This window comes from Primulina eburnea, chromosome 13 (assembly GCF_022965805.1).
Source record: "Primulina eburnea isolate SZY01 chromosome 13, ASM2296580v1, whole genome shotgun sequence".
In the NCBI taxonomy this organism is placed as follows: domain Eukaryota; kingdom Viridiplantae; phylum Streptophyta; class Magnoliopsida; order Lamiales; family Gesneriaceae; genus Primulina; species Primulina eburnea.
Window position 1 is genome coordinate 5,917,930 of NC_133113.1, and position 144,179 is coordinate 6,062,108.

General features: G+C 37.2%; 5 protein-coding genes and 1 long non-coding RNA gene across 11 annotated transcripts; 1 reads left to right on the plus strand and 5 right to left on the minus strand.

Moving 5' to 3' along the window:
- The first annotated feature begins 22,256 nt into the window (after positions 1-22,256).
- On the plus strand, positions 22,257-25,889 carry LOC140810234 (uncharacterized). The gene is made up of 4 exons (XM_073168106.1): positions 22,257-22,720; positions 24,128-24,227; positions 24,641-25,177; positions 25,280-25,889. The coding sequence occupies exons 3-4, from the start codon at positions 24,773-24,775 to the stop codon at positions 25,415-25,417; spliced, it is 543 nt and encodes a 180-aa protein (XP_073024207.1). The 5' UTR covers positions 22,257-22,720; positions 24,128-24,227; positions 24,641-24,772; the 3' UTR covers positions 25,418-25,889.
- A 154-nt stretch (positions 25,890-26,043) lies between these two features.
- Positions 26,044-34,189, minus strand: LOC140809376 (MACPF domain-containing protein At4g24290-like). The gene is made up of 7 exons (XM_073166974.1): positions 33,413-34,189; positions 32,973-33,211; positions 31,336-31,537; positions 28,538-28,606; positions 28,258-28,444; positions 27,836-28,002; positions 26,044-27,120 (listed from the first exon to the last, which is right to left on the minus strand). Exons 1-7 carry the CDS (start codon positions 33,662-33,664, stop codon positions 26,443-26,445), a joined length of 1,794 nt encoding a protein of 597 aa, XP_073023075.1. The 5' UTR covers positions 33,665-34,189; the 3' UTR covers positions 26,044-26,442.
- Positions 34,190-38,292: 4,103 nt separating this feature from the next.
- LOC140810879 (shaggy-related protein kinase kappa) lies at positions 38,293-48,653 on the minus strand. 6 transcript variants are annotated; one of them, XM_073168783.1, is made up of 14 exons: positions 48,214-48,653; positions 47,834-47,971; positions 46,540-46,771; positions 46,373-46,465; positions 46,228-46,287; positions 45,848-46,120; positions 43,254-43,328; positions 42,464-42,520; positions 42,257-42,397; positions 42,121-42,171; positions 41,804-41,899; positions 39,065-39,148; positions 38,871-38,973; positions 38,293-38,750 (listed from the first exon to the last, which is right to left on the minus strand). In XM_073168783.1, the coding sequence occupies exons 3-14, from the start codon at positions 46,684-46,686 to the stop codon at positions 38,662-38,664; spliced, it is 1,269 nt and encodes a 422-aa protein (XP_073024884.1). In that variant the 5' UTR covers positions 46,687-46,771; positions 47,834-47,971; positions 48,214-48,653; the 3' UTR covers positions 38,293-38,661. The 6 variants fall into 6 exon arrangements, with proteins under 6 accessions (XP_073024884.1, XP_073024885.1, XP_073024887.1 ...); XM_073168784.1 differs by having other exon boundaries at positions 48,076-48,215; XM_073168786.1 differs by lacking the exon at positions 47,834-47,971 and having other exon boundaries at positions 48,432-48,653.
- Positions 48,654-61,745: 13,092 nt separating this feature from the next.
- LOC140808959 (prolycopene isomerase 1, chloroplastic) lies at positions 61,746-78,953 on the minus strand. The gene is made up of 9 exons (XM_073166361.1): positions 78,627-78,953; positions 65,459-65,682; positions 65,152-65,262; positions 64,509-64,562; positions 64,082-64,369; positions 63,399-63,590; positions 63,117-63,275; positions 62,585-62,821; positions 61,746-62,218 (listed from the first exon to the last, which is right to left on the minus strand). Exons 1-9 carry the CDS (start codon positions 78,934-78,936, stop codon positions 61,904-61,906), a joined length of 1,890 nt encoding a protein of 629 aa, XP_073022462.1. The 5' UTR covers positions 78,937-78,953; the 3' UTR covers positions 61,746-61,903.
- Positions 78,954-103,652: 24,699 nt separating this feature from the next.
- Positions 103,653-104,970, minus strand: LOC140809709 (uncharacterized). Its single transcript, XR_012113157.1, has 3 exons — positions 104,725-104,970; positions 104,612-104,634; positions 103,653-104,379 (listed from the first exon to the last, which is right to left on the minus strand). It is a non-coding gene; the product is annotated as an uncharacterized lncRNA (long non-coding RNA).
- Positions 104,971-117,093: 12,123 nt separating this feature from the next.
- Positions 117,094-132,094, minus strand: LOC140810235 (uncharacterized). Its single transcript, XM_073168108.1, has 8 exons — positions 132,000-132,094; positions 131,799-131,824; positions 131,156-131,187; positions 130,858-131,007; positions 130,578-130,761; positions 130,078-130,199; positions 129,289-129,990; positions 117,094-117,149 (listed from the first exon to the last, which is right to left on the minus strand). The coding sequence occupies exons 1-7, from the start codon at positions 132,092-132,094 to the stop codon at positions 129,952-129,954; spliced, it is 648 nt and encodes a 215-aa protein (XP_073024209.1). The 3' UTR covers positions 117,094-117,149; positions 129,289-129,951.
- Between the last annotated feature and the right edge of the window lie 12,085 nt (positions 132,095-144,179).

The following is a 144,179-nucleotide window of genomic DNA, read 5'->3' on the forward strand; positions in this document are numbered from 1 at the left end:
TTTCAGTCCTCCTCTGATCATCTTACTGCTGATCAAGAATCGTTCTGATTCATATTTAAGCAATACATATTACCAATCAAATCAGATAAATCAAGTAACATGTATGTCAAAGCAGTAAATCATGCTAGCAATCAAAAGCAAGGAAAGAAAACTCAATCTACCTCGCTCACTAGCTTCTATCTCAGTCTAAGGAACCTACAGTTCTGGAACCTACTGCTCTGATACCTCCTGTTGTGGGGACCCAAACCTAATTCCAATCTTAATTGTCATTAATATCAAAAGTAACAACTAAGTAATGTGGGACATAAAATTTTTTTAAAATACAGTGCTGAAACGTAATGTACTCGATCTGATATTCATATCAATATAAAGGTACGAGTCTTGCACAACATTTATTTCAACTAAAGTTCAGGCACTATATCAAGTACTGAAAACCAATCTACTCTAAGTCCGGATCTCCACGCTAACTCTGAATCTCTCATCCTCTTCCTGATCCTGCCCCACCTGTTGTCATGCACACATACAAACAAGACAACAGCCGGATAACTCCAGTGAGAATATAATCCCAGTATAAACAATGTAAACATGCAGTCATATAAAAGCATATATATATAAGCATGCAACACATATCAAAACATGTATCAAATCTGAAAGACTTGTACCGATATCAAATAATCAATAAAACTCTAGACTCGTCATTTCAGACTCGACTCATTTCTAATTTAGGGATCCCGATCTGAATAAGAACGCAACAATCTCCCACCTACTTTCCCGATCGTGGTGGTGGTACGTTTTTATTTACGGACTTTGGCCCTCGCTATATCGAATATCTGTGATAGGAGTTGCTCTATTCATAAGCACGTCGATATGACCAAACATTCGGTGTCTTGGCTGTTCTGCCAAAGACTAGGTATATCTACCTAAGACTCTACTCTGACAATGTGCCATGGGCCATTAACCACTCTGTCCTAATCTGGCCCTTCTGTCAGTGACTCTCACTCAATAGCTGATCAGTTAGTTCAATCTATTAAACACTTAGTTTGTCAAACTTCCGAAATTCAGTTTCCAACAAACCTCTTATGCCATAACTAGTTCTTAGATTGATTTGAAGCAACAAAGCAAACTGGTTCATTGGCTTGATTACTCCAATTGACTTTCAAGTAGATGTGTTCCAAATATGTTTACCTAGTTTTCGTGTGAGTGTTATGTGTGTTGTGTGCAGATGATACAATATGTGTTTTAGCTCTGTTTGCCTTGTTGTTAATCCGATATCGTTTTTGAACAGACTCGCAATTATGATAGTGACTGTAATAGCCATGTACAAAGTTCTGTTTGTGATAATTGGACTGCTTAAGTGACCAGCTACATGAATCATTTGGACTCTTCAGACTATATCTAATCCCGTGCATTTTGGCCTTGTTCATGCTTTCAATTGGCTGTTCAACAAGCTTACTGGGCTCAGGTTGTTTATGTACCATACCTGATTTAACAAAGTGAATATATTTCCCTTTGCACATATTCAGTTCTGGCTTAGTACCGCTTGTTGAGGTTTCATCTTGACTGTTAAAGCCTAAACCATTTTTGTCCCCAACTGATTTCTATAAACCTTGTATTTCAGTCAAAGTGACTGATGACTTGTTCTAGACTTCAATCAGATCAGTTAGTCTCGAATTCTCGGACTTCGGCTGATTCGCTTATTCTTTGGCTGATTCGTCAATTCTGCGGCCGATTCGCCCAGATACTGGATATGTGAATTATATCGATGCCGTTTAGGGTTGATTCATTCCTATCGACTGAGATTCGATATATTTATCAATATCCAGACACCGGGATCCCTAGATTAGAAATGAGTCGAGTCTGAGATGACGCGTTGGTTGAGTCGAGTCTGAGATGACGAGTTGATTTACAGTTTTATATCATTCATGTTTGTTGATTTACTACATGTTAATGATAAGTGTTATATGCTTTTGTATATGTTTTTATATGATTGCATGTTTACATTGTTTATACTGGGATGTATTTCTCACCGGAGTTATCCGGCTGTTGTCTTGTTTTGTATGTGTTCATGACAACAGGTGGGGCAGGATCAGGAACAGGAAGAAGATGAGAGATTCAGGATTAGCGTGGAGATCCGGACTTAGAGTAGAGTGATTTTCAGTACTTGGTATAGTGACTGAACTTTAGTTGAGTTAAATAAATGTTGTAGATGATTTGTACCATTATATGTATAGGTGTATCAGGATTGATTACCTTACGTTTCCGCGCTTGTATATTAAAAAAAATTTATGTCCCACATTACTTAGTTGTTAAATTTGATATTAATGACAATTAAGAATGGAATTAGGTTCGGGTCCCTACAGCAGGTGGTATCAGAGGAGTAGGTACTAGAACTGTAGGTTCTTGAGACTGAGATAGAAGCTAGTGAGCGGGGTAGATTGAGTTTTCTTTCCTTACTTGTGATTGCTAGCATGATTTTCTGCTTTATATAATACATTTTATTTGATTATCTGATTTGATTTAAAGCATGTATTATTTAGAATGAATCAGAACCAATTCTCGATCAGCAGTAAGATGATCGGAGGGGGGACTGAACTGAAACAGGTTTGTTGGATTGGGTTACTAATCCTTTTGATATTCAGATATGCCTCCCCGAAGAATACCAGAACAGGGTAGTACATCGAATCCTCCAATGGATGTGACAGCAACTCCGATGGAAACATTATTGAAAAGGTTTCAGTCGTTCAAACCACCGACTCTGAAGGGTACTGAGACATCACTTGAGTGTGAGAGTTGGTTAGATGACATTGAGATGCTGTTTGATTCACTGGATTACAGTGATGAGCGCCGAGTTAAATTGATTGGGCACCTGTTGCATAATGTTGCGAAGAACTGGTGGATTACGATAAAGAGGGCCTTGGAGCATCGAGGTACGACTATTACCTGGAATGTATTTAAAACTGAGTTTTATCAGAGATTCTTTCCAGTGTCGTACAGGAAAGACAAGGGGGCGGAGTTTGCTAATTTGAGACAGGGTCAGTTGAATATTGAAGAATATGTGACCAAGTTCTCTACCTTGTTGAAATTTGCTCCACACGTGGCTGACAATGAAGAAGCCGTTGCTGATCAGTTTATCAATGGCTTGAATCCCGAGATTTTTACTCTGGTGAACATAGGGCGACCGAATAACTTTGCTGATACTATGAATAGAGCAAAGGGAGCTGAAGCTGGCCTGATAAGGCAGAGATGAGCTGCATATGTTCCTCCAGCACCGAGACCACAGCAACCACCTCCCCGATTTGAGAGTGGCAGTAGCAGCGGTGGAAAGAAAGATTTTCTGAAGGCTAGAGAAAAGCAGTTTAAGAAGTCTGGCGGCAGTTCTTCTAGCTCCAATGATTCCAAACAGAGTTATACCGGAGTTTAATGCGGAACTTGTGGAGGGAGACATTCCACTGAGCAATGCCAAGGAGTACTTGGTAGTTGCCACTTCTGCAAACAACAGGGACATTTTGCCAGAGTATGTCCACAGCGGGGTTCCCAAAGATCCCAGGGAGCCGAATCATCCGGATCCGCGGCATAGTCGAGTAGACGATCAGCTGCTGTTCACTCATTTCAACCAGCACCATATCAGTCACAGCAGATGCCAGGAGGAAGCCAGACAGTTGGCCAACCTCCTAGACAGCAGGCCAGAGTATTTGCTTTGACAGAGGAGCAGGCTCAGGAAGCACCAGATGATGTGGTTGCAGGTAACTGCTCTTTATGTGGTTTTCCTGCTTACGTATTGATTGATACGGGTGCTTCACATACGTTTATTTCTGAACGATTTGCATTGAGTCATGCATTGCCTGTTAAGTCTTTATCTGCTGTAGTGTCTGTCTCTTCTCCTTTCGGGACAGGTTTGATATATGTGAATTCTGTGAAACATTGTATGCTACAGTATGACGGGCATGAGATTGAGTTAGATTGCATTGTACTTGGGTTGTCTGATTTTGATTGTATTATCGGTATCGATATGTTAACCAAGTACAGAGCAATCGTTGACTGTTTCCACAAAATTGTACGATTCAGACCCGAGATGGCTGAGGAGTGGAGATTTTACGGTAAGGGTTCTCGAGCTAGAATTCTTTTGATATCTGTTATGTCGATGACTCGATTATTGCAGAAAGGAGCGGAAGGATTCCTTGTCTATTCAGTTGATTTACTGAAATCGAGTCCATCATTGGCTGATCTGCCAGTGGTGTGTGAGTTTGCTGACGTCTTTCCAGACGAGATTCCGGGATTGCCTCCGATTCGAGAGATAGACTTCAGCATCAAGTTGGTACCATGTACAGTTCCGATTTCTAGAGCTCCGTACAGAATGGCACCAATAGAACTGAAAGATTTTAAAGATCAGTTGGAATATTTACTGGCCAAGGGGTACATCAGACCGAGTGTTTCTCCTTGGGGTTCGCCAGTATTGTTTGTGAGGAAGAAAGACGGTTCAATGAGACTCTGCATTGACTACCGGCAACTGAATAAGGCGACGGTAAAGAATAAATATCCCTTGCCTCGTATTGATGATTTATTTGATCAGTTGCAGGGGTTCTTCTGTATATTCCAAGATCGATATGAGATCTAGATATCATCAGCTGAGTGTCAGGGATTCTGATATCTCAAAGACAGCGTTCAGAACCAGGTATGGACATTATGAGTTTATTGTCATGCCGTTTGGTTTGACGAACTGTGTTTATGGGTCTGATGAACCGTGTATTTCAGAAATATCTCGATGATTTTGTGATTATATTCATTGATGATATTTTGATTTATTCAAAGAATGTGATCGAACATGCTTAGCATTTGAGAACTATGTTACGAACTCTGAGGGCTGAGAAATTATATGCTAAACTGTCGAAATGCGAGTTTTGGCTGAAACAGGTTGTGTTTTTGGGTCATATTATATCCGGAGATCGTATATTAGTTGGCCAAGACCGACATCTGTGCGAGAGATTCGTAGTTTTATGGGATTTGTGGGATATTATCGCTGATTTATTAAAGATTTTTCGAGTATTGCCAAACCGATTACACAGTTGACTCAGAAAAATGCCCCGTTTATGTGGTCAGAAGACTGTGAGTCCAGTTTTCTTGAATTCAAGAAACTATTGACCAGTGCACCGATACTGACGATCCCATCAGGTACTAGTGATTTTGTGGTTTATTGTGATGCTTCTCACAGAGGATTGGGTTGTATCTTGATGCAACGGGTACATGTTATTGCCTATGCTTCGAGACAGTTGAAACCAAATGAAACTCGTTACCCAATTCATGATCTTGAATTGGCAGCCGTCATCTTTGCATTGAAGATATGGCGACATTACCTATACGGTGAGAAGTTTGAGATCTATTCTGATCATAAGAGTCTGAAATATCTGTTTTCACAGTCTGAGTTGAATATGAGACAGCGAAGATGGCTTGATTTGCTTAAAGATTTTGATTGTGAAATCAAATACCATACTTGGAAATCAAATGCAGCAGCTGATGCACTGAGTCGAAAGGTATGTTCTTTGTCCTTATCGACTATTGGTGTCTCGAATTTGATAGAGGATTGCTGTTTGTCTGGATTGGTATTTGAGACAGATGGTAAACCATTGAGATTATATGTTTTTCAAGTCGAACCAGAGCTGATTTTGAAAATTAAAGCAGCTCAGAAAGTTGATCAGAATGTACAAAACTCGATAGCGATGGTTAGAGCAGGACATCGATCCTAGTATCAGGTTCGTGACAATGTTATGTATGTGAATAATCGTCTTGTTGTGCCGAATGTTTCGGAATTGAAATGACAGATATTATCAGAAGCGCACATCAGTCTATTTAGTATTCATCCTGGTGGCAGAAAGATGTATAATGATTTGAAAAGACAGTTTTGGTGGAAACAAATGAAAGCTGATATTGCTGAATTTGTAGCCAAATGGCTAAATTGCCAACATGTGAAAGCCGAAAGAAAAAAAACCGGGAGGTTTATTACAGAGCTTATCGATTCCTGAATGAAAATGGGATCACATTTCCATGGACTTTGTGACGAAACTACCGAGATCCTCCCGAGGTTGCGATGTGATTTGGGTCGTGATTGACAGATTGACCAAATCCGCATGCTTTATTCCGTACAAGATGACGTACCGACATGACCAGATGGCTGAAATGTATGTCAGAGAGGTGGTCAGACTGCACGGAGTGCCAAAGTCGATTGTTTCAGACCGTGATCCTTGGTTTACATTGCACTTCTGGCAAAGTTTACAGCAGGCTCTGGGTACGAAGTTACATCTTAGTACCGCATAACATCCACAGACTGATGGACAGTCGGAGTGGACTATTCAGACACTGGAGGATATGCTGAGAGCTGTAGTGCTTGATTTTAGCACTAGATGGCAAGATGCAGTGCCACTTTGTGAGTTTTCGTAAAACAACAGCTATCAGACGAGTATTGAGATGGCTCCTTTTGAAGCGTTGTACGGAAAAAAATGTCGATCCCCTCTTTATTGGGATGATATCTCTGAGATTCCTGATATCGGACCTGACATGATCAGAGATATGACTGAAAAAGTGAAGCTGATTCAGAAGAAAATGAAGACAGTCCAAGACAGACAAGCCAAATATGCCAATGTCCGATGACGACCGTTGGTATTTGAGACTGGAGACCGAATGTTTTTGAAAATTTCACCTTTCAGAGGAGTTGTCAGATTGGGTAAGAAAGGGAAGTTGTCTCCACGATATATTGGGCCGTACGAGATTCTTGAGAAGATAGGAGATCGTGCCTAACGACTCGCTTTACCGCCTTCATTTTCTGGGATACATGATGTCTTTCATGTATCGTTATTGAGGAAATATCTTCCTGATGCTTCACACATTATTCAGCCAAACATAGTCGAGCTGGATGAGACACTGAGCTATTTCGAAAAGCCAATTCAGATTCTTGATCGGAAAGAAAAGCAGCTCAGAACGAAGACAATTCCACTTGTGAAAATTCAGTGGAGTCGTCATGGCATTGAAGAAGCTACCTGGGAAACTGATTCAGATATGAGACAAAGGTTTCCAGAGTTATTTCACTGATGTGTGTTATTTTATTTAGCTTCTTCTGTTATACCTTCTTATTGATATGATTTGATTGCCTGTGATTTCGGGGACGAAATCATATCTTAGGGGGGAGAAATGTAATGCCCGATATTTTGATTATTGTAATCCTGAATGATTTGTTAATAAATTGATGCGATTATAGACGGAACGGATTGAGTAGAGTGATTTTCCGTACTTGATATAGTGACTGAACTTTAGTTGAGTTAAATAAATGTTGTGGATGATTTGTACCATTATATGTATAGGTGTATCAGGATTGATTACCTTACGTTTCCGCGCTTGTATATTAAAAAAAAAATTTATGTCCCACATTACTTAGTTGTTAAATTTGATATTAATGACAATTAAGAATGGAATTAGGTTCGGGTCCCCACATCCGTTGTCAGCTTAGCAATCTCGTTTCTTATATTAGGCATTTCAACTGATTGTGAATAATCAGTTTCAATTTTGTCGTTGGTAGGATTATTTTGCTTAGCTTTAGCTTCCTCAAAGGAGAGAGCAAGCTTACGGTACTCATTTACATGTCATGTAGGTTGATAAAAGTTCTTTACTTGTAAAATCAATAGAACTGGAAGAAAATACTTCATCACTGCTAGATTCCAGTTCGTCATCATCGGTACCAGGATTGCTTTGCCATGACCTATATGTCCAGGAGGTCTTGCATTCGAACCCTAGGAAAGTAAAAGCCCCAGTGCCTGGGCTGGAGAAGTATTATGAGTAATGACGCATGAGAAATCCCATGAGGGAAAAGGCCCCAGTGGGAACCCAAGATGGGACAAGGCCCCCGAGGGAGCCCAAGATCGGGATATCCCATGGTCGTTACAAAAAAAGTAAAGGCTGAGGGAGCCCAAGATCGGGATATCCCATGATCGCGACTTACAGCTTGCATGAAGGCGGGTCCGTGGGTCTGGTAGGTCCCTTAGGGTCTGGTCTAGGTCCTAGAAGGCTGGGCTCGTGACTGGTGCGAGCCTAGGGCTGGTGGAGTTCGAATGGTTCGTGAGGGCTTGATAAGAGAATAGCTTAAAATGTCCAGCAACTTTTAGGTCCTTTCAGAGATGTTTAGGGACTGAGTCTTGATGGTTTTAGGACCTTTTTAGTGTTTATAATGTGTGATAAGAAGTTGGGAAAAATTTGGTTGAGTTTCGGTTCGATTCGGGTTAAAACCAGGACCCCAGTCCAAGTTTTAAAACGAATCGCTTAAGTTAGGAATTGGGCTTGAGTTTACGTTTAGGAATGCTTATAAAAATTTTTGGGACATTTTAAGGAGTTTGGTAAGCTTCTGGTCAACTTTAGAGGTCCACGATTAAAACGATAATTTTTGGGTGTCCAGGGGCAAAATGGTCATTTTGCACCCGGGGAGAGATTTTTTTCTTGGCAGTGCCCTGAGCACAAATTTATGATATTTTAAATGTTTATGCATCATGATTCACGATTTTTAAGATTTTATGAAAATATACGTTGCATGCTTAGATTTAAAGAATATTTGCATTTGTGCATGATTTTTATAAGTGATGTAAATGATGATGTTTTGAATAATGTCAATTAGTTGTGAATATCGAAGTATATGTAAATGTTTAAGATGTATATGTAAATGCTGATGATGAGGCCTAGGAAAAATAGATGGGTAATCCTGTCACTGTTGTCCGACAGCCACCGGGTACCGCGGTTCTATGTATGATGGATCCATCGTAAATGATGATGTACGATAGTCACCTCTAATGAACTGAATTCGTTAAATGATAAATGATGGATGATGGATGGTGAATGATGAATGATGGATGATGGATGATGAACGATGAATGATGATTAACGATGAACTGTTTTGTCACGTCACGATTGAATTTGACACATTTACATTAAGCTTCTAAAGTTCATGAAAGATATGTTGATTATGATATTTTTCACTGTTGTGTGCTATGTATAGGCATTTGTTATTTATGGTACAAGTGTGTTGAGTCTTTAGACTCACTAGGCGTGTGTGATGCAGGTGAGTTCGATGTTTAGGAGACTGGAGGTGCTGGACTCTGAGTCAGCAGGCCTGGTGGGCGACACGACCCAAGGACCTTGATTTTCCGCACATTTATTATTTCATATTATTGAGAGGGTATGAATATTTTATACGTTGTTTTATGTTACTATTTGATGTTAGAATGTTACTCTTTTTTTTACCACGCTATATTTTTTGTGGTAATATTTTTTAATAATTTTTTAAAAGGATGTTTTTAAGTAGGATTGCATGAATGCGATTTATTTAAATGTTTATTTCAAAATGAGAGTTTTTTTAAAAAAACAATAAAAATTTCTGCACTTTTGAAATGGTAGACGTTACAGGCTAATCTCCTGGTTCAGTAAGAAGCAGACATCAATAGCCACTTCAACCGCTAAAGCAGAATATCTTGAAGCCGGAAGTTGTTGTGCACAAATCTTATGGATTCAACAACAGCTCAAATACTATGGGATCCAGTCGAGTGATGCTCCTATCTTCTGTGACAAGTTCTATTGCCATAACATACAATCCCGTGATGCATTCCGGAACAAAACACATTGACATTAGGCATCACTTAATAAAAATCATGTCATAAAGAAGGATATTCAACTGGAATACATTTCAACTGATAGGCAGGAGATATTATTTCCAAACCCTATCAGACACTAAGTTTTCTTAATTCAGAAATATTCTTGATTTGGTATATTTATCTAAGTGGATATGTTTAGGGGGAATAATCTATGACATTTCATTGCATTATAATGAAGTAAAATTTTTGTCAAGATTGATAAAATAATTGTCTAGCCGGTACATAAGTTTTCAATTAAAATAGTTTAATGACTTTTTGAAATTGTGACTTTATCTGACCTCTGGCACTTAATGTCTTCATTATTATAATTGACCTGATTTGAGGGAAAACGAATCATATTCATTTTGATTCGAAATTTTACCGATGGTTATTATTTTTTATTAATCGAGTATTTAATACCCTTAAGCATGTGATTACTTAAAACTGTTTCGGCGCCATTTCTTCTAATTTTTCAAAATTTTAAATTCAAACCACAACCGCATTACCATGAGTTCTGTTATGGCTTTCCCACCAAATCTTATATATATATATATATATATATATATATATATATATATATATATATATATATATATATATATATATATATATATATACACGATATCTATTACTATCTATTAAAGGTGAGACACTTATAGTAACTAACTTTGGTGTCATGGTCTGTTTTATTAATTATATATATTAATAAAATGTTAAAATTTTTATGTAAGTTATATGTAACTTAACGGTTAGAGTCTTTGTTCTTAATAGTGTAGTTTAAAGGTTCAATTCTTATTGAGATCATTTTTTTATTTTTTTATTTTTTCATTTATTTTTTAATTTATCTATCAAAATTACAGTTAGTCCCTCACTATTTCTTATAGTTATATTATGATCCTCATTTAAATATAAATCAAATGAATTATAAAAAATATTATACAAGCACGCAACGCGTGCGTCGGTACACTAGTTCATTATTATAAATCTTTTATGCTCACATATTTTCTGATATTTCTATTTTCTTCTCAAAAATCTTTCGAGCTTTCACTTGTTCTTAGAATTTCTTTACAGTTCAAATATGTAGATCCAAAAGACTTGCCTTGACATCAACTTTGGTGTCATTCTTTACATGAAGAATGAGTCCATCTCATCTATTATGTAAATGCTCGAAGCTTTCGGTCTGAGGAAGTTTCTCACTTGAGGCTCGGTCTTAAACCTTTTCTTTGTCAAGCAGTTCTTTAAATACACAAGGATTGAGCACGACAGCATCATTTTAACTGTCATAGGAACCAACTATATCATCTCCCGACAATTTTTTCGAGATTCACTAGAGTTGCCTACCACCGGTTTGGAAAAATTATCAGATCTACAAGATGGGAATGCTGAAATCTAAAGCACTAAGTTCTCTTTGGATGGTAGTCCTATCATCATCCTTGCTGAGAAGCAAAATTTTAAGGTGAAGTATAGAAGCTGGAGCATACGACAAGATCAACCAAGAAAAATTCAAATACATGGGAGTGATTTCTCCTAAGATCAATGTCAACTGGTCTGACATACTATTTGGCACCGGCTATGAAATGACCAACTGGAAGGGTCGATCAGAAGAATTCTCAATGCAAATTTGTTATCTCTTAAGATCAATGTCAACTCGTCTGACATACTATTTGGCACCGGCTATGAAATGACCAACTGGAAGGGTCGATCAGAAGAATTCTCAATGCAAATTTGTTATCTACTTTGGAATTACTGAGTCATCGCGCACAAAGAAATGGCTCAATGTTGCAATCATTTCTGAATTTTTGAAAAAGAACACTCCCACCACCACGTTTTAATGAAGATCAAGGTGGAGAAAGTTATTGAGCAAGAGGCTCAAAAGAAGAAAATGACACATGTTAGGGCACCAGTGAAGAGGGAGATGGTCTACACTGAGACCGATGATGAGGACAACTCTAAGGAAGTTCTACTTAAGCATTTCTTTCCTAAGACTCCAACTGCTACATCCAAATGGTCGGATGTTGAAGACCCAAAGTGTAACATCTGAAAAACTAACCTACGTAAACCACATGCATGCAAATTATTTGAATTGCTTAATTGTTTTATTTAATTAATGATTAGTTGATGCATATTATGTGATTAAAGGTATGATTGCATGATTATATGTCATGATTTCATGAAATTGAAGGATTTTATCCGAATATTCGATAATAGGGTGGGAAAAAGAGTCCGGGGACGACCAAGACAAGTATAAATATTTTTCACTAAATATTTTTAAAGCTTCTTAATAGGATTCAAAATGATTAAATTTTTCTAAAAATTGTAGAGTTCGAATTATTTTACGAGACGAGCTCGATTTTTACACGGGAAGCCGGTTTTGGGAAAACGAGGAGTTGTTAAAAGATCAAAAATATTATTTTTGGAAACTAATTTTTCTAAACTTTTATGTTTTAATTAAATAAGATTTATTGGGTCCAATTTAACTAAATTGAGTAGGCCCAATTGCTCCTATACTTGGACGCAAAATGAAACGTCTGCTTATTCGTTTTCTTAAAAAGTACTAGAAATTTTTTTTCTCCTTAGTCTCCATAATTAAAAATATACATATATATAAATACTTTAAAATATCTTGTCACCATTTTAAAAATAAACATCGAACTACCATTTAAAAATCCAATGGAAAATATTTTAAAGCATAAAACCGTCAAACATTTTACCAACCTGAAAACAATATTTGAAAAGTATAGCACATACTATAACCTCTCAAAAATCTCTCATAACATAAATAAAAGTCATAACTAGTGCGGAAAACTAGCGTCGGTCCACGGGTTATGTGCACCTTCAGTCCAGTCAGATCAACCATCAAGACCTCCATTATCATATTCATAATCAATATCATCTGCATCAATCACACCTAGTGAGTCTAAAGACTCAATACGTCATATTCTTGATAACAAGTAATACGTAATACAGTTAACATATAACAGTGAAAAATACTTGTACTTAAAATATCGTTTTCATGAAGATGCATGAACATAAACATTTTCATAAACGTTTTCATGATGAATAAAACTTTTAAATAAAAACATTATCATAATCTTAATCGTATCATCTTCAACATATTCATATTCATATTATCATCAACATATACGTATTCATTTTTCCTTTTCGTTGAATTCAGATCGTTAATTGTGACTTTCGTGTTCATCTACGTCTACGTCTACGTGTTGGGCGATGGATCCATCTACATGTAAGCACAGTACTGGGCGCCGGGGACACCAGCAACACTCTCACCGGTCAACTGAGCCTTGGCCTTACGTATTAACATATCATCGTATACATCTACATGTCCGTATCCAAGGAAACACGATCGTCGGGCTCCCACTGAGACCATAACCCTCACGAAATTTCCAACATATCATCGTATTAATCACAATTACTTCACTTCCTTCAACGTTTCATATTCTCATCACTTTATAAAATTTAAACATGCATATAACATTTTTCTTTTAAACCAAGCATGCAACATGTCTTTTAAATTTCCACGTTAAATCATAAAATCCATATACATTTTAAAAAAATAACATTTTAACATATAAAAATTCAATCAACATTCATAAACATTGAAAATAATCATATTAGCACATAAGACAGTATACAGGGCACTGCCATGACGTCTACTAATTTCTAGACGTAAAAAGACTGTTTTACCCCTGGACGTATAATTTACGATTTTGACTTTTTCCTTGATTTCTTGACTCTAACATGTCCCAAATAATTATTTAAGCCTACATGATTTTTCCCATATTTTTATTTAACCTAAAACCACCCCTTGAACCAGCCTGTTGCTCACTCAACTAGGACCCCAAAGGGTCGATTTAACCCATCCCAGAACCCTTGGACCGAACCTAATCTCCCTGCACAAACCTGCAAACCTGCGCAACTTTCCTTGCTTCTCTCGGGTGGGGGTCCTTGTTATCAAGGACTCCTCCCAGCCCACTTAGCTCGAGTCCTAGCCATGCTAGGACTCTACCCCTGACTCCCCCACGGCCTTGGCTAGCCCTTGGTCCCAGACACAGCCCAGCCAAACCGTGAAGAACCAACAACCGCACCCTAGATCACACATGACAGCCCCATGCTTCCAGCTTACGTTTTTTTTTTTCTTTTCCTTTTCGTTGTGCAGGGTTTTAGGTGATGATTTAAGACTTTAAATGTTGGATCTCGTTTTCTACGCGCCCAAAACGCAGCGGAAGTTTAAAATTTTTATTTTATTTTGATAATCAAAATATATATGTTTGAGCGCTCGTATGGTTTTGTGAAAAACATTCATAGGATGTTAAAGAATTATACCTTTGGTTATTAAATCACTTGGCTCCAACTAATCCGGTATAGGCGGATCTAACTCTTGATGAATCCCTACGAACTTTCTTCAAGGACTCCTTTCTTCTAATCAGGTCCACGACTAGATTACTTGTTCCTCTTCTAACTTGCACTAGAAAGTGTAGAAGGATTTACCGTTGGAGATTAAAAAATAACAAAATTGGTCAAAGCCTTTTGAGAGCAAAAGACGGCCGATTGAATTGGAGACATTCTCCAATCTTCTACCCTTTTGAAAGCTTCGGTGATTTCCCATATTTCCAACCAAAGTAAAATATATCTTATTATTTTAACTAATGGTTGTTACCTTAATTAATCACATTAATTAAGTAATTAGATTTCAAAAAAAATCTTTTGCCATTCTTTGTTTCCACCGAAATTTGCATGCATTAAATAATAATAAAATATTATTATATTTTCTAACCTCTTCTTACTTAATTAATTTGATTAATTAAGTTAACAAAAGATTCTAAAATGCATGCCAAATATAGCCAATCTCGATTTCTTTTAATGCATACATTTATGAGAACATCATGCATTAATTTATTTTGTTTTGTGTGCAATTTTCTAAAATTATGGTATCATGAATATTTTCATATTGCATAAATCAATACCATATTTTATAAAAACTTAATGGGCTTTATTTTAACTCAATTAAAATATAATTAATTATTAAAGCTCATTTGAACTTTAATAAATTGGCATGATAAGCCCATACTCTTACAAGCCCATGATCCATGCTCCCATTACATTAATCTCATCATAATCCCGATCAACGATCCAATATCATCGATGTGACAATTTCAACTTGTTTGTTATTATGATGCACACTTTAATTTCGAGACCACCAATGTCTAAATAAGGCAGGTGTACTCCTTTGACTGTCTTAACAGTCATGCTCTCAAAATTTCTATAAGCTTTTATAAACTTTATTTATAAGCTTATCGATTGATCATATCAAACTAATTTCTTATAAATTCAACTCATTGAATTTATTATCTCAACGGGAACAAGTAAACCAGTACTTGTGTGACCCTCAATGGTTCAGGGATACAGCTAGCCGTGGGTTCACAACTCTTTGTGATTCAGGACATAATCCTTTATTCGGGCTTACCCTAGTTAGCCCCATTCATTTCATCAACACCTTGATCAAGAATGTCAGAACTCATTTCTGATTGCACCCATCGGATCATGGTAAGAGCGTCTAGTAGCATCGTCCCATGATCCCCTAGATATCACTGATAGTGCCTGCAAGAACCAGTCGATTATGATTAACGTACAGTACGGTCCCTTCATCTCACATATCTCGATCGAATCTGCAACCATTGGTTCATCGAGGGTTGCATATTAATTCGATAACTATGTGATAACTATAATAGTGGCATCGCGTGTACTATTTGACAACTCTTTCTCTAACGTACATCTCATACTCTGGCCAGAGATTCCATGCACTATTATTTCATCAGACCACACAGGATATCCACACCCGTAGGTGAGCGGTGAATCCCCGACTACAATGCACTGGCTCCTATATGTGTCGCAACTGTACCCAACCTCGCCACCTGATGACTCTCCTGGAGCTGGTAAACGAGTCAAAGCACAGCCCTAGCATATAGAGCCTCAGTGTTGTCCCGGGTCGTAAGGACTAATGGTATACAATCATAACCACGGACTTATCCTCTCGATGAATGATAACCACTTGGAAAGTCCGAGGGAGGGTTGTTCAGCATAATCATCATATGACTACCCATCTGCATGTTTGGACATCTCCATGCCCATACCAAGAAACGCAGTACACAACATCACAGATGCTAGTCTCGAGTTCAAGCGATCTTTATCTATGTTTTAGGCGGCTGAATCGACTAGGAACGAATTTAGAATATGCAGTGTTTACAAATGAGTTTCAACATCGAATTACGATTCATTTGTATTAAAGCATAATCAAGAAATTTATCTATGCTGCTTGCATGGGTATACAGATAAAGTAAAGCGAAACCATTTAAAAAGTAAATTATATTAAAATAAAGATTGTTTATTACACTTGAGTCAATAAATTCCCTAGCCAACCGTTGACTTGCAGGGCATCTACTCTAACATTAAATTCATGTAAAACAATGCTTGATCAATACCTATATCATGACAGCCCTCTTAAACATATAGAACATGATTTTTTTTGGAAGAAAATACAAGCTAAAACTTGACATATGGCATAACTCCGAAAATAACACAAAGTGCCACTTGATTTCCATTCTTTTCATGCATAAAAATATACTATAGTGTGATGATGAGTAAAAGGAGAATATGGCGTGCCTTTGCGTTAACTACGCTCGAATATCGTTGACGTCGAAGAACGGATCGAAACCAAGGCTTGAATCTCCCTTGTCCCTTCGAATTTTCCTTCAAAAAGCTGTGTTGTGTGTGCCGCGAGCATTCAATATTTCCTCAAACTGTCCCTACAGTTCATTTGACGTAAAAGCGAGCATGTTACACTTTAGCTTGCATACTATGGTCCTACCATCTTGCATGCTTTGTCAGTTCAACAGGACTGACATTAGTGTGTATGCCATTTTCTCTGAATTCAGAACAATTTTCCCAACCAGTCTTGAAAATTATATTCGATTAGCTTGTTAATAATAAAAATTTATTACGTGACGAAATCGAAAATATACTGATACGGAAACAGAATAATAGTTGCTGATTATTTTAAAATAATTTTAAGATATAAAATATGGATTTCATTTTATAAATTACCCTCCTACTATTTTGACATTTCCACCACCCTCTGATGAAAAAGGGAAATCGTATTTCTTTAGTAGGCACGTAGAGTCCAATTAGTCAATTATAATCTCGAATAATATCAGCCAATTATAATTTCTAAAAGGTAGAGTCCAATTGCATCCCTATGCAACCTCCGCGTGTTTTGCCTCACGTTTAATAAGGACCCAATAATATGACGTCGTTTATTTTCGCGTGTCAAACCAACCCATCAATATTGAATTGTAGTGGACGGTCGCCATGATTTCCCTCAATAATATGAGCCGAAGTCATGGGAGTTCCACTCAATTCACATCATATGTCCGGTGGAAGTCACAGCTTTCCGGCGTACAGGCCTCCCCAATAATATGAGCCAGACACTGTCCGCGGGTAGCGATCAACATGCAACCACGGTTGATGGAAGGCAAGGAAAAATTAAACTCTTTTAATTTTTACTCAGACGGTTTGATATAAATTTTGAATCATATTCAAAATGAGGGATTTTAATTTTAAAATTGTCTCATCATTTTATTTTAAAAATCGTGTGCCATGAGTTTGTATGTTTGCCGGATTCATGCAACTATATTATCTAATAATATACATACATGCATACTACTATATATCGCATATATCATAATATGACATTCAACAATAAATAAGGATGATCGATCGCCAACACTATTAGATCCATGTGAGCCATACATGGATCCAGGTCCAAACCTAGGTGAATGCAGGGATGAAAATGCAACTATTACAAGAGCTTCCAATATTTTACATGTCTTCATCTTGTTCATCGGGCTCACCATCTTCCAGTCTTGATCTTCTATTATTTCTAACAATTACATTTTAAATAGCCATGGCACATAAGAGATACATCTCATGGGGTGAGAATGGGTCATGAACCAGGCCCACTTAAATAATATCAAATATTTAAAAATGAATAAAACAGTAAAATATCCTAACACACCTAACACATTGGTCAAAGCTCTCGATCATCCTTCATGCATTTAATATCAAATATTAACATCAATTTAATTAATTGATAAATCATATATCTAATAATTTTATCACTAATCTCCGCAATTATTAAAAGATTTAATAAATTAAATAAACTCCTTTATTTAATTTCTAATTAAATCAATAATAATTGATTTCTTGTAGAAACTCATTTTTACCATAGATAATTAAAATCATATTCTAATTATTTATTTCACAAGAAAATTATTATTTTTTCAAAAATTAATTTCCAAAATAAAAATTGAACCAATTTTCAAAAATATCAATTTTACCCAAAATTTTGAAAAAATCAGAAAATCGCACCCTAGGCCCAAACAATTCAAGCCCATTACTCAGCACGCTTCCCGAGACGCTCCCGGGCAGCCGCCCGCCCACTGCCCGAACGTTTCGGGCAGCGGCCCTGTGCGCACAGGCGCGCCGACGCCGGACGCCTGCGCGCGCTGTGCGCGCACGGACTTCCCGGAACAGTTCCGAGCAGATTTAATTTTTTTTATTTATTTCGAAAATCTTGAAAAATAAATTTTCGTGGTGCTAAATTTTCCGAAAAATTTTCTTGTGTGATTAGAAATAAATTATTCAATATCAAAACCATACGATTTAGAAAAAACTGGCTCTGATAACACTGTTGGATCTAGGGCAAGTGGGATATTGTTAGGGTAAATTCCCTAGCCAACCGTTGGCTTGCAGGGCATCTACTCTAACAATCTCCCACTTGCCCTAGATCCAACAGTGGTATCAGAGCCAGTTTTTTCTAAATCGTATGGTTTTGATATTGAATAATTTATTTCTAACCACACAAGAAAATTTTTCAGAAAATTTAGCACCACGATATGGATTTAGGTTGCTTAATTAAATTTAATGGGCTTTATTAATTAAATGGACTAGTCAAACTAGTTTAATTAATTATATTAAACTACATTAAGGACTTTAATCATTTAATATGTTGGACTTGTACTCCTACAAGCTCATTAAACATATCTCCCATCATATTTAATTTAATATTTAATAAACTCAACTTTTGAGCTTAATAAATTAAATACATTATAAATTCAATATTTGAATTTATTATTTAAATTATAAATTCAACTACTTGAATTTTCATCACCTCCAAAATTTAATATTTAATAAACCTAACATTTGAGTTTAATAAATTAAATTCTCAAATTTGTAAATTCAACTCCTTGAATTTATTCTCTCAAAATTTTATTATCATAAATTCAACTCCTTGAATTTACTATATAATATAATTTCAACATCTTGAATTTATTCTCTCAACGGGAACAAACAATCCAGTACTTGTGTGACCCTCAATGGTTCAGGGATACAGCTAGCCGTGGGTTCACAACTCTTTGTGATTCAGGACATAATCCTTTATTCGTGCTTACACTAGTTAGCCCCATTCTTTTTATCAACACCTTGATCAAGAATGTCAGAACTCATTTCTGATTGCACCCATCGGATCATGGTAAGAGCGTCTAGTAGCATCGCCCCATGATCCCCTAGGTATCACTGATAGTGCCTGCAAGAACCAGTCGATTATGATTAACGTACAGTACGGTCCCTTCATCTCACATATCCCGATCGAATCTGCAACCATTGGTTCATCGAGGGTTGCATATTAATTCGATAACTATGCGATAACTATAATAGTGGCATCGCGTGTACTATTTGACAACTCTTTCTCTAACGTACATCTCATACTCTGGCCAGAGATTCCATGCACTATTATTTCATCAGACCACACAGGATATCCACACCCGTAGGTGAGCGGTGAATCCCCGACTACAATGCACTGGCTCCTATATGTGTCGCAACTGTACCCAACCTCGCCACCTGATGACTCTCCTGGAGCTGGTAAACGAGTCAAAGCACAGCCCTAGCATATAGAGCCTCAGTGTTGTCCCGGGTCGTAAGGACTAATGGTATACAATCATAACCACGGACTTATCCTCTCGATGAATGATAACCACTTGGAAAGTCCGATGGAGGGTTGTTCAGTATAATCATCATATGACTACCCATCTGCATGTTTGGACATCTCCATGCCCTTACCAAGAAATGCAGTACACAACATCACAGATGCTAGTCTCGAGCTCAAGCGACCTTTATCCATGTTTTAGGCCGCTGAATCGACTAGGAACGAATTTAGAATATGCAGTGTTTACAAATGAGTTTCAACATCGAATTACGATTCATTTGTATTAAAGCATAATCAAGGACTTTATCTATGCTGATTGCATGGGTATACAGACAAATTATAACGAAACCATTAAAAGTTAAATTATATTAAAATAAAGATTGTTTATTTTACTTGAGTCAATAAATTCTCTATCCAACCGTTGGCTTGCAGGGCATCTACTCTAACAATCTCCCACTTGCCCTAGAGCCAACTACCCTTAACTTTAATCCCATTGCTTCGCGATGCTTCTGAAACAATGGTCTTGGCAAGGGCTATGTAAGTGGATACAGCTAGCCGCGGGTTCAAAACTCTTTGTGATCAAGACATAATCCTTTATTCGGGCTTACCCTAGTTAGCCCCATTCATTTCATCAACACCTTGATCAAGAATGTCAGAACTCATTTCTGATTGTACACATTGGATCATGGTAAGAGCGTCTAGTAGCATCGCCCCATGATCCCCTAGGTATCAGTGATAGTGCCTGCAAGAACCAGTCGATTATGATTAACGTACAGTACGGTCCTTTCATCTCACATATCCCGATCGAATCTGCAACCATTGGTTCATCGAGGGTTGCATATTAATTCGATAACTATGTGATAACTATAATAGTGGCATCGCGTGTACTATTTGAGAACTCTTTCTCTAACGTACATCTCATACTCTGGCCAGAGATTACATGCACTATTATTTCATCAGATCGCACAGGATATCCACACCCGTAGGTGAGAGGTGAATCCCCGACTACAATGCACTGGCTCCTATATGTGTCGCAACTGTACCCAACCTCGCCACCTGATGACTTTCCTGGAGCCGGTAAACGAGTCAAAGCACAGCCCTAGCATATAGAGCCTCAGTGTTGTCCCGGGTCGTAAGGACTAATGGTGTATAATCATAACCACAGACTTATCCTCTCGATGAATGATAACCACTTGGAAAGTTCGAAGGAGGGTTGTTCGGTATAATCATCAGATGACTACCCAATTTTAATATCTTATTCCATTACAATTTTAAAAAAAATTATTATATTTACTATTAAAACTATAAAATAGAGGCATTATTGAGATTTAAATTGCTTTTATTCAAATTGATATGTTTGTTCGAGCACCATATCTAATATAACTTAATCATCGTTTATTTTAATTTAATCTAATTTTTTTAAAACACCACATTTATTTATTGACAAAAACTTGTGTGAAATGATCTCACAGGTCGTATTTTGTGAGACAAATTTTTTATTTGGGTCATCCATGAAAAATATTACTTTTTATGCTATGAGTATTACTTTTTACTGTGAATATCGGTAAGGTTGACCCGTCTCACAGATAAAGATTCGTGATACCGTCTGATCACAAGAAACCTACTCTTATTTGTTTAGTTGTACCGGCAAGGATATTGTGCACATGGGATGCATATGATTAGCAAGAAATAAGGCTTTGAAAAGCATTAACTAATCATCTTTCAAAGACATGGTGATTACGTTGCTGAAAATTATGGGTAAAAAGGCATTGAGGAAGGAAAAGAAAAAGACCTTCTCTCCCCCTTTCTCTTGTCTTGTTTATGGTGTAATAGCTTCTTTAAAATAATAATTAAAGCTGACTACCAAAACTCATAATAATTAAAGTTCCTAAAAATTCTTCACTGTTTCTTGGCTCAAAATGTCTAACAAGTTCAAGAAACTCCCATCACTAAAGAAAAACCTTCACTAAATCACCAACACCACACTCCCATGTAAAAAGTTGATCAAATTAATCCATTTTTTACTCCCTCTGGTTCTTTTATTTTCACACAGACGAAGAATATAACTTTTAAAAAAAATTACAAACAAATGTTTTTATCTGACCTTTATTTAATTCACTTAATAAACGGACACATCTTTCCAAAAGTTAGTTAATTACAAAGATGAATTAGTACAAAAATAAGAATAAATGTTACTAAAACAAAATTGAATTATATTGAGTAGGTCTCTTGTGAGACGTCCTCGCGAATCTTTATCTGTGAGACATATCAATCATATCGATATTCACAATAAAAAGTAATATTCTTAGCATAAAAAGTAATATTTTTTCATGTATGACCCAAATAAGAGATTTGTCTCACAAAATACGACCCGTGAGACCGTCGCACACAGATTTTTGCTTTATATATTTGAGACAAACCAGGAAGAAATATTATGAGATATAACAATTGTTTGGATTTACCACATAAGACATAGAATCCATGTAAAACATATGAAAAATCCATGTATTGCGAGAAATGCAACGATATTATCGGTCATAGTTTTTTACTAAATTGATATTTGTGGATTTAAACTTTCATATAATGTTTTCATTTAATCTTCACTGAAGAGATTTAGTGCTGCTTCTGACAAAAGTTGGAGGGTGGGGGTTCCTATGCAAGGCTTTTAGGGGGAAAAAAATTAAGGAATAAAATGTGGGTATGGTCTACATCACCTCCTTTTTCCATCTTTTTAATTGTAATATCAAAACCTTTTTCTTCCTTTATTGAATTATTAATGCTTAGCTTCTGATCAGGTACAGTATAGCTGTAACTGCAAGATATCCAACATTATATTCTCTGCTTTTGGAGTTCATCTTCTTGTTCTTGGGACAATCTGTAGATTTGATATCAATACTCAGGCCAGCTTGCACACAATCATTCTGTAAAAAAGCAGAAACCAGCCTTTAAAATTGGTACTTGCCTTCAGCCTTTGGCAGCTTTCTCGAACTTGGTTCATGAAGTAAGTGGGTGATTCTCCAACTCCCAATTATGAATTCATTCGTTTGCTACTCTGTCCCAAACCAAAATCAATACTCTGTGAATGCTAGGTCCTTATGATTAATAGTTTTATAAACATGGATCACACACACACACACACACACACACACATATATATATATATATGTATAAAAGGGGTTTTATTATAATATTTTAATAGACCAAAGATAAGACACCATGTGATAAAACGTTTTAAAAAACTTATTTATTATCATTTTTTTAATTATCATCATAAAAACATCTCATAATATCAAACAAACAAATTATGATCTAGTATTTTATTTTATCCATATTCTTAACAAAATTTAAAATAAAACTCTCTAACTTATAAGTCCTAAACATTAAAACAATTAAGAAGATGAATTTAACGAAATACACAATTAATATAGGATATTAAGATTGATGGAAGGGTAAATTTGCTATAAAGCTCACACTAAACTTAAATTTACATTCATTCTCTATTAGAGAAATTATGTGTTTGTGGTCTCTGATCCACAACAAAATATGTTTACACTCTATAAGTCCACATATCTTTTTTAGGATGAAAATTGGTACAAAATATTAAATATGATATTAATATATAATATTTAAGTCATATATGATACTAATATATGTCTTTTGAGATATTAATGATACAATCGTCTTTTTAAATGAAAATCGGTACAAAACATTGAAAATATTATACTGGTATATGATATTTGAGTACCAACGGTTTCAGATTTTCATATCTTTATTTTTGAATACCTGAACATGTGTAACAACTGTGTAAACAATTGTTGAAATTAATAAAATTGTTACGATTTTATACTCAAAATCTTCTCTTTTGATTAAGATCTAAACAATTAGTACTCAAATATCATATTTTCAATGTTTTGTAACAATTTCATCCAAAATGATAAATGCATCATTAATACCAAGATTTTCTATACAATTTAGATACTCAAAAATCATATATAATACCAGAACTGAAATATTTGATAATCAAATATCATATATTAGCAACATATATTTAATGTTTTGTATTGATTTTCATCCAAAGAAAAATATGTGGGTCCAGAGAGTTCAAACACATTTTTTCTTACACGAGGACTGAAAAAAAATTTCGTTTACTTTTGGAGATTTTTGGACAATTTACGGTTAATGGAATTCTGATTTAATATAATTTACTTAAATATAACACTTCTTTTTCGAAGCAGACAGCAAGGCCCATGACAAGGTATAGTACTGATTAAGTTAGGAATAAACTTAAGTGTTGACACGAAAAAACATTAAAGTATACTGATTAACATAACCAAAAGTATGCAACTTTTCACTTTTAAATTTTGTATTCACTGCATGAATAATTACACTCACCTGCCGATTATATAAGACCTTAGCAATGTGTCAAAGACGAGAATTGGAGCTCACTCTGCAAGGACAAAAGGAAAATCCACAGAGATTATTTATGGAAATGTACACTCCCGTTTCAGGTAAATCAAAACGCATCAAGTCTTGGAGCCCTAATTTTGCATAATCCATCTTCCAATTTTACTTTATTTCAAGAAAATTTGATATCCAAATTGCCCCTAGACCATCTGCAAGCATGAAGGGCTGGCTATTCACTAGTCAGGTTGCATGTAGAGTTCATAATATTTATGTTGAACTTTGTCACAATACAAATTAAAGGTATGACAAGCAAAATGTGCTACAACAAAGAAGAAAGTTTAAAAGTTGCAAAAATAAATGATTTCTGTATACTCACGTTTAATTTGGTTTCTTCTTATCCTCTTCGAGTTTGAACCACTCTGCATTTGAATTCCTGTTATGTGCTTCTAAAAATATGTGAAAGGAGTAAGATAAAAGGCAACATTTGGGAAAGTTTTCCTTACTTCTCTTGCATCAGGGAGCAGGAAAACTAGAAAACAAATGCAAAACGGACCAGTTCATGTTGGAATCATCTCCTATTGTTGACAGGAAATAAGTACTATTCAAGTCTTCGGGCATAAAGGGCAGAAACTAATCAGACACAATAGGAATGAGTGAGTTCGGTAATGGAAGATCAAAGCCATGGAACATATACAGCAGGCCAAGTCCCAGTCCATCGCAAACAGATGCAAATAGGGAAGGTCTACAGAAAAATTTTGGCACATCAATGAATGCCATTTCTTTTGGCTTTGTTGCTACAGCCATTTTGGTATCGATGTTTCTAATCATGGCCATATTTGAGCATTTATTCAAACCAAATGCAACCCATTCTGAATCTAGGGGAAATGAATCAAGAGAAATGCAGAAGTTGGGACGTTCAGAAATAGTAAGCCTCTCCATTCGCACTATTTCTTTTTTAACTTACTCAGGATTGATTCGCTATATTCTTTGCAAAATATACTGTTGCATCAAAAGGTTGCAAAATATACTGTTGCATCAAGCAAAAGACGTGCATGATTAAGGGTGGGTGGTGTTTATATTGAGGGTACGGGTGTTTGCGTTTTGGATTTACTTAATCCACAATCCACATGATTTTGATTACTAATTTATGTGACAGACGCAAACATCATATGCATTGGATTTCTCCGTATTGATGCCAGGGCAGCAATATCCAACCTATATTGCTCAAGCAGCTCCTCTGCCTAGCAGAAGGGAAGGAGTACATTGGCCGTCTCATGAACATGGTTTTGCCTAACCTGAGACAATGGATTCAATATTCAATATTAGTTTATTCATGTTTGTAGATGAGCTTCACATTTCATGCTTTGATATATTACAAGGGAATGCACCTGAAAGAATTTTGGCATACCAGTTAATGAAGAGATGCAACAATGGCGACATCTAAAATTTTCCTTCACCCAAGATGATGATTTTCTGTAAAATCTCCACCCTGCAAGGTTATTCAAGAAATCACGTCTTTGCTGCTAAAAATATGTAAGCATCGAACATAATATGCTAATTCAAAACTCCGTGGTTGAAGCATACTCATGTGATTTGTATTGAAAAGGCGGGAAACTACCATAAATGCGCATTATTTTGAGCAATCAGAACATATGCTGTGATGTAAATTTTTCCTCAGCCTGTACCTGCATTCGAAATTAAAAGAACAAAATCCTGAACGCAGATATTTTATCCAGAAGGGAACTTGTCACAGCTTAGCTTGAAATTGCCACATCAGTCTCATGAAACATCTTGCAATCAGAAGGAAGACTGACTGCTAATGATCATTTATCTTCCAGCATAATTTTGTCGAAGTACAATTTGAACAAATCTAATCTAATCACAAACTTTTCCTTCACGTGATCACGTAGCAACATTAGAAACCATGAACCAAGAATGACTTAAAACTTAATAATTGTCACTTACAAGCACTGCCGTGGAATCTACACTCAAAAGCAAAACAACGATAAGTACATTGCAGTAACAAAAAAGCAAACATCATCGACCACACACGCACACATACACAGTAAAAAATCCTGAGAACACCAAGAGAGGTAACATCTCAAGGACGATTTCGGCTCTTTCACAATGATTGTAGCTGCCCTGCAGAAGTTTTCACGTGAGAGTGCATATCCAGCCAATCACTCTACGACAGTGGAACTTTATGGTGTCTCTAGTGTGTCTCTAGATACGCAATGTTGCTCTTATCTGATCCAGCACAAATCTCGTGTTCATTCCTAATTGCTTCTCTTTTTCAGAAAATGCAAGCCTGTTGTAATCTTATTCAGGAACATCATCATCAGATTGAATAACAGTCAGTAACGAATATTTCACCCTGAGGGAGATCCTCCCTTTTTCAACCATAAGTCGTGCACCAGAAACAACCCAATAACCAGGTGGTTCTTGTGGCCCTCTCATCATTTCTGTCGTATCAACAAACTTCATGAGTTTGGGAGCTTGGACAGGAGTAGGAGGGCCTCCAGGGTAAACTGCAGAATTTATGTTCACATCAGCTGGCTGTGGAGGTGGTTTTTGAACTGCTGTAAAGTGATTACTAATCAGAGTTGAAATAAGTCCAGATTTACGGGCCAATACAGGTGATCCATCCCATTCTGGATGCTTGGCGGACACAACTCCTGAAACAGTTGAGAAACGGAGCCGCAGGAAAAGAACATTCCTAAATCCATAATCCCCAACATGTAACTGAGCTCCAGTGACTATTGAACAGTCATCGGATTCAACAGGTGCAGTGCATACATGTGAAAAATTCTTCCACTGTACCTTCTCATAATATCTGCGATCATAAGACTCATCGGGGAAATTTCCATTCAAATCATCCTCAAGATGGAAAACATTTGGAAGAGAGGATAGGTGTTGCAAGTGCACGGCCAAGCGGTTGCTTCTTTTACCCTCAAGATACAATCTTAGACCAGTCACTGGCCTCTTACCAACATCAACCTGAAAACTCAAACAAATGATAATTGTGATCCATTTAGTTTTCAAGGATACAGAAAGGTCAGGAGTAGCAAATTGTTTAGTCAGCATGATAGTTCAGGATTTTAATTATAAAAAAGAATATGGCAGATGAATTTATATAAATAGAATGTTCCATACAACATTATCAAGTCTCTCACATACTCTGTCCCTAAGGAAGGATACAATTATTTCCAGAGCATCTCCTCACTTACAATTTCAAGCAGTAATAGAAAGAAGCCGAAAATAAATTGGCAGTGCATCATGTCACGTCAATACTCACATCTATAAGAAAATGAGATGAGGTTAAGCAGATTATTTGAATTTCAATACAGCAAGAAATAAAGAGAAATTATTGTTGATGGAAATAGCAAGAAATTGGACGTATAAGAGATAAGAAAGAACGCTTATGAGATTATTATAGTCAGCAATATCTAAGGAGGTACCTAAGACTCCTTCCACTTTCAGGTTCTCTTTCTCTCGTGAAGATACATGGAGATTTCAAACTGGCTTTTCAAGGATTTTCCCCCCTCATGATGAGGGTGTTCGATCAACCAAAAGATAGCTTTTTCATGCAGTTCTAGGTTAAAGATACACTCACATCATGGAATACAACATCTACTATCCAAGGAGAATTAGTTGACTAAAACTCAAATGAAAAAAAACGGAAAGGGGAAAAAGACAAATGAAGCAACTTTACCGGGGTAGTATTTACAAAAAGTTTGGGACCCATAAGACTGAATTGTAATGAAGCAGTGCTTTGCTGTCTGCGTTGTGGAGCAAGGGGAAGATAACTAAACACAGGGGCCCACTGCCTAGGCAGCTGAAATTCCAGAAATTGGTGAAGTTCTTCAATTGGTGGCTTGTCTGAAGCAATAATATCAACATGAAAAATGTCAGACTTATTAACTGCCACACCCACACAAACATGAGTTGCAAGAATATGATTATATCAATGGGGCAGTTTTAAAACATTCACGGTTCAGAAATGCTGCCCTTTCCTCCTTTTTACAAATCACCAACCCAAGGAACTATTGGTAAATTATAAATCATCTGAGAAAAGAAGAATGTAACATGACAGTATTGAACATGACAAACATATAAAGCAGACGGTTCACTCACATCGCAGGTATAGATTAATGGCATGGCTCAGATATCCACTACCGGAAACACCATTTAATAGGGAGGTTATTGGGAGGAAGGACATTGAGATAACATCAGGCTCCAACTGCACAGTTTGTAGCCACTCTTTATGGGTCAAATTTCTGTTATCACTTCCTCCCCTCCTTTTGAAGATGTTAATGATGTCCTGTAACGCAACTCACCAATTAAGTAAATAATAACAGATTTATACTCCCGCTGATATTGATGGAGACTGCAATATGAGAGACAAAAGGTGTACATCTTTATGAGAATAAGAACTTGATGTGCCAGTGTCCGCAAACCTGAGCCGTGCCTCCTTAATGTCGAGCTGAAGCATGACAAAATAAATAAGGTAGAGAGTAATAAATTCAGTTTATGCTCTGATGGTAAAGGCAGTCAAATAGTATCAATTTTGGAAACCAACAAGGCATAGTGGTCAAAGACGAGAGCCTCTCGCCGCCACCAGGCGTGAACGTTGCGCCAGTGGCCGTCCCAGGCGCAATGATTCACTAGGGCAAGCCCAGGCGCGCGCATGGGATCGCCTTGGAAGGGCACTTGGGTGCGGCTTAGGCTAGTAATTTTAAAGACAAAAGGCCCAACCCCAATCCCAAACCGTAACAGCCCAAGTCCACAACCTAAAAAACAGAACGAAGCGGCAGGAGCAGTAGTGCAGAAGAGAAAGCACATCATGCAGAACGAATAGATACTCTTGAGTCATGATATATTAATTATAATTCTTATAATGAACAATTCACGAAGAATTAATGTATTTTAAAATTTTCGCAGCTTCATTCGAAGAGAAGAAATAGGTTGGCTCAAAAGCGTTTGGATGATCTACTCTTCATTAAATATAACAGAGCAATGACACGTCGATATGATTTGTGTGACAAAATTGATTTTATTTCATTGGATGATATCGATGAATGGTTGATGAAAAGATTGGACAATGAAGAAAATAATCTAGTCTTTGGGGATGATGATTTGACATGGGGTGATGTAGGTCGTGCGTCTAGGGTTGGTGAACCGATTTATGGTTTTGGATCTCGTGCTTCATCTTCTTCGAACGAGGTAAGGGCGTCAACATCCAAAACAACCAGAAAAATGCTGATTTCACATCTTTTAGATGAAGAGGAAGAAGAAATTGATGTTGATCAAGAAAGTGATGAATACCAAGAAGAATACAAGTCGGAAAGTTCTAGGGACTCTGATGATTCGATGTAAGAAGATGAACTTGATTTGGATGATTGGAGAATTTTACTCATATTACTTATTACTATAAACTTATTAATTATGTTTTGTTTTGTGTGACACTGTGACTTAATTATTTCATATTTTAATATATTTATTCTAAGATAAATATATTTTTTAAAATTAAAAAACTTAAAAATGTGTGCCTTGCTTCGTAAGGCGCGCGGTTCAGGCTCCAGCGCCCTTGTGCGTCTTGGTGCGCCTTGCGCCCTTGACAACTATGCAACTAGGGCAATACAAGACAATAGCAAACACAATTAACACGTGTTAATGCAACATAATGACAGGAGTAAATAATAAGCCATCTATGTTCCATGCTAATCGGACAATATCTGGCCTGTGATCAGATAATAGAGTCAAAAAGCAACGGGAGTCAGCAGGGAGGGTGTTATATTAACCATGTTCCGCCATGGATGGATAGTAACACCGAATATTTCACAAAAGAATACTGGCAGAGGTTTATCCAAAGTACGCCTCATTATCAGCTCAATAAATAGTAAACTACTTATACCAATTAAAAATAATAATAAACTATTTAGAAGAAACCATCAACACCTTTCCATACAAATAGATCATTGTCACTATCAAAAGTTTGCAGACTATAACAGCACAAATGAAAAATGTGTAAGCCATTTCAGAGAGAGAATAATAATTAATTTGTAATTGTATGGTGATGAATAGATTAATCAATCCAAGAACATCAACTCGAGGGGGAGAGAGAGAAGATAAAAGGGGGAAAAGATGAAATTTCAAGGTACCATGCAGCAGCATGGAGGCGGCAAATCACAGAGTTGACCTAAATATGCAATTGCCCAACAGACAACAAAATAAAAATTGATAGCTGCTTTAGTAAAAGCAAAACGCAGTGTTCTAAAACTCGGGCTAGGTGGCCACCTAGGCGCCGCTCGACAGCACCGAGAAGGTGCTAAGCGGCCAGCCTAGGCGGCAAGGGCGCCTAGACATTAAGAGTTTTTTGGAAAGTTTTTTTTGGGCTTTAAACATGACATAAGAAATAATTATATGTTCCAGCTTTTAATTTTTTGGGATTGAAAGTCCAACTAAAACTACTATTTATTGGCTCGCGCTTACCCTAACACACCGCTCTCGTATTCTTTGTCTGCTTACTTCTGCACACATAAGAAAAACGAACCAGACACTAAAGTATATATATTTTTTAATTTTGATTTCTCTTGCATTGCCTGTTATCATGGCCCGCGTTAAGCAGAAGAAGCAGGAGGAATGAATAAGATGTCAATTGGATTTTAACAAATATTGGGCTGAAATTTATTCTAAGAACCATTAAACGTCTCTTAATACCGTGAAATCCGCCTAGGGGTGCCTAGTTCCCGCCTAGGCGGTTTAGGATCTAGACACTGGTTTTGCGTCCGACTAACGCCTAACGAAGTTCAGAACCTTGGCAAAACGTAAATATAGGCCTATGAAACCCCTCATCCAAAAAAAGGTTAATTATTACATGAAAAAGTATCAATTTCCGTATCTTCCGTTTCAGACAGAGTATTCTAGAAACCAATGTGATTAAATGGAGAAAAGTTTATCCCTGACCAGGCTGAAACAATTGAAGCATGAAACATGGAAAAAATCAATCACATAAATGTAAGTTGATAGCAAAGTAGCCATTCCTATGTCCCGTTTGGGGCACAAATTCTTCCTAGCAACATAATTAAATGTAAATATTCAGACTAGGCAGGTTCACTTGAAGTATGAAATAGAGCGAGAACCATGGCTAATAGCTTGTATTTTTTTTAGTCTCCTACTTGCATTGAACGAAATAACAAAAAAAATTCAAACCTTGTTACCCCGGTACATTTGCTCCGAATCTAGTTTATTTTGCTCATCTGCATCCAAAAACCTTTTATCTGCCATCATCTTTAATCTTTTCTGGACGTCAGCTGGTTGAACATTTGAAGAGTGTTGTTGTTTCATGTAAATTACGTCCTTCCCACCCATCTTTACACCAACAATGACATGAGTGCCAAACTTACTAATAAACCTGAAGAAGGGGTAACCATCAGCGCCACTAATAAGACCTACTCTCATCATCATTCATGTTAAATTGAATACAAAATAACATTCCTGTTGCCCCCGACATATTTATTGCACAATATTTAACATGTGCTAGAAGGTTTAATAATTCATACGGACACCATGCACATAGTAACCGTAAAGATGCAAATAAGTAATTTACTAAATGTACATCCTCGCAATCTTCAAATTCAAGGTTTTTCCTCTCGAAAGAAACAAGCTAGCCATGACAATCAGTCAATGACTAGTGATAAGGAATGAGGATAAAAAAAATTCTTGATCAGGAAGAAATTTTTCTAACACATGCATGTCCATGTGCAAGCTCTTTATATATTAAATTTATATGAATGGGAATTTGCTGCTTTTCTAAATTCATTTATTTTCAAGTAAGTAAATATAACAAATCCGACACTAATCAGTCACAAGTTTTCTGGGATCAATTTGGTAACCTTTAGGATTTGTTCTGTTTCTAGTATCTTGTTATGTTGTCAGGCAGCTTTGTTTGACAAACTAGATAAAAACTACCATAAATATTTTTATTAATATAAGAAACAATAGTGTTTTTCCTCCTATTGTTTTTAATGGTATCAGAGCCTAAGGCTTAGATCCAACTGCTGTTCCCAAGAACAGTGAATTTCGGTTTTGGTCCCAACTCCCAAAACCTGAATCGGAACCATGGGCTAAAGGTTTCTGGCTCCTACGAAAAAGGAACTAGAACCATATGGAACTAAAACTAAAACCGTGAGAAACTGAAATCATATATCTATATTAAATTTTAAAATTTTGTAGTATACCTCGACACTTTAAATTATGTAATTACACTATTTGTAAATTAAATATCACCCTTTTATTTTTATTTATTTTTCAATAAATACTAAATATTAATAATATTTTACGGTATAGTTGTTGAACTAGTTTAACTAACTCAAACGTATCATTATTAATTTTTTTGCTTTGAATTTTAAACAACATATTTTTGTACAAATTGATTCAAAAACTGTTATAAACCGAAAATTGAGCCCAAGCGGCCCGGTTCCGGTCCACTGCCTTTGAGGGATTGTGACGATGAAAACAGTCATTGCCAGAATTACAGCTCTTTTGTCAAATAATCTTTCTTCTGCTATCAATGATGAGTTTGTATCTTGTTTTCTATGTTTCCGCTAATTAATCATGATTGTGTGCTGATTAAATGTTAATTAGAACTCGGAACCCACAAAAACCATTCAACCTTATCAGTTCTTTCATGCTTTACTGTAAACTTGATGTGGTACACGTAGCAGGAGAAAATTGGCTTCCATCAAAAGTTCACTCTAGGTTAAAATGCTTTTCATTGGCTTTCTTAGAAATAAATCAACAGTAAAGTCTATGATACAAACTTCTAGAAAAGACAGCCAAAGTCAAACCTTGCCAATGCCACAGGATCCCAAAATGATGGAACTTCTCCCTTCACACGGTCCTGGAGAACCATCTGAGACTTTTCTAGTGCAACCGTATACAATGTTACAAACATTCCATCAAAAGCAAGGGTTTTGGTGAATGCTGCGTCCTTCTGCCAACAACCAGAAAACTCAAACATCGTATTGAAGAGACCAGAAGGTATTTTTCCAGTCAATGACAGCTCCTGATTCAACTGCTCTGACATCTGCGGATTATATAAATCAATTATTTAGTTAACTGCAGAAACCGTGTAAAATTATGAGCAAAGAGAACTCATGAAAGTAGGAATAAAAAAACAAACAAAGAGAGAAGGAAAACTACATATTTCAAATCTACAATCCATCTACCAAATTAGCTTAACATCACAGCACCAAATAAATGTCAGAGCCAAGCAAAGAAATTAAACCTGTTGGAATGTCAGAACATCACTTCGAAACCTCGTCCGCTCTCCTTTATCACATTTGATCAATCTTGACACATTAAGCAACGAGATTCCACCAGGAAGAACAATCTCTCGACCCTGATCCTCATCAATCTCAAGTAAACGTGAATCACCCTTACAATACTTAAGTCTAAGGTCTAAAGAAATATCGTATCCCCGACCAATCGACTGAATGGCAACTTTAGCCGCATCTCCTGCAGAAAGCTTAAGCGCCATCTTTTAGACTCTCACTCCTGCATCTCTCGAAAAAATCCTTTTTTTTTTCTACCTGATTCGCAACCCAATCATCAGTACATCACCTACCTGAAATGCTACTTTCGACACTCTACGCGAACTTAAAGACTTAAATCATGAAACGCATGGACCAACTAAAAGGAACTCGCAACCTCCTGCCCACAAAAAAAAACTACGCAAACATTCAAATATTCAAGCTCCGAATGCAAACAAGCCATCAAGAACTACGACGATATCCAAGGCAGAATCAAAACTGGTAGTTCAACCACGAACACCTAGAAACAGAAAATCCATAACAAAATCCTACATATGGGACCTACAAAATTCCAGTAACATGAAAATCGAATCCCAGAGTAACAGCAACCACACCAAACGTAATCCGCCGAGGATTGGAGTCGGAAACCCTAGACGTCGCAGTAAAATTGGGGTGCAAGCTCGGATCTAGAGGAGAGTAGAACTTCAGCAACAGAGAACACAATAAATGAGGCGCTAATCAAAGATATGCTAATATATTATTCCAATCATGTGGATATTTTTCCTCAAATTAAATATATCACAATTTATAATTCTGATTTTTATATCCACGAATTAAATATATTACAATTTATAATTCTGATTATATATATATACATTTTTGATATCCTGCACATTTATCGTGCACATCTTTGTGAGTATCATGTGGTGTAACTCATCTATTAGATGTGATGAAATATAGAAAAATTGTATATTCAATGGGTGAGTGACACCTCATCGGTGCTCACAAAAGTGTGCACGGTAGGTGTGCAGGATATTAAAACTGATATATATATATATATATATATATATATATATATATATATATATATATATATATAAATACTTATTTATATATATATACACACACATTCGATTGTTACGAGGAAAAAGCACACATAATAAAAATTTGACAAAACAAAGTTATATCAATTTTAAAAATAAATAAGTATATTAATATATGTTGGCAAAAACTTGTGTGAGACGGTCTCACGGGTCGTATTTTGTGAGACAGATCTCTTATTTGGGTCATCCATGAAAAAATATTACTTTTTATTTTAAAAGTATCACTTGTTATTGTGAATATCGGTAAGGTTGACCCGTCTCACAGATAAAGATTCGTGAGACACTCTGACAAAAGAGTTAAAAAGAAATTTAAAGTTTTCATTACATAAAGTTGTTTTCCGGCTATTACGATATTGATCCTCATTATTTTGGGCTAAAATCGTTTTGATCAATCTTGTTAGCGATATGCTAAAAAGATTTATTACCTTTTGAATTATACAGTGATTGGTAGAGTAGAGTGCTTGATATTATTGCCTTTGACGTAATGGAAGGTTGAAGTCATAGCTACTTCCATTATTAGCGAGCACTTTGGGCCACTTCCCTGCTGCACTCGCTTGCTGCGTGCCAAAAGTCGTCGATGTTATCTATCAGCTTCGGCTCGTCGCGGTCCACCGAGTGCGACGTTGATGCTCAGGCTCAACGAGCACCCGTGGTTCATTGTACAGTGATTGTTAAGGTTGCATAGTTTTCCAATGAAAGAGACCAATCTAAATACACGACTCATGATTTTACAACGTATTTTATTTTATATATTTATAAACCTAAACCTATTTTTAGGTTTATATATATATATATTTATATATATATATATATAAGCAAAAACTTGTGTGAGACGGTCTCATGGATCGTATTTGTGAGACGGATCTCTTATTTGGGTCATCTATGAAAAAGTATTACTTTTTATGCTAAGAGTATTATTTTCTATTATGAATATATGTAAAGTTGACTCGTCTAACAGATTAAGATCCGTGAGACGGTCTCATATAAGACTCACTCGTGTATATATATATATATAAACCTAAAAATAGGTTTACAGAGATATCTTTGAAAACTTTGCCACTTGGTCCGATTGAGATTTTCGGTCAAACTTCAAAGCTCAAGGTGCCAATCACGAATTTCTTCAAGCTAGTTATAGCGTACTACTTCCGCCACTAAATCAAGCACATAGTAAAATTTTCATATTTTTTAACCATCAAAATTCACTATTTTTGGAGTATTATTTTCTCGCATCCAGATGAAATTAGAATTTTTGTTTGACGTTTGAAATATTCTTAAATATCGTATGATTCAACTAAACATTCACGATCGATGACTAAGTTTATCTTCTAATTCACACTATAGAATATACAAAAAATTTGCACGTTGAGATTCTTTGGCCGGAAGGCGGCAGAACCACGACGGTGTTGTGGCGACTTGAGGCAACACACGATGATTCTTTTGGTAGCCGTGAATATTTGTCAATAACAAGGAGCTTGGTCGATTTTGCTTGTTAGGGAGAGATAGAAGATAAGAGAGAATTTAGGTTGATTTTCTTGTGTTGTATCATTTTTTTATATTAATTCTTGATATTATATATACATACAAATCTAATCTCTCAATCATTCTAGAATTCTATACGATTTAAGATTCAATGATTCTCATTGTTAAAACTTCTATGTCGTAATTTTCAACTTTTAAAAATACTCACACGAGATTAATTAAGAGGAAGTTGGCGAAAAATCCCCAATCAAAACATTTATTTAGGTTCATTTCCTACCCACAAAATTGTGGTACTATGTCATACAAATGTGATATACTTCATGTGAAAATGTGGTACTAAAAAATTGTCCAAGGACTGAACACAAAAAAATCGACGGTTAGGGATTAAAGGCCAATTTCCCCATTAATTAACCATATAGTGCTATTTTAACTGTTGATAACACAAGATATAATATAATTAAAATAATTAAATATAATATAATTAAACAATTATTATTTAATTAATTACATTACATCAATTAATTAATAGATTCCAGGATCCTTTTGGAATTTTCTTTAGATATTTTGACTAGGTGAAAATCTATTTGTCAACTTATGAATATATTTTCTTGTTTACTATTTAAATAATGCAGGATTTTTGATTAATTATAATCATAATCGAAGATGTTGACGAGAGATTAACATAGAAGAGTCTAAATGAATGTGACATCGCGAGAGACAAAGGATTCGGCTCTGATTATTGAACTGGTGTCTGAAAAACAAAAAAAAAGTATCGCCTAAAGGTGCTCATTGAGCCACAAAAAAAAGAGGGGGAGGGGGGAGGGGGTTCAAAGTTTCGCCTATAGGTGCTCATTGAGCCGGTCACCGTTGGCTATGAACTATTTATCACTTGATTTAAAAAATGCCCATTTTTCAGTGAGAATATCGAGATTGGGTTAGTGTTCAGTGAGGGAAGAAGCAACGGATTGAGCTGCGCGAACACTAGATCGAAGGCTGCTGCAGAGAGAGAAGCTAAAAGTTTGAAAGTTTTTTTTTTGCAAATGCTTAGTTTGGAATTTCCTCAAGTAAAATATGCAACTGCACTCTCCTCTTACTTATTTAACAGTCAAGCTCATTTTCACCACTTTCAATAGTGAAAATCAATTATAAAATCCTTTATAAGCTATATATTTGATCTTCATCAAACTAATTCAACTATTTAAATTTGACTATCTCAACGAAAACACATAATCGAATACTTGTGTGAATCTCGATGATTTAGGGACATAGATAGTCATGATTTCATAACTCACGTGATTCGAAAGAATATTTGTTTCTTATATGACATTTAACCCTTGTTTGTCTCATTATGTGCATTAACTCATTGATTACAAGAATGTCACAACTCAAATATGATCGCACTAATTAGATCATGGTAAATGCATCTAGTAGCATTGCCCCATGATCTCTTAGGTATCAATGATAGTGTCTGCAGTTATGTCTGGAATCTCCGACTACAATGCATCAGCTCCTACGTATGTTGGGACTAGACCCAATATCGCCAGCTGACGGCTCTCGCCAACTGACACCCCTCCTGGGGTCAGTAAATAAGTCAAAGGGGAGTGCTAATACATAGTCTCCATGTTGTCTCGGGTGAAAAGACTATTAATGTACAATCATAATTGCAAACTAATCAACTCGATAAATAATAATCATTTGAAAAGTTGGAGGGAAAGTTGTTTAGTGCCTCATCTAGTTACCACTCATTTGTATAAATGTATTATGTATACCTACTTCCCCTTACCAATGAAACGTGACATTTATATCACATATTTCAATCTCGAGCTCAAGTGACATTTATCCTTATTTTGTTGAATCAACAATGAACGAGTTTAAAATATACATTACATTTCCTGATGAATTTCATGATCTACGTTGCAAGATAAATCGCATGATACTATAATATATTCAAGAGATTTATCTATGCAACTTAGATATATATACAAATAAAATAAATGTTATAATTGAATAAAATCATAAAATATTATTAAAATTAAGATCATTTTTACATAAAAGTCAATTAAATCCTAATCAAAAGTTATCTCGTTGGACACCCACACTAAGAAATATATATTATAAAATCATTATGCTTTACCAAAGAAAACGAATATTTTGTGGAAATGCAACTTCTTTTTTCGATTTTTTTTTTGAAAACATTATTGATATTTACGAGCATCATCAAAACGCATAACACATGACTTCTCAAGATATCTTTCCACCTTGTAGTTCATGTATACCTATAAATCAAATCTCAAGCTGGGCAAAAGCAAAAAACACAGTATAAACAAATGAAATTGCCACTTACATCCTCAGCAGAGACTCATGGATGTAGAAACACATGGCAATGCAAGTTGCTTAAAATACAAAGAACTTCGTACAAAAACTGCTCTACACGCGTTCTAGTAATAAACATTAAACCGTCTCTTGGCATGAAAGTGATAAAAGTTCCCAAGACTATACGACTGTCACGTAAAACTTTCCTCTACAAAGTATTCTGGTAATGCCAACCCATTTTTAGAGACAAGCAGCATAGATGGTGAAAAGCAGGAAGCTGCAACATAAGAACATTGGACAATGTCATCCAGAAGGATGGGTTCTGGTGACTAGGAGTGAAAAGCCATGAATAAGTTCTGCCTCCTAGCATGTTCGGGAATAAGGCGATGGATAGTGTCTGGAGGTATACCCATCAGCTCTGTGAAGAATAAAAGGACGTAACAAGATGCTTATGATGCTAAGCAGATACAATACACCCAATTTTTTTTCATACGATTATCACCAATTCAATTTTTAAAAAATGAGGAGTTTAATATACCTTGGGGTTTAAAGTTAAAGAGTGGAGGAAGTGGTCGACCATTCGGAAGTCGAGTGTTGGGATCCCTTAATTCATCAAAGAACGGGTGAATACAAGCTTCTAACTGCCATGCCAAAAGAAAAAGAAAGGTTTATATTTTGACTTGTCTTATTCAAAAGAGAACCTCAGCTGTTAATGGTGAAAGGTGCACTTACAGCAGTGCATCTGAGATTTGGCGAGTATTGGAAAAACCGACATACTAGGTCCACAGCCTCTGGAGGTAGACGCTTATGGAAGACCTGACATTGGAAGCAGCTGATGTATGAGCAAGCTACTTTTTCTTTATCATTATCATAAAACTTATCGTATTTACTAAGTGCCAACAAACACATATATAGATATGAATTATCCCTAAATGGATAAAATATTATCAGATCGAGAATAAAATCAAATACGATAAATTCCAATATTTTTTCGGGTAGAAATACCAGAAAATTTTCCACCTTTCCCACACTCCACCTCAAGCACATGAAAGAATATCAGTCTTTCCTAGCTTGCATACATTCTCTACTCAAATCCTGAGGTATGCTGTGCTTTTGTAAGAACATCAGCTTCTTGCAATATTTTATGATTTTTTTGCTATTATTATTTTTTGTTTTATATAATTATTACTATAATAAAAAATAAAAAAAACATTATTACTATTGCTGTTTTGTTATAATTTATACTACTTTATTAAGGTAATGAGATCTACATTAAGGCAGATAAGGGAAGGATTGATAAATAATATTCCTTATCCATGTTTGGTACATTTTTAAAAAGCTCATTATAATATAATGGGCCCCTGATAAATAATTTTTTAGAAGGATAAAATATCCCTAATAGAAGTTGTGATAATTTTAATTTAATGATAAAATACACTACAAATGACTTAATTACCCTCAATTTATAAATGATTTTTTTTATAAATCTATGCAAATAATTATTTTATTTATTTTTATATATTATTTATATAAATAATTTTTATAAATCTCAATTAAATTATTATTATCACCCGATTAACCTTAAAAATTGATATTTGACTTGACTCAAAAAATCAAGGGCTCAATTATCATATTATATAATATATAAAATTAGGTTAAATTAAATAAATCATGTAAGTACTATCGACACATGAACAGATAAAAAATATGAACTCAAGCAACAACTTTGAAATTATAAAATTTATTATGATAATGTTAATTTTGTCATTACAATCTAATATATAAATCTAATCACTCTTATTAAAATCATACCAAACATTAAATATAATATCATACATCTTATTTATCCTTACCTTATCCTTATATTATATATCACATATTTATCCTATCATGTGTACCAAACTATGCCTAACTAGTTTAAGCGTCATGTTCAGTTACTTTTTTTAATATAAATAATATCCCTATGACAACAGTTATTTTACCACTGATTTTACTATTATTATTGTGGATCAAGGTTTTATCTTAAACTAATTGTTGTGGTTGTTATTGTTGTCGAAGTCATCATCGTTATTATAATAGAAATTAAAAAACTTACTGTTATTATTATTGTTGGTAAACTACTATTATTTTTATTATAGAAACAACATCATCAGTATTAATGATAATGATTAATATTCGTATAAAACTTTATAAATTATTGCTAGTGTAATTATTACTATGATTATTATTAATTATATTATCACTTATTATCATCATCCACATTATGGTGATTGTTATTACTACTAAGACTACTAATTTTTATTATTATTAAGATAAATTAAAAATTTATCGTCGTCGTCATCATCGTCGTCATCATCATCGTCGTCATCATCATCATCATCATCATTATATAAAACAAATAAAATAATAATTAAAAAATAAATCATGGATCCGTCATTATTGTTGGCAGATTAATCAGATGCTTCGGTTTGTCACAATTAGGGAAACATTACATTTATCTATAATATTTTAAAAACAATCTCCTATGTTATTTAAAGTACGTGAATGTTAATTGAAAAATAAATATGAAGCAAGACAATTTAAATAATTACAAACTATATGGCATTTATGAAATTTCTTATATTTCACTTCTTCCTTCCTATTTGTTTGTCACCATCAACATCATCTGCTCTAATTATTTTTTAAAAAATTATCGTTTAAATACTCTTATAAATAAATTGGGGAACTAGAAAATCGATGGGACTGGTTCACCTAAATTTTAAAAATTAAAAATGAAATGGCAGAATCCATTATTTCTATTAGGTTGTGCGTAATGGATTCGACAACAATGGATTTCAAATTTATTGGTGTTACTTGTGTGTCATTTATAATCCATCATTCAAAATATTTTCTCATATCAAATCCTATTTCTCCATATCATCAATCGAAGCATAACTTTATATTGTATTTGGATGGATGAATTAGAAGCTAGAGATTTCAAATCCATATTAACAAATTTATTGTTTGTTTGGGTTGACAATGAATTTCAAATCCGAATGTTATTTTTTAAATTATTATCGCGGATTTAAAATTCATCCCATCTCAATGTGGAATCATTTCAAATATTCTCCTTAAATATTTCTTTTAATCCAAATTCGTCTATTCAAACACAACCGTGAATTCGGCCATGTTCCTGCAGAATCAATCTATCACCACATGTGATTGATTGTTCTACATTAGCAAAGTGAGTGGAAAAAATTCAAAAACTAATTAAGATAAAACCCTAAGCCAATCTAACAATTACTGCAGTAGCCATGAAGAAATAACTAAGCAGGTTCAAACGTTCTTCATACATAAATTAATATGACAATATATCTATGCGCCAAAAAGAGATAGAAAACAGCTTTCTGCCAAGATTGTTAAAAACGACTGTCATGTAAATACTACTAACGATCCATCCAGACAAAAAGATAGAAAGCAAAGGGAAAATACCTTGTGCCAAGGGTGGGGCTTGATCTGTGGAAACTTGAACTCCGTATAGTTAGGATTCATACATTTGATCTCTTCTCTTGTAGGTGTTCCCAAAACCTGTATTCCATCAACAACAAATAATGACTGAAAATATTTGATGTGGTATAATCACTTTTGAGAAGCCACTTTAAGACTTGGGATGCTATGCTGGAAGAATATGGAATATTATTTTTCAGTTGTTTGAAATAATTTACCATGGAAACAAAGTTCAGATATCATAACATGCGCCAGCTAAATACTAAAAACTGAATCCTAATGATAGCTAAAATTTAAGTCACCTTAATAATCTCCACAAGCTGATCAACTCCACTCTCTCCAGGAAATAAGGGCTGTAAGATCAGAGAGAAACTTCTGAGTGACAAGCTAAGGCATATAACATTGTAGAGTAAAGTTTACACGTCATCATAAAACCACCTGTCCAAGTAGTAATTCAGCCATTACACAGCCAGTCGACCATATATCAATTGCAGTTGTATATTCAGTTGCACCAAATATGAGTTCAGGAGCACGGTAATATCTTGAACAGATATAGGATACATTGGGTTCTCCTTTCACCTGATGAAGGAATCATGTGAATCAGCAACAAGAAACAGCACATAATCATGTGGCATTAAGACGTACCAAAACTTTGGCGCTGCCAAAATCACAAAGTTTTAGCTGATGCGTGTGTGGATTCACCTGGGAGTATATCAATATGGCTTCAGCATTTGAGTAATAATAAAAGAAAAAGGTAAAGGATGAAGAAAACACCAATATACTCCTGAGTTTCCTGAGTGTTACTCAGCACGACTCTACTCATCCACTTTTTAGCCAAACTGGTAAAAATACTTCCCATTTAGCCATTTATGTACTATTTTTTACAAGCCATATCACATCATCACATCATACAAGATAATTCAACATCATTCATTTCCGACATGCAACCAGCCAGAAAACTCTCCATTTTAAGTAGCACAACCGGAAAAGGACCCATGATATATACAACAGTTTCATGGTAAAACTCTCGATAAAATGACTAGCTGTTGATGAATAGGTAAAATTCTTATTACCTCTGAAGCCAGAATTGTTGTCTTCGAGATTTTTTGTTTTTAAGACCAGTTTAGTCTGCCACTTTCACAGTTACATCGAGTCCTCTTATAACAACTTAAAAAAATTTCTTGCCACAATCAATTACGTGGAGTAGAAGTTATTTTGGTATTCAAATTACTCCGTAACACTTTAACATTAGTAAATACCTCTTTTGGTGGTTGTGTAGCAGAATGTCCAAATATATTTAATTATTTCTTAGCTGGAAACTTGTCCATCAGTTAAAAGGAAAAACCATAATAATAAATGCAAATTTAAAACATTATTGCTTTCGGAAAGGAAAAACAAGTAAATGCAACACTTACAAATAGTATAAAAAACTTACAAGTAAATTCTGAGGCTTTATGTCACGGTGACATATACCAATACAATTATGTACATAAGCAAGAGCTCGACATATCTACACCAAGAGAATATATAAACGATAAGAGTGATGCTATACAATGCAAAAATTAAACTCCAAAGTATAATTTTTCCGTGTATAAAATTCAATAGATTTCCTTTAAACTCGCACCAACTAAGAAAATCGCAAGAAAAAGTGTACAACTCGAGAAAGTAAATCTTGACCAAATCTCGTTTCATAACCAATGGATTTAATCTCATGGAAAAAGACTTAGTAAGTAGAGCATAACATAGAACATCTGAAAAGAACTATCAGGAACTTTATTGGAACTTGGCAGTTTATCCAAGTATATCATACAGTATATTTAATGCTCAACATTTATGAAGAGGGTAAAAACTTTCAGCAACATCACGTTAAAATAAAAAAGGTTTGCATGAACTCAGCCACAAAATAATCCCCAAGTTCAAAATGCTACAATGCAAGGGGCACCCTAAGTTAATTTTATCTGCTGAAAAAGAAATTGGCAAGAGTGTCCAGCATCATTAAAAAACCACATGTAAAGGCCAGGAGAAGTTGGGATTGTTCATCCAACAAAACATGTTACACAAAGTTGTATAATCTGCAATTAGAAGCTTTTAAGTTTGACATGGCGTGTGCATATGTCTAGTGAGAAGTGAGATTTATATCACCATTTTACTAATATTTACTTGTCAGTATTTTTTTTTTTTGATAAGAAACATATAATATTATTGATATGTGATTGTTTCCATTACATGGAGCAGACTAGTGGTCCACTACCAAGAAAGAGAAAAGCATTCAATTAACAATACACAGAAGTTCAATCTCGTAGAAGATCAAGTATCGAAAAGTCCTGAAACTCTTTATTAGATTCAATCCAGTTTGAACATTCTTCTGTAAAAATTCTTCTATTTCTCTTTAACCAGATTGCCCAACATATTCCATGTATCAGTATTGGTGCTTATTTGGAACTATTCATTCCTACTCGTAAGTGCACTGACTGACGGTATTTCTACCACATTTGTAGTTTGACAAAAGCATGAATGTGGTATAATTATGAAAAAAGTCAAAAACACTGTGCGACGTAGACTCAAGCCAGTGGACACATTGAAAGAGTCGGGGAAATAGCCAAATTGCTAAAAAATTAGACAGGAAGGACCACAGATCCAACCCTGAAACTTGGTCGTGTCCCTGCATGCATGAATTAAATGAAGCACAACCATGTCTTCAAGGGCCTCAAGGAGTTGAACACTTGATTTTCAAGGGGTAATTTTGAGGATATGACGAGCCATTGCTGTGAGTTTCTTTATTTATTTTTCTGTACTTTATTTTCACGGCTTCCGATAATTCATTTGTGTATGGAAATGTATATTTTAATTTTGAGGCATGACCACATTTATGTATTGACTACATTTATGTTTCTATGGAATTGTCTTTGTTCCTTACATTTATCTTTTGATATTTGATTAGGATTGTGCACAAATAATATGGTCATTTATTTGCATGATTTAATTCTTCATTTAGAGGTGGAAATGAGATTGATTAAGATTTGATAGAAAAACTAACGAATAAAAATTAATAAATCTACTAGAAATAAATTCAACTTTTTCGTACAGATTTAGATGAACTGCTAATTTGTGGATCATCAATGTGTTGTAATTTGATTAAATCTGAACATAAATATCATGGACTGTTAGAATAAATTAAACTTGTTTATTCAAGAGATATTTTTGCCGCAAATTAAGCAACATCTTTTGATTCAATTATTTTGAATAACATGTCAAAGATAGCATAGCTTGGTATCATGGCTAATTGATCCTCGTCACTTGCTTGTTTGAAAATCTTTTGAATTCTTACCACTTTTCTTAAAAATCTGTATTTATTTAATCTTGGACTTAGTTTTAATTGAAATCAAATCCCTCATTTATATCATCCTGTCTAACTTAGGTTTAAGTAACTAAAATCCTCGTGATTATATATTAGTCTTTGAGGGAACAACTTGATCTCAATCCAATTATTCTATTCATTGATCTAGTACATGTTAGTCCCATCACAATTAGACAACCATCTATCCAAATTAATAGGAAGAAAAAATGCAACCCGTGCAACTCTGAGTTAATGCCTTTGCATTGTTGCTTGTCACCGTCTATATTCGAGTTGATGAAATGTTTATAGACTTGGGCATCAGACATAGTTCTGGCCTTAGCGGTGTAGGCATCTGGCCTTGTGTGGATATAAAGCCCACAAACACAAACTAATAACAGCAGACAGTGACATTCAAAGACATTAAGCAAATAAGTAGAGCAATAGAAGAGCAGATACAAAAAAAAAAAAAAAAAAAAACAGCATCCCAAAATTTATGATGCTGTGTAGATTCCCAGAAATATGAAAGTAACATTAGACATCAATAACTCATCATCTTGGCCATGTTTTTGCATGATGAACATATCATACACAAAAATGGCCGTCAGGAAGACGTCAAATACTCGACAGCTGTACTCAAATAAGTTTCTAAATTCATAAGTTGTTTGAAAACAACGAGAAACACAATTAAATACCTGATATGTATAAAGTTTGACATATATCAATGGCATCCCCTGGTTCAGCCTGCTATATTGCCGAGCAATACGATTCACAGTCTCAGGAACATATTCCAGAACAAGATTCAAGTATAGCTCTTCCTTTTCAGTTGTTGAGAAGAACGAATGTTTTAGAGCTACAACATTGGGATGGTCCAACATTTGCATAATCTGCAATTCCCTATTTTTGTAGCGCTTATCCTGAAGAACCTTTTTGATAGCAACAATTTCTGAAGTCTCCCGACATTTTGCCTGTCACGAGAAGTTTGAATACTAAAAAAGGCACAATAAGAGCAGTGATACAACAGAGAATGCCCACAGACAGGCACAAAACATATGAAAACATTTACTTAGCTCACTTGGAAAACTACTCCAAAAGAGCCAGTTCCAACAACATGTTCTGCTATGTAACTGACCAGCTGTTAACCAAGATAAAGTAGATGTTAAAATCAATAGTCACATTGGTCAAGCACAGGAAACTTCTAGAGAATACTGTCCACCAACCTGCTTGGACTGACCATTTCGACCACCAAGTGTGGTTCTTATGACGTGCCCTGTTTCAGCACCCACACCATCAATTATGTCAGGTTCACTATCCTGCAACATAAGACAGATCTCCATGGTGAGGTGTATCAGAAACCACTGAGGTGACCCAACTGCAAAGAACTCACCCTATCATCATCAAGATCCACTTTGTCCCTCAATCTCATTTCATTCATTTCTCTTCCCAGCCAGTCAACTGAACTAGATGAGACCTTGAAGCCATTAGCAGATCTTGAGCTGCCAGCTCCTCCGTGCCCTAGGCCAGCTGATGCCATGAGCAAGGCCGAGTAATGTTAATATGCTAATATGCTCTTCAATACTTCAAGAGGTGACATTCCTTGTCGGTGATGTCACTTTTACCTACAATGAAATTCATTGTCAATTAGCCACATAACCGACTTTGTTTGAATAAGAATACAAGCTAATCACTCAAGTTTGAATTCAGTCGATCAAGTAAATACATATCATGTAAGGTAAAGAAAAATTATTTTTGAATCAGCATCCATCTTCATATGCATGATAAAAACAAGTTTAGATACTGAATTTGATTGCTCAGCATAAAGAGAAATCAGTTCATTTTTTTCATGAAAACAGCTATCTCTTGTTGACGAACTTAAATAAAACTAGACACATAATTTCTGGAATCAGGAATGCAACTCGAACTGAAACACCAGAATCTGTATCCAGTTGGCACCATCATTATCCACTATAACATTTTTCTCTTCTAACTGGAGATCACACTTTGATTCACTCTACAGGCACAAAGTTAAGTGAGGACAGTCGCACTTTATGTTTATAACAGGACATGGCAAAGTGTAGCAGAAACAGGACACACAATCACACTTGCAGTAATTAGCGATCACACAATGTTCAATCACAGGAGAAGCATCTGTTTTGTTTTGCTGTCGTTTTTGCTCCAGGCGAAAAATTTATCCATTACATCACCTTTCTAGATTACTTGCTATCATCCAACTTATGCTACAGTGGTATGCAGCAGGCACGGAGTAACATTGTATAGTCGGATCTCTTCTGGGGCTGCGCATGGAGATCCACAGTAATAGCAGGATTTTCTGTTTTGTCCTAGTTGCATAATCACCATAATAATGTCCTTATTGTGTTGAAGAGCTAAAAGTACTAAACTGGATTTCCCTTCTCCTCACTCCACTTCCTAGTGGAATCAGCATTACTAATGTTTCATGATAAACCAAGTACTGAAGTTTGAATTGGCTAATTTTACTTTTTTTTAGACATTACAGTGCAAGATGGAATATACAAACCAAACTATTGAAATTCAACCATATATTAACAGAAAGATAAACTGAGACTATCCCAAAAGGAGCTCATGAATAAGTTAAATCACCCGACTCCACAAAATAGCACTAAGCAGCTAACCAACAGAAAATCTAAGCTACATGAGCCCACCTTAAGTTCAGCTACAGTGAGCTTATTTGAGTCCGGAATGAAGTTAAATTTAGAGCTCAGAAGTTCAATATACTAGCTTTGAGACGTCTCCATTACACGTAAATTCTCCACAGGGCTGAGTTAATCCTAACATCGCAGCTGAAAGCATGATTAAATCCTCACATCACAGTTGTATCCGTTCAAAAAGCATGATTCAACAGAGAAAGCTAGTTCACTAGATCTAACTCCGGTATCACAATTACCTTCAACTTCAAGACCTTCAGATTCACAAAGAAATCCCACTAATAGTGCAGCAGCATCAATCACAAACTAAATAAACCGAAAACACCGACACCATTTTCAAAATTAAATAAAAGCATTCCAAACTAAAACCCACTCACCAGGATCGATATATTGAAAAATCCGGCGCAGATCACAAACAGTAATATGGGTCCCTCAACCAACGAAACCCCAATCAAATCCACACTAGAAAAAGTCGCTCAAATTAAATAAACATTAGCTTAACACGCACGAATCTATAAAGTAGGATGCTTTGAAAAAAGCTGGAACAGAAACAGCGAGCGTGAACTGTTGAATTTCATTACATCGCACACTTAACCTTTAATTATGATCTGCTTTCCCCCATTTTTCATCTCTTTCTCAGGCCACTTTTATCCTCTCACTGCATATATATACAGACGAGTCTGTATGTATATGTGTACTTGCATGGTTTTGATTGAGATTTGAGAGTGTGAATAGTATTTTTGACCAAGGAGGGAAAAAGACAAAATCTCCATGGGAAATATTATGGAGCTGCCATGGCTAGACACATTTGGTGCACCCAATCAATGAGGCTCGCATGTGCAATAATGTGTGTATATATATAGTTTTGATATAATGTTTATTTATCGTGTTTATTTTTATACATATCAATCAAAGAGGCTCGCATATGGATCTTAGGCAAAAACTTGTGTGAGACGGTCTCACAGATCGTGTTTGTGAGACGGATATCTTATTTGGGTCATCCATGAAAAAGTATTATTTTTTATGCTAAGAGTATTACTTTTTATTGTGAATATGGGTAGGGTTGATCCGTCTCACAGATTAGGATCTGTGAGACGGTCTTACATGAGACCCACTCTGAACCTTATTGTAGGGCAATAATGTGTGTAGATATAGTTTTGATATAATGTTTATTTATCGTGTATTTTTTTTGTGTATATATCAATCAATGAGGCTCGCATATGGACCTTATTGTAGGGCAATAATGTGTGTAGATATAATTTTGATATAATGTTTATTTATCGTGTTTATTTTTGTATATATCAATAAGACAATCATATATTGGAGATATAATTTGGATATAATTCAACACATTCGATATATAAATGTTGTATCATTAGGTCACGGAAGTGTACACAGTACGTGAGCATCATATGCATGTAGAATAGTCATCATGCACATACGATGCATCCCCATATATTTTATATAATTTTTCATTTTTTTCTAAATAGATTTTATTTTCAATGTTTCATGTAAATAATTGGTGAATAAAAATATTAACTCTTCCACATGCATACTTTTTAGAATTTGCCATTATATATACGAAAATTAAATTTAGAATGAGCTGCTGACACTAAATTGATACTCTTCTCTAGAATTTGTCTATTAATAAAATGGAAGGTATTAAATTTCACTCATTAAATTATCAAAATGGCTTTTATAAAGCTTCATACATTATTAAATAATAAAGATATATACATATGTATGTTTTAGTGATTTTATACACATGTTATAATAATTTTCTTGTAAGTAGTTTTTGTAAAAAACTATAGAGATTTGATTATAGTCTGTCTACTATCGTAAGTGACATTGCAAGCTCGTTATGCATAGATGACAAATGCCTCATGTTTCCCCTTACTATCTATAATCGAATTTAAACGCTGATCAAGTAGACAACACCCACAAAACTAAATGTAGTTTAAATAAAGATTCAAGTGAAGTGGGACCGGAGAAGTATATATATGTTTCTAATTAGTCTACTCGATGCCTCGATTTACATACTTTTTTCTGGAAAAAAAAAATTATTGTTAATTAATACTACTTAGTTTAAATACTTTCAAATATGGATTTTTCTTGTTTAATTTGATGTGAAAATTATATATAATTATTTTGATAAACCTATTTCTTCTTGATAGATTTTTTTTGTAGCCACGAAATGAGAAAGCTTAAATTTTTTAAAAAAAATTTGAATACCCGAACCCGGACCAGAACCCGACATTAACGAGTACCCGACTAGTTGGGTAGTTGCCAGATTCAGATCGGGTAGTAAAAACACTATCCAAAAAATCAGGTACCTGACCTGAATTACCCGAAAAACTCGACATAACAAATGAAATGGATTGGGCACAAGCTTGAGAGATATCGATGCCATAGGGCCGAACCTTTTATGAGGCCAAGGAGGTCATCGCCTTAGGCCCGGTCCTTGAGAGGTCCAACATATATATTTTTAGTTGACGATATTGAAATATTGCCTAATATTAAATAAAAAGAATAGTAATTTGAATATATTTTTTGTTTATAATTGATAAAAATCGATTATTTTGTCAGATTCGGTTTGAACAATTTAAACAATATCAAGAGACTTTGGGACATTGGTTGAGTTTGAAGAAGTTAACGAGTTAGTCTTTAATAAGCTTGATGAAGTTTTTTATAGAACTTCAATAATTTTTTAAGATGTTACATTTTTGGCAAAACTGAATGATTTATTATCAAATAGTTATATTCTCTATAAGATTTTGTTAACTATCCTAGTAACTATTTCATAAGCAGAAAGAAACTTATCGAAATTGAAGTTAATAAATACTTATCTTCGATCAATAATGTCATAAAATAGACTAAATGAGTAAGTTATGTTGTTGATTGCCAAAAAAATGATCCGAGAACTGGATTATACAAATTTGATATATATATTTTGGCAAAAACTTGTGTGAGATGGTCTCACGGGTTATATTTGTGAGACGGATCTCTTATTTGGGTAATCCATGAAAAAGTATTACTTTTTATGCTAAGAGTATTACTTTTTATTGTGAATATAGGTAGGGTTGACCCGTCTCACGGATTAAGATCCGTGAGACGGTCTCACATGAGACCCACTCATATATTTTTGGGTAAATTTGTGGTCAGTCCCCCAAACAAACAGATCTTGTTCCTAACTCCCTAGTGAGAGATTTTATTTTCAAAATTCCCTAAATACCCTTTATTCTTTATAAAAATTTAATTGATCCTCGCGCTTGTATCAGAGCATGGTTAATTTATTTTCAAACACAAGTTTTATTATTATAAGAGTAACTAAATGTTTGAGGGGGAGAATTTCAAAAAAATTATGAATCCGAACTTCGGTTCGAGAAAAATAATTTACAAGGATTATTCCAATACTTTGGAATATAAACAAGTGCATCTAACTATTGTTAGATATCAGAAGCAGAAAGGGAAGCATCAGCACCCTCTGGAAAAATCTCAAGTAAACTTATGATTCCAACAAATAAGTTTCTGGAGATAGTTCCAGATTCCTCTAAGCTCTCTTCAGATATAAGGGAAATACAGAACACGGTACAAAATTATGGCAATATACTACATTTTGTATCTCAACGAGTTGAGAAAATCCTTGAAAAACAGGAAGAAATTCTTGGAATATTAAAAGATATTCAAACAAGAATTCAGAAACTAGAACAACAACCAAATTCTAGTAAAAGAACTTCAGGAGGATGGTTTGGCACCGAACCTTTGCTACATCAATAAGGGAAGGCCAGAGTGGTATCAAAACCTTTGACTGAAGAAGAAAAGATGATCAATCTAATCAAGTCTGTCTCAGAAAAGAAATTGATATGATGACAACTTTAGAAAGGATTGGTTTGGAGGATCTACAAGAGCTTGCGGAATCTTTCGTAAATCTCAAAGTGGTAGATCTAAAGATGAACACAACAAAAGGTGAAATACCTGCTATAACATGGTCATCTACTCAGCAACCACCAAGGGAAAGTGTGGAATCTCATAATGTTAACATGAGAGAACCCCAATCTGATTTTCATACTGGTGGAGGATCACACCCAGTGGGTACAAGGACAAGGAGAAATCAAATTCCCTTGCACCAAACACCCTAAGGGAAGATTGTTTTAGATACTATACATCCTTATGGGGTTATGCTTAACCTTGATGTATTAGATTTCAAAAACATAGAAGATCTCATAGATGATTGGACATCTGTTATGAGAATCGCAGCAGAAACACTGGATCTGAACAAAGAAGGATTCATTAAACTTCTAGAAATGAGTCTTATGAGATCAGTGAAAATTGCTTGGGACATGACTTTATTAGAAATGAAAGAGTCAGTCTTGTCCGGAGAATCTCTAAGCGAGATAGTCGGAAAAATGGCTACCCTATTTAAAGCACAATTTATAGGGGTAGACTATTTTAATAGTCAAGATACAGAGAAGAGGAAGAAATACACTCAAGCTCTGTATAGTCTTGAATTACACGATATATGTTTGGTAGATTAATACATTATGTTATTTACCAAATATCGATGGAATTCAAGAGTCGAAGAAGATATAGCTATGCAGCTATTCTTCGCAAAGATGCCAAGTCCCTAGAGAGAAATGCTCATAAGAGAATATGTACCTGGAAATCCAGATACTTTGACAAGAAGAGCATCTTTCCTTAAAGGAAAATTGGCAGAATGGTGCCATATGACAGCATTATAGAAAAATTACAAACGCTTAAGAGGTATCAACAAAAGAACTCCTTTGTATTGTAAAGAAAATGATCTTCCAACAATTATTGGAAGCAAACCACGAAAGCATAAGAAGAAAAGTTTTAGGACTCATCCTTATGCTCGAAGTGGAAGAAGTTCTTGGAAACCAAGAACAATATGGTCTAGACATAAAGCCAGATCTTACAAATCTGGACAAAGAAGCGGACCATCAAGAAGTAGGATATCATCCCAAGCATCGAGTTCATCTCGAAGCACAGAAAGAACACCTACGAAGAAAACTTTCAGGAGAGCTCATACTCGGGCTAATGAAAGTTTCAAGGACTGTAATTGCTGGACATATGGAGCAAGAGGTCATATCTCGAGCAACTGTCCAGAAAATGAAAAAATAGGTATTAAACGCTTCGATCCTACCTCGGATATTGAAGAGGCAGTTTATTATCAAAATCTTATTCAAGTATACCGATTTGAGGACATTGCCTCAGATGAAAGTATATATGAAGAAGAAGAAGTCTTAAGTCAGGGAGAATCTGATGGAACAGAATCGGAATCGGACTGAGGACGAGGTGTTTCGACACGAAACACATGAAGATCTGTCTGGATTATTTAGCCAGACAACAATATCTCATAATTGGAAGATGAATCATGAGAGAAAATCCGAGTCTGCAAAGATATCAAGGTTTCTCTGCAGGACATGTAGAAAAGTTCTTAGGAAGTCTCGGCCTAAGAAACAGAAAGCATCACCTAATCTATAAAGTTTCTAGAAGGGAAATGACAATCCCTATGGAACTTACAGGAAATAAAATGGAGATGCAATTAATTCCTTCTGAAGAAATTAAGGAGGAATTACAAAAACTTAAGATAGAAGTAGCAAGGACTATGTCCTGGATTCATATTGGAGCAATCCAAATAATGATAAAAGCTACTTTCAAAGAAGGAATATATTCACCTATTGATATTGCTATATGCGATAAGAGAATGGGGAATCTAAAGATTCTGTACTGGAAACAATCTCAGGAAATCTCTGTGCAGGAAAGATTGTAGGAGTAATTTATCCAAGGATAGCCTAAAACTTGGCAGATCGAGATTTTAGCCGAGCCTTGACATTACATCCGAATTTCAAGGAAAAAATGTTAATGAAAAAAGGTAATAGGCCATATTCTATTACATGTCAAATTTCATATGCTCTATCTAATATACATCATTCAGAGTGGTTTATTAGAAACGAGTTTATTGAAATACCAGAGATATCCGGAAAAGTTGCTCAGGCAATTTATCCAGAAAGAGTTGAGTTTCCTTTGATACAGGAAACATATATCCAAATACAAGACAAACCGATTCTACAGATGAATCAAAGTCTTAGATTGGAATCAAGGAGACTATCTTTTCAGGGAGATAGAATCACAAGTTATAGATGAGATAAAAAGCCTGTCATAGAACCCAACAAGAACTAAAAAGTTTTTCTACAATAGGAAAACTTAGATGCCCAGAAGGGTGGAAGGAAGTAGAAATAGTATTTGATATTGCGAAAAAAAGGAATCAATTTCCTTGTAATACCATATACTATTTGGAACAACCTACGATAGGAACTTACCAAGGACTGATTAATATCGGAAAATTGGAAGTACATATCCGAGGGATTCCAGGGAAAGAATCAGATCGACTGATTCTTGGACTAGAGTTGTTTCTCGAGGAACATAAACCTTGGAAACGTCTAGAATATGGAATGAAATTTATAGCAGAGGATAAGATGTGGAAAATCCAATGACCACAAGTACATTTTTCATATACATTCCAGTAGGAATGTTATATGAACAATATAAGGCAGAATATTTTGCTGCTTATATTGATTCAGGGGCTGGAATATGCACAGCAAAACGGAGAGTTTTTCCAAGTAATTTGGAAGAAGAATTACCCAAGATTGTTGGAAGAGATTTTTCCAGAAGAATCTTAATCTTATGTAAAGAAATTAAGATGACTGAAATCATGATTGACGGTGCAGGTAAAGATACCATCAATTTATTTTCATCATACATGAGCTGACATATTGTTAGGAAATAATTTCCTACAAATGTTCAAGTCCTATACTCAAGAAAATGAGACTAGAAGATTAATTTTCACAACACCATGTGATCACAAAAACATAGTCCAGAGACTAAGAGAGGCATTTTACAGAAAATTGCCAATCCAGTTTCGCAGCAAGCGTGGTGATTCAGGAAAACTTCTGAAACCAAAAGTGAAAGATTCAAGACGGTTTGGAGAAACAATGCTCCAGTAGAGAGCAGATAAAGAACTCTAACTAGAAGATATAGAATGCCTTAAGATAACTCTACATACAAATGAAGTAGATTTTGAAGCTAAGGTATCATTGGAAGATGTCAAGAAGAGGATCAAAGAAAATTACAATGAAGATCCTTTGTCATAGTGGGACAGAAATCAACTCAAAGCTTGTCTTAAGATTAAGGAAGGCAAAGAGTATAAATTTGTCCGTTGTAAGCCTATCCCAATGAATATCATTGATCAAAGGGATATGCAGATTATAATCAAGGAACATTTGGACCTTGGTTTAATCAAAGTAGGTATGTCACCATATAGCAGTCCAGTTTTTCTGGTAAGAAATCATGGTGAGATAAAAAGAGGAAAACCTAGATTGGTTATTAATTATCAAGAAATTAATAAAATTCTGGAGTTTGATGGGTATTTCATACCTAGTAGAGAACACTTGATTAGTTGCATACGCAACGCCAAGATATTCTCTAAATTCGATTGTAAATCTGGATTCTACCAGATTCGGATGCAGGAAGAAAGCAAGAATTTTACAGCTTTCTCCACACCTCAAGAACATTATATCTGGGAAGTATTACTAATGAGATTGGCTAATTCACCTTAGATATTTCAAAGAAAGATGGATAATCTGCCACAAGAAAGATCGAATTTCTAGGGATTGAAATCGATGAGTCAAGAATAATTCTGCAAGATCACACAGTGGAAAAAGTGCAGAATTTTCCAGAAAGCCTCAAAGACAAGAAGCAACTTCAAAGTTTCTTAAGTGTTGTTAATTTTGCTGGAATGTTTATAAAAAATCTAGCAAAACACAGAAAAGTGTTTAGTCCATTGTTGAAAAAATATACAAGATTTATATGGATAAAAAAACACACATACGGACTTGCCCAGCTAGAGAAGATTTGTAAAGATCTTCCAAAAATGACAATTCCTCAATATGAAGATGATATGGTATTATATACCGATGCCAGTGATCAGTGGTGGGCTGCAGTGTTAACAAAGCTCACACCAGATGGAGAACAACCATGCAGATATTGTAACAGTTTATTTTCCGATGCAGAAGCCATAAGATGGCGTATCAACAAAAAATAATTCTATGCAGTAAAAAAGGCTTTTGAAAAATGGTCATTGTTTTTACTTGCAAAGAAATTTACTTTGAAAGTTGATAATATACAGGTAAAAGTTTTTTTAAGGAATAGAATCGAATCTAAACCTGAGAAAGCCAGATTATTAAGATGGCAAGCTTTATGTCAAAATTATATTTTTGATATTGTGATAATAAAATCTCATGAAAATATTCTTGCAGATTTTTTAACAAGAGATGGACAGCGGTGATATCGATGTCATCATCAAGATGCAGAGACATTTGAGGGAACACCTTGAAATGCTTCAAATCGAGTTTAACAAGCCGGTCTTAAACGCAGAAGTTGCTGGAAGACTACAACAAGCCGATAAGAGAGTTGTCTCTGATCGAATTACAGGATGTTTACGGAGTTGTTTTATTCTTGCACTAGTATTGGTTTTTGTAAACTTACAAGTTTTCTAGTGAATTATTTTATACTTGTGCATAATTCATATCTCGTTTTTCACTTTATTATAATTCAGGTTGTGTGTTAATTTGTCAAAACGTAACTTCCGCTGCATGTTGTCGCGGGTGTTACAACACTTACGCACAACACCTATATTCTGAAACACACAACACTCACTCTCAACTCACACATACACTGTGGAAACAGAACTTTCAAGGTTCAAACATATCTACATAGAACAAAATAAGACAGCTGACTTTTTTGGCTTGTGAGATACTGAAGTACAATAAATGATACACAACTATTTGAATCCCTCCTCTAAACTTACGCGATATCATTGAAGAAGACAAGATAAGAATATGTTCTTGTAAAATGATAATGATATATTAGTCATTCAATGTTGGGTGATCGCCTTATCTTGTAACCAAAAAAGTATATGACAAAGTTGATTTCCTAAAAGAATTACCGATTTTTGATTAGATTGACCTTTTCTTCCCATTTTATTGAAATGTGGGTTCTAACAAAATTGTGATATTTTATGTAGGAACATGTGTTTATTAAGAGCCTGAGTATAATGTTTAGAAGGTTGATGTTGTTGGGGAATTACCCCGAAGCGATGTCGATCACGATGATAATAGCACCCAAAAATGCGGAATAAAATAACCAACTAGAACACAAAGATTTACGTGGTTCACCCAATATAGGCTACATCCACGGAGCACTGCAACTTTTATAACCGGAAGAAATATTACAACAAGTGTATACACCAATACACTCAATATCTCACGATCTCAACCCCGAGTATACCGAGAAAATATTTTCTCTAACTCACAAAAGAGAATTCCCGCACTCAAGAAAAAAATACACTCTTTTTTTCTATGCACTCTCTTTTTATCAAAGCCGAATAGCTTTTGATTTTGGGATACTAAAAACAAACAAGGAAGGCTCAATTTATAACAAATTTTCCTCGTTCATTTTTAGAAACTTTCGATGTGGGATTCGTGATTTCTGAATATTTTATTTTGACGTGGGCCCCACCTTATTAAAATCCCACCTAACAATTCTCCCACTTGAAGACTTGATTTCAATCATGTCTTCACACCATCAGTGCAGCAGCTCATACCTCCTTTGTTAGTCCAGGAGACCAATTGAAGTCAAACACAACTTCAGTTTTTCAATGATAACAGCCTTCGTGAGCATATCAGCTGGATTCTTGCTTCCAGGAATCTTCTCAAGCTTCAAGACTCCATTCACCCGATCTCTAAGGATCCTCATTCCAAGGATTTGTTTTGCAGCACCCAAATCCTTCAAAGCAAATTCCTTTGATAACTCTTTCTCGAGTTTATCAATCTCCTCCAGACAAGCTCTTGCTATCAACATATCATTTACATATATCAGTAGTATGATATAATAACCATCAAGCTTCACATAACAACAGTGATCAGCCTGATACCTCAGAAAACCATCATTATTCATTACACCATCAAACTTCTTGTACCACTGTCTTGGAGCTTGTTTGAGACCATACAAGCTCTTCTGAAGTTTGCACACCATTTTCTCTTTCCCTCGTACTTCAAATCCCTGTGATTGATTCATTTCTTCATCTAGCTCACCATGAAGAAACATCGTCTTTACATCTAACTGTTCAAGATGTAAATCTTCTTTTACCATCAATCCAAGTACAGTCCTGATAGTAGTTAACTTTACCACCAGAGAGAAAATATCAGTGTAACCAATGACTTTTTTTTCACTTTTTACAACAAGTATTTCTTTGTACCGCTTGCTACCGTCATTTTCTAACCGGTACTCCCACTTGCTCTGTAAAACCTTTTTATCTTCAGGAAGTTCTGACAACTTCCACATGTGATTGGATGACAGCAAATCCATCACATCTTCCATGGCTAACTTCCACTGTTTAAAGGTCTCATAATCATCCGATTTATTTTTCACAAAATAAACCCAAAATTTCCTGCTCGAATCGTCAACAGTAGTGCCATAATATCTTGAGTGATCTCCAAGGGATGTCACAGGAGATGGTCCACATACATCAGTATATACCAGCTCCAAATCCGCCGATTCCGATTCTCTAACCTCTTTTGAAAAGCTCACCTTTTTCTGCTTTCCAAAAAATACAGCTTCACACAGCTTGTGTTCAACGATCTTTAATTTCGGTAGCTTTCCGTTTGAACCAAGCATCTTCATTCCCTTCTCACTCGTATCCCCAAGCCTACTATGCCATAGACTTGAATTAACTCCAGCATCCACAGCCGCTAATTTATTTCTCAAACTGGAAGTCATATAAAGTGTTCCAGTTTTCTTTCCTCGAGCAACAATCATGGCTCCCTTTTTCACTTTCCAGGAACCATCACCAAAGGTCACCTTATGACCTTCGTCGTCAAGCTGTCCCACTGAAATCAGATTGCGTGTCAACTTTGGTACATGCCTTACTTTGTTGATTTTCCAGACAGATCCATTTGTCATCTTCATCCGGATATCACCCATACCAATTATTTCCAAAGGTTTTCCATCAGCCAAGAAAACATTTACGTAATCTCCCGCAATGTAATTATCGAATACATTACGATTACAAGTGGTATGAAACGAAGCTCCCGAGTCCATAACCCAAGAATCAACAGGGCTTTCCATGGATAATAGCAGAGCATCATGTAACTCCTCAGTAACAACATTAGCGTTGTTCTTTGTTGATTTGTAATTCTTTTTCAAGTGACCAGTCTCACCACAGCTCCAGCACTTCACATTCTTTTCAAAGTTGCTTTTGTCTTTTCCATTTCTTGACTTGGACCCACCATGCCATTGGTTAAAACTCTTTTCGCCACTCCTGCCCCTTCCTCTATTCTCGAGATTTAGAGCAGAACTTGATGATGTTCCTTCACCAGAATCCATCTTGCGAACTTCCTCGGCAAGAATTTGATCTCTGACATCATTGAATTGTAGCTTTCTTTTTCCAACAGAGTTGCTAACCGCTGCCCGCATTGGTTCCCAAACATTTGGTAAAGACGCCAAAAGAATAAGTGCACGAATCTCATCATCAAAATTAATTTCAACCGATGTTAGCTGAGAAACAATCGTGTTGAATTCATTGATGTGTTTAGCCACTGAAGCACCTTCTCTCATCTTCAAGTTAAATAACTTCTTCATGAGATGCACTTTGTTGTTAGCTGATGGCTTCTCGTACATGTCCGATAAAATGGACATCATCTCCTCCGTTGTTTTTGCCTCCGCCACGTTATGTGCCACGTTCTTCGTTAGGGTCAATCGTATTACACCTAACACTTGTCGGTCAAGAAGCTTCCAGTCATCATCCTCCATCTTTTCCGGCTTCTTTCCAGATAGAGGTTGATGCAACTTCCTGCTATACAGATAATCTCTAATCTGTAACCGCCAGAACGAAAAATCTGTTCCGTCGAACTTGTTGATTCCCGGTCCCGATCCATCATCTCCGGCCATCACTTCTCTAGCCTTAACAGAAAATCAAAAAAATCTTTTCTGATGTGGAAGATCAGACAAAGCTGCAACCACAGAGCATACTCAGAATTTTTAAGAATTTTCACAACAAGGCTCTGATACCAGTTGTTGGGGAATTACCCCGAAGCGATGCCGATCACGATGATAATAGCACCCAAAAATGCGGAATAAAATAACCAACAAGAACACAAAGATTTACGTGGTTCACCCAATATAGGCTACATCCACGGAGCACTGCAACTTTTATAACCGGAAGAAATATTACAACAAGTGTATACACCAATACACTCAATATCTCACGATCCCAATCCCGAGTATACCGAGAAAATATTTTCTCTAACTCACAAAAGAGAATTCCCGCACTCAAGAAAAAAATACACTCTTTTTTTCTATGCACTCTCTTTTTATCAAAGCTGAATAGCTTTTGATTTTGGGATACTAAAAACAAACAAAGAAGGCTCAATTTATAACAAATTTTCCTCGTTCATTTTTAGAAACTTTCGATGTGGGATTCGTGATTTCTGAATATTTTATTTTGACGTGGGCCCCACCTTATTAAAATCCCACCTAACAGATGTAAGTAGTGAATACATACGTGAAAGAAACAGAAATGGTTAGGCTATAGTTCGGGATGCGTAATTATAACCTATATTTTTTAGTTAGCTTTTTTATAAAATATTTAAGATAAAGTCTAAATGAATTTAAAAAAATAATCAACTAAAAATAAACAAAAATACATTTTCATAAAACATATATTCTAAATATAAATAAAATTATAATTTAATTAAACTTTAATTTTTTTGACCAATTCGTTCTAACATATATTATAGGAAAACATGACCATATAAAATTCTTTTTTAATATTTATAAAAAAATAGAAAAAATTGTTTTCGGTTTGTTTGTCAGTTTTTTGGGTTTGGATTTTTGTTTTTGTTTTTTTTCCCCCTCTAAACCAGGAGTATGTCTTTTATGAGACGGTCTCACGAATCTTTATCTGTGAGACAGGTCAATCTTACCGATATTCACAATAAAAAGTAATACTCTAAAAAATCATATTTTTTCATGGATGACCCAAATAAGATATCCGTCTCACAAAAAACGACCATTGAGATCGTTTCGCACAAGTTTTTACACTAAACCAAAGATATAATGCCACTCCAACCAAACGAAGCTGGGAATTTCATGATTTTATGCCTCAATAGTCAAGACCATCTAATTAGAGTAGGCCTCATTACACCTTAGAATGGTCAATTGAAGCTAGGAACCTTTGTTGGTCCAATCGAGAATAACTTTATTTTCAAAGTGGAAAAAACACCACAAGTTCTTTGCCATTTTTTCTTCGTTTCCTTTTATATTTGTAAAAGACACAAAACTTCAGGACCACACCAAGAACAATTTTTTTTTTTTATTTTGACAAAAATTAAATGATTAGTGGGCTTCGGAGAAATAAGAGATTTTATTCCCTATAAACTGCTAAAATAATATAGAAGGGAATAAAAATTAAATTTTGGATTAAATTTAGCAGTTTAAAAAAAAAATTTTAATGGAGTTGGTCCATCTAATAGAGGAACTTTCAAAATCATGCATAAACAAATAATATTTTAGTGTTTTGATAACAATCATTGACCTATGAATCATCATATTGTCCAACAAATTAAATGTTTAATTGGTCTATCAACTTTATCTTATTTGTAATATGGCCCCATCGACTCATAATTAAAAACTACTTGTATTTCTTCAGCAACTGAGAAAAATTCATTATGTATTTGCCAGCTTGTTTTTTTAGCACAAAATATTCTTCTTTTTTTTATATATACAAATTATTCAATTAATTGAAGTAGAGTGCATCATGAACATCTTCACCTTCTTTATAAAAAGAAAATAAATTTATATGCAGTTTAGTTGTAAAATATCAGTGCACTTTTGAAAAAAATAGTAATGTGCTGGACATGTTGTGCCTTGTGTGTAGATAGATACATGGTTTAAGCCAAGGAAAAATGGGGATACCCATAAGAATCGACTCTATATTCCCACGGCATCAAGAAGTTGAGAATGCTGAGACACAGAGACTAGTGTGTTGGCAACAATGGCACCACTGGCAGCAACTGCAGGCACACCTATACCTGGAAAAGTTGAATCCCCGCAGCAGAAGAGTTGCGAAATGGGAGTCGAATGTCCAGGAAACGAGCCCTTACCAGCTTTTATAGCTGGACCGTACGTTCCTCTGTTGCGACGGAGAAACCTTTTGTGTGTTAATGGGGTTCCAACCAACTTCACCTCACATTTTTCGCGATCGAAACCTGGTCCAAGAGCTCGTTCTACGGCCTTCCACATTACCTAGAATATAAGACGTTTTTAAGGGATGCTTTGTTTCAATAAAAGGAGTAGAGAAAATTGGTCAGAAATCTATCCAATGACTAAAGAAAATAGAGTAGAGAGTTGACAACTATCGTCAGCAATGCCAGCCAACTTCAGAAGATATAGAACGAAGGTTAAACTAGACGTCGGCATTCTTGACAGTGTCAACCAAGTAAATCATCCACAACATTTCATAGAACCAATGAAAAGGCTAATGTTAGACTAACTGGATTGAAACTCAAATGGTTGTGAATTGCAAACATTATTGTTGGAAGATATGAAAATATCCCTGATCGTTTAACAATAATGGATTAGGGTAGTGAATCAGTCAGAATAATTAATTACCTCACTTCTTTGAGCCTTGAGTTCCTTGTACTCACTGCTTCTACGATCCAGCCCTTCCCAGAGCTCGAATGGCTCAGTTCCAGGTGTATAGGCATGCAAAATATGTTTCCCTTTTGGTGCAAGATTTGGACTCAGTGCACTGGGAACAGATATTAAAACAACATTCTGATCAGAATCGACCCCTCTTTCCCAATCATTAACGACAATGTGATGGATTTCCAGGTCTTCACGTATGCCCTATTCGTTGAAATATTTATTTGGGACAATAATGAGCAAACCAGAATGAGTAATATTTGGTAGAAGCAGTCATAATGATAGTACTACCGCAATATGCAGTCAATCCCTGTACTCAACCAGAGAGTGTCGATTAGCCAAGCCATGGTAGTTGGTTTTAGAGGACTTGAAATCTAGACTCTTCCATTTACAGTGCATGTAAAATACACGAACATATTCATTTATCTGATACCATCCTATTATTTTTATTGAACAGATCGTCAGAATCACAAATTAGTGGAAACCTCATAGAACTCACCTCAGCATCAAAACCCAAATGTAGATGCATAAAAGATTCACATTGTGGGGTTGCTTTAACCTTCTCCTGATAAGACTCAGGAATAGCTTCCACAGGCAACAGATTCAGCGTGTCCCACATAGATCCATTGCTGACAACTGCCTTTTTAGCACGAACAAACTGAATGAAAGATATATATATATATATATATATATATATATATATATATATATATATATAATATGTTAAACAGAATAATCTAGCTGATTTACAATTTGTTTATATTTTCAATTTTCTACGCACTTGTCCGCCTCTTAGTTTTACTCCAATAGCTCGACCATCTTCAACAATGATATTCTCCACATGACTTCTAAGAGAGAGGCGACCATTGAACTTCTGAAGACCTCGGACAAGAGCATCAACGATGGCTCCACTTCCATTTAGAGGATACTCTAAACAGCATCCTGGTTTGTACCATTCGGAAAACATGTATATCTGAAAAAAGGTATGAGAATAATTACATCTAATATTCATCAAAACTCACTCATGTTACTGACACAAGATTCATAGATTGTCTTCTTTAGAGAAATAGTGTAAAGACAAACAACCGGATCAACAAGGTTTAGAGTGATAGAGTTTATGGAGTCGAAGCACCAAACATATGGGGTGCCAAATCCTATGTAGTTGGAGACCAATAATTCCCATGCTCACTCGTATGGCACCCTACATGGCACATGGATTAAATTGTGGCACCTGAATATAGTCTATATAGTCTAAAAGATTTGAGTTGCATGATTTACACTATATATAACCTTTGGATACAGTGGTAGTTACTCTCTGTTACATACTTCATAAAAGATATCATGCAATCTAATACAAGTTTAATGCCCAAAAAAAGGATGAATCTATCGTAGAGCAATCTCCCAGAACAAAAGGCGCCATACAACTGAGGAATAATACTTGGAATTTAAGGAGAAAAAGCTCACAATCTCTGCTGACAGTATGCCATCAGATTTCACTCCAGCAAGCAAAAAGGACAGAAGATCCACCCAGTTGCGTACAAAAGGATCTTTCAGCTCCAAAGAGTCCATTACCTCTGAGAAGGGTCGGAGAAGCTTTGTGGCACCAAGAGCTCCCCGAGGTCCCATTTGAACGATGGATTTTAAGAGAGATGGGGCATATCTAGCACCAGAAGTAGAAAGAACACCCCAATCACCTCGGATTGATAGAGGAGGAAGAGCCATTGCAGCTGTAGACAGTGGAAGTACAGCATCCTATAAAGAACATAATGCAAAGATGCATTAAAAGTATATTAGTAAACAAAATCTAGGTAATAGAGTTTCAGAAATTTAACTATTTAAGGATCTGTCTCAAAATTCAGAAATAACATGTCATGAAACAAAACATACTTACAAGAAGTTTTCTCCATTCTCGTACAGCATCCAGACCAGCATATGTATGTAAATCCTGAAGAATAATACAGAAATAATATGGATTTTTTTACAATCTAGTGCTACATGTCAAATAGATTGAAATGAATAATATCATCACTACTACAGACATATATGAGTCTTTTGACTCCATGCACATTCAAAGAATAGACAAGACATCCCACAATCATTTGACAAGTATCATTCGTTACTTGCATCCTTATCAATTGCTTTCACTTTACGCCTAATAATCAATTATAACAAAAGCAAACAGTTCGGAAGCATCATCTCAGCAGTATCATCTTTCTTATCCTTGGTTTTTACTTTCACCATCAGATATTGTCTCCAAAAGGATTATTCTGATCGTTCCATTATTAAATACAACTCAACGTCTAAGAATCAAAATTCCTAACAAAACATAAGCACATGGATAATGACTCTTGTCAAAGTTTGAAGTGTACTTATGACGAGTTTCCATTCTATGGCAAAGTGGACAATATGCAGGATTGTCACAATGCTTAAAGAGAGAAAGGACACAACAGGAAAGAAGCATATAACTGAAAGGTTTTCAAATTGCTCTGATTTATAGTACAAGCACTAGCTGAAAAGAAAATCAATAAGTTCACCTTCAAAAACTCCGTTGGACCAATCCGAGATAGGAATTCACCTTCAGGTATGTATACCATCCATGAATCATAGGTTGCACAGGGAAATGATTCACCCAATGCATCAAGGACCTTCAAATAATTGAGAAGAAGACCATTTCATGAATATATCGAGTTTAATGTTTGATTAACATATCAATAAAGCAGTGGATTTTTTTGGCTTTTGGAGAAAAATAGATTCAGCTAATCACAAACTTTAATCGGTAGTCATGCAACATCCATCACCACAACAGACTAAAAGGTTGAAGTGAAAAAATACGAAACATACTTGAGCTAGAGGGTTAGCCTGAGGACCCCTTGATTGAAAACCGGAGAACAGAGATGGACCAGAGTCGAACTTGTAGCCCTTGATCTCAAAAGAATGAGCAGCACCACCGGGTAAATCATGGCTTTCCAATACCAAAACATCTTGCCCATACCTAGCTAGTAGTGATGCACAACAAAGACCAGCAATGCCACTTCCTATGACGACGACATCTGCCTCGGGTTTGCCTGCACATCATTCTGCAGTCACATTAAATCATTGCGGTGGAGTTAGAAACCCAGCCATGGATATGAATTCTTGTTCCACTAATTTCGCTCTGAGACTCATAGCAGTAATCGTTTTAGCCCAAGATCATTTCACCAATGAAAGCCTAGCAACACTTCCGTAGAAAAGATTTTAGTTGTTTATAGAAAAGATTTTATTCGTCTATATTTTGTAAATATTGATTGAGATAGAATTAGAAGATTTGACAAGATGTTAACAAAGTCTGATTCCTTGAAAGTGGCTGTCAGCAACAACACTCCAGCTCCGATCGCACCTCTGTCCGAGAGCGATCTTTCATCTCTTCATATTATGGCACACAAGCTCGACGGGAAGAACTACTTACAATGTACGTGGAAAATTGGGTTATCTTACTGGAGACCTTCCTTCTCCCAAGCAATCTGACCGATCGTATAAAATCTGGATGGCTGAAAATTCTATTGTGAGCTGATCGACTCCATGGAACCATGTGAGCTGATCGACTCCATGGAACCACAGATAAGGCATCGCTATCTACGGTTCCAGACAACAAAACAAGTTTGGGACGCAGCCCGTCGTATGTACTTGGATCTCGAAAATGCGTCTCAAATATTTGAAATTCTGTCCAAACTCAAAGAAATGAAGGGTCAAAATCTGTAACCCAATATTTCACTGAAATTCAAGATTTTTGGCAGGAGTTGGACCTTTTTCTTGATGATCAATCCACTTGTGTTACGTGCAGCACCAAATCCAGAATCTTGAAAAAGAAAGGGTGTTCGATTTTCTGGCTGGCCTTGATCGGAACTGGTGGCAGGATTGTTGCCCGCAATCCTTCCCTTCTCCCGAAGATGCATTTTCAGAAGTTCGACGTGAGGAGGTCTGCCGCAAGGTGATGCTTGCTGATGATATCGATCAACCTCTGTCAGCGCCTGAAGCATCAGCTTAAGTGTCCAACAAGCAGCCTGCACAAGGACCACGATCAAGCAGACGTCCTTGGTGCGAACACTGCAACAAACCAGGCCATACAAAAGACAAATGCTGGGACATCTACGGTAAACCAGTAATTGGTAATGCGGAAAAAATCAGATGGCCGAGGATTTCACACTCAATCCAGCCAAGAGAACACTATTCCAGCGGGTGTCTGCTCAGATCGAGGAATACTGGCGGCTCATAACTCAGGGGTAAATAAATCCTCCATCCAGCTCCACCGTCGGGTCATGCTCAGTTACTCAATCTGATAAAATTCCTTTGTGTTCATTTACTCCTATTACAGACCCTTGGATCATTGATTTGGGGGCCTCGGATCATATGACAGGTAGTCACGTTTATTTTGTTCATAGTTTCCTTGTTCTTGTCGAACCACTGTGAAAATGCTGATGGGTCTTTAACTCTTGTTGCTGGCATTGGCAATATCCAATTATCTCCACATATTACTCTCAAATCTGTTTTTCATGTTCCTGCTTTGAAATGCAATTTGATCTCTGTTAGCATATTAACACTTGATAATCATTATGTTGCTAAATTTCTACTACTGTCGTGTCAATTTCAGGACCTACCTTCGGGGATGACGATTGGCAATGTTAGGATTCATGGACTCTACTACTTTGAGGATACTTTATTAGGCAGTCCACGGTCCTTGATGTCCCTTGTTACTTCTGCTTATTCCAATTCTAGTGATAGGAAAATAGTGTCATGGCATTACAAACTTGGGCATCCTAGTTTTTCGTATTTAAAGCATCTGTCTCCGTCTTTGTTTAGTAATAAAACTCCTAATTCATTGCAATGTGAAGTGTCAGTTAGCTGAGCATATCCGTTCTTCTTTTTCTCCTATCCAATATACTACTTATGCTCCAATTACTTTAATTCACAGAAACATGTGAGGGCCATCACAAATCACCACGTCCCATGAAAAAATATGGTTCCTCACTTTCATTGATGATCATACATGGGTTACATGGGTTTATCTTCTTCGTGACAAATCTGAAACTAGCCAAAACATTTAAAATCTTTCATAAGATAATACAATCTCAATTCCAAACCAATATCCGCACTCTTTGCACTGATAATGGAAAATACTATTTTAACTCCACCTTGGGAAACTATTTGTTGGAACACGGAATTATACTCCAAAGTTCATGTGTGGATACTCCCCAACAAAATGATGTTTCTGAAAGGAATAACCGTCACTTCTTGGAAGTAGCTTGTTCCCTCATGTTTACCATGAACGTCCCAAAATATTTGTAGGGTGATGCCATTCTTACAGTTGCCTACCTCATAAATAGCCTTCCAAGTCGCTCACTCTTTTTTCAATTACCCCTTTCTCTGCACCAAAATACATATCCACGTCTTTCCCAATCCCATGACCTACATTTCAAAACATTTCGCTGCACAACATTTGTACACGTTCATGCTGATCATCGCAGTAAACTTGATCCTCGAGCTTTAAAAATTGTCTTCCTTGGGTACTATCCAACTCAGAAAGGTTATTGTTGTCATTGTCCTCGCACCAAAAAAAATGTCTCATGCGATGTAACCTTTTTTGAAGACACTCCCTATTTCCCCCAATTTCCCTTCAGGGGGGAGTAAAATCATTCACGATGAAGCTCGTTGTTCTTGGGACATTCTTACCCTACCTGATACTACTATCGATACCACAGTTATTCTCACAGCCATTTCTTCGTGTGATCACCTCAAACCCATGATACTTCCACTTCAAACAATGATTCCACTCCAAATCACAATGGAAAATCGGAAACAAGGGGAGTGTCAAGGAGTCAGCAAGAAATTCAAGCTAATTAAGAATAGTCAAATCTCAAACTAATAGAAAATTTGTGAATCCTAGTTACAGCCATGAAGAGAAACCGGTGGTAGATCCTTAGCCTCTAGACAAATCAGGTATTGTTCTTGATCTTGACGTACCAATTGCAGTACGAAAAAGTTTAAGATTGTGTACCAAGCATCCTATCTCCAAGTTTGTGTCATATTCTAATCTCTCACCTTCTTTTCGCTCTTTTACCTCGAAAATATCAAATATATAGATTCCCAGGTCTATCATGGAGGCATTATCCATCCCTGAGTGGAAAACTGCAGTTCTCGAAGAAATGTGTGCCTTGAAACAAAACAATACCTGGAGTGTAGTAGCCTGAATTCCAAATTGGGTAATTAACGGATTAATGGTGATTAAGAAGGTTTAATGTGTGATTTTGACCATGGTCATGATCGGACGGACCGAAGATGGTTCGGTAGCACCGAAGAGTTCGGACGATCCGAAGTGGGTTCGGTGGATCCGATCATGAGGTGTCAAGAGTTGATCGACACGTCAGTTTGCATGCAAGTTCGGATGATCCGAAGTGTAGGATCGGTGGATCCGATCATGAGGTGTCAAGAGCCGATGGACACGTAGGAGTTCGGACGTTCCGAAGTGTGTTCGGTGGATCCGAACATAGCCTATAAATAGTGCTCGGAATTCCTCATTTTGGATTGCAAATTCTTGAAGTTGTGTCTCCTAGTTGAGAGGTTTGGAAGGTTTCTAGGGTTAGTTGTTGGTCGAGCGATAGCCAAGAGCTGCCAGGATTGGTAGCGTAGCGACGCCTGAGTTACGAGGCAATCGACATCAAAGGGCTGTCGACGGACGAAGGTAAACCCTAAACCTTTGGTAGTACTGGTTTTGCTAGTCTAGCATGGTAGTATTGTTCATTGGGTATGCTTTTGATGCGTAGGCTTGTTCTAGACCTGATTAGCGGTGTTGCATAAGGCTAGGCTTGCTGTGATAGAGGTACGAAAGTACTATCCGAGATATCCTGGTCGAGTATACATCCTTATATGTGTTGCATGATTATGTGGTGCATTGATATATGTCATATGATGCATGCTATTATGTCACGTTTTATGATGCATGTTGCATTTCATGTTGAGCCGTATCTCCTTCGAGATAGCCTTTACTGTTGAGCTGTATCTCTTTCGAGATAAGCTATATCTTGTGGGGCCGCTCAGCCCTGTCTTGTCTTGTGGACGCATGGACACCGAGAGTACACAGTGGCCGACGGGTCCGGAGGGCTTCGGTGATCCGGGACATTTTAGGTCCACGTCTGTTCTTGTAGTGGATGCAGTGACCCAGAGGAGTACCGCGCGGCACTATCCACTTGGCGCCTCTAGACTGAGCATTTTGAGATCCTTTGTTACTCCTGTTTCTTGACTACCCTGGTATCATATCATAGCATGTGCATTTCATATAGGCTTGTATACTCATGCTTTTGTACTGGGCGTTCTTATCGCTCACGTCCTCGGTTTTGTTTATCTTGGACACCCCATTCCCACGGGGCAGGCCTCAGGTTGGATGGCTCAGGAAGAGCAGGAGGAGGACAGTGAGTAGCTGGTTGGTTTAGTTTTCAGTACTATTCTATTTCGATATGGTGGTACCGAATATATTTTGAGTTGTTCTGTTTTCGATTGGGTTGTATAACTATCGTTTGTTGGCCTTTTCCGCAATTATCTCTGATTATTTTTAATTAAGTTAGTTGCATGCTTAGTTCTTGATTAGTAGGTGATTCTGGAACGGGTCACTACATTTATGGTATCAGAGCATGCTTATGATTTTGGGATATAGATTCTGTTTTGGGATTTTCGTGGATCATTTTACCATTTTCCCTATTCTATCTTGTAGCGATGGCTGACCACTTTGGTGATGAGAGTAGTCAGGGAAGTGTAGGTCGTTGGGGTGACCAGGACGATCGTAGGCGTCATCGTGAACATCGTCATCGTCGGGATGGTCCTAGGCGTTTTGATTTGCACCGTTTCATTCAGATGGGGCCTAAGCCTTTAGTCGGCGGTGAGACTCCCGATGATGCTGAGGATTGGTTAGAGCGCATGGAGAGTTGTTTCCGTGCATTCCAGTGCACCGAGGAGCAGAGGATGGAGACCCTTAGTTTTCTTCTCGAGGGCCGTGCGCGCAAGTGGTGGCGATCGACTTCTGCGCCGATAGTTCAGTCCCAGGGTAGGGTGACTTGGGCCGATTTCCGTGCAGCTTTCATGCAGCTGTATTTTCCTCCAGCCCTTCGCCAGGCAAAGACGATTGAGCTCCTGAATCTTAAGCAGGGGAGTATGTCTGTTGATGAATATCAGCAGAAGTTCTTTGAGTTGTTACCTTTTGCCCCTCATATCAGTGGCAGTTCTGAGGCCAAGTATGACCATTTCCTTCAGGGTCTTAACCAGGAGATTTTTGATCGAGTCACTGTCTGTGATAATCCTACTTCGTATGATGGATTAGTGAACCGGTGTCGCCAGGCAGAGATCAGTCTCCAGCGTGGTAGGGCTATTCTTTCTTCTAGACCTCCGAGTACTTTGAGCCCTCGATCTCAGTCTTTCAAGAAATCTGGTTTTTCTTCTTCTGGATCTGGATCACGGTCTAGCGGTGTTTTCCGCTTTGGTAAGAAGAAGGTTTCTTGTGTGCATTGTGGGAAGAACCATCCATCGGAGCAATGCCGATCAGCCGCGGGAGCTTGTTTTCAGTGCGGAGAGATGGGTCATATCAAGAAGAATTGTCCTCAGTTGCGAGGTGGAGCAGGATCTGGTTCCGGATCTCAGACGACTGTTCAGCAGAGGAGGCAGGGTCAGGCAGTGGGTAATTCAAATCTTCGACCTTGTGCCCAAGGTCAGGTTTTTGCGTTGAACCAGGATCAGGCTGCAGATGAGACAGAGAGAGTCATAGCAGGTACTTTCTGTTTATGCGGTATTCCTGCTTTTGTTCTTATTGATACCGGAGCATCACATTCATTCATTTCTGCACGATTTGTTAAGCGTCATAAGTTACCGTATGTTTCTCTAGACGTCATTCTTTCCGTTTCTACCCCGATGGGTCATTCGGTGTTAGCGAAGCGTCTAGTGATGGGTTGTCCCTTAGATTTTGAGGGTAACGAATTGATTGCGAATCTTATGATCCTGGAGATGGAAGATTTTGATTGTATTCTAGGTATAGACCTATTGACTACCTACCGAGCTACCGTGGATTGTTACCAGAAGCTTGTTCAGTTTCGTACGACTGAGAGCTCTAGTTGGTTTTTCTATGGTGAGGGAGCGCGACCTCCGATGCCAGTGGTATCTGCTCTGAAAGCCTGTCGTGCTTTAGAGTCGGGCGGGGAAGGCTACCTCATCTATGCGATTGATTCGTCCACAGGTAGTGTTGGTATAGAGGATATTCCAGTGGTTTGTGAATTTCCTGATGTCTTCCCAGATGAGATTCCTGGTTTTCCTCCGGTTAGAGAGGTGGAATTTGGCATTGAGTTAATGCCAGGGACAGCACCGATTTCTCGTTCCCCCTATCGTCTTGCTCCGTCAGAGATGAGAGAATTGAAGCAGCAATTGCAGGATCTTCTTGATAAAGGTTATATTCGCCCAAGTGTTTCACCTTGGGGAGCTCCAGTCTTGTTTGTCAAGAAGAAAGATGGATCTATGCGATTGTGCATTGATTATCGCCAGCTGAATCGTGTAACGATCAAAAACAAGTATCCATTACCTCGTATCGATGATTTGTTCGATCAGCTCCAGGGTACCTCTGTTTACTCCAAGATTGACTTGCGATCGGGTTATCATCAGATGAGAGTTAGAGATGATGATATTTCCAAGACTGCATTTCGTACTCGATATGGGCATTACGAGTTTCTAGTTATGCCATTTGGATTGACGAATGCGCCAGCGGTGTTCATGGATCTGATGAATCGAGTCTTTCGGGATTTTCTAGATCAGTTTGTTGTGGTTTTCATCGACGATATCTTGATTTATTCTCACAATGTGGAAGAGCATATCCAGCACTTGAGGATTGTGTTGCAGATTCTTCGCGAGAAGCAATTGTATGCTAAGCTGAGTAAGTGCGAGTTCTGGATTGATCGTGTAGTATTCCTTGGTCATGTGATTTCCAAGGAAGGAATTTCTGTGGATCCCAGCAAGATCGAAGCAGTGCTGAATTGGTCACGTCCTACGACGGTGGCTGAGATCCGTAGTTTTCTAGGTCTGGCAGGGTATTATCGTCGCTTCATCGTGAATTTCTCCCAGGTAGCTAGACCATTGACGCAACTTACTCGGAAAGATGTCCCATTTGAGTGGTCATCTGAGTGCGAAGATAGTTTCAGAGAGCTTCGTCGACTTCTGACTTCTGCACCTGTTTTGGCGTTACCGTCAGGATCTGATGGGTTCAGTGTTTACACCGATGCCTCTTTTCAAGGCTTAGGGTGTGTGTTGACGCAGAATGGTCATGTGATCGCTTACGCATCCAGGCAGTTAAAACCTCACGAGGAAAAGTATCCTATTCATGATCTAGAATTAGCTGCTATTGTGTTTGCGCTAAAGATCTGGCGTCATTACTTGTACGGGGTTAAGTTTGAAATTTTCACTGATCATAAGAGTCTGAAGTATCTGTTCACTCAGGCTGAGTTGAACATGAGACAACGTCGTTGGATGGATCTACTTAAAGATTATGACTGCGAGATTAAGTACCATCCAGGTTCTGCGAATCTCACAGCCGATGCTCTTAGTCGCAAGGTGAGAGCCTCTGCACTTCAGACCAGTGCTATGATTAGTACTATCCAGGATTGTTGTTCATTGGGATTTAATTTCAAACATCGGAAAGGTATGGAGAGCATTCGTGTTGCTACCATTTTATCTGAGCCAGCTTTGTTCGCTCGGATTCGAGATGCACAGATGTCTGATCTCAAGACTCAGAGATTAGCTCGGTTGGCTGGTGGAGATAGTAATTTCCATTATCAGTCTAATGGTCTTCTGTGTTTGTCTAATCGGGTTGTAGTACTAGAAGATGATACTTTGAGGGAAGAGATTTTATCTCAGGCCCATCGAAGCAAGTTGAGTGTCCATCCAGGAAGCAACAAAATGTATAAAGATTTGAGGACACGATTTTGGTGGAAAGGGATGAAGCGCAGCGTTTATCAGTTTGTTTCCAAGTGTCTTGTTTGTCAGCAGGTTAAGGCAGAGCACCGTCGACCGGGAGGATTATTGTTGAACTTACCTATTCCCGAATGGAAGTGGGAGCATATCGCGATGGATTTCATTACTCACTTGCCATTATCGTCAAGGAATAGTGATGCTATTTGGGTAGTGGTGGATCGACTCACCAAGTCTGCTCATTTTCTGCCATATAACCGTGATTTCACTTTCGATCGTATGGCTCGATTGTACATTCAAGAGATTGTACGTTTGCATGGGGTGCCAGTTAGTATTGTCAGTGACAGAGATCCTCGTTTTACCTCACGATTTTGGGGTAGTTTCCAGGCAGCATTGGGCACTTCATTAAGTTTGAGTACAGCTTATCATCCAGAGACCGACGGTCAGACGGAGAGGACTATCCGTACACTTGAGGATATGATGCGAGCTTGTGTGATGGATTTCGGAACCGCTTGGCAGGATCATTTGCCTTTGATTGAGTTCGCGTACAACAACAGCTATCATCGTAGTATTGGTATGGCACCATTTGAGGCGTTGTATGGGCGACGTTGTCGTACTCCATTATTTTGGGATGAAGTTGGGGAACGACATGTTGAGGGACCGGAGTTAGTCCAGCAGGCTATTGATAAGGTTGCAGTAATCAAGAAACGGATTAAGATCGCTCAGGATCGACAGGCTAGTTATGCAAACACCAAGCGGCGACCTCTTTATTTTCAGCCAGGTGAGAAAGTGTTTCTCCAAGTTTCGCCTTTTCGCAGGATTTTGAGATTTGGTCTCAAGGGTAAGCTATCTCCGAGATTTATTGGTCCTTTTGAGATTTTGGAAAGCGTGGGAGATTTGGCTTACAGACTTGCATTGTCGTCGTACCTATCAAGTATTCATGATGTATTCCACGTATCTTTGTTGAGACGATACGTAGCAGATGAGTCTCACATTTTGCATCCCTCTGAAGTTCAACTAAATTCGGATTTGTCTTACGTGGAACGACCAGTGCGGATTCTCGATCGCAAAGACAAGGTATTGCGAAATAAGATTATTCCTCTTGTCTTAGTTCAGTGGCAGCGCAGAGGCACTGAAGAAGCCACTTGGGAGCTAGAGAGTCGTATGCGTTCGGAGCATCCAGAGCTCTTTTGAGTTGTACTATGGTTGTAATATGGATGTGTGTGTGTTTTCCGTTGTAATCTAAATATCAGTTGTGTTTAGCAACAATTGAGATATAATAACAAGGTTGTTACTCCTTTTTGTTCATCCTCTAAACCTGATTTCGAGGACGAAATCTTTTTAAGGGGGGGAGAATGTAGTAGCCTGAATTCCAAATTGGGTAATTAACGGATTAATGGTGATTAAGAAGGTTTAATGTGTGATTTTGACCATGGTCATGATCGGACGGACCGAAGATGGTTCGGTAGCACCGAAGAGTTCGGACGATCCGAAGTGGGTTCGGTGGATCCGATCATGAGGTGTCAAGAGTTGATCGACACGTCAGTTTGCATGCAAGTTCGGATGATCCGAAGTGTAGGATCGGTGGATCCGATCATGAGGTGTCAAGAGCCGATGGACACGTAGGAGTTCGGACGTTCCGAAGTGTGTTCGGTGGATCCGAACATAGCCTATAAATAGTGCTCGGAATTCCTCATTTTGGATTGCAAATTCTTGAAGTTGTGTCTCCTAGTTGAGAGGTTTGGAAGGTTTCTAGGGTTAGTTGTTGGTCGAGCGATAGCCAAGAGCTGCCAGGATTGGTAGCGTAGCGACGCCTGAGTTACGAGGCAATCGACATCAAAGGGCTGTCGACGGACGAAGGTAAACCCTAAACCTTTGGTAGTACTGGTTTTGCTAGTCTAGCATGGTAGTATTGTTCATTGGGTATGCTTTTGATGCGTAGGCTTGTTCTAGACCTGATTAGCGGTGTTGCGTAAGGCTAGGCTTGCTGTGATAGAGGTACGAAAGTACTATCCGAGATATCCTGGTCGAGTATACATCCTTATATGTGTTGCATGATTATGTGGTGCATTGATATATGTCATATGATGCATGCTATTATGTCACGTTTTATGATGCATGTTGCATTTCATGTTGAGCCGTATCTCCTTCGAGATAGCCTTTACTGTTGAGCTGTATCTCTTTCGAGATAAGCTATATCTTGTGGGGCCGCTCAGCCCTGTCTTGTCTTGTGGACGCATGGACACCGAGAGTACACAGTGGCCGACGGGTCCGGAGGGCTTCGGTGATCCGGGACATTTTAGGTCCACGTCTGTTCTTGTAGTGGATGCAGTGACCCAGAGGAGTACCGCGCGGCACTATCCACTTGGCGCCTCTAGACTGAGCATTTTGAGATCCTTTGTTACTCCTGTTTCTTGACTACCCTGATATCATATCATAGCATGTGCATTTCATATAGGCTTGTATACTCATGCTTTTGTACTGGGCGTTCTTATCGCTCACGTCCTCGGTTTTGTTTATCTTGGACACCCCATTCCCACGGGGCAGGCCTCAGGTTGGATGGCTCAGGAAGAGCAGGAGGAGGACAGTGAGTAGCTGGTTGGTTTAGTTTTCAGTACTATTCTATTTCGATATGGTTGTACCGAATATATTTTGAGTTGTTCTGTTTTCGATTGGGTTGTATAACTATCGTTTGTTGGCCTTTTCCGCAATTATCTCTGATTATTTTTAATTAAGTTAGTTGCATGCTTAGTTCTTGATTAGTAGGTGATTCTGGAACGGGTCACTACATGGAGCGTCGTAGAATTACCTCCAGAAAAAAACGTCGTGGGCTGCAAATGGGTCTTCATAGTCAAGTGTAAGGCAGATGGTTTTGTTGAAAGACATAAAGGTAGCCAAAGGCTTCATTCAAACGTATGGGATTGATTACACTGAGACTTTCGCTCTTGTTGCCAAACTAAATACTATTAGAATACTTTTATCCCTGGCAGCAAACCTCCAATGGCCTGCCACTGCATCAACTTGATATAAAGAATACATTTCTAAGTGGAGAATTTGATGAAGAAGTTTATACGAGTCAACCTCCCGGATTTGAAGAACTAGGGGTAAAAACAGTTTGTAAGCTCAAAAAATCACTCTATTGGCTGAAATAGTCTCCTCGTGCATGGTTTGACAAATTCTCCAAAGTAATATAGGGGCTTGGATACGTTCAAGGACAAGACGAAGGACAAGCCGATCACAGACTCTTTACCAAACACTCTACAAAAAGAAGCATAACCATCCTTATAGTCTATGTCGATTACACCATTCTAACCTGGAATGACGATGAAGAAATGGAGAAAATCAAGATGATGAAGGCAAAGAGAATTCGAAATTAAAGATCTCATAGCCCTGAAGTATTTCCTATGGATGGAAATTGCAAGAAGCAAACAGGGTATCTCAGTTTCTCAAAGAAAATAAGCCTTAAATTTTCTACAAGAAACATGTATGTTGGGATGCAAACCAAACAAAACCTCAATTGAATTGGGAGATGAAGCAAAATTTATTGAAGGAAGATCAGACCGGTTGATAAAGGAAGCTATCAACGTCTAGTTGGAAAACTCATCTATTTCTTATACACTCGTCCTGATATTGCCTTTGCAATAAGCTTAGTAAGCCAATACATGCATTCACCATGTCAAGGTCACCTCAATGCAGTATATCGAATCCTGAGATACTTGAAGCAAACTCCTACGAGATTATTATTCTTCGCAAAGACTAATGATCGAAGTGTGAAGGCTTTCACCAATGCGGATTGAGTTGGCTCCATCAATGATCAAAAGTCAACCCCTGGGTACTATACGATGATATGGGGAAATTTAGTACCATGGCGAAGCAAAAAACAGACGGTTGTCGCAAGAAGCTTTGCTGAAGCAGAATATAGGGCTATGGCTCATGGGGTATGCAAACTAATCTGGATAAAAAGGGTGACAGAAGAGTTAAATATTCAGTTTGAAGGTCATATGAAACTGTACTGTGATAATACGTCAACAATCAGCATAGCTCACAATCCTGTTCACCATGACCCAACCAAGTATGTGTAAGTGGATCGACACTTCGTTAGGGAAAAAGTGGATAAAGGCGTCCTTTGTATTGAATATGTGCCTACATCCCACCAACTTGTAGATCTTCTTACGAAAGGATTAACGGAACATACTCTTGAGTTTCTTATTGGCAAACTTGGCCTCATCAACATCTATAGCCAAGTTTTAAATTGTTTATAGAAAATATTTTAATTGTCTATATTTGTGTAAATATCGATTGAGATAGAGTTAAAAGATTTCCTAGGATATTTTATACTTTTAGAATTAGAATAATAGGGTAATATTTTCTTGTTTCCTTAATTTACGGGATTGCTTCCTATTGTAATCTCTAAATGATATAACATCGTATTCATCAATAATATGCATATTTCATTGTCTTCCTCTGCATTTTTTACTTCTATTTGGAAAGTATACTACCATACAAGCAAATAAAAACTCCAACAACTTCAAGTGATATCCGTGAAATAAAAGAACAATGAATTACCAACATTCAAATTGAAATAATTCCAACATTAGCAGAGCTGGAAACTCTACATTAAAAGTTTCTTGTTCTTAGTAAACTAAAATGTTCTAATCCTCCGGGAAATTTAAGAGGGCGATAAACGCATTCGATATCATACTATCAAATGCAATGACACAACTAAATCTCTGAAGAAATTCTACAAAACGAATCACATCACGACAAGCCCCATTCTTGGACAAATAAACCGAGCTTCATGATCTTTTCTCTCATTTAGCCTGTCTACAAACAAAAAAGGACCTATCCAATAATTTAAATCCTTAAAATTATGGTTTCTTAAGCTTTTCTAGGCTATCATCAACATCCGTGCAATTCAATCCATAGCAACAACTCAACACACGTCGGGTAAAAACATTATTCCAAAACCACATTATCTAAATTTACACTGGACAACAACGTTCTTGCATGAGTGAGAAGGGAAGATAGAGAAAGAAGAAACCTGTAAAGGTCTGATTTTGAGTGATTGTTGCTGGAGAGGTGTAGCCATTGCCTTTGGAGCTGGACTCAAACCCAGTAGTACTGGATTTTCGAGCGAAAAAGGTTGGGATTCTGCATTTGTTATTGGAATCGTAAACGGGCCGTTGAAGGAAAAGAGGAGAAGCAATCCCACAACTCACACTCAACGCCATGAATGACCAGGAACCGAGTTTGCGTCTATGTTTCTTGGTGGCAGTGGAAGATGATGACGTGGCGCTTTCACAAACTTGAGAGCAATATGTGGTGTAAAATTTGATTTTTATGTGATTCATAGGATCACACGTTGTTTTTTGGGAAATGATCCATAAATCCTTAACACGAAAGTACCCTCCATTTCTTTTCAATCCCGACAATACTCTTTATTTAAATATTTCAATAAGAGCAGGTCTCTTGTTAAACAGGTCAATCCTACCGATATTCACAATAAAAAATAATATTTTTAACATAAAAAGTAATATTTTTTCATGGATGACTCAAACAAAAGATCTGTCTCACAGAATACGACCTGTAAGATCATCTCACATAAGTTTTTACCTTTCAATAATCAATTGAAGGTAGAATATGATGAAAGAGTTATTTTCACTCGCTGAAACGACGGCTTCTTGCACGATAGAAGACATTGATCTCCGATAACAAACTTGCTAATAGAGGTCATCTTCGATGGAAGGACGAAAATCTTGTAGAGGGAATGAATTGTTAGATGTTGGTAAAGGCTTGAAATCGACGAAAGTGTCGAAAGAGAATAAAAAAACCAAAAAAGGTTGGAATTTGTTTGCTTGAAATCCGTATTCTGTTCTATAAATCGACCAAAATATGTTCTTTTTCATAATAAACTAAGAAGTTTAGCATGTTGATGATCAAATTTTTCCTCATTTTTTAAATCTGATCGTGTTCGATTTGTCACAATTTTTTAGGGTTTTGTTTCAAATGTATTGCTACTTTTTTTGTTGAGTGAGTTTCATGTGAGACCGTCTCATGTATCTTAATCTGACGGGTCAACCCTACTGATATTCACAATAAAAAGTAATACTCTTAGCATAAAAATAATATTTTTTCATGGATGACTCAAATAAGAGATCCGTCTCACAAATACGACCCGTGAGACCATCTCACACAAGTTTTTGTCTTTCTTGTTTACATCGTTTGTTATGTTTTATTTGATATTTTTTCGAAATATTTGAATAAGTATTCTTAAGTTCGTAATTATTTGTTACAATTTATGAATTTAATTATTTTATCCCCACTTTACAGGGTTTTCTTCTTTGATAAAAAATTACTTTATTATGATATAGCGTCGAATAAGCCACAACTCTATTCCCGACTCTCCTTAGGAACCAAAGTAAAGACAGTAGAATTACATATATGCTTTCATCCGGCAAAAATTTTATGTTGTCACATTAAATTATTTATTTGAAATGCTTGAATAGTCTTTGTAAGTTCATAAATTCGTTTCATTTTGTTTTTCTTATTTGTTTATCCCCAATATTTAGGTCATTTTTTAATTTGTTATGTGGTTTATGTTTATTAGTTTGTCCTCTTCAATGGAATAATTATTCATTTGAAATGATTGAATGAGTGTGATAAATCTCTCTTTGGCCATAATTTCGTTTTTTGATTGAAATTATCATGAAAATGTTAAGGTATATCTTGGTTACAAAATCTCAATCTTTCTAAATGCTACTATAATGTTATGAAATTTGATGTTTTTGTTCTTGTGATTATATATTAGATAGTGTGATAATGGTAAGTAAACAAAAGAGCAATTTTTATAAATTCATACCATGTTCCCAAATTTGATGGTTTTGTTCTTTGATTGTATATTTGAAACTGTGATAATGGTAATATTTTCATATATTTTTTAAATATCAGAACGGACTGATGGAGAGGAAATAATGGATGATGTTGAGTTGATAATAGTGAGAATGTAATATTTTCACGATGCTCCTCTGCTTATTGTAAAAAAATTACGGAAGAGTTGAAGCCGGTTATAGGTAATGAACAACTGAGTAGGATAAAGGATACTCTAGTTGGTAAATGGACAGACATGTCAATTTTTCAAGTGAGTAGTGGAAGAATATATTAATAGGTGTCGATTTTACGTGTTATTTCACATTGTTTTGAGTACGTTATAATTACGTGATTTTATTTTATTGATTACGTATTTTATTATTTTATTTTATAAAATGTGTATTTGGGTGACTCCTCATTTGTGTCGGTTGATTTCTAGGAAAAGTGAGAAAAATATAGAAAAATATGATAACTGGTAGACATCGTTTAAGCCAAGACATAAGGTGTGGCGTTAGGGCGGTCAAAATTGATCGAGAGTTAAAAAAATAATAGCACTTGACAGAAACGCCCCAACGCGAACATGAAGTGTAAAAGCATGTAATGCGATTCTTTAACCAAAAAGAAGAAATAATATTTTGAGTAGGAAATAAAGGGTTGCATGATGGAAAGGGCTGAAGATGCTTTGTGAAGCCTTAAATACATGGGAGACAAGCTTTTATGGGTATATATTGAAAAGAGAGGAAAGAAAAATCTAGGGAGGGCAAGAGGCAGCCGTAGGAAGCAAATGAAGAATAGCACAAAAGCTTCAGATAGAGAGCTTCAGGAGCTGCAACAAGAAAGAGGAAATCGAGAAACAAGAGTTCAATTCGTGTGTTTATTTCTTATTCTCTTCTTTTACTTTTTTTATTTTAGTTAGGATTTAGGGGATCTTACCTCAAACATGTATGTTGTGATTTATATTTGAAGATTGAATTTGAGTTTTAAGCATTCTTGATTGTATTATTGAGTTTATTTGGGTTGTGGAAGCGTGACTAATTTCTTCAGTGTTTAATATTGTGATTGAATTCAATAGACGATTTCACAATATATAGGAACAAATAACATAATATATCTATGAATCTATAACTTGCATAGACATACGAAGTTGGATATATGTTGATAGTCAGAGTACAATAGGTCGAAAACTAAATAATTTCACGGTTCGTTAATGCAATTGCAATTGTTAAATAACACAAGCTCGATAGAGTATATTAATATATTAGTAAATCTCAACAAAATTATGATTTAAGAATTGAAATTCAATATTTAGAGAAAATTAAGGAGTAAATGAACCAAGATCCTAATAATTGTTTGCTTATTATTTTTATTTCCAATTATTTATATTTTGTTCATTTCGTATTTTTATTTGAATTTAAATTTAGTTTATAAATTTATTTACATTTTGTTTTAATTAACTAAAGAATTGTGCTTTAGGTTGTCTAATTAATCTCTGTTGAACATGGAATTTTACAATGCAAGAAATGTTCGATTACATTTCTGGTGTCATTGCCGGAGATTGAAATTGAAAAATTTTAAATTTTACCTTTTTGTTACTTTCTTTAGTTATTTTTATTTTTTTATTATATTTCATTCATGCGTGATCTACCGCTTCCTATTTTATTTCGCAGGAATTTTTCTTGTACAATACTTCGAGATGTTCCAACAACAAGTATCACAAGTTTTGCCTAACAACATAGAGAGCCAATCTATTCAACATGAGACAAATTCAATAGTTTAGAAAACAATTTTCGGTATCGTGACTGTTCTAAATATTTTCTTAATCGAATTTTCTTTAATGGGTTGGATGTTGTAACACGAAAATGGATAATCAATGGAGCTCTGACAACTGGTAGTCCCATATTTCGCCAAAGTGATGATGAGATGGTACACTTGTTCAATAATATGGCCGATATAACTATGATCAGTATAGAGATCCTTCACTTGACCCACCAATACCCACCCGAAATTAGTTACCCAGATTTTAGGAATCAACCGTTCGATTATCAAGATGAGGATGAAGATAGTTTATAATTAACCATGAATCAATTCGAGGTTATGGTGGACAAATATGTGGCATTGACCGAGGAAACTATAGAAACTCGGTCTCAGTTGGAGGAAGTTTTAGAAAAAGTACCATAAGAAGATGAGCCACAAATGAAGTTGGGGGATGAACAAGTATCCAAGACTATCGACTTTAGCTCATCGATAATGTTATCATACACATATCTATGGGACCATTCTCTTCCTCCAACACCTATTTAAAAAGATTTTACCGAGAGCGAACAACGATGTTCTCTGCCCATGGTTATCATTGTTTATGGATTGTTGTTGGGGAGACGAGCTTATGATGTATTCATCTAGACAAGATTGAGGGCACGTTGAACCAAGACTCATATGTGGTGTCATATGATACTTACTTTGGACGTCAACCGCTCTCTGATGAGTGCTTATGATAGTCAAGACAACGACTAAAAATCAGGTGCTACTTGGGAGACAACCCAAGAAATTTATTTATTTTTTTAAATTTTCTATTTTTTAGTTCTTGCATTGAGTTTTTGTTTCTTTGTGAGTTGATCTTGTTTAATCTCTTAATTTTTCTTGCAAGGTGTGCACATTGGAGGAAGTATCAGATTGGAAGGCCTACGAAATTCATTGCAGGAAAAAAAGATAGACATTCATCCAAAGTCCTCATACATCCTTACAATCAAGCCTCTTAGTCGCACCCTTCTAAGATGAACCAAAAGAAAAAATACTTATAATCTATGGGAGTACATTTGTGAATCTAAAGTGCACTAGTGGAAATAGTTTCTTGAAAAAAAAAAAAAAAAAACTTATAAAAAGTAGAATGCAAGATGAAAGATAACCAAATAAGGAAACTAAATTCAATTCCTAAGCTAAAAAAAGAGGAATGTATGAAGTAGAAGATTATCGGATGCAAAATCTGATTGTACATAACTTCATTTGATCATTTTACTCCCTTGTGATTATCCTATATTTTATTTGGTAGCACTAATTTAGGCCGCAATACATACTTAAAAAGTCTCATTGATCTATGTTTGTTGGTTAGTAAGGATTGAAGAAAGATTGCATGAAAGTTTTGTTCCACTAACTTATAAATCGAGTTGTCTCACAATTTTATGAATGATTTCAGTTGTTCACCAATCATTGTCATTTTTCACAAAGAGCCGGTGCTAATGCCAGAGCAGTTCCCCTATATCCATATCTGTTTTTTTAAAGAAATGTGGCAAACAAGCCATCATTTTTAATTCGAATCAAATCCCAAAAGTACTGAATTACCATTTTAAAAATTGAATTTTATCTTAGTTTTTTAGAATTTTGGAGAAAAAAATACGAAACGAAAAAGACATTTCCTATAGTAAGAAAGCAACACATTTTAAATATCATTATATTATAATGCGTAGAGTCTCCCCTCCAAATTAAGTTATTTATCGTCTACACCTGCCACCACGCAACATATGACTTGTAATAATTTTTTTTAAAAAAATATTACAAGTTTCTATTGTAATTATTTTAAAACAAATATAATATAAGTCGATATATAAAATATCGGTTAGTATAATTTAATTTTTAGCATATAATTAAACGAGAAAAGGATTTAATATTTATTTATTTGAATACTGATTAATTGGGTAGGGGCCTTTTTAGCTTTCCCTCACTCCAATATCCCATCGAATCATATAATAAAGATTAAGCGTATCTGATAATGATTTGATAAATATTTAGTAATTTTTAATGTAGTCTAGTTACATAAACAAATAAAGATTGTAATTTTGAGGTTTTTATGTTTTTATAAATATGAGGATTAATGTATCAAACTTAAATTTTATCATATTTATGTATTATTTTATCTATTTATTGGTTTGTGATAATTACAATTACACTAAAGATAAAAAGCGTTTTTTCATGCTTAAGTCCGTGCTAATCTCGCTTAAGCTTGAAAAGTTTGGAGCTCGACATCCACGCTTCGGGACGCTTACGCTTTTTAGAACCTTGATTCTAACCAGTTCCGATAAGTCTGGATCCGGTTCTAAGTCGAGCCGGCCCATTAAGGTGTGTACTCTTGAAATATTTATCCCATTTACGCTCGGTACCGAAAACCCTAGACCGATCATAACCTCTTCATCGTCAACCAGGAACAGATACAAACCAAGACACGAACGCATAATATACACAAAAATATACAATGTATCGCAAAAGTATAAACATTATACAATCATCACATAATGAAATGTCCCAATCGATGTCCACAAAGTCCTCGTAAACTCCAAGAACCCAACCTATGTCTTGACTCAATCGATGTCTAACAATTTTATGAATGGAGTCAACTTGAAATACATGCTAAACGTTAGAATGTAGAGGTTGATAGATGTCGATTTTACATGTTATTTTGCATCGTTTTGGCTATGTTATTGCTTGATTTATTTTACCGAGTTCATATTTTATTATCTTATTTAATAAATTGTGTAGTTGGGTCATTTCTCATTTACTTTTTGTTTGATTTGTAGGAAAATTGGAAAAAAAAGTATAAAAATGGGCGAACATTGATGAAACCACGACATATGGTGTCGCGCTAGGACTATCATAAACTATCTGTTTAAAAGATTCGAGAGTCGTCCATGATTGCTTATTGTTTGTGGTGATATTCCCATTGATGATTTTTTGAAGAGAAAATTTGTAGATGGCGACGAAATGGTTACTAGTAAAATTGTAGGTGTTGTTGAAATTAATAAAAAAAATTCAACATAATGTGAGAACCAAGGGTGATCAGATAAAGAAAAAGAAGCCATCAATGTTTATGACTCCACTCAGTACTACTCCAAAGAGGAAGGGAAGAAAAAAAGGTTTGAGATCAATCTAAACCTACTTTTAACCCACTGATTTTAATTTGATGCATGTTCCAAATTTTTATTTGTGTGAGTTTTTATTGTTGGAGTAGGTATCTTTTGAGACAGTCTCGTGAATCTTTATATGTGAGACGAGTCAACTCTATCGATATTCACAATAATAAACAATACTCTTAGCATAAAAAAATAATACTTTTTCATGGATGACTCAAATAAGAGATCTGTCTCACAAATATGACCGTCTCACATAAGTTTTTTCCTTATTGTTGTTTTCCATATTTCTATATTCTTACATAGGCAAAGACCATTGTAGATATAATCCTTAGAGATCTCCTAATATTTTGAGTGCTGAATATCAATGTAGGAATGATTTTTGTGGACATGAAAAAGCTTTTGCTGAAGAACTGAAGATATCGATGGAATTTCTTTTGAGTGATGACTTTGACTACAATTATCTATCTTAAACCTGTGTTCTTTTTTAACATTAATGAATCTTTTTTTAATCGCAAACTATTTTTTCTTGTAGCTTTTTTAATCCCGAACCCTATTTGCTGCTGAAACTTTTCAAGGTGAATCACTAGATTGTGGTGTTTATGCATGCATCTGGGTGGAGTGTCTAGCCCATGACTCAGAATAAATGTTGACGTATGAGAAGTTAGTAAAAGTGGACATGTATCGCGCACATGTTGTTGCAAATATATTATGTGATGAAAAAAGATTGTTGAAAAACAAGTTTGATTAATATGTATGATATTGTTATGCTCTTTTTTGTTTCTAGAAGTAGGATAGTACTTTATTATTAGTAATTTTGGTAAAAAATAAAAAAAAAAGGTTTATCCAATCTATTATTTGCATATCGATCAAAGCGACACATACTAAATTTGAGCCACTATGGTTGAATTTGGCAAGTTAAGATAAATTACATCACAAATGCATAGTGAATTGGATACAATTCAGGTTCGAAATAGCACAAATGTGTTATATATATACTACACAAATACATAGTGAATTGTGTACACGCCTAACAATGTTAATAAAAGTGTTTTATTTTACTCCACTCTCAAGAGAGTACGTGTGATCATGTGGTATAGTATAACATTATCATTGCATATTCTCCGTAATTGAGCATATAATTTTCATATTTGATGGAAAAAATTTTGGTCCATTTGATTGAACCTGCCCACTTGAAGTAACTTTGTTTGAAATTTTGCGATGAGTTTTCATTATCCTAAGATTTTTCGACCAAATCGGTTACATTGAGTTTTCATTATCACTATTAATGAGCATATGATGTGAACCTGGTTATGCATGAAAGGCATACACAAACCAGATCCAGTCACGCCATCAATTCAATGAACAACAAGAACTCTTATAACCCCCGATCTTTATAATCTTCATGTAAATCTTGTAATATACTATTACCTTTCTAAAATCCGCGTCGTGGGTGCACGCTGAAATCTCGCTGGTGCATGTAATATTCTGCTCGTCTCTCTTTTTTCCAGCCTTGTGCGCGTGGTTGCGCATCTCCCATGTTCTGGTCCATGCCTTGGGCATGGCTGCGCTCTTGGTTTTGCCCCGTGCATACATTTCTTCTTACGCGGGCGCATATATGTGTTTCGAATTGTGTGGGTGTGCGTCAGCTACAGTTCTCACATGTCAATTTGTCCTTAAATCATTCATACCTTCACAAAAACAAAGCAACTTAGTAATACAAAGTATTATATTATCAATATGCTTAACCTTCAACTCTAGTATGTAGGTGTTGTCATCCAATTGCTCCATCAACCCTAGAAAACCCAGCTCCATGGTTGCCTTTGACATTACTTTATCAATGACCTCATATGATAATAATAAACCCTCATTAAAAATCATGAAAATTAAATTGCTCTACTTCTTAGACATAGTTAACATCACAAAAAAATTCATGCTAGTGTACTGCATTTGCTCACTAGGAATAAGAATTATTTCATGCACAATATAAGAATCTAGCATAGATGCCATTTTCCTATATGTACTGCATATTTTACATTCTCACTAAACATACATTTTCATATGTAACCCATATATAATCATGCAACACATCAATGATCAAATCACAAATATGTGCCTCATCATCAAATAAATAATGCGATGAATATAGAATGAAAATTTTTTTCTCTTTAAAAAAATATTCATCATAAACATAGAAAAAAATTTTATATCCATCCATACATTTTTCACAATTTTTACCAAAAAAATAACAATCATGCAACTAGGACACGTCATATGTACTATCAATCCAATCCTTTGAAGTATCACAAGACTTCAAAATTTTATCGCCACTAAACCTCACCAATTTTTACAAATTATCAAAAATAAAAAATCACAATTTTTAAAATTAATGCACACAATTTCTCCGTCCTCTCACTTCCATAAAAATTAGAAACAAAATCTAAATTTAAATCTTGTCTTCTAACTACCGCATCTGCAACCCATTCACCGAACTCTTTGTTGGGAAATTATAAATTCGGAGTTTGACAAACAAATCAATAACCGAAATGAAAACCAGAACTGAATAGTGACTGAACTGGTAGAACATAACTGAAGAAAACTTATCAGATTGAAATGGACTAAATAGAAGTGAAGTAAAAAAACTAAAGTTCTCAAAACAATAAATAAGTCTAAAAACTGATGAATAGAAAGATTCAGAGATTGAAAAACTAATTGGATATTAAAATTAAGGATCAAAACTGAATGTGATATTTGTAGAACTGATATAGCTAAACTGAAACTGAAGCTGATGGGATCGGTTCTCGGCACCTGCTGGGGTGATTCAAACACAATATTCTCAATGAGCTGCAATAGCTCGTGTTCTAAGAATGTAAATACCGATGAATTTAATTGAGTTTGGTTTTAAACCAAGCGAAAAATACTCGAAGTAATCATTCATTAAAAATCGATCGGTTTAAAACTTTTAGCTTATATAAACTGATTAATTGAAATAAGGGGGATCGGTTCTTGCTTGTATCAGTTCAATTATGGTGAGAACTGAACTGATATCAACTCGAACTGATCAAATCAGTTTAAAACAATAGTTAAATACACAAGATATGTTTATGGATGTTCGGAGACTTCAATTATTCCTACGTCACCGTTCTACCACTTCGGGTAGGATTCACTAGAAGATTTTGATTCATATAACACCTTGTACAAACCCACTCAACTTAGGACTTACGCTACTGCCTAACTGAACTCCTAGTCTAGACTGAAGACAACACCTTTTCAACCGACACTTTTTTAACGTCTATGTGTCAAAGACTAAATACACAAGTATATTGTCTTTGTGCAAGACTCACTCAGCTTTTCAATAAGCTCTATTCTCTGTGTATTTGTCAGTGATGGTGTGTGTGGGTATGTAAGAACTGATCTATGAGTATAACACGAAAGTGTTCTCACACACTGAGAGAATTGTGTTTCTAATCTAAGCTAATAGCACGTTGAAGTGTTCCCTCAAATCAGGGCTGGTTGTTTCTTATAAGATGATATGCACTTGTTTTTCCACACCTTTTTTTCACACGCTTGTTGATGGTCTTGATATTGTATTTATAGAGGCAATGTGATCGTTCACCAAGACTCATCAAATATGTTCGTTGCAGTTTGAATATGTTCCTCGAAATTTGTGTCTTGTCCTTTCTAACAGCCATTCTGGAACATCTCAACTTTATTCTCTGCTGCAATTTTCATTATTGTCCTTTGATAAGCCACTTGCTTTTATACCGTTGTGCACAACTGGATTATACTTAGATAAGCTTTTCGTGTTCTGCAAACTGATCGGCTCCTAAATGATGTTTTTAACTGGTCAGTTGAACTGATCTTGAATTGGTGCAGTGAAATCAGTTGGCTTGTCACCAGAACTTATTTCTCTGATTCAGTTGAACTGGTCAGTTGAGTTCTTCATCAGTTGAATTCTCATTAGTTGGTCGGGCTTCTGAAGTTCTTCTGCTGAACCACCTATCAGCTGAACAATCAGTTGAACTGTTCTTGATATATCAGTTGGGCTGGTTCAGTTTGGTCAGACAGGTGGCACTTTCAGTTTGCGTCTCGATAGCTTCAGTTTTGGATCTGTAACTTATCAATTCGAAGCTGATCATTTTCAGCTTTCTGCGCACTTAGGTAAATTCATTATAAACAAAATAACAAGTTTTGTTAACATTAAATCAAGATTGCGAACATGAAATGTTCCAACAAAAGCTAACAAAGCATTCAAACTGAAAGGACATCAGTTAGAACTGATTACCAAATATAGACCAGCTGAACTATTTAAATTCAAGCAGACAAACTAACATTCCGTACCTGAGCAGATCAGTCGGTACACAACAGTCAGATACCTGATACTATTGTCAGAAGGATGTCTACATGAAAAAAAAGATGATTCAACATACATAATTATTAAATGAATTCATTTTTATCGTTGGAATCGAAAACAATAAATAGCTAAGGAATTTAGTTGTGAAAAATAACATAGATGATTTTACGCGAATATCAGTTGCACAACCACTCAAAGAACAATTAATTATCAAGTCAGTTGTGATTCATTTCAAAGCATACATCCAGTTTTCATATCACAAATTCAAGCCCACACTTCATTGATTTATTCGTAAAAATCAGGTTACAATTTGAGAAAATCAGTTATTAATTGATAGTTTTAAAAAAACCTAAGAGTTTCAGTCTGAAAGTGTTTAAGTCCAAAATGAAGTGGGTTATTATATTTTTTGAAATAAATCAAAGTTTTTTTTAGTGAAAACCTATTCTTGAGATAGAATGGGTGACGTAGGAGCATTTGAAGCCTTAGATCATCTAAAAATCTGCATATTAATTTCTCTTACCTTCAGTTTTTACAGTACCCTAGCCAAAATATTCAAATATATATTTTAGCTGATTTTCACACTAACAAGTGGTATCAGAGCGGATAAATCTTGTTCTTGATTACTTTCAATACATATATATGATAACCATGATATCCTTGAACAAAATTCCTATGTTATCTTGAGAAAAAATTGATGATTGGAAAATTAGTATGCATGCTCACTTAGTTGCACAATATGATGACATGTGGTACGTCATAAATGATTGAACAATGACAATCATGAATGAAAACACTGTTGTTGCTCTAAATGGTGGAGAACCCCATCTCTTTGAGAAACCCCATGATGAGTTGACAAGTGAAGACAAGAGACAAGCCGATTTTGATTATGCGAAGGCAATGAGCAGACGAAAGGAAAATAAACATTCAGTTGTTGTACATAAATTTAACAACATCAGAATGAAATTTGAAGAATCGATGAATGAGTCAGCAGCATTGTCAACGAACTGAATGCACTGGAAAATATGTATTCAAACAAAGAAATTGCACTGAAAGTGATGCATGGTCTTCCCAATGAGTGGGATGTCAAGGCAATGGCCATGAGAAAATCAAAGATCTGTACAAAGTGGAACTTCACAGTAGAGAAGACCGTTGAACAACTTAGCAATGACAGATGTCATTGTTTTTCAGAAAATTCTGGAGGTTCATGAGAAGGAACCAAGGATCATTCCAGAAGCACTATCAGAAGAATGAGTCCAATGATGAACCAAATGCTTTCTACAACTTTGGCAAAACTGGTTACTTCATAGTTGACTGTCCCAAGCCGAAAAAGGACACTAGGAAATTATTTGAAAAGGGATAGAATCACTTTGAGCACATAAAGAAATCCAAGGATGACAAGAAATCATCTAGAAAAAAACATGAAACCTTAGTGGCTGAAGAAAACAAGTCCAAATGGGCATAAACTGAAAGTGAGGTATCAGACTCTGAGAGCTCAAGCAGCATAAGTGATGAAGAAGAGGTGAAATACCTCATGGCTGATGATGCTGAACTGGAATCAAACATTGAACATGTATTTGATTTTAGTTCAACTGATTTTACACCGAGAGTAACTTGTTTCAACATTGCATGACATGGTAAAAGAGTATCGAAAGCTTGCTTTCTCCTTTGTGGAAGCTAAATCAAAGCAAAATGATCCTAAAGACGACAAAACTAAAAACGATTGTGAACAATAAGTTGATTTGTCGAATCTCAAAAAGGAAATTGTTGAGCTGATAGTAGAAAAAATGATAAATAGTTTGTGATTCAGCAGTTAAAATATGAAAATTTGAGACTAAATGATCTGATCCAGGTACGTAACAAGTCATCAGTTACATTGACTGAGATGCAAGGATTGTAGAAATCAGTTGGAGATAAAACCGGTTTAAGCTTTAACAGCCAGAGTGAACCTTCATCAAACGGTATAAAGCCAAAAATTGTACATGTGCATAGGGAATACATTCACTTTGTCAAATCAGTTATGGCACATGAACAACCTGAGCTATGTAAGCAAGTTGAACAACTGATAGAAAATATGAACAAGGCTATCAGACATGGGATTTGATATAGCCAAAAGAGTTCAACTGATACGCGCATCTGGTCACCTAAACAGTCTAGTTGTAACAATTAAAACTCTGCAAATGGCTATTACAATCCCTAATATAACTGTAAGTCAGTTTAGAAAAGATATAAAATGAACAACAAGGCAAACAAAGCTAAAACACATATTGTACCTACAGCACACAACACACCCCACACACAAAAATTAAGTAAATCTATTTGGAACACAATGATTGGAAAGTCAGTTAGACTGATCCTAGTAGGGTTCCTATAGGACCAATTAGTTCATGACCCAAATAGATTTGGATACCAAGATTATTCATTATCTGTGATTGGAGGTTGCATGTAACTGATCAAAGATTCAGTCTAGTACTTGGACAGTGGATGTTCGAGTCACATGACTGGATATGAAGATTTAATATTACAACTGATCAAATATTCATGTCCCAAAATCATCTTTGGAGACGCTTCACAAGGTATAACCATGGGTAATGGTATGCTTACACATGGTAACATTATTATTGATGATATTCTACTTGTTGACAACCTGAAATATAACTTGATTAGCATTTTTCAGTTATGCGATCATAATTATTCAGTTGAGTATATAGACATGATTGCATTGTTAAAACATAACTAGTAACAATATCATGATAGGAAATAGATGTGAAACACGTATAAGGTCAGTTGGAGTAATCAACCTAATGAACCAGTTTGTTTTGTAGCTTCGAATCAATCTAAGAACTAATTATGGCATAAGAGGTTGAACCACTTGAACTTAAAAACCATTGCACGTCTGAGTAAGCACGAGCTGGTAACTGGTCTACCAAAAATTGAGTTTTCAAAAAACAAAATATGCTCATCTCGTCAGTTTGGGAAGCAAGTATGAGGATCCGGATTTTCGAAGCAAACATGTAAGCAATAAAACTCGATATTTAAGCTCAAAATTATTAATAAAAGAAACTCGAGTATAGACTTAAACTTCTAGCTCAAAATATCGAGGGATTAACTCAAAATAAATCTATACGATATGAAACCACAATAATCGAAGCATCGTCATCGGAAGAGGAACCCCTAGCTCATGAACCCAAGATTCTAGCTCAAGGTAGCTCATTGATCCATGTCCTAAAGGAGCCAAAAATGCAGACATGGGAGGAGTTAGAAGTTGGATATAATTAAGATGTAAGTAATGACCCTTGAGTACACCAAAGTGACCCTTGATTTTGAATAAACTTTGACCATTTGAGTGCTACATGAGGCGCATTCAGCAAGGTTGAAAATTTCGAGGCATATTCTGCACCAGTCATTGTTCCTTACTGCAGACTATTGAATTCATTTTCTTGGGCAATACAATAAGATGTAGGAGAGTACTGCTCAAGATATTGGGCCTTGAAGACATCCCATGTGACTTCAACACCGGCCTCTTTCAGTTCAATCTCAGTGGCTTCCCACAAAGATTTTGCTCGGTCCTTTAATTGATAGAGGGAAAGTTTCATTCTCCGAGGCTTGTAATATTCAACAACATTAGACAAGTGCTTGATATCCTTCAGCCATGCCTCTGCTCTTTCTGCACTCTCGGTGCCAAAGAACCTCGGTAGCTTCAGATCCTATAATCGAGCTATAACCAAATCCATTGACATTCTTTCGAATTGTCCGACCATCCATTCAGTATTATTACTCATAGTAGTTTCAAGATTTGTGGGATCCATCTACAAAAGTATAGTACGAATATAAAAAATAAATATGAATTATACATCATCATCATATCCAATCATAATCTCATCAAAAAATTACTCACACTAAATCAAGCAAAAGCAAATAATACAAGTAAATCAAACACAAACACACAATTCATTTGTTCATATTCAAGTGTATACAAGACTCAATCGAGCATTCCCAGCTATGCTCTGATACCATAATGTGTGGGGCCTTTAACTCCTAATCATTATTACAATCCAATTTGATTAGAGTTAATTAATTACATAGGAAAACGAGTAAAATTTTCTTTACAATGAGCCCAAAATGTGCCAACTATAATTATAATATTAAAAATAATATATAATAAGATATTGTCTAAACACATCGCATCATAAAATAAGCCCACACATGACTGAACTCAACTACATACAAACAACTTATATCCTCGGGACATGCCCCTGTATATAGATACATATATATACTGGGATAGGCCTCTCAAACTCAACTCAGACGTGACTCCCTCCAGAAGTACCTTCTCCCGTCTCCTGATAACATGGAGTACATGCCATTGTCCACATACAAAGACAACAACAGCGTTTCTTGGGGGTGAGCAAACGCTTTGTATGGAACAATCATAATATATATAACATGTATCTACACAATGATATATGATATGTAATGCATGCATGTCATGGAGATATAAGGTCAAATGCACATCCACTGAGCAAGTATTGAAACCAATCGAATTGCTATCAAATCAATGCTCGAGCTGGCACACCGGCCTCAGTCAAGTATAAGGGAATATTTGTATGTAGCATCGGCAAAGCGCCATCAAATCCCAAATCTCAACCAATCAATCATAGGGGCCACAAATGACTATGTTTTTAAGGGAAACATAATGTCAAACATAGCATCGTGCTCACAAACCCCAGAATCAAAATCCAATGATATAAAGGTATCCAAGGATCAGAGCTCAACGTGCATGTCATGTATCGATGTATGAATAAAATGTTGTGTGTTAACAAAATATTTATTTTATACATCGATATACAAATTATGAATGTCATGTATGTAATGCCCGAGAAATTATCAATGTTAATCAAGGCTTATTGAGTTATAAGTTAACGTGATTACGAAAGGGCCAACGGAGACACGATTTAAGATAATGTGTGGCCATTTATTTTGAATTTCAGAGTGTGTTGCCGAAGCAACACCGCACCTGCGGCCTTGCATGTACCGCACCCGCGGTGCATGGACAAAAACTTGGTCAGTTTTAGCGAAGCAGGACCACACCCGCGGTGCGAACAAGACCGCACCCGCGGTGTAAGACCGCACCCGCGGTCTTGACATGTACCGCACCCGCGGTCATGTAATTTCGGAACAGATAAGATTGCCGAAGCTTGAGCGCACCCGCGGTCTTACACCTACCGCACCCGCGGAGCAACGTGTTTTGCAAAGAATGCGCCACCTCTGAACATGCATGCACTGATATATATAGACGGTAATCCCTTCGAAATCATTGAGAGAATTGAAGAAAAGGTCTGAGGAAGAAAGAAGAAAATCCTTACGCCTTTTGCGAGAAATCCGTCCGTCTGATTTTGAATCCGACTTCGGTATCGAGTTCCTAGCGACGTAGGCTACAACTGGATGTAAGTTTTACTACGTTTTGACATGTCTTGAAATTATGATGTTGTTAGAATTGAATACACGTCATATATGTTGTTCTTGACATGTTAGACAGCGTAGAATCGAAGTCAGATTAAGAAACGGACTGAATATGAACTTGTTATGATTTCACAATAAGATTGAATAAGAATTGATATCCAGATTGAGTGGTTATCGATTATGGGATATTAGAATTGATATCTGACTGATATGATAGGGCTGGATATATTAAGATTATGATGTTATGTTGTTGAAACAGAATTTGATTGAATTATGTTTGTATCCAGTATTAATTGAGTGGTGTATTGATACCATACCCTCGATATTGTTATTGTCAGACTAAGTATTGACAGGCTTGGGGTTCGAGACTTCGACAGAGCCAGGGTATCAGAAAGAAAGGTATAAATTAATGTTGTGTTGGGATTGCACAACTCGAGGAAGGTTTGACTCGAGTTTCCCTAAATCACATACTTAGTTTATTACATTGATTCTTGTAATTGATGAGATTGATTATTGTAGTTTATTGATTTATAGCCACTGCATGTAATGACTGCTGATTCGCTAGTCATTGATTGAGTTGCTTAGATACTGACTGCATGTATTGATTACTGATTCGCCTAGTCACCGGCTGATTCGCCTAGTCACCGGCTGATTCGTCGGGTTATTGACTGATTCGTCTTATTATAGGATGATTCGCCTAGTCACCGGCTGATTCGTCTGGTGATTGACTGATTCGTCTAAACTTAAGCTGATTCGCTTAAATACAGGCTGAGTTGTCTGATTATTGGCGGATTTGCCTAATTACCGGCTAATTCGTCGGGTTATTGACTGAGTCGTCAATTCTGCGGCTGATTCGCCCAGACACTGGATATATGAATTATATCGATACCGTTAGGGATTGATTCATTCATATCGACTGAGATTCGATATAATTATTATTATTATTATTCAGACATCGGGATCCCTAGGATAGAGTTGAGTCGAGTCTGAGACGACGCGTCAGTGGAGTCGAGTCTGAGACGATGCGTCGGTTGAGTTGAGTCTGATATGACATGTTGATTTACCTTATTTATGCCATTCATGATTATTGAATGTTTGATATGGATTTATGTTTCTGAATTGAGACATGTTATGAATAATTCTTATATGCTTTCGTATATGCTTTTATATGACTGCATGTTTACATTGTTTATACTGGGATAATTATATCTCACCGGAGTTATCCGGCTGTTGTCTTGTTTGTATGTGTGCATGACAATAGGTGGGGCTGGATCATGGTCAAGAAGAGGATGAGAGAAGATTAGATAGCGTGGAGATCCGGGCTTTGAAGCAACATAGGATTCAGCACTGATATGTAGTTGAACCTAGTTGAATTCTTGTAGATAACGCAAGATTTGTATGTTCATGTTTAATATGTAATTTGAGTAAATTACATTACGGTTCCGCTTTGTATTTTAAAAAAAAAATTTAGACCCTGTTTTATAATTGATTAATTAGTCCCAAACATGATTAAGAACTTGATTAGCGTCCGGGTCCCCACAACAGGTGGTATCAGAGCCGTAGGTACTAGAACTGTAGATTCTTGAGATTGAGATAGCAGCTAGTGAGCGGGGTAGAATGCGTTTCTTTCCTTGCTTATGATTGCTAGCATTCTTTACTGCTTTATATAATACATGTTACTTGACTTATCTGATTTGATTTTGTAATATGTATTATTGGGAACGAATCTGAACTGATTCTCGATCAGCAGTAAGATGATCGGAGGAGAGACTGAATTGAAACAGATGTGTTGGATTGGATTACTAATCCTTTTGAGTTTCAGATATGCCTCCTAGACGAATCCCAGAACAGGGTAGTACATCGAATCCTCCAATGGATGTAACACCGACTCCAATGGAAACCTTGCTGAAGAGGTTTCAGTCATTCAAACCACCCACTCTGACGGGTACCGAGACATCAGTCGAGTGTGAGAGTTGGTTAGGTAGCATTGAGTTGTTGTTCGATTCATTGGAGTACAGTGATGAGCGCCGGATTAAATTGATTGGGCACCAGTTGCTGGATGTTGCACAAAGCTGGTGGATTACAATGAAGAGGGCCTTGGAGCAACGAGGTACGATTATTACTTGGGATGTGTTTAAAACTGAGTTTTATCAGAGATTCTTGTCAATATCGTACAGAAAGGACAAGGGGGCGGAGTTTGCCAATTTGAGACAGGGTCAGCTGAACATTGAAGAATATGTGACCAAGTTCTCTACCTTGTTGAAGTTTGCTCCACATGTGTCTGAAAATGACGAAGCCGTTGTTGATCAGTTCATCAATGGCTTGAATCCCGATATTTTTACATTGGTGAACACAGGGCGACCGAATAATTTTGCTGATGCCATGAATAGAGCAAAGGGCGCTGAAGCAGGCCTGATAAGGCAGAGAGGAGCTGAATTTGTTCCTCCAGTGTCGAGACCACAGCAACCCCCTCCCCGATTCGAGAGTGACAGTAGTAGTGGTGGAAGGAAAGATTTTCTGAAAGCTAGAGGAAGGCAGTTTAAGAAGTCTGGCGGCAGTTCTTCTAGCTCTAGTGGTTCTCAGCAGAGTTATACCGGCGTTTACTGCGGAAATTGTTGAGGGAGACATTCCACTGAGCAATGCCAAGGAGTACTTGGTAGCTGTCACTTCTGCAAGCAACATGGACATTTTGCCAGAGTATGTCCACAGAGGGGTTCCCAAAGATTCCAGGGAGCTGAACCATCTGGACCAGCGGCACAGTGGAGTAGACGATCAGCTGTCGTTCCTTCATTTCAGCCAGCACCATCTCATTCACAGCAGAAGCCAGGAGGAAGCCAGACAGTTGGCCAGCCTCCTAGACAGCAGGCCAGAGTATTTGCTTTGACCGAGGAGCAGGCTCAGGAAGCACCAGATGATGATGTTGCAGGTAACTGATTTGTTTGATTATCCTGCATGTGTATTGAGGGATACCGGTGCTTCATATACATTTATTTCTGAAAGATTTGCATTGATGAATGCATTATCTGTTGAGTCCCTATTTACTGTAGTATTTGTTTCCTTTCCTTTGGGAAAAGATCTTGTATCAGTGATTTCAGTTAGATCTTGTATACTATAGTAGGATGAGAATGAGATCGAGTTAGATCGTGTGGAAGCTTGTGTTGTACTGGTGTTCTATGATTTTGGGACTGCATTATTGATATTGATATGCTGATCAAGTACAGAGCTACCTTAGATTAGTTCCAGAAGATGGTGAGAATTAGATCTAAGATGATCAAGAGATGAATATTGTACGATAAGAATTCTCGATTGTGACTTCTTTTGATATTCGTACTAGCTATGACTCGATTAGTACAGAAAGGAGCAGAGTGACTCCTTATGTATTCAGTTGATTTACTGAAGTTGAGTCTATCATTGGCTGATTTACCAATGATAAGAAAGTTCTTGATGTTTTCTCTGATAAGATTTCAGATCTGATTTCAATCAGAGAAATTGATTTTAGTCTTGAACTGATATTAGAAACTGTTGATATAGTAAATCCTGGTTGAGACAGATTGCATTCAGGATGTGTTATATCTGAAGATGATATATTCGTTGATTTTAACAGAGTTAAACCGTGATTAGTCAGCTGAGGTTGACATCAGTGTCAGACAGTTGCGGTTTATGAGTTTAGCATGTTTTGAATCTGATTGAATATTGATGTCATTCTGAATACGTGTTTGAGACAGATTGTAAACAATGGAGATTATACTGTACCGTCCGAACCAGAGCTGATTTTGAAACATTAAGCAGATCAAACAGTTGATTAGAATGTTTAGAACTTAATATCGATAGTCAGAACAGAGTATCGATCAAAATATCAGGTAAGTAATACTGTATTGTATGTTAATAACTGATTTGTTTGTGCCTGATATCTCGAATGTGAAATGACATAGATTGTTAGAAAGGTGCAATACTTGATTCAGTAGGCATACTGATAGCAGAAAATGTTTTGATAGAAACAGATGAGATTAGATATGGCAGAGTTTGGACTGAAATGTCTGAACTACAGACAGATAAAGATAGAAAGAAAATAAACCAAGAGATTGGTTATGTAACTTGTCGGTTCCTGAATGGAAGTGAGATTACATTTCCAGGGATATCGTGATGAAGTTACTACATTTTTTTTCGAAATTGAGTATTGATTGAGTTAGGAATGACAGACTGACCCAGTCTGCGAGTGCTAAACTGTACATGAAAATGTACAAATATGATATCCTATTAGTATTCCGTCAGGGAAATGATTAGATTACACGGAGTACTGAGAATTGATTATATTAAACCGTGATTTTGGTTGATTTTGCACATTTGACCGAATGTACAGTAAGAGTTGGATACTAGATTATATCTGAATACTGAATAGTATTCACTATCTGACGGACAGTCAGAGTGGAGTATCCAGATTCCAGAACATAGGCTTAGATTTGTAGTGTTTGATTTAATACTAATTGGCCGGATTTATTGCCATGTTGTGAGTTTTTATACCACAACAGATATTCAATGAGTATGGAAATGACATTATTAGACACGTTGTACGTTAAGAAGTACAGATTCCCTCTTTATTGAAATGATATCTCTGAGGTTCCTGATATTCGACCTGATATGATCAGAGATATGACTGAAAAGATGAAACTAATTCAGAAGAAAATGAAAATAGCTCATGATAATCAGACTGAATAGGCCAACGTCGGACGATGACCGTTGGTAACTGAGATTAAAGATCGAATATATCTTGGATTGAGATAAACTGACTCGATAACAAGTGATGATGTTAAGTTGTTATGAGTTGGGGTTGGGTATATACAGATGTTGTATAGCCAGTGTTGCGAGATTGACTTTATCAGAGCTATTTGTAGAGATAGAATTTGATATGAGATTGAAATTTCAGAACAGATTCATTGCGATGAGTTTCTGATTTAAACTGTGTATATATTTCTATCTGAAGTGATTACTTGCGAGTTCTAGGACGAACTCAGATCTAAGAGGGGGAGAAATGTAATGCCCGAGAAATTATCAATGTTAATCAAGGCTTATTGAGTTATAAGTTAACGTGATTACGAAAGGGCCAACGGAGACACGATTTAAGATAATGTGTGGCCATTTATTTTGAATTTCAGAGTGTGTTGCCGAAGCAACACCGCACCTGCGGCCTTGCATGTACCGCACCCGCGTTGCATGGACAAAAACTTGGTCAGTTTTAGCGAAGCAGGACCGCACCCGCAGTGCGAACAAGACCGCACCCGCGGTGTAAGACCGCACCCGCGGTCTTGACATGTACCGCACCCGCGGTCATGTAATTTCGGAACAGATAAGATTGCCGAAGCTTGAGCGCACCCGCGGTCTTACACCTACCGCACCCGCGGTGCAACGTGTTTTGCAAAGAATGCGCCACCTCTGAACATGCATGCACTGATATATATAGACGGTAATCCCTTCGAAATCATTGAGAGAATTGAAGAAAAGGTCTGAGGAAGAAAGAAGAAAATCCTTACGCCTTTTGCGAGAAATTCGTCCGTCTGATTTTGAATCCGACTTCGGTATCGAGTTCCTAGCGACGTAGGTTACAACTGGACGTAAGTTTTACTACGTTTTGACATGTCTTGAAATTATGATGTTGTTAGAATTGAATACACGTCATATATGTTGTTCTTGACATGTTAGACAGCGTAGAATCGAAGTCAGATTAAGAAACGGACTGAATATGAACTTGTTATGATTTCAGAATAAGATTGAATAAGAATTGATATCCAGATTGAGTGGTTATCGATTATGGGATATTAAAATTGATATCTGACTGATATGATAGGGCTGGATATATTAAGATTATGATGTTATGTTGTTTAAACAGAATTTGATTGAATTCTGTTTGTATCCAGTATTAATTGAGTGGTGTATTGATACCATACCCTCGATATTGTTATTGTCAGACTAAGTATTGACAGGCTTGGGGTTCGAGACTTCGACAGAGCCAGGGTATCAGAAAGAAAGGTATAAATTAATGTTGTGTTGGGATTGCACAACTCGAGGAAGGTTTGACTCGAGTTTCCCTAAATCACATACTTAGTTTATTACATTGATTTTTGTAATTGATGAGATTGATTATTGTAGTTTATTGATTTATAGCCACTGCATGTAATGACTGCTGATTCGCTAGTCATTGATTGAGTTGCTTAGATACTGACTGCATGTATTGATTACTGAGTCGTTGAGTCATAGGCTGATTCGCCTAATCACCGGCTGATTCGTCGAGTTATTGACTGATTCGTCTTATTATAGGATGATTCGCCTAGTCACCGGTTGATTCGTCTGGTGATTGACTGATTCGTCTAAACTTAAGCTGATTCGCTTAAATACAGGCTGAGTTGTCTGATTATTGGCTGATTTGCCTAATTACCGGCCGATTCGTCGGGTTATTGACTGAGTCGTCAATTCTGCGGCTGATTCGCCCAGACACTGGATATATGAATTATATCGATGCCGTTAGGGATTGATTCATTCCTATCGACTGAGATTCGGTATAATTATTATTATTCAGACATCGGGATCCCTAGGATAGAGTTGAGTCGAGTCTGAGACGACGCGTCAGTGGAGTCGAGTCTGAGACGATGCGTCGGTTGAGTTGAGTCTGATATGACATGTTGATTTACTTTATTTATGCCATTCATGATTATTGAATGTTTGATATGGATTTATGTTTCTGAATTGAGACATGTTATGACTAATTCTTATATGCTGTCGTATATGCTTTTATATGACTGCATGTTTACATTGTTTATACTGGGATAATTATATCTCACCGGAGTTATCCGGCTGTTGTCTTGTTTGTATGTGTGCATGACAATAGGTGGGGCTGGATCAGGGTCAAGAAGAGGATGAGAGAAGATTAGATAGCGTGGAGATCCGGGCTTTGAAGCAACATAGGATTCAGCACTGATATGTAGTTGAACCTAGTTGAATTCTTGTAGATAACGCAAGATTTGTATGTTCATGTTTAATATGTAATTTGAGTAAATTACATTACGGTTCCGCTTTGTATTTTTCAAAAAAAATTTTAGACCCTGTTTTATAATTGATTAATTAGTCCCAAACATGATTAAGAACTTGATTAGCGTCCGGGTCCCCACAATGTATGCCACATCAACTCAACAAATAATGCATATAGACACATATTTTTAGTCAAATCAATCAATCATATATCATATGACACAGATACCCGTCGTATGTTACTCAGTTGCAACATAACTCAATTCTTCGTCCCCAGTTCACTGTAGCTCTATCCGATATTAGGATTTCAATACAGATAGTCAATCTACATAATCAACATATTCATTTAAATGCAACATTGATAGCATATTTGAATGTATCAATTCGTTCTACGCTATTCAATTTAACCTTTACGTTATTAGGATAATTATATCGCATTATAATTCCTAATAACTTATTATAATACAATCATTTATAATCAAAATTTCAAGTTTCAAAATTGTTTTGAAACTTTGAAAATTCATATAAAATTGAAATCATATCATAATTCAATTCTGACTTTGAAAGTTAGTTTCTCGTCGGTTATTCTATCGCATATAATGATCTCGAATTCAAACACATGCTATTCCAGCGATTCAATAAATAAAAGTATTGAATCGAAAAGAAATTTACCTCAAAAGAACGTTCTCAACACGAGGATTTTGAATATATAATTTGTTTCGAATTTCGACAACGTTTCGAGGTAGATTCGTACGATAGAACTCAATTTCCTTGTATTTCCTTCCAAATTGGAGAGAAAAGGGAAGAAATATAATGAAGAAACGAAGCTTATCGACCTTAAATGGTGTGCAGCTAAGGCGGTGCGTGCATAGGCGCCAAAACTGGGACAGCCGCACGCCCAGTTCTGTCCGAAAGGTGTTCTGTGGGGGCTCGTACTCCTGATTAATATTTAATGACCAAACAACCAGGATTTATTAATGTAAACAGTTAAAGCGATTAAAATTTTCCATTTTGGGCCTACAAAAATTTCGGAATTACCTATTCGTAAATAGGACATCCCCAAAATAATCAAAACATCACAAACAATATTTATATACTCGAAATAAAGTTACAACATCAATTCACAATCTATAGCCGCACTGGACAGGACTAAACACATGCAGAGCCGGCAAGGCTCGATCACACAACTATCAATACAAAACATCGTAAAAATAACAGTACAGCTACACGGGGCATCTCCTCGGTAAATGTATGACTCCATAATATAGTATATAAATATATATATATATATATATAGTTTTGATATCCTGCACACCTACCGTGCACACCTTTGTGAGCACCGATGATGTGTCAATCACTCATTGGATGTGATGAAATATAGAAAAATTGCGCATGCAATGGATGAGTGACACCTCATCGGTGCTCACAAAGGTGTGCACGGTAGGTGTGCAGGATATCAAAATTGTATATATATATATATATATATATATATATATATATATATCTGGGAACTCTCAACCATGACTCGACGACTGGGCACCACTACCTGACGCTCCACCAGACGCGTCAAATCCTCTTGGATAACCTGCTATGGCATCAAAAACAACCACAGCATAAAAAGAAACGAGGGGTCGGGCCCCAGTACGACGAACCAGTAATATTACGACAAATATAACTGACATGAAATAAACTCAAGTAAAATGCAATGAAATGCAATGCAATGCGTGTCGGTAACAACAAAATAATGGATACCAAAGCGGAGTCCAAATGAAACGCATCAGCAACAGTAACAGTGGCCACCCGTGCCAGGACTGCAGCAACGTAATACCATGCCGCCGCTCATCCATGCACGCAACATTGAGGGTACTGGAGCGACCCGCTCAGCCCTCATGCAAGTCATCAGGAGTGCTAATCCTACCCACCCACTCCATCGATGGCGCAACAACTCGATAGATCAGTAATGATAGCAATCAACGGAGTCAAGGCTCGAAATGCTATGCACTAATAAGATCAACTCAAATAAATGCATGAATACAATCATGTATTCACAGAAGCACATAAAACATGCTATAACTCATTACAAAATACTCAACGTCATCTCACGTCATAATAGACGTCGTAATGAAAACAGTTCGTACGTACCTCAACTGGACTTTAATTACCACAAAATATCTTAAATATATCTCGAAACTCCAATCCTGTGGCAAAATTATTTATCGCACATCAATTCCTACCTTAATTAAAAAATCAAGGAATTTATCGAAAGAAATTCCAAAATTCACATTAAATTTCCAGAACTTGTAATTTCAAATCACAACATCTTAACGGTGTCCGACTAGCGCATGTACAGCTCAAAATCGAAATGTCCCAACTTATAATTCTGAAATTTCAAAATTCAGGAAATAAATCTCTGAAAACGTCGATAAATACCTCGAATCGACTCAATAATTCACCTATAATTAATAATACAACATATATCAATTGTTGAAAATCGAATTAGTCAAAATACCCAAAATTTCGAAACCCTAAAATCATAATTATACCTCAAGGCTTCGAAGTAGAGTTCTAGGAAACTTAAACCGAGAGTTTCCTCACAAAATCTGGCGAAAAACGAGCGGTGGTCTCCGACGGGTTTCCGAGAGTCGCAAGTTTTCTTAGCAAAAAGGGTATCACTAGATATCCCTTGTCGAGAGGATTCCGAGTATATATTTACTTTATTTTTTCGATCATCGGTGTGGCCACAATCGTTGAAAGAAAATTCGAAATTGGAAAAAGAAAGAAAACCGAAGCTTGCTGCCGAGAAGTTATGGGAGAGAGAGAGTAAATTGGATAATTATCTCTTTTTTTTATTTAATTTAACTTATTCCTAAATGGGCTGGGCTTTGGGGTTTTCGTTTGGGCTGGGCTCTCACATGTTCTACATAGCTTTGCGCGTGGGTGCACGAGATCCTGCATGGGTGTGCGTGGTATTCTGTCCGAAACACTATTTTATGTTTCGAATTATATAAACCGGTCAACAAGAAAGTTGTAGATCTATGTCCGCACTTTCATTGGCCACCAAACTCACACAATTTGGATATCGGCCGTAAGAGTTATGCTCATTCTCCCAAAATGTGTCAGTATAGGAACTTCAATGACCACAATACACTTCGGGTCCTATTTCCAAATGGATTTGGACGAAAATCAAAAACATGAAAGTTTTAGTACTATGTATTAGCTTTCGAATGAAATTGGTTTTATTTCATTTGAACTAATACTCAGATAATTATGCTGAAAACCGTAACATGTGTCACTTCCATATTGCGGTTTAGCATACTTTTCAAACACAGATCAATTACTAATACAACCTTTCATTATTACAACATATTTTCTCACTTTCATTGTTAATTATATACTTCATACAATTAATAACATGACAATTTCATGAATGATCGATAATCAAAATATGGTTACGATAATACAATGTGTGGTCCTTACAATATCTAAATGTTATTGGTGCCCTTATATTTCTTGCCAATTAGACAAGACATGATATACCTTTTACTGTAAAGTTATTGGCAAAATTTAGCTCATATCCAACAAAAAAACATTGGAACAAAATTAAATATATATTCTATTATCTATGAGGAACGACAGACTTGAGACTTTTGTATTCAAAAAATACCAATCAAAGTACAATTGGTTATGATGATGCTGGGTATTTATCTGATCCACACATGACACGTTTCCAAACCGGATATGTATTTACTCGTGGAGGCACTGCAATTTCTTGTCGTTCACAGAAACAAACACATGTAACAACTTCATTAAATCACGCCGAGATTATTGCACTACATGAAGCAAGCCGTGAATGTGTGCGTCTAAAATCAATGACCAACATATCCAAATCTCATGCGGATTATCATTCGACTAATTCTCATGTGTGAATTTGTGAAGAATCGTTCGTATTAACATTAAGAGGAGTTTACGTGATTGCACATTTTTTCTTTACTATGGTTTTTATCCCAATGAGTTTTTCCTAATAAGGTTTTTAACGAGACAGTATAAAAACACATAATAAACACAGTCATTGTATCATGATATCATCATCACAAGTGGAGTGTTGAAAATATGAGTTGGAAATATTGAAAATTTGTGTGATGATATATGTAATAATGTAATTATTTTTGGATTATTTTCAAAAAGATTCTATAAATACGTCTTTTAATTTGTGAAGATGGTATACAATTTGAAGGGAAATATTATTGCCTTATTTAATTTCTTAATTTAATTTATTTTCCTGATATTATCTTTTCCTTGTTGATTTGATTGTGCATAATATTTAATGAGATTTTGCCTTTCTAGATAATATGATATTTAATGAGATTAATGAGATAAATATGCTAGGATTTTATTCTTGATGATGAGATATTATTGTGATTTGGTATCAATATTTAAAAGAGTTTATTTATAATTAAACTCTTACTTTCCTTGTTGAATAGGTTTCCTTGTGGAGATAAAAGTCTACATCTATAAATAAGAGATCAAGGACCTCATTGTATCTCTCCCTACACTCTCTCCCCTCTCGGCTTCTTCCTCTCTAGATCAATATACACGCACTATGCACGTCATGGTTCTCATAGAAAAATATCCTACAAAGGCTTTGCTATTTTGAAGAGAAGTCGTCCGTTTTGTTTTTCACTCTTCGCTTGGAAGTTTTCATGAATGCATAACTGATGCACCTTTGCACGTCGAGATTTCAGAGACAAATAATTCAACAAAGGCGTTGCTGTTTTGAAGAGTTGTGATCGCCGTGTTGTCCTGAATGTTGCCAACATCTACAGACAACATCCGTAACGATGTTGGCTGAAGATCGTTTTTAGTTGCTCGTTCTTTTCGGGATCACGTTTTTGTTTTGCTTTCTTGTTTACTTTTATTTTGGTTATTTGTTTTAGAAAGTATTTGTTTTCTCAACTTGTTGAGAAAATTGATTTTCATTATAATCACTAGTGATAGGTTTTTTTTGTAAACGGTTACGTTTTCTAGTGATTAATTTTTGCCATAAGGCACCGCACAAGTATTTATACTTGTGCAAATTTAATCTTGTCCATCTACTTATCTCTAATTTTTCCGCTGCATGTAGATGTTGTCCGAGATGTTGTAACATCTGGCACAACATCTAATTCTGATAAAACACAAATCTACTATTTTTACATCATATTCTGCTATTCTCATTATTTTTAGCGTCTGTCATACAAAATAAATCGTAACACAATTGAACGAAGAAAATTTAAAATTGTATAATTTAAGATATTTTGTGAGTTTAAAATTTTATCTTACCATAAATTTTTATTTTTATCACACATTATTTTATAAAGAATCTCTTTTTTCTTCACTTCGCCGGATACAGCCATATCATGACGGTATCTAATCTCGAACATTTTTTTGTTTAATAGCCTTGAAAGCTTTTCACCAAATCCGGATATCAAATAATATTAAATTAAGATTACAAAAGTATCTCAAACTCACTTTAATTTCAAAAACATATATGAAACATATCTCACATTTCTTTAATATTAATCTACCAACAACATCGAACATTTTTCCCAGGAAAATGGCATTAAATTACGATGAAAAATATCAAACTAACTTTGATGCATGTTCCCTGAAATTGGGATTTGATAAAATTAAGTACTGATACATCAAATATTCAAACCAACAAAGAAAAGCAAAAAAAGAAAAAAGAAAAAAGCAATATATATAACTTCTGGTGGGGGTTGCCGCCGCCGCCGAGAGGCTAGCTAGTGGGTGGGAGCCGCTGCATTTGTGGGCGGGACAGTCGGATCATACCAAAAATGGCCAGGAGCCGCAAAGTGCGCTAGCGAAAGAGTGGCCCCAGTGAAATAATAATGGTCGCCTTGCATCAGCACCGGCGCCGAACGCTTACCCTCGGGTTCTTGCTGCCTGATCTTGGCTTCAGCTTCCTTCACTTTCCTCTGGTCCTCGCCCATATCTTTGCCTTTCCTCGCAGATTGCATCTTAGTTCCTATGAATCAGTTTCTTTGGTGATTGAAAATTTATGATAACTTGCGAACGCATCCATACATATATATACACACACATATATCTGCATGGTTCCATAGATTGATGAGTAACACAATATGTTCACCACGTAACATACTTTTTTACTCATTTTTCAATACGTAAGAGGGAAAGACAGCACATTTATGCCTCGTGGCTATGCCTCGTGGCAGCATTTTTTATATATTATCCCTCTTTGATTGAATATAAAATTAATTTTTTTCAATACCCAACTCGAATGTTCCTGGGGTAAAGGGTATCTAGTATCATGTGAAAACAGATCAGATCAAGCACAACCACGTAAAAAATCAATACTCATTTAAAACAAAATGCTTTAAAACTGAGGCATATATAAAAACTCGCAAAAGGGATTAATATATCTCTCTCATTTTTTAAAAACAGAGTAATTCGAAAGATTTACGGGAAATTGGTCTTCAGTGTCCAGTCGTCGATTTTTTTTTTGTTCAGTCACTGGGTATTTAGTACCACATTTCCACATGAAGTGTATCACATTTTGTATGACATAGTACCACAATTTTGTAGGTAGGGAGTGAACCCAAAAAAATGTTTTGATTGGAAATTTTTCACCAACTTCTCTATTTTTTATATAAAGATTTTTATGTTATTTTTTTTTTTTTTTGAGGAAATTTTTATGCTGTGCTTTAACTATAAAAAGATTTGAAATTGACGAATATGCTGTAAGCAACCAAAGTTAAGGAAAAAAGATGGTAATAATGAGAGGAAGTAAAGTAAGCACGTGTCATTAAAACAAAACAAAACAAAAATAAAAACAAAAACAGAAAGGAAACACCAGATATAACCTGTACTCCCATCCATATCATACATAATAGACCGACATAAGGCCAAATATTAATTAATTCCGATTCATGAAACACATAAATTAGATTTTGGGAAAATTTTGTTTCAGTACCCTTTTGACCTTTTTTTTCCTCCAACTCCCTCCTAGTTTTCACTTTCCAAAATTACCTCTCAACTATATCTTTAAATAATTGATTTTTCTTTTAAAATTAATGGCCCATCATGCTTCCGTAAAATAAAATTAAATATTTTACCTCTTTGACCGAAGTACCACCGAGTTATATCCACCGTATTTTACAGACTGCTCCTCACAGCCCAACCACGCGATCGCAACCGATGGTTACCGATGCAGATTCCTTCAGCAATACTCGGCACAACTCTAATTCGTTTCCTACCTTAGAGTGTATAATAAAATATGAAATTTTGAAAATAATACATGAGAGGGGCTGAGAGCAAAGATCTCTTTTATTCAAACACAAGCATTTATTTATTACATAGTAACCTCCTGTAGAGGAGGAGAAACTTGTTTAGCTACTCACAGTAGCTGAACTCCCTACACACATAAACTTGAAAGAGAAAATATTACAAATGGTTTGAAGAAAAATGAAGAGGTTGATCGATGCCTTCATCTTCCTTCTGCTTCCTTATATATAGAAGGCTTCTTCGGATTTGAAACTCGGACTTCAAATCTTGATAAGCCTTTACAGCTTGCATATGGACCCTGCGGTGGTTGAGTGGTCCTTTTAAGATGGTCCCTCCATCTTTCTTGATTTGTCTTCTTCTAGATTATTAATCTAGAAACAGTCATTTCTTGCAATTTTATCTGCCTGCATAAATAGTTTATATGCACTTGGATCAGATCAGCTTGTATTTCTTTTCCCGTTTCTTTGAGCTTCTTTTGATATTCTTTGAAATTTTTCAGCTCTTTTCTTGTTCCCTTAATCCTTTTCCTGGAAACTCTGAGATATGCGAAATACATTTTGTTTCCAGTTTCGGTTTAAGTTTGATGTGAGTTACTGATTCCCGTTTGATTTTATTTATAGATAAAATTTCGGGACCAGTTATCTTGCCTTTCCTTCATTGGATTCTTTTTAGTTTTGGCATCCAATGTTATCTTGTCTTTTTCCACTTTATTATTAGTGGTTAACGAGTCACCTACCACCTAATATTGGTGGTCCTTGTCCTGTTTCCACCGATTATTGGTGGTCCTTGAATTCCACTGACATGATTTTTCACATGGTGGTCCTTCTTTTCTTGGTGGGATGCTCACATGTTCCTTTTAACTTTGTCGAGGAATCTTTGGCTTTCGGTTTCCTCGAGGAAAACGTGAATGTGGTCCATCCCCACTTGTACTGGTATCGGTAAAGTGTTTCCGATCAGATCTCGGCTTGAATCCTTTACCGAATTCCGGTTCCTTCTGGTTTTGGCATTCTGGACAGATGTTTTCAGACCATCTTCCTACATGTGCCATATTGCAGAATTTCCGACGAGTTTCTTTACTTGCCGGTAGCTTGCTATTCCACAAAAGATTTCTCTTTTTCTCGAATAAATCTTCTGCAAAACTTGTTGTTTTTCCTGTCATGGTATTTAACAGGAATGATCCGTTCACTGAATGATTATAAAATTTGAACGGAAACTTGACTTTGTCCATCTCAGTGAGACAGACCCATAGACCCCAAGCTCTTCTGGTAGACATATCATCATCAGAAATTGAAGCAACCAGGGGTGTTTCTTCTGTTGGAGGATCCTTGATAAATTTTTGAACATTAGTATCTGGCCTCCTTAGCTTGATGAAGTGAAAGGCTTCGTGAGAACCTTTCCCTGTTGGTTCTGGTGCTGCACTGAAAAAGTATAGCTCCAAAACATCTCCTCTGGACAAATAATCATTATTCGCCCAAGTTTCGTGAACAGCTTCCTGGATCCATTTTGGTAGACCTGATATCTCCGGAAAGCTGGGTGATGTAGTATAAACTGAGGCAAGAGCCCCAAATTCATACCATGCTTTAACCTCCTTTGGATATGAATTTTGTTTCATCCATACCCTTGGATATTTCCCTGAAACATCAACCCTATTGGTAGCTGGGTTAATGCTAATTCTTGTTTTTAATTTCTCCCAATTCTGTTGGTAAACCTGAAATGGAGAAATTATACCTTCGTTATTACCAACCTTAGCTTTGCCTTTGTCAATATGAGGCCTAAGGTTGATCTCTCCCTCTTCAATCCCCGAGGTGAATGGTTGACTTGAAGACTCAAGATAAGGATCAGGAGTCTCAATTTTTGTTTCAGCCGACTCATCTGGTGATGATCCCGACTTAACACTTGTGCAAGGGGTATTTGAATCCCCCGCTATAGGTCTAGAGTCCTGTACTCGAAAACTCTCCATTTGGGAAACCAGTGGTTTCTCAATGCCTTGGAGGATAGGCCTTTGCATTACAGACCATAACTGAGGATATGCCTGTAAACAACCTGTAATTCGATCAGAGACAATTCTCTTATCAGCTTGTTGTAGCCTTCCCGCAACTTCTGCGTTAACGGCCAACTTGTTAAACTCGGTTTGAAGCATTTCAAGGTGTTCCCTCAAATGCCTCTGCATCTTGATAATAGCATCAATGTCAATGATGTCCATCTCTTGTTAAAAAATCTGCAAGAATATTTTCATGAGATTTAATTATCACAATATCAAAAATATAATTCTGACATAGTGCTTGCCATCGTAATAATCTAGCTTTCTCAGGTTTAGACTCAATTCTATTCCTTAAAAAAGCTTGAACTTGTGTGTTATCAACTTTCAAAGTAAATTTCTTTGCAAGTAGAAATAATGGCCATTTTTCAAAAGCCCTCTTTACTGCATAAAATTCCTTTTCGTTGATATGCCATCTTATGGCTTCTGCATCTGAGAATAACCCACTACAATATCTGCATGGTTGTTCTCCATCCGGGGTGAGCTTAGTAAGAACTGCTGCCCACCAATGATCACTGGCATCAGTATATAACACCAGATCATCTTCATCTTGAGGAATAGCCATTTTCGGAAGATTCTTGTAAACCTCCTTTAAATGGATAAGTCTTTTTGTGTGTTCGTCTGTCCATATAAATCTAGCATCTTTTTTCAACAATGGACTGAACACCTTCCTGTGTTTTGCTAGGTTTTTGATAAACATCCCAGCAAAATTAACAACTCCTAAGAAACTTTGAAGTTGTTTCTTGTCTTTGAGATTTTCTGGAAAATTCTGCACTTTTCCCACTATGTGTTCTTGCAGAATTATTCCTGACTCATCGATTTCAATTCCGAGGAATTCAATCTTTCTTGTAGCAATGACTGCTTTCTTTTCAGATAAAACCAGTCCTTCTTTCTTGCAAACCTTAGAGAAAATCTCTAAATGCTTTACATGTTCATTCATATCTTTAGATGCTATTAAAACATCATCAATGTAAACAAACATAAACTTAAAATATTCTTTAAAAAGATTATCCATTTTTCTTTGAAATATCTGGGGTGAATTAGCCAATCCCATTGGTAATACTTCCCAAATATAATGTCCTTGAGGTGTGGAGAAAGCTGTGAATTTCTTGCTTTCTTCTTGCATCCGAATCTGATAGAATCCAGACTTGCAATCAAATTTAGAGAATATCTTGGCATTGCGAATGCAACTAATCAAGTGTTCTCTACTAGGTATAAAATACCCATCAAACTCTAGAATCTTATTAATTTCTTGATAATTAATAACTAATCTGGGTTTTCCTCGTTTAATCTCACCATGATTTCTTACCAGAAAACCTGGACTGCTATATGGTGACATACCTACTTTGATCAATCCAAGGTCCAAATGTTCCTTGATTATAATCTGCATATCCCTTTGATCAATGATGTTTATTGAGATGGGTTTACAACGGACAAATTCATACTCTTTGCCTTCCTTAATCTTAAGGCAAGCCCTGAGTTGATTTCTGTCCCACCATGCCAAGGGATCTTCATTGTAATTTTCTTTGATCCTTTTCTTGACATTTTCCAGTGATACCTTAGATTCAAACTCTACTTCATTTGTCTGTAGAGTTATCTTAAGGAATTCTATATCTTCTGGTTGGAGTTCCTTATCTGCTCTCAACTGGAGCATTGTTTCTAATTTTTGGGTTCAGAAGTTTTCCTGAATCACCACGCTTGCTGCGAAACTGGATCGGCAATTTTCTGTAAAATGCCTCCCGAAGTCTCTGGACTATGATTTTGTGAGCATATGGTGTTGTGAACACTAATCTTCTAGTCTCATTTTCTTGTGTATAGGACTTGATCATTTGTAGAAAATTATTTCCTAACAATATGTCAGCTCCTGTATCATGAAAATAAATTGGTGGGGTCTTTACCTTGTACCAAGGTGTTTGACCAGCACCGCCAATCATAATTTCAGTCATCTTAATCCCTTTACATAAGATTAAGATTCTTCTGGAAAAATCTCTTCCAGCAATTTTGGGTAATTCTTCTTCCAAATTATTTGGAAAAACTCCTCGTTTTGCTGTACAGATTCCAGCACCTGAATCAATATAAGCAGCAAAGTATTCTGCCTTATATTGTTCATATAACATTCCTATCGGAATGTATATGGAGAATGGGCTTGTGTTCATTGGATTTTCCACATTTTATCTTCTTCCATAAACTCCATTCCATGCTCTAGACGTTTCCAAGGTTTGTGTTCCTCGAGAAACTCTAATCCAAGAATTAGTCGATCTGATTCTTTACCTGGAATCCCTTGGATATGGACTTCCAATTCTCCGATATTAATCAGTCCTTGGTAAGTTCCTATCGTAGGTTGTTCCAAATAGTATATTGAATTACAAGGAAATTGATTCCTTTGTTTTGTAATATCAAATACTATTTCTACCTCCTTCCAACCTTCTGGGCATCTGAGCTTTCCTATTGTAAGAAAACTTTTCAGCTCCTGTTGGGTTTCTATGACAGGCCTTTTATCCCATCTATAGCTTGTAATTCTATCTCCTTGAAAAGATAGTCTTCTTGATTCCAGTCTAAGACTTTGATTCCTCTGTAGAATCGGTTTGTCTTGGATCTGGATATCTGTTTCCTGTATTAAAGGAAACTCGACTCTTTCTGGATAAATTGCCTGAGCAACTTTTCCAAATATCTCAGGGATTTCAATAAACTCATTTCTAATAAACAGTTCAGAATGATGTGTATTAGATAGAGCATATGAAATTTGATAGGTAATAGAGTATGGCCTATTACCTTCTTTCATCAGCCTTTTTTCCTTGAAGTTCTGATGCAATGTCAAGGCTCGGCTGAAGTCTCGATCTGCCAGGTTTAAAGCTATCCTTGGATAGATTACTCCTACAATTTTTCCTGCACAGAGGTTTCCTGAGATTGTTCCCAGTACTGAATCTTGTAGATTCCCCATTCTTTTATCGCATATTGCAATATCAATTGGTGAATCTATCCCTTCTTTGAAAGTAGCTTTTATCATAATTTGGATTGCTCCGATATGAATCCAGGACATAGTCCTTGCTACTTCTATCTTGAGTTTTTGTAATTCCTCCTTGATTTCTTCGGAAGGAATTAACTGCATCTCCATTCTATTTCCTGTAAGTTCCATCGGGATTGCCATTTCCCTTCGAGAAACTTTATAGATTAGATGATGCTTTCTGTTTCTTAGGTCAAGACTTCCTAAGAACTTTTCTACCTGTCCTGCAGAGAAACCTTGATATCTCTGTAGACTTGGATTTTCTCTCATGATTCTTTGAACCATGTTATGAGATATAGTTGTCTGGCTGAAAAACCCAGACAAATCTTCATGTGTTTCGTGTCGAAACACATCGTCTTCAGTCAAATTCCGATTCTGTTCCATCAGATTCTTCCTGACTTAAGACTTCCTCTTCTTCATATATACTTTCCTCTGAGGCAATGTCCTCAAATCTGTATACTTGAATAAGATCTTGGTAATAAACTGCTTCTTCAATATCCGGAGTAGGATCGAAGCGTTTAATACCTCTTTTTGCATTTTCTGGACAATTGGTCGAGATATGACCTCTTGCTCCACATGTCCAGCAATTACAGTCTTTGAAACTTTCATTAGCCCGAGTATGAGCTCTTCTGAAAGTTTTCTTTGTAGGTGTTCTTCCTGTGCTTCGAGATGTACTCGATGCTTGGGATGATATCCTACTCCTCGATGGTCCGCTTCTTTGTCCAGATTTATAAGATCTGGCTTTCTGTCTAGACCATACAGTTCTTGGTTTCCAAGAACTTCTCCCACTTCGTGCATAAGGATGAGTCCTAAAACTTTTCCTTTTATGCTTCTGTGGTTTACTTCCAATAATTGTTGGAAGATCATTTTCTTTACAACACAAAGGAGTTCTTTTGTTGATACCCCTTAAGCGTTTGTAATTCTTTTGTAATGCTGCCATATGGCACCATTCTACCAATTTTCCTTTAAGGAAAGAGGCTCTTCTTGCCAACGTATCTGGATTACCAGGTACGCATTCCCTTATGAGCATTTCTCTCCAAGGGCTTGGAATTTTTGCGAAGAAAAGCTGCATAGCTATATCTTCTTCGACTCCTGAACTCCATCTATATTTAGTGAATAACATAATGTATTCATCCACCAAACATATGTCCTGTAGTTCAAGACTATACAGAGCTTGAGTGTATTTCTTCTTCTTCTTTGTATCTTGACTGTTGAAATAGTCTACCCCTATAAAATGTGCTTTGAATAGGGTAGCCATATTTCCAGCGATCTCACTAAGAGATTCTCCAACTAGGACTGACTCTTTCATGTCTGATGAAGTCATGTCCCAAGCAATTTTCATTGATCCCATAACTCATTTCCAAAAGTTTAATGAATCCCTCTTTGTTGAGATCAAGTGTTTCTGCTGCAATTCTCATAGCAGATGTCCAATCGTCTATGAGATCTTCTCTGTTTTTGAAGTCCAATACATCAAGGTTAAGCATAACCCCGTAAGGATGTATAAGATCTAAAACTGTTTTCCCATAGGGTGTTTGGTGCAAAGGAATTTGAGTTCTCCTTGCCCTTGTTCCCGCTGGGTGTGATCCTCCACCAGTATGAAAATCAGTCTGAGATTCTCTCATATTTACATTATGAGAACCCATACTTTCCCTTAGTGGTTCCTGAGAGGATGACCAGGTTATTGCAGGTGATGTTTCACCTACTGCTGTGTTCATCTTTAGATCTACTACTTTGAGATTTGCGAAAGATTCCGCAAGCTCTTGTAGATCCTCCAAACCAATCCTTTCTAAAGTTGTCATCAGATCAATTTCTTTTCTGAGACAGACTTGATTAAATTGATCATCTTTTCTTCTTCAGTTAAAGGTTTTGACACCACTCTGGCCTTTCCTTGTTGATGTAACAAAGGTTCGGTACCAAAGGATGGTGGTAACCAACCTCCTGAAGTACGTCTACTAGAACTTGGTTGTTGTTCTAGTCTCTGAATTCTTGTTTGAATATCCTTTAAGGTTACAAGAATTTTTTCTTGTTTCTCTAGGATTTTCTCAACTCTTTGAGGTACATAATATAGCAAAGTGCCATAACTTTGTACCGTTTTCTGGATCTCTCTAAGATCTGACGATAGCTTAGAGGAATCGGGTACTATCTCCAGAAACTTATTGTTCTGAATCATAACTTTACCTGATATTTTACCTGAGGATGCTGATGCTTCCCTTCCGGCTCCTGAGATCTAACAATAGTTAGATGCACTTGTTTATATTCCAAAATTTTGGAATATCCCTTGTAAATTATTTTTCTCGAACCGTAGTTCGGATTCATAATTTTTTCGAAAGTCTCCTTCTCATACATTTAGTTACTAGTAATAATAAAATTTGTGTTTGAAATAAATTAACCATACGCTCTGATACCATTTTCGAAAGCGCGAGGATCAATTAAAATATATAAAGTAAAAGGGTAAATTTGGGATATAAAAAGTCTTTTCTATCTCCAGGGAGCTAGGCTTAAGAATTGTTTCACTTGGGGACTGACCACCAATTCCCCCTTAGATTTTGCAATTGGATATTGCAGCCGCAATAATGAAATACACAGGCCATGACGGTAACCACGACGCTAACCAGGGTATACAACTATTGAATCTTGGTTTTCTAAACGTCCAAACGCAGCGGAAGTTTTAAAAATTTTATTTATTTTGACAATCGAAATATGTTTTGCTTTGAGCGCTCGTATGATTTTAACAAAAATATTCATAGGGTGTCGAAATTTTACACCTTTGGTGATTAAATCACTTGGTTCTAACTAATCCGGTATGACGGATCTAGCTCTTGATGAATCCCTACGAACTTTCTTCAAGAGACTCCTTTCTTTTTCTTCTAATCAGGTCGACGACTAGTTGATCTATTCATCTTCCAATTTGCACTAGAAAATTGAGAGAAGTTTTTACGTTGGAGATTAAAAATTTGAGAGAGAACTCAAATCTCTTTTTCTTGAAAAATTGCCAAAATAATTTGGAGGGATTTTTGGATGTACTTCTCGTTCATCACTCTTGAGAATTGGAGGCTGGGTCAACTTTTTATTTCCTTAAAAACAAGTCCCTTAACCTAAATTCTATAATTAACATTAATGTGCTTGATTAATTAATTGGGCTAGTCCAACTAGTTTAATTAATTAATCAAATTTCATTAATAACTTTAATTATTTAGTATGTTGAACTTGTACTTCTACAAGCCCATCAAACATATTATCACTATATTTAATTTAATATTTAATAAACTCGACTTTTGAGTTTAATAAACTAAATCAATTATAAATTCAACATTTGAATTTAATATTTAAATTATAAATTCAACTCCTTGAATTTATCACCTCCAAAATTTAATATTTAATAAACCCAACTTTTGAGTTTAATAAATTAAATTCTCAGATTTCATAAATTCAACTCTTTGAATTTATTCTCCCAAATTTTATAAATTCATAAATTCAACTTCTTGAATTTACTATCTCATAAATTCAACTACTTGAATTTATTTTTCTCAAAATTTAATAATCATAAATTCAACTCCTTGAATTTACTATATCATAATATAAATTCAACTCCTTGAATTTATTCTCTCAACGGGAATAAACGATTCAGTGCTTGTGTGACCTTCAATGGTTCAGGGATACAGCTAGCCATGAGTTCACAACTCTTTGTGATTCAGGACATAGTCTTTTATTTGGGCTTATCCTAGTTAGCCTCATTCTTTTCATCAACACCTTGATCAAGAATGTCAGAACTCATTTCTGATTGCACCCATCGGATCATGGTAAGAGCGTCTAGTAGCATCGCCCCATGATCCCCTAGGTATCACTGATAGTGCCTGCAAGAACCAGTCGATTATGATTAACGTACAGTACGGTCCCTTCATCTCATATATCCCGATCGAATCTACAACCATTGGTTCATCGAGGGTTGCATATTAATTCGATCATAATATGATAACTTTAATAGTGGCATCGCGTGTACTATTGGAGAACTCCTTCTCTAACGTACATTTCATACTCTGGCCAGAGATTCCATGTACTATTATTACATCAGATCACATAGGATATCCACACCTGCAGGTGAGCGGTGAATAGGGGTGTCAAAAATGAACCCGACACGCTAACCCGACACGAGACGACACGAAAAATATCAGGTTTGGGTTTATGATTTTCGGGTTCGGGTCGAATCGAGTCGGACCCGAATGCAAACCCGAAAAAAAAAAATTTCCCGGGTGGGTTCGGGTTGACCCAAGTTGACCTGAAAAAAATATCAGGTCACCCAGTGACCCGAACCCACCCGACCCACCCGACCCATCATGTTTTTTTTTTTAAAAAAAGAAAGTTTTGCAATTTACACAACTATTTTCTAGGCCCATGGTTTCTCCCTTTCTAAACTAAAATAAAGCCCAACCCATTAATTCTCTAATGTATCTAAAGATTAACCCTTGTTGACTTCTCATTTCTATCTCGTCCAGCCTCCAGGCATATGATGTATCTTTCTCCGCTTCTCACTCAAGAGTCCAAGTGAAAGCCTTCACCGCTTCACGGCTAATCTGCTTCTCTTCCAGCCATCCAGGTGAACGAAGTGAGTTTTGTTAAATATTTAGCCAAATATGACAGTACAGACCACTTTCTCTCACTTATTTCCTCATTTTTAAATTTTTATTCAAAACTTTTTATATGCTGAAATTCAACATCTGTTACAAATGGGTCAATCTTTTGATTTTATTTGTTTGATATCCAGTTAATTACTTGACTACACTCGGACCTTCTCTCAATCATCTCAATTATTGTTTCAAGTTTTCATACAAAATGAGCAAAAATCGTTTCTATGGAAAATAAGTGTTTAATTAGTCTACTAATTTGTCCTGAATTTGAGTATTAATCCAACGGCCTACCATATATCTTGTTGGCTAGTACTAATGAGCGTGTGCAAATCTTAATTGTGAAGGACATCATGTTTTCTTAGGTGGCTTCCTCCTATGATTTATACCCCACGTATTTACATCAGTGATATATACAGGTTGGAGTAGTAATCTTCCACTGGTTAATAAACCAGCCTGATAATTTAGTGATGTAATGTTTCACCAGATTAATATATCTCTAGCTAGCACCCAATTGGATAATTAGTTGAGACGAAAGCTTAGGCGGTCCACTGTAGTCCACAATTTTCTCAGAATATGCTAACCAACTACGATGCTTTAATTTAGCTGCAATTGTGCATTGGATTCCTCCTATGATTTATACCCCACGTATTTACGTCAGTGCCTTGTTTATTTTTCTCATGTTGTGACTTGTTTTGAAGGAATTGTTAATTTTTTGCTTGTAGCTAATAATATTGTTATGCCTTTTAATTGATAGAATGAGTTCAGAACCAATTGGTCTTGTTCACGAGGAGGATAGTGTGGAGGGTGTACATGTGTTGGATTTAGATGTTGATGAAGAAACAGGTACTAACTTGCAAGGTTGGGCCTCCGGAAGTGTTAAACGAAAGAGACCTTTAAAATCACAATGGTGGCAATATTTTGAGATGCTTCCAAAAGTAGCAGGAGAAGAAAAGCGCTGCAAATGTAAAGCATGTGGGACTACGTACAAAGCCGACAGTAGCATGGGGACAGGTAATCTCCAACGTCATATTCTCAAACAGTGTCCTAGACAGAGAACTCGTGATATTGCTCAGGCTTTGTTAGAACAAGACGATAAAAGTCTTGCCATAAGGTCACAAAAGTTCAGCCAAGAAAGACTTAGAGAGTTGCTAATATTAGCAATTGTGAGACATGATTTGCCGTTTCAGTTTGTGGAATATGAGGCAATTAGATCAATTTTTACATATTTGGAACCTCAAGTCAATCATTTCACTAGAAACACCACAAAGACTGATATTCTCAAGATGCATAAAAATGAATACAATAGACTAGCTCAAGAAATGCGTTCATGCCCTGGAAAAATTTGTTTCACTTCTGATTTGTGGACTTCTATTGCCACTGATGGCTATGTATGTTTGAAAGCGCATTTCATTGATTCTAATTGGGTATTGCAAAAAAGGATTATCAACTTCTCTTACATGCCTCCACCTCACTCTGGTATTGCATTGTGTGATAAAATCAATAGCTTATTGAATGCTTGGGGAATTCAGAGAAAGGTTTTCACAATTACGTTGGACAATGCCACTGCAAATGATGTGTTTGTTGGCCTTTTAAGGGATCATCTTAGTTTAAATTGTTCATTAGTGAATGGTGGCGAATTTTTGCATGTTCATTGTTGTGCACACATTCTCAATTTAATTGTCCAAGAATGTTTGAAAATAATTGATCATTCCGTTGATAAGATTCGTGAATGTGTAAAGTATGTAAAAGGCAGTCAAGTGAGAAAGAAAAAGTTTGTAGAATATGTTACCCAAACTTCGCTGGATCATAAGAAATCACTTAGGCAAGATGTTCCTACTAGATGGAATTCTACGTATTTGATGCTTTCTAGTGCCATATATTATCGACGTGCTTTTAATCATTTGAAATTGACTGATACTAATTTCACACACTGTCCATTGGTTGACGAGTGGGTTCAAGCCGAAAAAATATGCAAATTTCTTGAGGTTTTCTATGAGACAACAACTTTGTTTTCTGGGGTGAAATATCCTACTGCCAACCTTTATTTTCCTCGTGTCTTTACGGTTCAATTGACATTAAGTCAAGCCTTGCAAAGCTCTGATGATTTCATGAGATCAATGGCCAATCGAATGTTTCAGAAATTTGACAAGTACTGGAAAGATTATAACATTTTGTTGTCCATTGCTGTGATAGTTGATCCGAGGTTCAAGATGCAGTTTGTTGAGTTTTGTTACAACAAGTTATACGGACATGGTAGTAACGAATTGAGTCTGGTGAAGTCTAAATTAGTTTCTTTGTTTGAGGAATATATGGGCCTTGCTTCTAAATCAAGTAGTAGCAACACATCTACGAGTTCTCACAGTGGCATTGACGATAATGCTTCTCTTCCTCTAAATTCAGACAGTGGATGCATGGATGTTTTCAAGGTATTTATGATAATTTTTTCTTTTTCTCACTATTTTTTTACTTTTCGTTACCAATACATTTAATTTATGATGTAGGAATTTGACACATTTCAAATAACAGAATTAAATGACAGAGTTCAAAAGAGTCAATTGGATCTTTATTTGGATGAACCAAAAATTGACAGATCTTCAAATTGTGATGTTCTTGCATTTTGGAAAAAGCTTACCAATTTAGGTATCCTGAACTTGCACAAATGGCCAGAGATATTTTGAGTGTTCCAACTTCTACAGTTGTTTCTGAATCAGATTTTAGTACGGGTGGTAGGATACTTGACCAATATCGTAGTGCAATGAAGCCTGATGTTGTTAAGGCGTTGGTTTGTTGTAGAGATTGGTTAGTTGGACAGAAAGGTTAGTGATTCTTCTTGTTATTTTCATTTTAGAGTTATCTGTTTTACTAATATCTTATTTTTTTAGAAACTACTGAGGTGAGGTTGGATGATTTGACTGAAAGTGTTATGAATTTATTCATAAATGAGGATCCTGGATCAAACAATGCTGCAACGGATGATTGAAGCATGTCTTCTGGGTATTTGTATGTATTCATTAGATCCTAAAGTTGCTAATGGTAAGTTAACGAGTTTTGTTTTTGTGCAAGCTGTTGTTAAAGCCTATGAAGCAATTCTTCTGGGTATTTGTGTTAGAGAGTCTGTTTGGACTACTTTGGGAGTTAATTAAAAGTGTACATATATTCGATTGTTTTGAAATGTGTTTTCCAAAAATTGATTTGTGTTCTACGAAAAAAAAATGAGTGCATGCCCCATTGTCATGTTTTATACTTTGTTGCTAGCTCTTCAATTTTTTAAAATTCTAAAGGTATTCCCAGTAGAAAGAATAACTCGTACTGTTTGACTTGACATGACATCAAATTGTTAGGATAAAAAAACACCTGACTGGGTAATTTTCAATGTTTTTTTTTTAAAATTTGAACATATATCTACTAGTTCAGTTGACGAGCTTCCACTTCTTTTGAGATATTGTTAACTTGAACTTATAATCATGCTTAATATGTCTATCAATTGAATCTCAGGAAGTGCCGGTTATGTTTTGGAAGATGACCCGGTTGGAAGGTTAAATGTTTTGATTTATGAGCTCCCAGCAAATACAACAAAAAGATTCTACAGAAGGATCCAAGATGTCTCAATCATATGTTTGCTGCAGAGATTTACATGCACCGTTTTCTTTTATCAAGCGCTGTTCGAACTCTTAAATGTTATTATTATCATTATGTGTTTTGAATATTTATCTAATTATTGTGTTGAAAAATTAATACTACACATAGACAACTAAAATTTTATTAGACACAATCACAACATTACACATTCTTAATGAGAAACTTGTGAGGATATTATTAGAAATGTTAGCTATATGACATATTATTATTATTTTTATTTTTTCGAATTTTTTTAATTAATTTTTTTAAAAAAATAAATAATATTTGGGTTAGACGGGTTATGCGGGTTGAGTCGGGTTCGGGTTGGAAAAAAAAATTCGTGGATTGACCCGAAACCCGACCCAACCCACCCGATTGACACCCCTAGCGGTGAATCCCCCACTACAATGCAATGGCTCTTATATGTGTCGCAACTGTACCCAACCTCGCCACCTGATGACTCTCCTAGAGCCGGTAAACGAGTCAAATCACAGCCCTAGAGTATAGAGCCTCAGTGTTGTCCCGGGTCGTAAGGACTAATGGTGTACAATCATAACCACGGACTTATCCTCTCGATGAATGATAACCACTTGGAAAGTTCGAGGGAGGGTTGTTCGGTATAATCATCATATGACTACCCATCTGCATGTTTGGACATCTCTATGCCCTTACCAAGAAACGCAGTACACAACATCACAGATGCTAGTCTCGAGCTCAAGCGGCCTTTATCCCTGTTTTAGGCGGCTGAATCGACTAGGAACGAATTTAGAATATGCAGTGTTTACAAATGAGTTTCAACATCGAATTACGATTCATTTGTATTAAAGCATAATCAAGGACTTTATCTATGCTATTTGCATAGGTATACAGATAAAGTATAACAAGACCATAAAAAGTTAAATTATATTAAAATAAATATTGTTTATTTCACTTGAGTCAACAAATTCTCTAGCCAACCGTTGGCTTGCAGGGCATCTACTCTAACAATCTCCCACTTGCCCTAGAGCCAACTACCCTTAATCCCATTGCTTCGCGATGCTTTTCAAACAATGGTCTTGTCAAGGGCTTTGTAAGTGGATCAGCAACATTATCTGCAGAGGGAACTCTTTCAACTGATATGTCTCCTCTTCCCACTATATCCCGTATGATGTGGAACTTCCTCTGTAATGCCCGAGAATTTTATCTTGGTGATCTGTAATTATTGATTTATGATTTGATATGATTATGAGAGGATTAATCGTGACGATTTTATTCAGCATGAGATGATGTATGTGCAAGAAACAGTACCCCTCGCGCATATGCGCGACACGATCCGCGCAAATGTGCGAGATGGGCAGAGGGCCTCGCGCATATGCACGGAGAGTGTGCGTGCATATGCGCGAGGTGTGCAAGAGCTATCTACCGAGTCCAGAGAACCTCGCGCATATGCGCGGATATGAGGCGAGCATATGCGCGAGCTGCCGAGGAAGTTACATGTCGAGACAGTAGGTCTCGCGCATATGCGCGAAGCTAAGGCGCACATATGCGCGAGGCATGCAGAAGGGAAAATCGACACTTGGTCCCTTATGCAATGTGTGTGTCTATATATATATATATATGTATGTATGTATGTATGTATGTATGTATGTATACTAAAATTATTCAAATGTTCAGAGGAAGAAATCAAAAGATTTAGAGAAGATTTTCAATTCTTGATCTAGAACTCATATTGCAAGAAATCCGTCCGTTAGATTTTGAATCCGAATTCAGTACTGTATTCCTATCGACGCAGGATACAACTGGACGAAAGTTTTATTAAGTTTTGATATGTCTTGAAATTACGGTATTGCCAGAATCAGATAAGATTCATATATGATGTTCTTGACATGTTAGACATCATAGAATTGAAGTCAGATTGAGAAACAGATTGATTATGGAATTGTTATAAATTTTCAGAATATATGGATTGATATCGGATAGATTTGGATTATTGGTTTATTTCAGATTGTGTTGGATATCAGTTATGGATTGCAATTATTATCAGATTGTTCCGTTATGCCGTTGATTTTGAGTTAAATCCAGATTGATCAGATTGGTATTGAATTGAGTAGTGTATTGATATTGTACTACTTGATATTGTCATTACCAGATTGAATATTGACAGACTTGGAATTCCCGACAGGAACGTCGTTAGAACTGCAATAAAAGAAAGGTATAAGTCAATGTGGTACCTGGAGAACGACTCGAGTATGACATAATTGAGTTTCCCTAAATCACATACTTATTGTTATTGTGTGCATTGATTTGAATTGATATGCTTTTTCTATTGATTTATAGAAAGCAGGTATTAGACCAGTATTAGACGAGTGATCTTGTGACATAGGTACCGGATAGTGATGGAATCGTTACTGACACATTGCACATTGTCACAGGATAGTGATTTGGGGAAAGTGCCAAAGTCTGTGAGAAATAGGTCAAGACACCGGATGTTTGGTTATATCGAAGTGGATAGAATTGGAGTTTCTTATATTACTGATGTTCGATATGGAATACCAACGTCTGGAAATCGGGATCCCTAGACTATGAATGAGTCTAGTCTGAAACGTGGAGTCACGAGTTTGATTGACGATTTTATGTTGGTTATATTTCAGATTTTGATACATGTTACTGATATTTGTTACATGCTTTTACATTGTTTATATGATTGAATGTTTCGTTGATTTATACTGGGATGTATTTCTCACCGGAGTTATCCGGCTGTTGTCGTGTTTGTATGTGTGCATGGCAACATGTGGGACATGATCGGGGTCGAGGAGATGATGAGAGATCGTGATTAGAGTGGAGACTACGGACTTTGACGTTGTTGTGGATATGATTCAACACTTGACATTTAGTTGTTGAACCTTAGTTTAAGTTTGATGTTTGTCGTACAAGACTTGTACTTTGATACTGATATGTACATTAGATTGAATACCATTACGTTCCGCAATTTTTTTTTAAAAAAAATTAGACCATGTTTATTATAATTGATTAAATAGTCCCAATGACGATTAAGAACGTGATTAGTGTCCGGGTCCCCACATCCTCAGTACATGTTTGGATCGCTGATGAGACCTTGGTTCCTTTGCTTGCGCAATGGCACCAGTGTTGTCCCAGTACAACGGGACTGGATCAACTCCATTAGGAATAACGCCCAACTCTTGGACAAAATTCCTCATCCAAACTACCTCTTTGGCCGCATCAGATGCAACAATATATTCAGCTTCAGTGGTGGAATCCGCAACGGTGTCTTGCTTGGAACCTTTCCAAGAGACAGTCGCACCATATAGCATGAATACAAAACCATAGGTCGATTTCGAATCATCTACGTCACACTGGAAGCTAGAATCAGTGTAGCCTTCCAATTTTAATTCATCACCCCCTTAGACCATGAACAAGTTCTTAGTTCTTCTCAAGTACTTAAGAATATCTTTCATGGTCTTCCAATGCATTGCACCAGGGTTCGCCTGATATCTGCTTGTAAAACTCAGAGCGTAAGCAACATCAGGACGTGTCGATATCGTACCATACATGATACTACCAATAGCTGACGCATATGGATACGTGTCATCATCTCTATCTCTTCATCAGTCTTGGAGCATATTGCATTAGATAGAGTAACACCATGACACATTGGTAAGTATCATCTCTTGGACTCTTCCATAGAGAATCTATTTAGAATGGTATTGATATAAATTTCTTGGGTGAGCCCCAGCATCCTTTTGATCTATCTCTATAGATTTGTATTCCTAATACATATGATGCTTCACCCATGTCTTTCATGGAGAATTTACTTGCTAACCATTCTTTAGTTGATTGCAATAATCCTACATCATTCTCAATGTGCAAGATATCATCAACATAAAGTACCAGGAATGTCACTGCACTCCCACTAACTTTCTTGTACACACATGGTTCCTCAGGATTCTTAGCAAAACCAAACTCTTTGATAGTGCTATCAAATCTGAGGTTCCAACTCCTTGACTCCTGCTTGAGACCATATATTGATCTCCGAATTTTGCATACCTTATGCTCACTTCCTACTAATGTGTATCCCTCAGGTTGAGACATATAAATTTCCTTTCTAATGTCTCCATTGAGAAATACAGTCTTTGCATCCATTTGTCATATCTCATAGTCATACCATGATGCTATGGCTAGTAGTATTCTAATGGACTTAAACATAGCAACTAGTGAAAAAGTTTCCTCATAGTCAACTCCTTGCCTTTGAGTATAATCTTTTGCAACCAGCCTTGCTTTGAAGGTCACTACCTTCCCATTCACCCCAAGCTTTCTTTTGTAGATCCATTTGCACCCTATAGGAACGATTCCCTCAGGTTGATCCATCAATGTCCAGACTTGGTTTGAATACATAGAGTCCATTTCTGACTGCATGGCTTCAAGCCATTTGGTTGAATCAGTATCAGATATTGCTTCTTTGAAATTCATTGGATCACATCCAACACAATGCTCATCTTGGCTTTGTTCATGAATAAGCGTATCTCTTGCAGGTGGTTTAATAACCCTATCAGACCTCCTAAGAACTTGTATTTCAACTACTGGTTCTTGGGAAATGGGTTAAACTTCTACGGTTGAGGGACTATCTTGAATTTCTTCAAGTTCTATCATCTTGCCTTTTCTATCTAATAGAAATTCCTTTTCCAAAAAGGTGGCATTTCTTGAAACAAACACTTTTGCTTCATTGGGACGATGGAAATAATACCCAACAAAATTCTTTGGATATCCTAAAAAGTAGCACAAAGTGGATCTACTATCCAATTTGTCTCCCACTGTCTGCTTCACGTAAGCAGGACATCCTCATATTCTCATGTAAGAATATTTGGGAGTTTTTCCCATCCATATCTCATATGGTGTTTTATCCACTGGTTTAGTATGAACATTATTCAACAACAGTGCCACAGTTTCAAACGCAAAGCCCCAAAACTACGTAGGCAATTCAGTAAATCCCATCATAGATCGAACCATGTCCAACAAGGTTTGATTACGACGTTCAGAAAAACCATTCAATTGTGGTGTTGCTGGTGGAGTCCACTGTGATAGAATCTCATTCTCTTTTAGATAATCCAAAAATTCAGCACTTAAGTATTTACCATCTCGATCAGATCGAAGTGTCTTAATACTTCTTTCTAGTTGTTTTTCTACTTCAGATCAGATCCTTTGTACCTTTCAAATGCTTCAGATTTGTGTTTTATCAAATAAACATACTCATACCTCGAATGGTCATCAGTAAAGATAAGGAAGTAGGATTGCCCATATTTTTTGCTAACACTTAGCAGGCGACAAACGTCTGTGTGGATCAAATCCAGTAGACCATGCGCATGTTTCAAGTTTCCCTCGAATGGAGTCTTTGTCATTTTTCTTTTTAGACAAGATTTACAAGTAGGTAGAGAATTTATGTCTGACAAGTCAAACATGTCTTCTCCCACTAGTTTGTACATTCTTCTTTGAGAAATGTGACATAGTCTAGCGTGCCATATTGTGCGAGATTTGGATCATCTAACTTTCTTTTGTAGTTGAAATTGTGTGTACTTGGACATTCACTTATTATTTCCAGAACATTTCTGGCGCATATAATTTCTTATGTCCGGACTTCTTGCAGTGAAATAAATATGTTCTAACTTATCGGGCTTTGTAGGCTTTTTAAGTGTCTTTCAGAGTTTTCCTCTTATTGGGATTGTTTTTCTTGTGAGGGACGAAACATTTCTTTCCCTTACCTTGTGGGTCATTTTAGTCCGACGAAAGGCCCATTATAAAAACAACAATTTTTCATAATTTATGGTGATCTCATAAGTCATAAGCATATTGACTAGCTCTTCAAGGCTATCAAATATCTTATTAAACTTGAAGTTCACAATAACCCCGTCAAATGAGAAATAGAAAGACAACAAATTGATGTTATCGATTAATTCGTTAGGAATCACATATTCCAGGCCCACCACATTCTCAATAAGCACAGTCATATGTACACCATGCTCATGGGCTAGAGCCCCATCTTGCATGTGTGTAGTCATGAGCTCCTTGAAAGTAGTGTGCATCATCGTATGAGTTTCATGCACCTTGCAACTCTTGCACGTGCATTCGAATGTCAGCAGCATTCAAAATTTCCTCAAACTGTTCCTACAGTTCATTTAACATAGAAGCGAGCACATCACACTTTAGCTTGCATACTATGGTCCTACAACAGGACTGACATTGGTGTGTATATCATTTTCTCCGAATTTAGAACAATTTTTCCAACCAGTCTTGAAAATTAGATTCAATTATCTTGTTAATAATAAAAATGGATTACGTGAAGAAATCGAAAATATACTGATACGGAAACAGAATAATGGTTGCTGATTATTTTAAAATAATTTTAAGATAAAGTATAACAAGACCATAAAAAGTTAAATTATATTAAAATAAAGATTGTTTATTGCACTTCAGTAAATAAATTCCCTAGCCAACCGTTGGCTTGCAGGGTATCTACTCTAAGAACAACTACATTGATTCACTAATGCCAGGAGGCCGACCCCTCAACATAACATACAGTAACTTAAGGTGGAAGCAAGTGACATACCACATTTGTTTCCACAGTTCAACGGAACAAAGTGATCATTCTAAGAGGCCAAGTGTTGTCGTTGGCCAGTGAATCGAAGACAAGATTGGTGATCCACCGTCGTGCCAATATGTATAGGCTGCTGATGGAGATGGTGCTGTTGTACTAGACTATATCCACTTCTGGGTGAATTTGATTCCATTTGTGGCAATCTTCTATTTCAAACTATAATATCTTCGTCTGACTGAGTACATATGGCAGTATTTGTTGCATTCAGGTAAATCGAAGCGCCTCTCCAGTTTTCCAAGGGAACATTTGTTGATTTCGCATGCCTGCTCGCGGGAATTTCTGTTGAAAATGAGAATTCCAACCACCACAAGATTTATGCTATTTCCTCATTTGACCAAAGCATTTCACTGCAAGAGTAACAATTCAGAGGGTAAGCCAGGAAACTGAAAAATTCTCATTCTTTTGAGCAGAGAGAGAGTACGAGTAAAGTTTCTTAAAAAATAGTGTCAATCTAATTTTATAGTATTAGATAATAGAGAAGACAAGCATGTAAATGCGCATATGGATTGAACAATATGAAGCTAACCATATGAAAATCTATGGACCAAGACTGGACTTCTGGATCCACACTTGTTTCTGCGAAGGGTGTAAAACACACATAAAATATCATGATGTATTATGTAATCTGTAATTGGAAACTTTAGTTCCCATTGTGAAGCATACCTCATGAGAGGCATAGCCAGAAGAACCTCCTCGTTTTGAGAATTTCCTCTCTACCACAGAAGAACCATCTATATCCTTGATATTATAAGCTGAACCACGGCGACCCCCTTTCCTATAGGAACCTATAATAGTTCACAACACATAAATGCAAGAATCCAAAAAACGTTTATACAATAACTTCTCCTTCAAACATTACAGATAAAATGAAGCATTGTCACACAACCACATTTGGTTTATAGAAATCAAGCATAGCCATAACATGTTTTATTTATACTTAAAATGCCAAAAAGCGGCTTCAAAAACAGAAAAAGCCAAAAGCACATAGTTAAAAGTTAACACATATTACCTTAGACTTGATAGCACAAAATAAAATCATCTTCACCGTGGTATTAAATCTTTAGTTTCCAAGATGTGATAAGGGCCAGAAAAGTAAATATCTCACTTAAAAGTATGCAACCTAACCTATCAAATTCAAAACATTAATTGTTCTGTGTCCTCACCTTCGGTAGAATCCACCAGTTGGGTGGTTTGGTAAGTATTCGATGATAATGATTCATCACTTGCATGCGATCCATCTGATCTCAGAAAAGGAGCCCAAACACCACGATCAGGCCTATCCTTGTTCCTCGTTCTTCTTTCCTGCTTCTCAATATGAACCTTGACCTCGAGAGCCCCATCTATATTCTTCTAATATGACTGAGAACTTAAGGGTCGGGGAGGTTTTCTGTCCCTGTCCTAAATTGAAGCCTGTATTTGTTGTTCCAATCGAGATCTGGTTGCCAGTTGATTTTGACGAGCATCCTCATCAAGCTGAGTGCTCCTTATCCATCTGGCACCTTCACGCTGCTTATTCTGCTTAAGAGGATTCAATGTGTGTGAATTCTTTGCGGGAGTAGTTGCATTCTGTGGCAGAGATGAAGTACCAGAAACCTACAAAAACAACAAAATAGAAACGATGATCTCTGTTTATGTTTCGCTCTTTTTGAACAGAAAACTGAAACTCGGCCATAAAAATGATTGCAGTCTGTGATCTGCATTTTATTCGGCAAAGGTTTGTCTTTCAAGTTTTTCAGGCTACCTTAACACAGTACCTACTGAGATTCACACAGGCTGCAATATGTCCAGCAAATAAAACCACATGCCAAAACAAAACAAGAAGGGTGTGGTGTGTTTTTTTGGGCTCCCAAGTTGATTGGATTAAAAATTCCAAACGTTTTCATTCATCTACTTTATGGACAAATTTTCACTATGCATCGTTTCTTATTTTCAAATCAATCATTTAATACAGAATAATTATAATAATTTTTTTCCTGGACTGTTTTATACCAATAATTGTATACTCTACCTTTTTTACATAATCATTGCGCTTCTACTCTTTTGTGAATCATATCAGTACTGGTTATCTAAAAATTCATATCCAAACATTGTCTCAAAACTATTCTACAAATTTTTTCCCGAAACTTTTGAGTTGCTTTAGCTTCAAAGCCTAACCAAACACCACAAGTGGGTTAACTTCTTACCTACATGGTGATACCTCCTAGCAACATAAAACTTTTGTTTACAAAGGTTAAATACAGCTCAAAACTGTTACCTTATACAAATAACATTATGCGAATGGAGGTTCTCAATGAAGCTAATTTTACTGATTTTAAACTTGACACAATCTCATTTCACCCTATAAAATAGAAAATAAATTGTAGTCCAACTATAACATGAATTACCCGCAATCATGCAGGAGTTCCAGTCACTGCATTTAATGAATAAGTGGGAACAAAGAAGAACAAAAACAAATTCATTGGGAGTTGATTAAAATAAATTTTCCTGGAAATCGACTAACAGAGTTCCTAAAGAATTATTAATGGACTGCTAAAATGCCAAGATAATTTAAATGCTCACTTGAAACATGATATACATAGGCATACCGGAAAACATATATATAAGTGAGTAGAATCACTTTAGAAGAGTCAACACCCTTGTGGTGTAATGGCATAAACCTCTCCCAATAGGGGAGAGGCATGGGTTTAAATACGCACGTGCCTCCGAGAATCTACAGATAAAAGTGTCTTTAGTAATTGATATATTATGAACTTTTACAGCCTACAGCCTAAGCATGAAAACTTTACGAGTAACTTTCCGAAACCAACAGAGCCGCTATTTGCTTTGTAATTCTCACCAGCAATTCCTAAAAATGCAACATCCGACTTAAATCATCTTTTTACTTCAAAGTTAATGTATTGAGTTATTTCTTACATATTGAAGTTTTTCCCCTCTATATGATGATTATGGATTGACACACAAAGGATACATTTCTGATACCCCAGGGATGGGCTCACTACCTCTGGCCCATCTCCTGGCCCGTCCCAAGCCCAAGAGGAAGACAGGCACATCAAGAGCTCATGTATTCTACTATAAATACCAGGTTTGAGCGTATGATAATGCATTCACTATATTGTTTTCAGCAGCACCCTTAGCTGCTCCCTCTTATATCCTCAGTCTTTGACTTGAGCGTCGGAGGGGCTACGCCAGGACACCCTCCTGGTCCCCTACTAACGATCTTATCTGTGATTTCAGGCTCAGGGTAATTTCAAAACTTGCGTATGTACTAGTGACACTTGCTGGGAGCGGACCTTAAATTTCTCGTGATTATCACTTGGCGCCGTCTGTGGGAACTTTGAGTTGAGACTTAGAGATGGTAGGGAAGAGAGGGAGTGGAAGAGCCGCCTCAGCATCATCGCGTCCTCGGAGGGGACCCGAACCATCTCATGCTGAGACAATACAGGAACAACCACAACTTGAGACGAGACAGGAACAAACTCGTCAAGAGACAAGAACTGAGCAGCCCATTCACAAGACGAGGGTCGAGCAAACCCGTCCCAATGAAAATGTAGGGATCTTGACCCTGGAACAGCTGGGCCAATTTATCACCCGATCTGTGGATGAGGCCCTGAAAAGGAATCAGGAATCTATCTTTGTAGAGGAACAAGCCGCCTGGCAGGAGCGTGAGGAAAATGTTGAAGTCCACCAGAGCAAGGTTGAAGAGACTCAACCCCCTCAAAGTGGAGATATTAGTGAGATGGGGGAGATGTGGAAGGAGATACGGAGATTGAGGGAGCAGGTAGGAGGCAGGGCGCCGGTACCCAAGAAAAGAAGCCCTTTTTCACTAACCATCTTGGAAGAAGGGCTTCCCCCAAATTTCCGACAATCGAATGTTGGAGAATATGACGGACATACGGACCCCGAAGAGCACTTGGGGAGATTCGAGAATGCGGCTCTGTTGCATCAATATTCGGATGGAGTTAAGTGCAGGGTGTTTCTGGGCACGTTGGTAAAGTCAGCCCAACAATGGTTTAATACCCTGCAGCCCAACTCGATAAAGTCTTTCGAAGATTTTTCTGCAGCTTTCTTGCACCGATTTGCCAGCAGCAAGAGGCACCAGAAAAACTACTTGAGTTTGTTTGTAATTAAACAGCAAGAGGCTGAAACTTTACGGGAGTTTGTCCAGAGCTTCAACAGCGCAGCGTTGGAAATACCAGCGGCTACCCCCGACATCATGATAAGTGCCTTTACCCAAGGGCTGAGGGGGGGGAGAATTCTTCAAATCGCTGGTCAAGAAACCTCCGTCGAGCTATGATGACTTGTTAGCTCGGGCGGAAAAGTATGTGAACTTGGAAGATGCCCAACGGTATAGAAGGATAGAAAACCGACCCGGAGGGAGTAGGGTGGAAGGAGCCGAGAGAGGTGGTAAGAAGAGGGGTGCAGGTGAGAGGGAGGAGGACATAACCAGAAGTAGAGGACAATTCTCATCACATGTTCCTCTGAATAGGAGTCGGGATAAGGTGATGAAGGTGAGGGAGTCAGGGGAGAAGGGGGAGAAGTCCCAGAGGGTTGAGAGCAGTGCTCGGCCTCCGCCATGGGGCAGACAAGAAGGATCCTCGTCCAGGAGTGAACTGAGATCTCGCCCATCTTCTAGGCGGGGTCGAGGCCCTCCGTGGGTACATCAGAGGATCGAGGAGAGAAGGTCGAGGTCAGGATGTCCCTCAGGAGCACGCAGAACCGAGGAGGGGAATGAATGAGGATAACCACCCTACGAGATAAATGATTCATATGATCTCAGAGGGTTTTACTGATGGGGATTCCGGGCGAGCACGAAAGGCGCATGGGAGGAGGTTGGAGAATTTCGAAATATCTGGGGCGCGGACTTACCCCAGGATCCTGTCATCAGTTTTGGACCGGATGACCTCCGAGGAATTGTGGCTCCTCATAACGATGCCTTGGTGGTAATGGCCACCGTTGCCAATTACGATGTGACACGAATCTTTATTGATAATGGAAGCTCTGTTAATATCTTGTTCAAGAGAACACTGGATCAGATGAAGGCGGAGGGATTTGAGTTTGAGCCAATCTCTACTCCTCTATATGGATTTGCAGGACATGCCATCCCGCTGCTCGGTCAGATTTTCCTTCCTCTATCTTTGGGACATGAGCCTCGGCGGGTAACAAAGATGACAACATTTACTGTGGTGGACACCCCATCTGCTTACAATGGAATTCTGGGGCAACCAGCCCTAAAGGATTTCCGAGCTGTAGCGTCCACGTATCATCAGAAGTTGAAGTTTCCTGTAGGGAAGGAGGTTGGAGTCTTATGCGGGGGCCAGAGGGTCGCGCATCGGTGTTATGAGGGGATAGTGAAAGAAGAGGGGAAGAGGGCGCGTGTGGAGCTCAATATGATTAGAAAGGGGCGAAGCGGGTTGCCCGTGGCAGTGAGGGAGGTTCATGAGGTGATAGATGGGAAGCCGGAGATCGTGACATTGTGGCCCGACAAGAAGATGCTAAGAATAGCCCCTGACCTTGACCCAGAGGTCAGGGATGAACTCATTTCTTGTTTACAGGCTAATCTCAGCGGGTTCGCTTGGTCAGCCCAAGAGCTTACAGGTACGAGCCCAGATGTAGCAGAATACCGATTAAACATCTTACCAAATTCTCGTCCCGTGAAGCAGAAGAAAAGACATTTCGGGCCCGAGAAAGATATAGTTATAAAGAAGGAGGTGGGAGAGTTGCTCAATGCTGGGCACATTCGAGAGGTGCAGTTTCCTACTTGGCTCTCGAATTTCGTTCTTGTTCCGAAGAGTTCAGGGAAATGGAGGATGTGTGTGGATTTCAGAGACCTCAATAAGGCATTCCCTAAAGATTGTTATCCACTGCCTCGGATAGATCAGTTGATGGACTCCACAGCAGGACGTCAAAATTTGTGTATGTTGGATGCTTATCAGGGATATCATCAAATTTCCTTGGCTGTGGAGGACCAAGATAAAGTGAGTTTCATCACCTTCGAAGGAACTTTCTGCTACGTGGTCATGCCCTTCGGACTAAAAAATGACGGAGCCATGTATCAGCGATTGATGGATATAATCTTTTCTGAATAGGTGGGAAGGAACGTCGAAGTATATGTGGATGACGTCATGGTGAAGTCTAAGGATTCAACCCAGCTAGTACCTGACTTAGTGGAGACCTTTTCCACTCTCAGGTCTTATGTGCTGAAGTTGAATCCTCAGAAGTGTATCTTTGGGGTGAAAAGTGGGAAGTTTCTGGGTTATATGGTGACAGAGAGGGGGATTGAAGCTAATCCCGAGAAAGTTAAAGTTATCCAAGATATGGTCTCTTCCCGAGGACCCAAAGATGTTCAGCAGTTGACAGGGAGGATTGCTGCCTTGGCACGTTTTATCTCGAGATCCGTCCACAGAAGCTTACCGTTCTTCCGGACTTTGAGAAAGGCGAAAAAATTTGAATGGGATCCAGCCTGCGAGAAAGCATTTCAAGAGTTGAAAAAATACCTTGCTGAGCTACCTGTCCTAGCCAAACCGACTGCAGGCGAGCCTTTGTGGGTATATTTATCTGCCACCGAGGAAGCTGTGAGTTCGGTCCTTGTCAAGTTGGAGGGGTCGACTCAACAGCCAGTCCATTATGTTTCGCATGCACTCAAGGGGGCAGAGATCAGATATTCATGGTTGCAAAAATTGGCTTTGGCTTTAGTGATGATCACGAGGCGCTTGAGACCCTACTTCCTATCTCATCCAATTGTGGTGCTAACTAACAGTCCATTGGGCAGAATCCTCACTCATTCCGATATGTCTGGCCGTGTGATAAAATGGACTACTGAGCTGGGAGAGTATGACATCCAATATGAACCAAGAACAGCTATCAAAGCACAAGCCTTGGCCGATTTTCTGGCTGAGACTGTGCATCAGGAGAATGCAGACCCTTGGAAGGTGTATGTGGACGGTTCCTCATCGAAGGATGGAAGTGGGGTGGGAGTAGTACTGATTTCACCAGCTGGGGAGGAAGTGAAGTTGGCTGTAAGGTTGGACTTTCGAGCATCCAATAATGAGGCAGAGTATGAAGCTGTGTTGGCAGGACTTCGAGCAGCCATAAATGTGGGAGCTACCCGGATACTTATTTTTTCTGACTCACAGTTGGTAGCACAACAGATGAAGGGGATGTATGATGTAAAAGATGAGAAGCTTATTGAGTATGCTCGAGAAGTGGACAGAGTCATAGAGAAATTCACAGAAATTACATTTGAACAGATTCCCAGGAAAGAAAATGAAAAGGAAGACACTCTAGCCAAAATGGCTGGAACAACGGGAAGTTGGAAGACTAGAGATGTGATCTTTCAAGTTGGACTCACACCTCACACGAGTCCACCCGCAGTTGAACAGGAGGAGGATTGGAAGACTGCATAATTGATTACCTGAAAGAGGGAAAGCTTCCTGATAACCCTCGCGAAGTTCGTAAGTTGAAGGTAAAGTGTTCGCGTTATGTGATGATCGGAGAACTGTTGTATAGAACGTCTTTTGCAGGGCCGCTTCTTCGGTGCTTGAGTTACCAAGAGGCTGATTATGTGCTCCGAGAAGTTCATGAGGGATGTTGTGGAAATCATTTAGGGGCTTACGCGTTGGCGAAAAAAGTGCTGCTCGTCGGTTATTCTCGGCCCTCCGTGTGCATGATGCTCAAGAGTTAGTGATGTCTAGTGATAGTTGTCAACGCCATGCCAGGTTGCATCACCGGCCGGCCGCGACAATGAAGGCTGTCACAACCGCTTGTCCTTTTGACCAGTGGGGAATAGATATTGTGGGGGCTTTTCCTATAGCTCCTGCTCAGAAGAAGTTCTTATTGGTAGTAGTTGACTATTTTTCAAAATGGGTAGAAACAGAGCCTCTGGGCAGAATCACTGAGAATGACGTCCTGAAGTTCTTGTGGAAGAGTATAGTATGCAGATACGGAGTACCTAGAAAACTGATATCCGATAATGGGAGACAGTTCCAAGGGGCCAGGATCCAATCTTGGTGTAAGGAGATTAAGATCCAACAAGTCTTTACCTCTGTAGCTTACTCGCGGAGTAACGGTCAGGTGGAGGTGACTAATCGGACACTGGTGCAGGGTCTAAAGGTTCGACTTGGCAAAGCTACAGGCAATTGGGTGGATGAGCTACCAAGTGTCTTATGGGCATACCGAACCACTCAGAGGGAAGGAACTAAAGAATCTCCTTTCAGTTTGGTCTACGGTAATGAGGCAGTGCTCCCGACTGAGATTGGGCTGGAATCGGAAAGGGTAGTGTTTTATGATGAGGATAATGATACGAGACGCGCTATTGACCTTGATCTTTTGGAAGAAAAGAGAGAGGCCGCCATCATTCACATGGAAGCTTATAAAAACCGCATTGCACAGTCATATAATCGGAGAGTCATTCAGATAAACTTCCATGTAGGTGACTTGGTCCTGAGGAAGGTGCAAGAAGAGCAAAAAGGAAAGTTGGATCCAAAGTGGGAGGGTCCCTTCAAATTGATCGAGAGGCTGAGCTCTGGAGCCTATTACTTAGAGAATACGAAAGGCAAGGCATTGAAGAGGCCCTCGAAAGCTTATCACCTTAGAAAATATTATCCTTGATTTGATTGCTGATGTATTTCATTCCGAATTTTCCTATGTAATCATTTGGAATTCAATAAAATCTTGTTCTTCTTTTTAATTCATGAATGTTGTTGTATGGAAGAAAAGAAAAAAATTTCATTTTTCTATTTAGGTTGTGCCTAGTAGAGGAGCATAGTTGAGGTGGGGAAAAATTTTATTTTCCTACTAAGGCATCGCGTATTAGAGGAGCAGAGTTTGGAAGAGGAGGGGAAATTTTATTTTCCTACTGAGGCATCGCCTAGTAGAGGAGCAGAGTTTGGAAGAAGAGGTGAAATTTTATTTTCCTATTAAGACATCGCCTAGTAGAGGAGCAGAGTTCGGAAGAAGATGAGAAATTTTATTTTCCTATTAAGGCATCGCCTAGTAGAGGAGCAGAGTTTGGAAGAAGAGGAGAAATTTTATATTCCTACTAAGGCATCGCCTAGTAGAGGAGCAGAGTTTGAAAGAAGAGAAACAATTTTATTTTCCTGCTAAGGTATCACCTAGCATAGGAGTTAGAGGGTGGCGGTATTGAATTTTTATTTTCCTGCTAAGGTATCACCTAGCATAGGAGTCAGATGGTGGAGATATTGAATTTTTAATTTCCTGCTAAGGTATCATCTAGCAGAGGAGTTACATGGTGGAGATATTGAATTTTGAATTTCCTGCTAAGGTATCACCTAGCAGAGGAGTTAGAGGGTGGCAGTGTTGAATTTTTATTTTCCTGCTAAGGTATCACCTAGCAGAGGAGTTAGAGGGTGGGAAGGTTGAATTTTTATTTTCCTGCTAAGGTATCACCTAGCAGAGGAGTTAGAGGGTGAGGATGTTGAATTTTTATTTTCTTGCTAAGGTATCACCTAGCAGAAGAGTTAAAGGGTGGGGATGTTGAATTTTTATTTTCTCTCTAAGGTATCACCTAGCAGAGGAGTTAGAGGCTGAGGATGTTGAACTTTACTTTTATTTTCCTGCTAAGGTATCACCTAGTAGAGGATTAGAGGGTGGGGAGGTTGAATTTTTATTTTCTTGCTAAGGTATCACCTAGCAGAGGAGTTAGAGGGTGGGGATGTTGAATTTTATTTTCCTGGTAAGGTATCAACTAGCAGAAGAGTTAGAGGGTGGGGATATTGAGTTTTTATTTTCCTGCTAAGGTATCACCTAGCAGATGAGTAATAGGGTGGGGATTTTGAACTTTTATTTTCCTGCTAAGGTATCATCTAGCAGAGGAGTTAGAGGGGGGGAGTGTTGAAATTTTATTTTTACATCTAAAGTATCACCTAACAGATGAGCTAGAGGGTGGGGATTTTATTTGCCCTAGCAGGTTAACAATATCCTGAACAAACTCGGAAGAAGCAGTGAATACAAACACAAAATACTCAATACGACAGAAAACGAGTTCGTACATGCTGAAAGCGCGCGAAAGGAAATAATCAAATGTAAACATCACAAAAGTTGCATAGTACTACGGAAAATAAAGCAGTGCAGAAAATAACAGAATATGGCCCGAAGGCATACAATGTCTACGTAAAGGAAAAATAAAGCAAGTAAAGGAGCTCGGCCTAAGAATCGGGGGGGAGGAGACTCGCTACGAAAGCCTCCAGATAGATGAAGTCAGTAGGGGCGCCTGGCGGAGGATAGCCCTGAGCCTTGAAGAGGCCGACTGCACCCTCGAAACCCACCTCCAGAAAATGACAAGCTTTAGGAGCGCAGATATCGTTGAACTCCTCAGACTTGAGGAATTCTTCCTTGAATGAAGAGGCTTCGGAAGCGTGTTGCGCCTTGGCGTCCTTGAGGTCCCTACGGATTTGTGCTGCCTCAGCTCAAGCAGTCTTTAACTCTTCCTTCAGCCTCTGGTTCTCCTTGACACTGTCCTCGGTTAGTCGCTGAAACTCTTGTTTCTCTTTCAGAAACTCCTGTTTCTCCTTCAGAAGCTCGTCACCTCAAGTTTGGGACTCCAAAAGCTCCTTAGCATGTGTCGCTTTCATCTCATCGATAGTAGCCTGGAACTGTTCACGAAGAGCCTGGCCCTCGCGTAAGTCTTGGCAGGTAGTAGATCGAGTGGCGTTGGCACGCTCAACCAACTTCCCTATGTACATCATGCCCTGAATAAGTAGAAAAGAGTGAAAAGACGATAAGAAAATCATATATGCATTGGACATCAATCTAGAGAATATAAAGAGAAATATACCTCAGTGATGATGTTGCATGTCCGACGAGTGAGGTCAGACCATCCTAGTGAATTCATTAACGCTGCATCCGCGTCGGAAGGAAGCTGATACATTATCTTGTGAGACAGCTGAGTCGGACCCCACCCCACGATGGTCGAATCTGATGTGCATAAAGGATGTACCCCCGATGCCAGGGGAGACCCCTCGTCTGACTCGGACCCTTCTGGAGAAGAGATCGATACGACTGAGATCTCAGAAATCTTGCGCTTACCATGCTGTGGGACTGACGGGCTAGGATCAGTGGACACCTTCTTCTTATCAGACGGAGGAGGAGGCCTGGCTTGGGGAGGTGGAGATGAGGCTCGCTTTGGGGCGGAGGAGGATGAGCATACCTTTTTCTTCGCAGCAGTAGGGGAGCTAGCAGGCCTCTTTGCAGTAGTGGAGCAAGAACCTGTTTTCTTCTTCTCAGCAGCATTGCAATCTCCCTTTGCGCCCGTCATGACTGCTGGAACGACTGACTTCTGTGGGGTAGAGGATGATGAACTCCCAGCCTTCTTTTTCGCAATCTCACGGAGCACTGCGGCATTCATGACTCTAACACCTGCACATAAAAACAGTGAACCGAATGAGAATATTATCAAAGAATACAATAAGCAAAAGAGAAACAGAAAGGGTGAAGAGATGAGAATATCTACCGGCATCCTCCTTTAGCTTAATTTTTGCGGGACTTAACCCGGCGTGGCACATGATATCTTCAGATAGAAGTTGGGGAATGCTAAAGCATCGATCTCCTAGTACACTCATTATCTCCAGATACCCCTTATCCTTTTTGTAACCCTTGGAAAGTTCAGGTTTGGTGAAATTAGGGTACCAATCGGTATGACAAGTCAATTATTTGGGTGGCTGGATGAAAAGTATTTTTTCCAGTCCTTAACATGATTGGGAGCTCCCTCGAAAAGCTTATGGCTAAATCGAGAAGTCACATAAAATGGTCCTTCTTTTGATCTGGACAAGACTAAGAAGTAGGAGAAAATGGTGCAATTCAAAGGGAGTTTTAGGGCCCCGAATAGCACAGCAAAACAACTTATCAAACGGAGAGCGTTGGGTGTAAGCAGACCTAGGTGCACCTGGTAGTACTTGCTCAATTCTTGGAAGAAATCACACAAGGGAAAACGGAGGCCAGTATCGAGGTGGTGCTGAAAGAATGTGTAACAGCTCTTAATGGATAGGTAGGGTCGGTCCTCAGAGGAAGGAATGATGATCTGATGAGAGGAAGGAATGTGCCACAGAGTCTTAAGTTTTGGCTTGCTACCGGAAGGGATGTGGGATGACAAATGACTGTACCATAAGTTGTCTGCATTAGATATGTTCATCTGTTGGGTCACATGACGAACCTCCTTACCAGGGTGACTATGAGTGATGACTGCCTCCTCGTGAGAATCAGGGGTAAAGTCAGGATCGGCTAGGGAAGTCCTACTCTGTCTAGACTCGCTAGACTCACTAGACCCACTAAACCTCTCGGAGTCACTCGAGGAGCTAGACTCGGAATCGGAAGAAGACATAAGTGTTAAGGGTAATCAAACAGGAAAAAGATAGAATTGACCCGGGCAAGACTTGGAATAATACTCAGTGAATGAGACCAACAGAACGAATAAGTGATGAGCCCTGGGCGAGCACGTGCGCGTGGGCGAGCATGAGGAGACAGCGAGGCAAGGGCGCTCAGGCGAGTGTGGTGCGAGTGATGCACGCGGGGTCTACGCACTGGCTGTGCGCGCTTGGCTGGGCAAGGCTGGCGCATTGGGCAGGGACGTGCGGGGCAGGAGGCCCGCTGGCTGTGTGCGCTGGCAGAGGGTGAGTGTCTGGGCTCGGCAGGCGGCGAGCGTGTGTATGGGCGTGCAAGGGCGAGCGTCTGGGCGCGGCGAGGGCGAGCGTCTGGGAGCACTGAGGCGAGTGGCTGGGCGAGCGTACGTACGTGCGCGAGCAGGCGCTTGAAGGGGCAAGCACTACGGCGCTCGGGCAAGCGTGGCGTGGCGTGGGTGAGCACGCGGCGTGGGGTGCTCGGACGAGCTTGGCACAGCGCTCGGGCAAGCGTGGCGTGGGCGAGCACGCGGCAGGGGGCGACTGTGAGGCAAGTGGCTGGGCGGACGTACACGCGCGGGCAGGCTTGCTGGCAGGGGCGAGCACTACGGCACTCGGGCAAGCGTGGCGCGGCATGGGCGAGCACGCAGCGTAGGGCGCTCGGGCGAGCGTGGCACGGCGTGGGCGAGCACGCGGCAGGGGTCGAGGGCGAGCACGTGGCAGAGGGCGAGGGCGAGCGTGGTAGGGGGTGAGCTCGGAAGGCGCGTGTGGAGGTGCGGCTCGGCAGGGGACGTGGGGCGAGGTGTCGCGCTTTGGGCATGCGTCGCGCTTTGGGCGAGCGCTGGAACGGGGCAGGCGTGCGATCGTGCGGGGTGTGGGCGTCAGGCGAGCAGGGGGGCTGGGCGAGCTTGCGATGGGGCGATGTGCACTGAGGCGTGAGGTTGGCGCGGGCTAGGGCAAGACGATGGGTAAGCGCCGAGAGACTGTGTCGAGGGAGGGCTAGGGAACAAGTTGCAAAGGAAATCTTTTGTGTGGGAAAAGTGATAATGACATGGGGAGGTGACTTGTATTTATAGGGGAGCTCCGACCAAATCCTACCATTCAAGAAGATATTACTATTTGATTTGATATCTTTCTCTTTGAAGCCAGATTACGATTTGATTCGTTTCCAAATTTTTGGAGACTGACGAACGGATGGAAGAAAATGCACAACTCGCACCCGGTACCCCGAGGACAGCACAAATAATCAAATGTTTTGTGAGAATTGTGTTATCAGTTAACAACACAGATTAAAGTTTGACACTTTTATTGCCAGGAGCAAAAGTATATTGAAGCCGATTCATTCGGATGTTTGGCAAGCGCCGGTTGTATCCCTAGGAGGAGCAAGATATTTTATCTCGTTTATTGATGATTTATCTAGGAGATGTTGGGTGTATCTAATCAAGAACAAATCAGATGTTTTCCAAGTCTTCAAAGATTTTAAAGCGCGGGTTGAACTTTGATTCTGAAAAGAAAATCTCTTGTTATATTGTCAAGTCATTGTGAACTCTTGTCAAATCTCTTGTTGGGTGTGTCCAATACAATTCACATGAGAGTCTAGACAAGTCATTTTGGGCGGAAACAATCAAAACCTCTTGTATATTGTCAATCGTTCTCCTTCAGTAGCGATTGTTTTGAAGACTTCGATGGAGATTTGGACTGGGAAGCCGGCTGATTATTCTCATTTGCATACATTTGGAAGTCCTGTGTACGTTCTATACAATGAGTAAGAAAGACCGAAGTTGGATTCGAAATCCAGAAATTGTATCTTCTTGGATTATGCTGATGGAGTAAAGAGGTTTCGCTTGTGGGATCCTACTATTCACAAGCTTGTCATCAGCAGATATATTATCTTCGAGGAAGATAAAGTAAAGAGAGACAAAGGCACACTAAATTCAAAAACTATTATATTTCAGGTGAAAAATAAGACGGAAAAATGTCAAATTTCTTGTGAAGTAGTACCAGAGCACAAAGAACAAGAACATGTGGAGTCTGAGATTTCCAATGTGAGGCAGTCAACTCGAGACAGAAAACCACCAGGTTGGCTGTCAGATTATGTTACTGAAAGCAATATTGCATATTGTCTATTATTAGAGGATGGCGAGCCATCGACTTTTTACGAGGCTACTCAAAGCTCAGATGTATCCTTGTGGATGATAGCAATGCAAGAAGAGTTGGAGGTATTACACAAGTGTAAAATTTGGGATCTTGTTACACTACCACAAGGGAGGAAAGCCATTGAAAACAGATGGGTCTATAAGATCAAGCGTGATGACAATAACAAATTGGAGTGGTATCGTGCTAGATTAATGGTAAAAGGATATGCTCAGAAAGAAGACATTGACTTCAATGAGATATTTTCTCTTGTGGTTTGGT

Bases quoted from the DNA above. Each gene is read 5' to 3' on its own strand.
- LOC140810234 (XM_073168106.1), top strand. From the start codon at position 24,773: ATGAGTGAGTTCGGTAATGGAAGATCAAAGCCATGGAACATATACAGC. The intron at 25,178-25,279 runs GATTAAGGGTGG...TTTATGTGACAG, and splicing joins ATCAAGCAAAAGACGTGCAT to ACGCAAACATCATATGCATT.
- LOC140809376 (XM_073166974.1), bottom strand. From the start codon at position 33,664: ATGGCGCTTAAGCTTTCTGCAGGAGATGCGGCTAAAGTTGCCATTCAG. The intron at 33,212-33,412 runs GTTTAATTTCTT...TATAATCCGCAG, and splicing joins ATGTTCTGACATTCCAACAG to ATGTCAGAGCAGTTGAATCA. The intron at 28,607-31,335 runs GTTTGAATTTTT...GTCATGCTTCAG, and splicing joins AAATGTACCGGGGTAACAAG to CTCGACATTAAGGAGGCACG.
- LOC140810879 (XM_073168786.1), bottom strand. From the start codon at position 46,686: ATGGCATCAGCTGGCCTAGGGCACGGAGGAGCTGGCAGCTCAAGATCT. The intron at 42,398-42,463 runs GTACGTCTTAAT...TTCCTTCATCAG, and splicing joins TTGGCAGCGCCAAAGTTTTG to GTGAAAGGAGAACCCAATGT. The intron at 41,900-42,120 runs GTGACTTAAATT...GATGGAATACAG, and splicing joins AGCTTGTGGAGATTATTAAG to GTTTTGGGAACACCTACAAG.
- LOC140808959 (XM_073166361.1), bottom strand. From the start codon at position 78,936: ATGAATCACATAAAAATCAAATTTTACACCACATATTGCTCTCAAGTT. The intron at 65,263-65,458 runs GTATGTTTCGTA...AATTATTTGAAG, and splicing joins AGGCTAACCCTCTAGCTCAA to GTCCTTGATGCATTGGGTGA. The intron at 62,219-62,584 runs GTAATTAATTAT...CTTATATTCTAG, and splicing joins TCAAGGCTCAAAGAAGTGAG to GTAATGTGGAAGGCCGTAGA.
- LOC140810235 (XM_073168108.1), bottom strand. From the start codon at position 132,094: ATGCCTCTCCCCTATTGGGAGAGGTTTATGCCATTACACCACAAGGGT. The intron at 131,188-131,798 runs GTAATTCATGTT...GACATATTGCAG, and splicing joins GAACTCCTGCATGATTGCGG to CCTGTGTGAATCTCAGTAGG. The intron at 129,991-130,077 runs GTATGCTTCACA...CACCCTTCGCAG, and splicing joins CTGGCTATGCCTCTCATGAG to AAACAAGTGTGGATCCAGAA.